At 49.5% G+C, this 137786-nt stretch overlaps 16 protein-coding genes and 1 pseudogene across 17 annotated transcripts; 9 read left to right on the top strand and 8 right to left on the bottom strand.

The window, feature by feature from the left end:
- Nucleotides 1-37427: 37427 nt before the first annotated feature.
- On the top strand, nt 37428-49100 carry LOC128269002 (hyaluronidase Tab y 2.0101-like). The gene is made up of 7 exons (XM_053006329.1): nt 37428-37688; nt 39779-40071; nt 40147-40286; nt 44714-44892; nt 45430-45637; nt 48733-48821; nt 48889-49100. Exons 1-7 carry the CDS (start codon nt 37597-37599, stop codon nt 48989-48991), a joined length of 1104 nt encoding a protein of 367 aa, XP_052862289.1. The 5' UTR covers nt 37428-37596; the 3' UTR covers nt 48992-49100.
- Nucleotides 49101-52630: 3530 nt separating this feature from the next.
- On the top strand, nt 52631-61004 carry LOC128278175 (apolipoprotein D-like). The gene is made up of 5 exons (XM_053016844.1): nt 52631-52897; nt 56385-56610; nt 56808-56959; nt 60288-60494; nt 60827-61004. The coding sequence occupies exons 1-5, from the start codon at nt 52754-52756 to the stop codon at nt 60929-60931; spliced, it is 834 nt and encodes a 277-aa protein (XP_052872804.1). The 5' UTR covers nt 52631-52753; the 3' UTR covers nt 60932-61004.
- A 172-nt stretch (nt 61005-61176) lies between these two features.
- LOC128278744 (zinc metalloproteinase nas-14-like) lies at nt 61177-62066 on the bottom strand. Its single transcript, XM_053017473.1, has 3 exons — nt 61886-62066; nt 61371-61816; nt 61177-61296 (listed from the first exon to the last, which is right to left on the bottom strand). Exons 1-3 carry the CDS (start codon nt 62064-62066, stop codon nt 61177-61179), a joined length of 747 nt encoding a protein of 248 aa, XP_052873433.1.
- A 2076-nt stretch (nt 62067-64142) lies between these two features.
- LOC128268111 (astacin-like) lies at nt 64143-65139 on the top strand. Its single transcript, XM_053005129.1, has 4 exons — nt 64143-64227; nt 64301-64471; nt 64554-64660; nt 64726-65139. The coding sequence occupies exons 1-4, from the start codon at nt 64143-64145 to the stop codon at nt 65137-65139; spliced, it is 777 nt and encodes a 258-aa protein (XP_052861089.1).
- Nucleotides 65140-65945: 806 nt separating this feature from the next.
- LOC128277705 (trypsin delta-like) lies at nt 65946-66930 on the top strand. The gene is made up of 4 exons (XM_053016206.1): nt 65946-66006; nt 66072-66228; nt 66304-66562; nt 66646-66930. Exons 1-4 carry the CDS (start codon nt 65946-65948, stop codon nt 66928-66930), a joined length of 762 nt encoding a protein of 253 aa, XP_052872166.1.
- A 1843-nt stretch (nt 66931-68773) lies between these two features.
- LOC128278114 (uncharacterized) lies at nt 68774-72050 on the bottom strand. Its single transcript, XM_053016777.1, has 6 exons — nt 71631-72050; nt 70470-71565; nt 70268-70403; nt 70055-70197; nt 69395-69977; nt 68774-69315 (listed from the first exon to the last, which is right to left on the bottom strand). Exons 1-6 carry the CDS (start codon nt 72048-72050, stop codon nt 69003-69005), a joined length of 2691 nt encoding a protein of 896 aa, XP_052872737.1. The 3' UTR covers nt 68774-69002.
- A 15088-nt stretch (nt 72051-87138) lies between these two features.
- LOC128278743 (protein charlatan) lies at nt 87139-92767 on the top strand. The gene is made up of 8 exons (XM_053017472.1): nt 87139-87379; nt 87416-87619; nt 87721-88785; nt 88885-89083; nt 89179-89397; nt 89800-90036; nt 90298-92056; nt 92162-92767. Exons 1-8 carry the CDS (start codon nt 87139-87141, stop codon nt 92237-92239), a joined length of 4002 nt encoding a protein of 1333 aa, XP_052873432.1. The 3' UTR covers nt 92240-92767.
- Nucleotides 92768-93256: 489 nt separating this feature from the next.
- On the top strand, nt 93257-97667 carry LOC128276504 (ubiquitin-protein ligase E3C). 2 transcript variants are annotated; one of them, XM_053014965.1, is made up of 9 exons: nt 93257-93880; nt 93960-94100; nt 94167-94794; nt 94869-95336; nt 95414-96202; nt 96264-96408; nt 96468-96689; nt 96767-96857; nt 96917-97667. In XM_053014965.1, the coding sequence occupies exons 1-9, from the start codon at nt 93548-93550 to the stop codon at nt 97469-97471; spliced, it is 3372 nt and encodes a 1123-aa protein (XP_052870925.1). In that variant the 5' UTR covers nt 93257-93547; the 3' UTR covers nt 97472-97667. The 2 variants fall into 2 exon arrangements, with proteins under 2 accessions (XP_052870925.1, XP_052870931.1); XM_053014971.1 differs by having other exon boundaries at nt 94167-94795; nt 94861-95336.
- Nucleotides 97655-98166, bottom strand: LOC128276521 (DNA-directed RNA polymerases I, II, and III subunit RPABC4). Its single transcript, XM_053014981.1, has 3 exons — nt 98005-98166; nt 97849-97941; nt 97655-97778 (listed from the first exon to the last, which is right to left on the bottom strand). Exons 1-3 carry the CDS (start codon nt 98063-98065, stop codon nt 97756-97758), a joined length of 177 nt encoding a protein of 58 aa, XP_052870941.1. The 5' UTR covers nt 98066-98166; the 3' UTR covers nt 97655-97755.
- Nucleotides 98167-98449: 283 nt separating this feature from the next.
- LOC128268479 (leucine-rich repeat-containing protein 47-like) lies at nt 98450-100385 on the bottom strand. The gene is made up of 3 exons (XM_053005595.1): nt 99836-100385; nt 99638-99773; nt 98450-99548 (listed from the first exon to the last, which is right to left on the bottom strand). Exons 1-3 carry the CDS (start codon nt 100313-100315, stop codon nt 98476-98478), a joined length of 1689 nt encoding a protein of 562 aa, XP_052861555.1. The 5' UTR covers nt 100316-100385; the 3' UTR covers nt 98450-98475.
- A 437-nt stretch (nt 100386-100822) lies between these two features.
- Nucleotides 100823-102917, top strand: LOC128268478 (large subunit GTPase 1 homolog). Its single transcript, XM_053005594.1, has 3 exons — nt 100823-100952; nt 101018-102520; nt 102582-102917. The coding sequence occupies exons 1-3, from the start codon at nt 100860-100862 to the stop codon at nt 102813-102815; spliced, it is 1830 nt and encodes a 609-aa protein (XP_052861554.1). The 5' UTR covers nt 100823-100859; the 3' UTR covers nt 102816-102917.
- Nucleotides 102822-104224, bottom strand: LOC128268483 (RNA polymerase II subunit A C-terminal domain phosphatase SSU72). The gene is made up of 4 exons (XM_053005598.1): nt 104148-104224; nt 103724-104077; nt 103370-103628; nt 102822-103297 (listed from the first exon to the last, which is right to left on the bottom strand). The coding sequence occupies exons 2-4, from the start codon at nt 103954-103956 to the stop codon at nt 103196-103198; spliced, it is 594 nt and encodes a 197-aa protein (XP_052861558.1). The 5' UTR covers nt 103957-104077; nt 104148-104224; the 3' UTR covers nt 102822-103195.
- Nucleotides 104225-104402: 178 nt separating this feature from the next.
- On the bottom strand, nt 104403-105916 carry LOC128268482 (putative odorant receptor 92a). Its single transcript, XM_053005597.1, has 6 exons — nt 105613-105916; nt 105089-105545; nt 104914-105016; nt 104756-104854; nt 104526-104681; nt 104403-104453 (listed from the first exon to the last, which is right to left on the bottom strand). The coding sequence occupies exons 1-6, from the start codon at nt 105914-105916 to the stop codon at nt 104403-104405; spliced, it is 1170 nt and encodes a 389-aa protein (XP_052861557.1).
- Nucleotides 105917-106256: 340 nt separating this feature from the next.
- Nucleotides 106257-106934, bottom strand: LOC128278742 (odorant receptor coreceptor-like; annotated as a pseudogene).
- A 758-nt stretch (nt 106935-107692) lies between these two features.
- LOC128268480 (uncharacterized) lies at nt 107693-109484 on the bottom strand. The gene is made up of 7 exons (XM_053005596.1): nt 109181-109484; nt 108665-109121; nt 108506-108608; nt 108336-108437; nt 108126-108281; nt 107939-108057; nt 107693-107871 (listed from the first exon to the last, which is right to left on the bottom strand). The coding sequence occupies exons 1-6, from the start codon at nt 109482-109484 to the stop codon at nt 108007-108009; spliced, it is 1173 nt and encodes a 390-aa protein (XP_052861556.1). The 3' UTR covers nt 107693-107871; nt 107939-108006.
- Nucleotides 109485-110040: 556 nt separating this feature from the next.
- On the top strand, nt 110041-111594 carry LOC128278741 (uncharacterized). Its single transcript, XM_053017470.1, has 5 exons — nt 110041-110044; nt 110358-110511; nt 110586-111017; nt 111095-111272; nt 111352-111594. The coding sequence occupies exons 1-5, from the start codon at nt 110041-110043 to the stop codon at nt 111478-111480; spliced, it is 897 nt and encodes a 298-aa protein (XP_052873430.1). The 3' UTR covers nt 111481-111594.
- A 7113-nt stretch (nt 111595-118707) lies between these two features.
- On the top strand, nt 118708-131118 carry LOC128269218 (polyamine-transporting ATPase 13A2). Its single transcript, XM_053006620.1, has 2 exons — nt 118708-119438; nt 126794-131118. The coding sequence occupies exons 1-2, from the start codon at nt 118708-118710 to the stop codon at nt 130302-130304; spliced, it is 4242 nt and encodes a 1413-aa protein (XP_052862580.1). The 3' UTR covers nt 130305-131118.
- The last annotated feature ends 6668 nt before the right edge of the window (nt 131119-137786 follow it).

Here is a 137786-nt window from a genome sequence, read left to right as displayed (position 1 = left end):
CTATCGGGAGTTAACATGAGGTCAACATGTGAAGCTTCTCGTCACAGTTCAACGATTCATTTTAATGAAATGAGCACAGCTACGGATGTTCCATCACGATCCATTCTATTTAAATGTTCAATAATTCCGCTATTTGACAGTCGATTTTAAAAAATTAGCACGATTTTAAGGCGTGAGTCTATGCCATTTTAGTCATGGATCAAGTTATGGCAAAACAGCTGACTGAAATTGTAGCGCTGTACATTGAAAATAATTGTACAACTGTGAAAACTGTGCGTGTTTATTGTTGCCGAATTTTTTCTGACTTCTTTTTGTGGGGCAATTGGATGGAACACCCTGTATTTTGTTAACGATTTAATTAAACAAGCACACGCGTCGAGTTGAACGATAGTACTAAAAATTAGAACAAATATCATGGTCCCACTGTCACATTGCATGAGTAGGTCAAGCAATTCTGAACGCACCGGGCGTCTCCATAATTTACGAAATACTGGGCGCCTCCACCAAGGCAGTGTTGATATTTTAATTGATGATCCAAAACTCGGCCGCGGCCAAACAAAGTGGAATGCTAGAGAAAAATCAAAGCCCCTCGTGGCATCTCTCGCAATAAAATCAACCATTATGCGTGGGGCTGATATTTCGTTGTTTTTGATAGCTGGTCCGTTGCTGGCCGTGTTCGCTTCCCGTGCGAGCAACATTCATAAAACTCGGCGCGGACCACAACCTATACAATGCTGCGGAAAATGGCGATATAAAAAGAAAGTCAACGATACACCAAAACCAGCCCACAATACGAGCCCCCTCTTCCATGGCGGGTAGAGCCGGGCCAACGTAATAAACGGCAGGCTCGGCCCGACCCGACCCAGCAAAGCCCCACAAATCGACAATTTATCGATTTATTATGGTACTTTAATGCCCGAGGCTTGTGCACGTGCTGCACCTACTTCAGCGCGGCTGGTGAAGCAGCTGGAAGAGCACCGGCGGCGAAAGCGACTCAGGTGTGGCCAACTTCCGGGATCCGCCTTTTGCCGGCCGCACGGGCCTGGAAGCCGGAGCGCAGAAAAGCTCGAAGGCCACTCGATCCCATCATCATCTTCATCGAGCCGAAGCCGAACCGAAGAGTCCGGCCCGTTTCGTGGAGGGCGTTTTATTGATTTCGTGTTTTATGACGACGATATTTGATGAATTTCCGATTCAGCTTATCCGTTAGCGTTCGATCTGAGCGAATTGATGTCGCGGAAGAGGATTGAGCATTTCGGTGCCATTGTTTGGTGCTCAGCATGCCGAGCGGATCACTTGACGTGGCGGTTATTATTTTTCATTATTCGTCGCCAGATATTTATAGTATCGGGTGGATCATTTAAGTAAACGTTTAACTTAGTTTGTAAAAATATCAACGAAAGTACGACGGTTGGTATCACCGAAACTACTCATACCTTGCGGATCGGCCACCGGCTGTGGCTGAAACATTAATGATTTCGTTTCCGTGCAACTCCCCCGGTATCGGATGGGAGTTCCGGACAGCTTTACGTAAGCTTTCCGCTTCGGATGAATATCTCGATTGACCAGCAAGGGAACAACCCGGTTGGTGCCCGGTGACATAATCGTGTCGCAGGCCGCCGGCCGGAGTGCATGCGGATATGCTCGCCGAAGTAATAAAAATTAATTTACTTTTAACTTTTAATCTCCGGGTTTTCGCGGAACCCGCTCTCCGGTGGGCAGATGAGTTTGCATTAATTTATTCCGTGCATCCCACTCGGTCCGGGTACCCGATAATGATGTTTTAAAACTATGCCCACGACCGTTTTTTTTTTTTGTGGAACAAACAAGTGTTCTAGAAAATGCAATTCCTGCTTCCTGCTGGGCGTTATTAAAAGTAGGAGCTGCACGTGAGTTCATATTTGAGTAGGCGTACGAGTGGCGGTGCGCTTGACATTAATCATTACTCAAATTAATCTGTTCGACATTTGGCTTCAGCTTTCGGTGGTGACTCTTCCCGAGCGGCGAAAAGTTTATCAGTGGATTTATCAAAAGGTCATGCGATGGTGCCGTCCTGGGAATCCGCTCCTTTCGCTGGCTCGAGACTCCCGTCACAGCGTTCCCTCGCAAGCGTCCTTGGTCCGGGTGAGCAAGTATGTGTATCACATTGCATTCCGGTGCACCCGAGCAGCATTCCCGATGCATGTTGGCATCACCGACCGACGACAGACCGATCTCGTGCACTGTCGATGGCACGAGCAGCAGCCAAAACCACGGCTGGCGCAACATTAGAATTCCTTGCGTGCCACTCAGGGCGAAGTGAAAACATGGCACTACAATGCACTTCATCTTACTCTCGACTCACCAACCGCGTGTTCCGGGACACGCGGCCGCCGGATGCAATTTGGAAGCGCGCATCTGGCACCATGCTTCCCTTCAGGTCTCCGGCGGCCCATCTTAACGGTATGCAAAACCGGTGGAAAAAAAAACTTTTCCCACAATAAGTTTTTCCCCCAGCCCGGCCGGGCTGTGTTCCGCCAATACACCAGACATTTTTTAGCGCAGAACTCCGAATCTTCGGCCTTCGGAAAAGCAATAGCAGAACTTTGAGCACAGAACGGAAAAACGAAACTCCTAAAACTTCACAAAGAAACGACACGTACGGGAACTTATTCATATCACTTGTAATGCAGGAACATGGCGAGAGGACCATGACACCGGTTCGCTTCCGGATCTGCTTCCCATATATACGGCTGACCTAGATGGCGTACCGAAGTAATACGCTGTAAGATGTCAGACGATTGCGAGCAGAACGCAGACAACACCGTCCAGCGGAAGGCCAGCCGGGAGGGGGAAAACAGAAACTAAATACACACACGGGCACGGCCAGGAGTGAGAAAATCAAGTGAAGAAAAACGAGTACAACAAGCTGCCCTCTTTGTCCAGCGAGGAATCCGGGCTCTTCCGGACCCACACACACACACACAAGAGCGCCGGCCCCCTCGGTTAGTGGCCGGATGTTACTGTCCTCCTACTGCTTCCGATACGCCCTCTACTGTCCGCCTGCTCCGGAATCTGGGTTCTCAAGTGTGGCACCATTATGTTGCCAGACACACCGCACCGCACCGCAACGATGAAACATTGCTTCGGACGCAAATTATTTGAACCTTTACTTTTTATGGCACGGCATGGTATGGTATGGAATGTTTTTGGCATACGGGAAACCCGGTTCGTTACAGTTTTTTTCCCACCGCATGTAGCCCAACACGTCGGCAACATTGTCAGGACCCTACGGTAGCCGTACTGCCACGTAGAGAGCCGGGAACGAGTGTATCCCCGCAAGATCATGTTGTAACTAAATCTCGATAGGGCATGTTCCGACGAAGGCCCCGTGCTGCTGGATGCCGCCCGTCGATAATCAATTTGCACCGATCGCTCGAGTTGCCGTTTTTTTTTGCTTTTTGCTTTTACACGAAGAGCCACGATGTGGAATGAATTTTAATGAAGGACAGACGAAGCCATGTAACGAAAAGACGGTTCTCCAAAGTTTGAATGCCCCACACGGCCAATCCACGGCCAACATATTTTCGGTAATTAAAAGAGGCTCATGGTAGCAAAAATAATGGCATTTAATGAAATGCGAATGCGTGCTGCTGGGCATGTTTGTTGAGCGTGATGAAGGTTTCAAACGATGAGATTCGGAACGGATTCGGATCGATTTTTTCCGTGTAAACCGTAACAAAGAAAGTAAATTTCATGAAAAATTATGTTGTAAATGGTGGTGGATACAGGGTGGTCCATTAAATATATTTTTTTCATTTGGCTATAAAATAGAAACAGATTAATATTTATTCGAAAGGATCGTCGGTCTTGAGGTCGTCAATAGTTGCTGGATTGTACACGTTACGTAACTACAGCTACGCCAAAGAACCCCATCAGTCAAAATCTGCACCAAACAGTCACTCCTTTTTGGGTGCATTGGCTTCTCTTGCACGACGTGTGCGTTTTCTGAACCCCAAAAACGACAATTATGCTTATTAACATAGCCACCGAGGTGGAGATAAGCTTAAATGAAAGGTGATTTTCAAATATCGTATTGTTTGAATTGAAGACCTACCACTTTGGAAATAAGTTTTTCATATTTCCCAATTTTAAGCAACCAAAATTGTATTTTATACATAAATGCAATGAATGAACCGGCTATCGCATGAATATTCAATCATCGGAAAATATTGAGCCGTTTTTGTCTTATAACCAAATGAAAAAAAAATATTTTTAATGGACCACCCTGTAAAAGGGCAGTTTTTAACAATATTTTGAATAACGAAGACCACAAAAAATTTGTAATATATCAGTGGTTAGTTGAGTTACTTTTATGACTAAATCAAAATAAATTATGTTGGATTGTAGGATAGAAGCATAATTTGAAACCAAAATGTGTCTTCGGCCTCCAAAATGTGGTCGTTGGTTGCACAGGACCAAGGCGTCCAATCGTCAAAATCCTATCTGACGGGTGTTGTACGTATAGTTTAAATAACTACACGAAAGCACTGCCTTCACGATTAGGTATCATCTCGGGTTACTGCACAAAGCTGCAGACGCTACTAAAATGCACGTCATTATAAACCTTCACCGCCAAGCATGGCGAGCCGAAAGGAGCTTTCAACACTCAAAACACTTCCCAATACCGATCCCAAGGGTCAACCGGAAGCATCGCGCAACACGTTCGGCAGCATCCATTAAACGCCTTTCGTCAGAGCGTGGGCCGCAGAGTCGGATCGGACATCAGTTATGTGTCCATATCTAATGGACCTCGGCTGCCAGATCCCGGTCGAAGGCCACTCGCCACAATGGCTGACCCGATAAATCCGATCGGCAATTGCTGCACCAAATTACCCCCGGGGGTGCTTCCCAAGAAGACCGACCCATACGGCTGACCATGAAACACGCTCCCGGTGTCTTTGGTCTTCGCCGTGTGTGTAAACATGTAAGCAGCACCGATAAGTGCTGCTTACCCGGGGGGTGTCCTGGCACTGCACTTCGGGCCAGTGTGGGAGCTCCACGCACTTTGGCATCGTTCGGTCGGTCGGTGTCCTGCCCAGCCGGTGTAACGGAGGGCGATTTCAACAAACGACCGAATCTGCACCATGAAAGGGGTCGTCTCGCGATGTTTGGCAACATAACCCGAACGCCCGCAGCGTGCCTTATGCCCCATCAGCTGCATCTAAGTGCAAGCCGTACGCCTTAAGCCGCTTGCCACAACAGAGGGCTACGGCACAGGGAAAGTCCGCTCGCTCGCTCGCCTGCTATCGGTAAGATCTGTCCGTGTCTGGCGAAACTGCATAACATGGCGATGGAGCCGCTTCACCTTCCAGAAACGTCCATAATTCTGGGCCACTTATTAGCCGGCATTACCCAGCTACGGTGGCGATGAAAGGTCAAAGGCGAAACTGATTTGCCAGCTTGTGTTGCCATCGAGTGCCGCTGGTTACCGCACCGCCGAAAGCTGCCACGTCCGTCATCTGCCACGGGCAGATATACAGTCGGCCGGAGGCCCGAGTCCTGATACCTAATTTAAGCTTTCGCTGGTGCCTTCCCGGTCCCGGAGTTGTGATTTGGTGAATCGCTCACCTGCCTTCAGCTTGTAACGGAAGGCTCTCGGAAGTCGGACGTGCGACCGAAAGACAAAAGCACCGAGCCGCTTTACGCTTGAATTATGTTATTCACCTTCGCCAGAATATGCTACGGCCGCCGTTCCAGGTCGCGTTATGGGCGTTCTTCGAAATGAATCTCCACAAAGGCCGCAAACTGGCGGCTCCGTGGGGGCTCCACGTTAAGGACAAGCCCTGGGTTCGTTCCTTAGGCTTCAGAAGCCACACACCGAACGCGCGCGAAACAATAGTCCCCAGCCGCGCTACGCAAATGAAACACTTTAATGACTGCTTTGTGTCGGCTCACGCGGCATCATGCTGATTTGCAAACATTTTAATGATTCATTTGTTTAACGACGGGCCCATACATGAGGCCCCCGCCCGAGGTCGGTTTGCGTTGCTAAGTAAGCAAATATGCTTAAGATTACGCAACAGCAAATTTTGCACATTAATTGTTGGCGTCGGCGAATGGGGTCTGCGTTTGGGCGCAATTCGCAAAGACACTTTGGTGGGCAGAAAATCGTCATCACACGGCAATAGCAACAATGCCAGAGTCATGATGCTGCCAAAAACGCCACCACCATCGGTCGGTCTAGCCATCGGGCCAGCTAGGAGCGCAATGATCGTTCGGAACCTCGGAAACCACTTGTGGCACCACTTTCGGTACGCATTTCGTGGATGAGCGCCCTTTACTGGATCAGTGCTCAGTGCTCCACTCAGCACGTAGACGTGCCTGGCATCCTGCCAAATGCAAGTTATCATTTGCATCACCCAAAACGCGGCTTTAATTATTATTCAACATTTCATGTCGTCGTCCCCGTTGGTGCTGCGGCTAAACGCGGCATTACTGGATTGTTCATTATAATCGGAGCCTCGATAACAAGGAGCGTTGCTACGAGCCTTATTTTTTTTGTTATATTGGTACACTCTTCATATGAACGTATGTGGAGTTTCATTTCAATCGGAAACTTTATTTTTTTTTACAAGCCATTTAGTTTCAACATGTCGCAGTATTTTTTACAATGGAAAAAATCAAGTATCGTGGAGTAATTGAATTTTGATTTTTGAAAGGTTTAAAAGCATAGGAAAATTATGGATGAATGTTGAACGTGTATAAGGACTCTTCACCTTTAATTAGGGGGTCAAAAGGGGGGTTTCTGAGTTTAAACGTGGTCGTACTAGCCTCCAACAGGATCCATCCAGTTTTCCAGTTTTCCAGTTTCCAGTTTTCCAGTTTTCTGCTTCAGGGATGGAATTTAAAAATTGGAGTCTCCTTGGAACAAGTCTATTGATGATCAGAAAGGCCATACTGAATAATAAAGCGTATTTCAAACCATAAAAATGTGTTTTTCTTATCGAGGCTCTGAATGTAATGAACAACCCAGTATGTCGCGCCATTTCACACACAACCTCAAGCTGCGTGCGATACAGAGAGACGCTGACCGAACCGGCTATTGGGTGGTTTTCTATCTGTGGAGGGTGGTTTATGTTTCGACAGTTCGCTGGGCGTTGATTGCACCTTCGCGGCCGTTTAATAGCGGCTTCCGGAAGCCGCTCAAATCGGGGAGGCGGCAATACAAACCATTGGCTCGGCGATAAGATAGGGTCCCGTTGGTCCCCGTTTTGCCGATAACGTTGATTGCCTGTGGACGTTTTTTTTTTTCTTCTTTCGTTTGAACCAACATTGACCGTGAGTCGTGATTATACCGTGATGAAGTACGATCGACGTACGGTGGAAACATATGTAAGACGATATTTTATGGCGGAGAGGAAACTGTGTCGGTCGACTGTGTTTACTATTTTATGAAGCGTTCTCTGGCACTCTGGCGCATAGAAAGCGATACTGGACCTGACCTCGATAGAAACGAGTAACCACCATGCCGGGGGTGCATCAACAAAGGCAGTGATTTTCAACAACGGCCAGCGCCGGGGCGGCGTGTCGGTCCTTTTTCCAGTGATTGTGTTACTGATTGCTGGTTTTCCACGAAGCCCCCACATAATACCACTTTCCTTCCCAACCGAACCCCACACAACACGACCGAAAAAAAGAGTTGCACTTTCCACAATGTAGGATCGACACTCTCGTTGGCGGCGGTGCAAATTACCGGAACCCGGTCGACCCGGTAACCGTAACCATCGCCGGCTTAATGCATCGCACCCCCCCCCCCCCCCTCGGCCTGTCTGCTCACCACCTGGGGTCGTTCGTACAATCGATTACCTGGTTTCTTCACACCCGGCCTTCACCTCCGTGGCACTAAACGAGAAGCAATAAATCGCTTTCAATCACAGCAGCACAAAAAGCTCCACAGCGGACGGCTTCGATTCGGCCGAGGGTGCCGAGATTGATCTGAATCCTGCCGCACAGTGTGTGAGCTGTACAAGCAGTTGGCAGCGAACGCAACAGCATTCCCGGGGGCTCCCAGCAGTGCAACTGCACTGCCTGTAGCCCTGCTGGATTCTGGTCGAACTCCGGTCGGACCTTCGAGCGTGTATGACCGGGCAGCCGGCCAAGGTGGAGAAAATGAAAACTATAAATCGGTGCACAAATACCAAACCCGATCCTCGGTGTGAATCACCTTCGCATGAGCATAGTTAGGCGGTGCCGAGGGACCTTCGGCGTCCGGGGCGCTAATGGAAGCTGATCGAGCGAAAGGATGCAGGCCGGTGCGCCAAAGAAATATGCACCTGAAAGCATTCCCTATGTTTGGCGCCCTCGAACGCATTGTTTATTGGGGGGAAAACGTTGGCGGGCGGGTTTCGATGACCAGTTTGTAGTGCTGCTTCTTCTTTACCGATAGTTTTCCCCGTGCGGTTACAAATGCAGGTCGAGTGGCCCTTGATGTGGGATGTTTTTTTTTCACTTTCCACTCCTTTATGTATCGAGCTATTGATTTATCATTTTAAGTGCAAACGTGTACCCGATTGGGAATGGTGGATAAAATAATAACAGTGGATATGTGCTACTCAGCTTCGAGCTATCGCCAAGGATGCGAGTTGCAAATTCTTCAAGTGGCGCGATACTTCAAATGTATCCAAAAAAAGAACCCCAAATAAATACCCTTTTCAGCTGCCACTGATTGTCGAGTACAATTATTTATAGCGCAACGATAAACTCTAACCCGTTAAGTGATGACGCTCCATTACCGGGGACTAAACGCGATCCCGCCGGGCCGGGGACCAAGCTCTATCAATCATTCCAGCTTCCTCAACGCCTCACCTAATGCCGCTTTGTGTGCAAAAAAGCGCGCCCGAAATGTCACAATCATGGAACGGAAAGAACGAAAAGCCAGTCCAAGAATTCGGTGATGATGATAAGTGAGTGTAATTGTTTGAAAGGATTACCATTTCGAGTCCCGGAAGGATCAAACAGGACGCGGAAAGGAATATTGATGCGAGTGGGAATACTTGGCGCACTAGCTGTGAATGCGCTGTCTCTATACCTTGGCGCGGTGTCCTTACACGTGTCGTAATGAAGATTAATCTATCGTCGCTACAGAACGGCCGGATTTGCGCCGGGACCCACCGTAAGGGATCGTTCACCGAACGGTTCGAAGAACGGTTCACCCACGTGGAAACGATTATTTGGATCGAGTGACTGGGCCGCAGCAATGGCCGCAAAAATGGTCGATGATGGAGTGCCTCGCGCCAAGTGATATTTCTATTCATTGGTAGCATTCAAACCGACAAGCGGCCGTGCGAATCGTGTTCTGTGATTGATGTTTCTTTGCGTAACAAAAACCGCACCACACGTGTGCCATATTTTAGGCGAGTTGGGCGTCTGATAGGCTTCCGGTTTTAATTCGCAACCGTACGTGAAACGCTCAACGATGGATGATTTTCTCGTGAAAGATGCACCGCTATAGGTTTCACATTGTGCCGCGCGTTATATTCTTCCTTTAAAGAGAATCCTTTAAAAGATTGCCTCATTGTTACTGCACGGTTTGCTGGCGTGGACCTAGCAAAGGGGCTCAGAGCATACTTACGTTCACCATCGCCATCGCTGGCGCACAATACGCGATGTCGTACGCGATGGCGAAAGAAGGAGAATGGCCAAACAGAAAGCCTCTCAAGCACATCGCCTCTGTAGCATAATTAGAGCACCTCTGTACCCGTTTCTGCGGCTGTGTCTGCGTGCAATGGCTGCACTAGGGACACTTTACAGCGCACCGTGCATCGTGACGCCACCGAGCCGGGTGTGGTGCGATGCATTTCGCTAAACGCTAAAAATAAAACTTCCCATGGAATTGTCTTCCGGAGGCTCACCCCCCCCTTGCAGTTCTTAGGAGCCTCCAGTTTCTTATAAAAGTTTTCCCTTGTTCCATGCTCTCTTTTTGTCCATTTAAAGGGTCAGGAGCCATCCGGAGGATTTTTAGCGCCGGTCACCGGTTACTGCAGCCAGCGCAGAAATCTGTTTCCATCGATCTAATCTAGTCATCATTGCGCGTGTCTGTCTGTGCGTGGAGTGGCACACAGTCGCAGCACACTCGTTACAATAGCGACCAACACGGAGTCGGACGCGGTCGCACCTACTGTTTCATTGCGTCATTTGGCGTTGTTTTATTAGATGAAATAGGTACGCGTCTGGCTTGAGGCGAACGCCAGGCCAGCATCTCTCCGACGGCCGCTTTCCCCACCACCGAGGATGGCTTTGTCCAACCCGGGCGCAAACATGCTACTTGAATCCCTCCATTTTCCTTTTTACTTTTCCACTCATTCGCAGGCCTCACGCACCGCCTCGCGGGAATCATCTGAAGGACGCACTGCAGCAGCCACCGTCGGCGGTTGATTGAAGAATCTCCCCCCGGGGGGAACCCGGAGGAGGTCCCTGCTCCGCTTCTCCCCCAGAGGTCATAATCTCCATCGAGAATTCCTGGCCCTGGCTTCCTGTCGCTCGCTTCGCACAATAATTTCTGCGCAACCTGATTCGCCCTGGTTAAAAAGCTGCATTCAAGCCGCTCTCTAGAAATGAAGCAAAACTGCTGCATCATTGCATCCCGGATGACCTTCTGAGGCCAGGGTGGCACTTCCCAGGACGAACCAGGATGCCGTGAAAATAAGCCCACCGAACACAGGAAATGCCTTTTTTTTGCTTTCTCCTGCTTTGGTTTTAAATTTACCCATCTTTTCTGGGTCCACAAAAACTGGGTCGCTCCCGGGGTCACTGGGGCTGGGACAATATTGATTTTTTTTTTATGTTTCGGTCCGCATTCGAAACCCCGTCGGCCGCGGTCGGTACGTTGTCCACCAAAGGGGGACATGAAATTGTTAAAATAATTTCAAATAATAGACTGCGCCAGCGCAGGATGCGACCGGTGCCTTTGTTTCCCCCCCGTTGCTCTTTCGTTTGCAACTTTCTATCGCTCCCGACCAGTTTCTAATGGGCGTTGAATAAAAAAGTTGAACCACAAAGCCACATTGCATACCACCGCACGTCAATTTTACGGCTCCACTGCACGCTGACGGTTTCCAAAGTGACACAAAAAGCGTTTACCCTGCGGGCACCATAGTTGCGCGGGTAAAAGTGTGGCTCCCTCCGAGCGCAACAAAGGAACTCTAATGATGTTATTATAATTTTGTTGAAATTTCGTAGCCAGATCGAACGCGTCATGCGATGTGCGGTTATGTTTTAGAAGAGTAAATTAGTTGAATGCCTAGTTTTGTTTTGTTCGGCATCCCGAGTGCCCCAGTGTCAATTTTAATTTTATGGTTTTACGAGGTATGTTCAAAAAGTAATGATAATTTTGCATTTTCGCGGGCTACGTATGTTCGATTTTTTTGTGGCGTTAGGTTGCTACACATGTCAGTAACTTATGGTGAGAAGTTCGGGCATTTTGAGTAATCAGTCAATTTTTGACAGCTGTTTTGCTTGGACAAGATTTGACTCATCTTCGATGCCGTCTTTATCGCCTAAATCGTATCGTGGCGTCGTCCTTTCATGCCTCCTTTTGGTTTCCGGAACATGAAAAAGTCACAGGAGGCCAGATCTACAGAATACGGTGGCTTTGGTATCATTGTAACGACTTCACACGTTGTCGTTGAACATTTAAACAATGCTGTCACCAGAAATGTAAAGACCTCACTCCTTGGTGCTGAACATTTTACACCGGCACTGGTTTGCACTCTGATCGAAGGTTCGAACTGAACTGATCTTTCTTTCCGACTGAAAACTGAATTCAATGCGTCCGAATGAGCGAATGAGTGAAATGAGAATCGACTGCGTATTGACTGCGTGTGAATCCTGAATGAGACTGAATGAATCTTGAATGCGTACTGACTGCGTGACTGAATCAGCCTGAATCACTGAATGAGCCTCAATTGAGCGAGAGCTGTTTATTAAAATCTATTTCTTTATATACATTCGTCCTCCGCGTTCCGTCGGTGTCGTCGCTACCCGTGATCGTCTTGCCCGTTCTCAATGCTGCATCTTGTGTCGTTAGTTTACCCCTGCAGTAGCCGATCGTTTGCTGCATTGGAAAAACCCCTCGTTTGGTGGTGCGTCCAAAAAGGACCAAAGTGCCGTCGTCTTTCCGTGTTGCGATCCCAGGTAACTGTTGGGAAGCGCTTCATTTTCCTGTGCTGCATCCTGCGTCTATGGTTTACCCAGCCGTTTATGGTGGGTTTTTCGGTGCTGTTGTTGCTGCATTTGTCGCGCCGGTCGTTTCTGTGTTGGAAAACCCCGTCGTTGGTTCTTTGAGGCGTCGGCTGTCGCTGCTTACGAGCCTCTATGGTTTACTCTACTGTCGTTCGTCGTCGGCCATCTCTGTGTTGGAAAAGGATGGGTTGTTTTTCGGGTGGTGCAGGGTTCTGGACGGTTCATCATTAAAGTTTTTTTTTGGTCAAAAATTCGCGCAGAAACCAGGACGTGTGAGCAGGGGCGCGACAGCCAATTTTGGGTTTCCCACAAATCCGGACATTTGTGACGGATTGCTTCGGGCGAATTTCGCATAACTTGCAGGAAATATTTTTTATTGACCGTTCTATCCTTTGGCAACAACTCATGATGCAACACGACCCTGCAATCGAAGAAAACTGCAAGCAAAACTGTTCACAATCGATCAAAGTAGGCTTTTCGACGTTCACATCTTTTCGGCCCACTGAGAAAAATTTGAAACACCGATAAGCAATGCTTTTGGTCTTAAAAGCTTCACCATAAGCCACAGTCAACAAATCCATTGCGTCCAATCGAATATTTTCGTTTTTCACACAAAATTTTATAAAGATTCTTTGCCATCCATTTTTTGGAAGAGACAAAAATCGAAGATGAGCCAAATCTTGTCCAAGCTAAACAGCTGTCAAAAATTGACCGATTACTCAAAATGGCCGAACTGTTCACCATAAATCACTGACATGTGTAGTAACTTATCGCCACAAAAAATCGAAAATCGGACTTATGTAGCCCGCGTAAATGCAAAATTATCATTACTTTTTGAACATCCCTCGTATATAGACAAAATGGAACTGATAATAAACGTTGAAACCCCAACAATTATTCGTAAAGTTTTGCGCAGTGTTACACCCGCGCCTGCCATGCTGTTTTTACCATACCAATTGCTCCACGGCGCTACGATGGAGACGCATGGTTGCTCACCCTGCTCAATTTAGCGCATGCCGCAACCAACATATCACCAGACGGCGGCGATGACCACGTTCCGTGGCTGTCATCGAGCTGTAAACTGAAGACACACATAATGAGTCCGCCCCGGGCAAACAAATTACCGGCCCCAAGAGAAACATCAAACCGATCGCTGTTTCCGAAAGCGCATGTTTTGCTGTCGCCACAGCCACTGCTGCGTCACCCGCTTCCGCCGGTCATTTTTCAACGAACCACCGTCAAGGGTCGTTCTCCCAACGCCTCCAGCTGTCAGCGAGGAAAAACTAATAAACGGCCACCAGGGCACCAGTAACCCAGCGTGGGGTCTGTGCTTAGGGTACGGGACCGGCAGTGCCAAATGTGTATGCATTTCCGTTCGGCTCGGATCGGCTCGGCCCAACGCCAACTGCAGGCGACAGGAAATGTTGACAATTTAACAAATTTGTTTCGCAGTCCCTGTGCGCGGTGCGACGGTGGATGGGTAATGTGTCCTTCAAAACCGAACGCTAGCACCCAGCAAAACCGCTCGCTTGCAAATGGCTCAGTTAAAAGACCGGAACAGGAACAAAAACCGAACCCCAAGACATGACAGGAGCTTGATCGCTCGTTTTACGAATTCTATTTGAATGTTTGCCCAACACGACCACAATAAGGTAAACATTAATTTCCCATCCGTCATCTGCTGGGCTTGTCCCTGGCCGGCATCGCGGTCCCTTTTTGCAGCTGGTGGGAAACCGATCGAGACAAAACAACCCGTCCCGTGACCGTCGTCGACCATGCCAGCATCCACCCGGATGCCGGATGTGTTCCACCCGGACCCGCTCTGCTCTGCGAAAATTTTTGTGCTCATCTCGGTGCACATCTTGCACACTGCACTTGACAGTTTGTGTTCCCATTTCCGGCACCGGAAGCCTAGGGTCCGGGATTAGTGCATCAGTAGAGAAAATATTAGCAGGGCACCGGAAGTGGCTTCCGTGCATGGTCCATCATGGTGGCGCTGCTGAATGCAGACCGTTCGGGACTCGACGTCGTCGACGTCAGTGGCAGCAAACCCGACCCGTGGATTCTGCAATTACGAAACAGGAAAACGATCGATCCGGGTACCATTCCGTGTGCAACCCGTAATCTTCGATGAAAGCTCCGACGGAGAGCCGAAGATGTATGGAACGGCTTTCGGGCGAACGGATGGGCCGCCGGTGTCTTTAAAACCTTTCACCAAATGAGCGATCGGCTGTGAAGTAGGTTTTGCTCGTAAATCCGCCCTTCAGGATCCGGTAGCCGCACTACGCCCCGGTTTATGGGGTTGATAATCCTTGTTAAAAAGTATTCCTTTCAGCGGCGAGCCGGCCGACTGCTTGCTCACAGAAGATTCCCCCGGGGCGGGGGGTTCCGGGACGTTCGTTGAGAAACATAATTAATCTTATTTTGGTTCCCCCCCGGGGGCAACATCATCATTCGGCGCTCCGGCGGCGAGCCGAAAAGGTTGAAGATATTTTTTCCAGATTACTGTCGTACTGTCGGACGTTCATTTCGTGCCCTCACTTTCCTCCGGCCCCACGGCCGGCCGAACGGATCGCCGAACAGTGTTTCGGGAACGAAATTATAATAATCCCATGGCCCTTCGGTAGTGGCGAAGGAATGTTGTGAAAAATAATGATGGTCATCGACGGGACGGGTCCCCGTGTCGTGGTGGGCTCTCGATAACGAGGCACATTTGTTTTAATGCAGCGATCTCGGGTGTGAAGCCTTAAAATTTCATTTCATCTAAAGCGCCCACTTTACTTTACGGCCCAAACCTTTCGATAATTAAATTTTTAAGACTCTACGGACGACCTAAAGCGCCCGAGGGTTGGATGCCTGGCCGGTTGGGTCGGATGCGCTTTGCCAAATTTATGTGCATCAATTTCAAGATAATTAACTGACCATATTTATTTGCCAAAGATAATCCAACTGGAGGAAAATTGAATTTTAAACGAATAATGTCTTACGGTTCCGGTATTGTCCGTACCCGGTGCAATTAGAACGCACTCAACGCCCTTTTATTTGCGAAAACGAAATCCAACTGGGAACATTCCATAACTCTGCAGGCCGCCGTACTGTTTGCGTGTACTTTCACAGCTATAAAATAATCAATTTTATTCGCCTATCACGAATTAGTTGTAAAGCTGGCCCGCAGATGGCAAAGATTCGCACCTCGCACACCAAGGGCACACCGCAGTGACGTGTTTGGGGGCACGTTTTCGCCAAATCCCCCCTCACTGAATTCCGCTTTGCTACGCCCGAAGGCAACCGCGGTCTTATCGGTGCTTCCACGAAGGACTCCCACGCATAACGCGGCCGGTGTCGGGGGCCGGCGCCGGCTGTCGTGTTTCAAAATCCCATTAGCTTTATTTAACATTCCACCAGCTGAATCCACCTTTTCGGGACTGGGCTGGCAAACGGGAAACTAGCACCACGAACGACTCCATTTCGGGCAGCGCCAAGAACTAGGGCGTGCAAAGATCGTTAATGCATAAAATTGGTGTTGGAGGCCCGGACGACCGGTGAAAATAAACCTTGAGGTGTGAAGCACGGTTTTCGGTTCGTTGGCCGTGGGATCAGGCCGTGACACACCCGAACGCGAATGCGCAAGGACTCGGCGGATATCGTGTGACCTTTCTTCGTGCAAAACGTGAAGAACTTTAAAGTTCTAACGAAAATTTTGGACACCCCAGGGTTGGGCCTTGCGATGACCGCCGGTGAAGAAAATGTACTAAGTTAGGGGGACTACCTTCCGGGGCCGCCGAGAAAGATCCTTTCGCGAAACAAACAAAACCGAAAAAACGCCCCCAAAACCCAGAGAGTTCAAAATTGCACCCTAAACGGTACTCAAAGAACAAACAATCACACCGAAAACCCCGGAGATAACTACGGAGCACGAATCTACCGCGGGCTGGCTTTAACGTGCCCGTGCCCGGCTACACCGACGAAGCGAAAGCAACGGAGTTGACTACAAGAAAACAACACTGAACGAACTTTTCACACATACCTTGCCGCTGGTGCCCGGAACGAATTTTACCGAAGAAAACCCGTCGCAGTTGCTTCGAAATTGATTTTCTGCACGGCACAATTTGTTTCACTTTATCGTTTCGCTTCGCTTCTGCCACCTTTTTGTTTTCTGTGGCCCCCCCTTTGGGTGGTGAGTGTGAAAAACGCTGCCTAAACACCGAACACTTCGCCAGTGATGCTGAACCGAAGCGGAACCGGCCGCGGCTCCCACAGCCAGCTGACAAACGGATAAGCTATTTGCGGATGATTTACAGGATTCGACACCGTCAAGCGGAGGGAACCGAACGAAAGTTATTTACCATTCTTGGGGGCTTCCGAGGCTTAGCGGTCACCGAACGTGGCTCTTTTTATTCTATTTCTATCGTCCCAGGCGGATGGTGTCAACTGGTTTCGCCTGCTTTCGGCCAAACCGCATCCAGCCGACTGGAAAATCGATGAAACCGCTCGTTGCCTGGGAGTGCTTAATAATACGGTCGCTCAACTAATAAGAGTGTGCTTTGGACGTCATCCAGTTTCGTTTGGAGCACCTTCTGGTCACGGTCACCAGGCGCCTCCATCAATCTCAGCAAAAAGAAAATCGTACTAAAATTATATTTACAATCCAATGTGTCTTATAATTTGATCCGAATGCAGACCGCAGCTGCGGGCAAAAGGGTTGAAGGCGACCGGGTGGCTGATGGATGGGACAAATTCGAGGTGATTTCTCATCAGGCCGGCTCAAGTTCGGGCGCCCGTTTCGCCAGCCAAACACGGGGGCTCCAGCTCCATTCAGGCGTGCAAGCACGCGCGTAATGTAACGTTATCATACCATTAATCAACCTCCTCCCCGCCATGCCGACTTGCCGTGTCCGTGCCGCTAATACCCGCAACAGCTGTCCGACGGGGCTCGTCGGGCTCAGCTCGAGCTGAAGGTCCTGGAGACTAATGGCTCAGTTGTTAGACTCGCACAGCGCAGAGGTGAAGAGATTTTAATTAACAGTCTCATATACCATTACCTTGAGGCGCCGCCCGGGTGCGTTCAACCGGCCCAGTCGGGGCCAAGTTCCCAAATTAAGGTGCCACCTCGGTGCCGTGGTCGTCACGGAGCGAGCGAAAGCGGACCCGCGTCAGCGTTCTCGGGCGCGACACCCCTTCCCGGGGGGGATTTATGGCGATGTATTAACATCATCCTGCGCAAGAAGAAGGACACTTCGCCTGGCTGCCAAGCAACAGCCTTGGGTGGGCCGTTTGACGTACTGTACATGCAGCTCAAAAGATTTGCGCTTTCGGGCGTGGAGGAATTAAATTTATGCCATCAAACATAAGTATTTTGATGTACACAGTCTGTCTCAAAGTAAACAGGGCTTTTTCAAAAAAAGACCAACATATGGTTTTTTCTGCAAAATCGTTTTATTCTCGTCAAAATAGTCTCCTTCCGCTTCGATACACTGATTTGCATGACTTAACAACTTTTCGAAGGACTATTTTAGGTCGTTGCCCAGCATGGCTCGGAGTATGTCGGTACCAGCCTTCTGAATGGCCAAAATGTCAGCATAGCGTTTTCCTTTCATCGGCAAATGAAGTTTTCCGAATAGATAAAAGTCACAGGATGCCAGATCAGGTGAATACGGAGAATGATTCATCCATAAAATGCGATTTTTGCGGCGCCACCAGAAATGTCCCTATTGAAAAAGTCCTGTTTGTTTTATACACACTGTGTATATTTATTGCATTTATGAACTCGCGAACTACTGAATCGATTTGTCCTTTTAAATTTAATTGACATAAATAAATTTTATAATGAATGCCATACACGCAGGAGAATAAATAAACCTGCCTTACGAATTATCATTTTTGAGATACATTTTTAATTTCGAAACTTTCGAGAATTTTCCTCACGCTTCTAGCACGGATTGAAGGGCAAAGTTCGTGACCCGCGTACCGTGCCTGCGTCCGACATCAAAGCTGTTTATTTTGATTCCATCTCCGCTGCGCCAAGCATTCCAACGGATTCAAATGAAACCGAGACCACGGAGAAGGAAATGCAATTCTCCTGAGCGTCGTCGGCGATACCTTTTTGGCTCTGGCTCTGGCGCTCTGGCTCAGAAAATGGTTTCGCCATGAAACTGTGCGAAAACGTGATTACCGGAATTAGTCCCTCATTTCGCCGGCGAAAGATTTGTGTACCGTAGCCGAAACGACGACGATGTGGTGCGGCTGGAAACAGATGGAGGAAGTCGTAAAAGCCTCGTACCTCGGTGCCGAGGTGACGCGCGCCTTTGCCACCGCTTCCATGGTGCTCCGTGTAGATAAGTGCTGAAATGAATACCCCACAGTGTGGCTGGCTGGCTAGTGATATGACGTCACGACGCATTGTTCTGTTCAGCATACTCTGTTTGGTAGCCGGCGGGCCAAACCGGAGTGACATCACTTTCAGCCCCATGAAACCATCTCCCGACGGAGACCCACGCGGAGCGCCATGTTTTGGGTACGAAACGCTGATCTTCGCTGATAAAAAGTACCATGACGGTGGTGACGTGGTGATAAAAAGATAGTGCCACGCAAGCCATTTAACCGCCTCAACACCCCAGCGCTGCACGTAACATCACCTGCAGTCGGTGCAGCATTTCGCAACGCGCACGGGTGCGCTCTTTACACGGGCCGTGGGAACCGTGGCCCGATTTCTGGCGCCATTTCCTTACGCTCTACCGCTCTGTGCGGTACTGTGAGTGCGAGCAGATCGTGTGCTTGGGCACTTGGTGGCAACTCGGTTTTGTGACACAATTTAACGCATGAAATGACACCATCGCTGCTCCCGTGGGTCCCTTCTTTGGGAGGCGGAGGCCCAGCCCAACCCGACACGGACACCACACGACACGATGGAAGAATTCAATTCACCGAGCGGTACAGCATCGACGAGCGCCAAGTGCACACGCCAGCGCGTTCTAAAGTATCAGCATAACAGTAGACAGTCAAGTCTCGAATAAAATGGAATGACTCCGCCATTGGGGACTTCCACACTCGCACGTGTGTGGGTTGTCAACAGAGCGGAACAAATGGCATCATTTTATGCTGTTCAAAGAAGCGAACGAGTTGTTCTGTCGTACGACGATGAGGTGACGGCACCGGAGTGGCCCCGCGATCGGAGCGTAACATCCGACGGGGTGACCGAAACAACCTATCGAACTGCACAGAATACACAATAGTAATTTTAAAATAATTCAACAAGAATGCTTTATGTTTTCGTGTCCAATATTTGGTGGCTGCGCATGACTCAACGGCGCCATTTTCTGCCAACTGACGTACTTTAAATCAATCAATTGAGCACATTTAGTAGCTCGTCCATGAATAGGCCCACGCGTGAACGACATTCATTGTTCGCGGCCCTCCGGGTGCGATAATACAATTGCTTTTTGTGTTTTCCACCCATCTCTATAGAAAACCGTTCGATTTTTGGTCCAACGTAAAAGTGGAACAAAATTAAAGAAGCGACCATAACCATGTCGGTTTGCAGCGTCACTATTCACGGCCCTCTTAAATTGATGCTAGGTGCGCCGCATTTACATACCAAAGTTAAACCCAGTTTTGGTGCCATTAAAGAAGTCCAAAGCGAATAAAACGGAGCATAATTCACAGCATCACCAGCTCAAGTTTAATCATGCTGCTCCTTTATACTTTTCTGGCGCACACGATTTCCATCAGAGCCAGAAGGCAGCCACTCTCGACCTCTGTTGGCAAACATTGCTTGGCCGTTTCAGTTTGAGTTTCAGCCCGAACCCAAAGTTGTGTGATGGTCGAAAGTAAAAGAAAATGTTCGCCCTCAAAAAAGTGGCCAACGGAAAAAGCTCAACGCAACTTCCCGGTGTCCCGGCCCCGGTGGAGGATTGAAATTGTTTTCCTTTGGCAAGAAAACTCACGCGCTACGGGCTGGGACTAAAAAAGCTAAAGATTTTCTTGCCAGCCTTGCCGGCCGTCTACTTTATGATGCTGGTTGCTTTTCCGACCGACCGGCGAACGAAAACGAGTGGAATAAAATTTGCATCATTTAACCGAACCCGGCCGTGGACCGAGTGTGGCCCAGGCCAGGGGGTTACATTATTGGGGTTCAATATTCTTTTGCTGCTGCGGTAACTCTCGAGCTCGAATCTCTGTTCGATAAGATCTTCCCGGGGATTCGATTTACTTTTTGATCTTAAGAAACAAATTCATCATGGCGGCGGTGGAGGGCGCCGGTGCCGGTTTTTCGCCCTTCCGATGCGGAGGGAAAACGTGAAAAATTGAATCGAATAATGTTAAACAAACCCGACCCGGGCGGGCGTCCCTGCGCCACCACCGGAAGCGGCACCGTTGCTGAAGGGCTCTGGTGAAATGTGATCCACAAGTATGTACTTACAATTTATGCTAATCGGAAATTCATATCACCGCTGGCTGGCCGAGGATTGTCTAGGGGTTAGTGGGCAGCAGCAGCACCAGAAGCGGCCTGCATCCGGCCGAAAGTTTCATTTCCGCTGCGTCGGTTCGCTCCGCTTCGAGTGTGAAACCGTATTGAGAGCCACCGCACTTCGGGTCCTTCCTGAGTCAACACGTACTTTTTTTCGACGGTACAGGAAACCCTCCGAACTATCTCTCCCCCATACGAGGAGGGGGGGGGGGGGCGGAAATGGGATCTTACTTTTCACATTGAATAATGCTTTGAGATAATATAACACACTCACACATAAATTCGCACACACACACCCCCGTAGTGGGTAGCCGGTCTTTGCCGGGTTTTGCTGACGGCTGAACGCAGAGTAGTTCCGCTGCGCGGGAAATTGTGTCCTAATGGTTTCGATAAACGATCATTTTACTTTACTTTTGAGCGCAAACTTGTGGCACATCATTTCACCCTATTTCTGTACAAACTCTCTGGAACTCTTTTCTACATTACACTCAGCTATAAAACCACATCACTGACAGCATCACTAACGCTAGCAGTAGACACCAGATAACGAATATGTACACATACACACACACACGTACACATGGACACTAAATACACAGAGAGCAGTCAGCTTTGCTGACGACGCACAATAATAAATTTAGCACATTTCGATAAGTCATAATTTGCATGTTGCGTGGATCCTGTGGAGAGGAGCGCGAAAAGAGAGTAACATCGTCATTATAACCGATCGATATCATTAACATTAACAACGGCAAAGATCGAGCAAACAAAAGCCAGCAGTTGGCCAACAGTTTATTGTAGGTTTCGTAATTTATGGCATTCTCGATTGTGGATTTGGATTTGTAGGGCTGCGCGTTATCGGTAGGATTTGAAACTGGATTTTGATTTTCGTTGCACATGACCGCTCATCGGTCGACGTCGGATCGATACATCGGTCCGGTTTCGGTCCGATCCCTATGCATTATTAATTTGTGTTGATTTGAGAACCACAACTCAAGAGCTGGTACGTTGCTCGGCTTTCCTTGAACATAATTTTGAAGGGCTATTTTTGTTTTTGTTCAACTTCGGTTCACTTTGGTCCACTTTGGTCCACTTTGGTCCACTTTGGTCGATCCCGCAGCTTACAGGTGCAAGTTTGTTTTACAACAAAAATAGAATGATAAAACCCTCCGCCGAGACCAAGTGCCGCGCTATCTAACGGTATCTGCAGCACCTGACACCATCCGCGCCCGCAAGGTCCGCACTAAATAAGCACAAAAAGGGCGTACAGCGTGGCACGAGCCAGAGCACGGAAAAAGGGAAAAGGCACAGGATGAAACCATTATCCAGAAACTTTTCCCCAGACAATATTTATTAGACACCACACCACACCGTGGAGATCGAGTTTTTCCGAGCGGCCATGGTCCGAGGAGCTGAAAAGGAGAGTTTCATATTTCCACCGACCAACGCCGGCCAAAGTTTCGTGTCGGGCCGAGACTCTCTGTGTTATTTACGATCCCGCCCGACGGTCATGGCCAGCGTGATCGAACTTGGGCCACCGTTCTATCGCGTAGGTGACACTTTATGCGCTCCCGAAGATGATATTTTGGCAAACGTTTCGATCAACGAAATCAACGGTTCACCATCTCACATTTGTTTCACCGACGCTTTGGGAAGGGCCAAAATTAACCGGTCCGCAACTTCCCGTGCACACCGGTTGAGTGAATCAGAACCGTGACTAATCTATAAATATAGCAATAAACGTATTATTTGCCATATTTCCATGTCTCCGACGTTCGGATTCGGGCTGACACCGCCCGCCAATCGGGGTTGGTTATTTTTGTGAATGAACATTTCTTCTTGGCCTTTTTCCGGGGGTTGGTGCTAGCGTTCCTCCAAAAAACGTTCACGCAACACTCAACGCACGCCGCGCAAACTGCACGCACCTGTTTCACGCGAACGAACGAACACGCGCGCCCGAAGTGCATCTCCAGGGAGGACACGGTTTTAGCGCGGACAAGTTTCGGTCCCGAACACGAAACATCATTCTCGGCCGCGGCGAAACCCCCTTTCGCAGCTCCTTTACGATTTCGGCAACCACTTCTAACAGAGCGCTTCCAAACAGCAACCCAAAGAAGGGAACCAAAGTTTCGTGTCCATCCTTTCGGGATCGCTGCCGTGGGCAACACATAACGCACGAAACTGGTGGGGTTTCCGGGTCGCGATTTAACGGCGGACCGTAAATTATATTTTAATATTCTATTTATTAACATTTTATCGTCCTTTTCCGACTCGCGCACATTCACGGCACGCGGCGTTGACGAAACCTTGTTTTGGAGCAATTGATTTTTACCCGAAACGGACCAGGTTTTTGCACAGAAACGGGCCACCCAATATTTGAGCGTATAAAAAACGAGGACGCACGGTGCCCTTTAAACTTTGCACACAACTACGGATTGATTTACGGTTCGTCTGGCCCGCGGCGGAATATTAATGTTGGCACATAAATTACCAGGCGTGTATTACGCCGACCGTTTGTTATGATGCGATTTGTGTTTTTCGCCACAAACCTCTCAAAATTCTTAGCACGAGCAGCAGCGGGAGAACAACGGGCCGGGCGGCCGTCGGTGGGCCGCCGATTTTAATGATGTTTATTCCGATCGTCTGTCACATTGGCGAGCGCTCAATCCGCGTGTCACTGCTCACGACGATCATCACACGGTGCCACGGTGAATTAATGAAATGCCGATTTCGACCGATTAAGCCGCGAGTGACAGATCGGATCGGCATCGTGTGTCTAAGCACAAGGTGACAAGCTAAGCGCATAAATCACTGGAACCGGGCCCTAAATTAATTACCAACGGCGGCCGGCCGACCGTGGCACACCCTGGTAAACAGTCTGTCAGCGCGATCGATCGCACAGCACCGGCATGGAAGCGAAGCTGTAATGAACTCGCGACTCAATTAGAGCTCCGTATCCCCACCGATTGAAAGCCACACTGCTATTGAACCGGAACAGGAGTCTACACGAGTATACTGTCTCCACTCCAACCGCGTTACATTCGATCACACTCCTAGAACCACGATCACTACCACGGGGCACAGAAAAACAGACACACACCTAATTTGGGCTCTTCCCAACTCGGGGACACTTTGGCCTTCGGGAGCAGACCGGGGGGCGAAAGCTTTGCAGGACGACGGGTGCCGCAGCCTAATGCGGGCTCCACACAGAAACCGGCCCAGCAACTGCCCGGTGGACCGCAAACGACATCTCGCGTGTGCGTCTAGCTCGGAGGCGGCTCGAAGACTGAGACTGAGAGTTGGCACACGTCACCCGAATCTACACGGCAGCCACGGTCAAGGAAGAAACCACTCGCTCTCTCGAAGGTGCTCCGGGTTTACTACTCTCCCGACACTACGCAAGTGCCAAAAATCGGTTGAAATTCGAAAGCTTTACGCACGCATTTTCCAACTCCCGTTCCCGTTTTTCACGTTCGCGCCCTCATCCGACGATGTGACGTCTTATCACAGCAGGGGGCATTTTCTGCCCCTATCTCTCCCGGCGCGCTCTCCCGAATGTGCCTCTCTCTCTCTCTCTCTCTCTCTCTCTCTGGATCGCTTCCCGTTCTGGCGAGAATCTGACAACAACTTGTTGGTGGGAAAATGCTTTGCCCCTTCGAACGGCCAGCAAACAAACGGCGCGCACGTGTACCAGCGATTTTCGTACCCACAGGGGGAGAGAGAGAGAGAGTGTATGGGAAAATGGGAAACGCTCTCCCGTGGGACTCGGTGAGAAAATGCGCTCACTTCAGTACGGCTCACTCACGACTCACGGCACCGGAAAACGATAAGTTCGCGTAAGGTTGGCGCGCGGCTCCGAAACATGTGGGAAAACGGTAAGTTCGTCGCCGCTAGGAATTTTCGGGAGCCCCCTGTTTACGTGAAATATATTTTAAGGACAGTAAGCAAAATTAATGACCGGGATTTCATCATCAAAAGTACTGAAAACACGATGCCATAACAAAAAGGATGCCAAACACAGATGAATGCCGACAGACGAAAGTTTTGGCGCCTCGGCGAAGTAATCTGTTTTCGCGAAACCACTAAAACCCTAAATCCTGCCTTTCAGGTTGTTCTACCTTTGTGGTACCAACACACACACGCACTTCCGGGCTGCCGTTCTGAAACAATCTATAAACAGCACTTTATTATCGCGTACCGCACGCATCTGTGCTTTCGCGTTACCATCACGGCCGCCACGCCACGCGGACGTGGACGTTATCAAACTGACACCATATTTATCAAATTACTGCGGCTGTGGCCCAAGCAGCTACTTACCGGACCCAGCCAGGACCAGACACCGGCTCGAGACTCATAAACAACAAAGTAAGACATTCGCTCGCGTCTTGCCTACGTGCGAAACCATTCCGGCCGGCGGCCGCGGACCACGTGGACCGCGAATAAAACTTTCGCAGCCCCCGCCAAAAAATCCTTCAGCGTGCCGGAAACTTCCGGACGACCGGAACCGGGCAACGGGACCGGAACGACCTATCATCAACTCGCTCGCCTGCTCGCTCGCCGGCTGTAATGGGAATGAAACAAGCCAGCTCGGAACCTCGGAGGCACCTGTGCATCCCGGTGAAACATAATCGTGCAACATTATCCACAGCGATATAGACACACACACATACACACGTACAGTGAGAGTGTCGGAAGGCACTTGCACCGGGCTACTAATCCTGCTTAATTCGTCGGCAGCACGCTGGATGCTGCTGACGCCGAAGATTGTTCGAGAAGGATGCTGTCGGAGTACGGTGGCCGCAGAAGTGGTACTCGGCAATCACAACACGTGTTTCGGAGAACTTTGTCCCGGCCGCTGACTCAGCACTGACTGTGCACAGGTTTGCGGACTCTTCCGGTTGATTTTCTTTCTCCCCGCCCAACGGTGTTCCAAACTTTGTAGGGCGTATCACTTGGGTACTTCTTGATGGTGATGAATGAATACGAGACGGAGAGGGAGAGAAAGAGCGGGCACGTAACATGCTTCCGGTAGCGAAGATGTAATCATGTCGTCGTCACGTGGTCGTCGAAAGAAGCGGCACAGAGCGGCAACACATTCGCTACTCCGTTCATTACCGTTTCTTTTTTTTTTGCCTGCGGTGGGGAATTGAAAGAAAACTTTGTACAATAGTCAGCCGATGGTGCGCGCCGCAAACGCAAATACAACTCGTCCGACTTGCGTCAGGGATGGAACCACGGAGACGACAGCTGGCTGGCTGCCGACGGAGGGTTGCAGCATCACACCTTCCGCGCAGCAACAGCGCTCCGAATCTCCGAATAAAAGATCAACGCAAGGCTCGAATTTAATCCCTTTCGATGGCTCGCCCGGACTGACGTTTCCCCAGGCCAGTCGCCACCCGTCAGGAAGCGTCTTGTTCGCCGCTCGATGTGCCGCTGCTGCTTATCGTCCAAGATCCATTTCTATCGCGTATAGAGTTTGCAGTATGTCCTCGGCCCTTCCCTTGGCCGGTGCGGCCATCTGCTGTAATCAAATCCCATCCCAAAGCCTGCCCATTCACCAGCCGGCCGACGAACGTAGAAAGTGGTTGTTGGAAAAACTTTTGCTCCCGGCCCCCAAACCCATAGACGTTGGACGAAGGAATCGAATTACCTTCATCCTGGACCGCCACCCGGCACGAGCTTGGAGCGTGCTGCAATCTCGGGCCAAAGCCAGCGCACACTGCAACACGGCGCACCGCTCGAAAACGGTCCGGTTCCTGCAAACGAAGCCCGTTGCAAAACTTCCGCCCGGTGACGCCAACAGGCGTCGACCGACGGGACCACCTTGGGGAGGGAAACCGGACCTGCACTTGCCACCGGCCACCGGAAACGAGATACATCTGTAGCAATCGTACCGCTGTGCCCGTGACGGGGTCTGCAGTTCGAAAACAGCAGCAACCGGGACAACGACAAACGGTAAGGAAGGACGCAAAAAAAAAAAACAAAATAAAACGCACATGAAACTCATCGCAAACTATAGATTGCAAAACTGTTTCCGGAGAAACCGGAGCCCGCCGAGCCCGTTTGTCCCGGATAAACGGTGGGACAAAAGTTGATGTAATTGATTTCAAAATTTATCCAAGGCTATGTAAGCCATCCGCAGCAGAGACGGTGCAGATTGCTGACTCCTTGCGACGACAGAGTGCAGTTGAAAACTAACTCCGGGAGAATCGATAATGGATTTGTGGTTTTTGGATCAAATGCCAGCGGTCGTCGGGTTACGACAGCTACGACGGCTGCTGCGCCGGGCACTGGAGCTGGTGCTGGCGTTGGCCGTGGCAACAGTGTTGCCGTCAGCAAACAGACAGCAAATTGCAATTGCAGCTTTCAGCGATCACAAGGCTCCCCAGGAAGCGTCACTACGAACGGTCACGGAACGGCGCCCTCACCTCGCAGCTGTAAGGCGTAAAGTAAAGGCGACATCCGAGTCCCGAAGGTTGGCCAAACGCTTGCCCGAAGGCCGGTGGACTGCCCGAAATGGGAAGCATAATTTCATCAGATGACGTTCGATAAATGGTGAGGCAAGTGGTGAGAAATATTAATTTCCAGCTACGGGAGTGGTATTTAATGCCTGGCCATAAATTGGCAACACAGCGCTGCCGGGCTGCCGTATAATGAAGTTAACACTCATTAAACGTTGGAAAACTGTCGCTCGGTGCCGTCCCGGAGCCGAGGTACTGCTCACGTTTAATTTAAACTGTAATGGCGCGTTAAACTGCAGATTCCAACATAATGCTTAGGTTTTCATTCATTCATCGACTTCCGTCAGTCGCTGCCGTATATTCGCCATCCGACATAATTGTAACATAAAACTTTACTAGCGGATGCGAATCATTAGCCTGCCACAGTTTGGCCAATTGGCCCGTACAAAACGCTCGTAAGTGCCGTGTGAACAGAACGTGCCCTGAAATCTGCCATCATTAGCCGATACCATTTCCGGCCTTTCCACATCGCGATCGCTACCGGCTTAACGGGTGGACGAACAATGCAACGGGAACAATTAGGAAACGCATTGTCCCAAAATGTTTCCAGTTCCCAATTCTGAACCAGTTCGAGCAAACAGAGCCACAGATTAAGATTTGTAATAATATCACCGACATCGGGACCGAGACATTGGTAACTCATTCCGGCCATGAAGATGATCTGATTTTGGCTCCCCTACAATTGCCAGCAGTCGGACTCAGAACCCTGGGCGCCGTCCGCGCCGTGGCACACGTGGAACACGCGGGAAAACCGCAAAACGAACGACGACCGCAACTCCTACTCCTGCGGGTCACGCACGGACCGCCGGCGGAAATGGTTCCCTCGAGTGCTCACCCTTTCTCGTCGCCGTGGTGCTCGCCCAAATTTATGGTCTATAGAGTTGTCGTTAATTATGTTCCGTGCTCTATCCGCTTGGTCCGCACCGCAATCGTCGTTATTTCCGTCGGGGACATTTGGGGCACCCCGAGAGCGCACGTTGGCCGTTAGTCGCCGATCTTCTCAGGTCCGGGGGGCCGATCCACCGTGACCGGGTGCACGGAAAACAACGGTTAAACAACACTTTATCCCTCACGGCCAAATAGAGTTGCTCACGAAAATATTGATCGTACTTTGGACACGGTGCGATAGCAGAACACCTGCTGTTCGCCGATTTTTATCGCTGGCAGCGGGCTCTAAATAATGTTGTTTAACGGAGCGGTCAAATCGTGGAGCTCCTTACTGTCCATAATTTCGCCAATCGGCAATAATTATTTATAAAGTTTACTAAAACATGTTAATTATGATTATTGCCATTTTTGCAGCAAGAGTGCAAATGATCAGCTAAACTGTAGAGGCATCTGGAGTCACTCTTCGTAGTCGACTGACGGACACGTTCGGTTGAAGGCGAACGTCCTTAAACCCGTTTCGCTAGCAAACGGAAGCTTTCGATTGAAACATAACACCAGCGAACGAACCAATTTTGTCTCGTTGAAATAAAGCCTTCGCCGAGGTTCATCGTAACCGCCAGCCAATAACCGGCTTTTGGGTGAGATGAACATCACCTCGAAGTATCACTGCTTGACACGCGACGTGGGCCATGTTTTTGAAACCACAAGCCGACGATCTAATTACAGTGCGCGAGTGCGCGATCCGTTTTCTATTGAACGGCTGACGGGACGCTCTGACAAAGTCCCCAGACGAGGTGTCTAGTTTACGCAACACGATGCACGGTTCCGTGGGACCGATAATTCAATCCGCACAAACGAGCCTTGCGCCCGATCCGTGACAGATATTATTATCACCTTTTCGGAAGTGTCTCGTCGGTGTGGGCCTCTAACTGGAGCGCGGAGAAAAAGTGAAGCAAAACGACACCAATTTGAAGATCTATAGGATTTTTTACACACTACGAATAAACATAGTTTCCAACACATCCTAAACCAATTAGTGTTCTGCGTAAATGTTCCATCAAGCAGCTAACTTTGATGCGCTTAGAAAGTGTCTAATTGGTTGTAAAGGATAAACTCCAGGATGCATGGATTAAGAGGCAAATTCAGCCATGTCGCTGAGTCAACTAACAGTCCTCACTGCATTGGAGTAAATCCTCAGCGCTGCTGCCACGTCCAAATGGCAGCGCCGCATGGCCAATCGCATAGCAAACTTTAAACGAGCGCATCCAACTTCGTCCTTCGCCGAACCGGTGTCATATTGCACGTCGCGCGCATGAAGCAAACTTTTTGATATTCCCCGAGTCTACTCACTAAGCAACCGACCGTGCCATGTTGTGGAAAGTTTCTAATATTTCAAACGCTTTCCGTTGCAACCCGTGCATCTGCTCGCGATGCCAACCCATTCGTAGAACCCCTTAATGCTGACGGATTGGACACAATTTGTGTTTACTCTTTAATGTGGCCAAAGCGAATTAACTGGAACCAAGTTGGCGCTGGCTTACCGAAGATAAACACCCAACAAGTTCGCACAGTATTGGAAGTGAAGGGCCAGAAGAATTACAGAACCGCCGGCGTCCGCCAGTGGAGCCACGAATTCTAACGTCTGTTGCTAACTTTGGGAGGTTTGCTGAATCATTTACAGTAATTCCGAAATGTAGTTACACGTTTTTTTCTATCTTTGTAGGGGTTTTTTTTCGTGTGCGTTTCATTACGATTGTAGTTCCATCTCAAAACAAAACAGAAACCTCTTCAGCATCCAGCACCACGGTCGTTACGGTCGTTTCGGAGGCTCCAATTTGCATTTTACAGTAGTTTGGGCCATATCATTAGGGTGAACAACCAATTCTCTTCATTATGTTGCAACTCTAGCTAGCGTTTGTTGAGGGGTATCACTTTGGAGCAATAAAAAGGAAGGGCACCGAAATCGGATGTAGGTCGTCGGGCTGCCAATGTGCCATTTGCATAGGACATCATAATGGAGGTCCTTGAGGAAAAGAAGCTACACGCTTGTAGTTGCGCATCGATGAAACCATTAAAATAATCTCCAAAAATTGCAATAGATGCGATTGGATGTCAAGGGAACCCAAAATTTCACTGGAAATTGGAAATGTAAAATAGCACTAATCCGTGTTTTGGGTATTATAATAATAACAAACTTAGTCGGCAGAAAGAAGCTTTACAAACTCCGTAATACAAGTACTTTACAGTCAACTCAATCGTTTCCGAAAAATAAATAAATGCTTTCCAGCCAACCAAAATGCTTAAATATTATCACCAAACAAACGTTGACACTCCACATCTAGCTCATTGCTCGCTTCTGCGCCCGTTTATCTACTTAATTCTGCAGCAGCGGCACTGCAGGTGAAACATAATTACCACCCGTTGCTTATCACTGTCGTCGATGGCTCATTAAAACTTTAGCCCAGGCTCCAGGCCTGGTTCTACTACTACATTCTTGCGTATGCTGCCTGCCTGTGCCACACGCACATAAAAGGTACATAAAGCGGCACACCACAGAGGCACTCGAACGAGAAGCACCGGCGTAATTAAAAAATGGTGTCAATAAAACTTCGATCTTGCCCTACACCGTCGTCGTCGTTGTCGTTGCTGACTTTGAACTTTGCGGGCCGTCGAGTTGTTTCGCTTTGCGCCCCGGCATTCCAGGCACCGCTTCGAGTGGCTTCCGGTGTTTCGGGCCTATCCGGCGCAACCAAAGCTAGCCTTCACCTCGGCAACACAACCGATAAGAACCGATTCCGACCATCCGACACCGTTTCTTCCATTTTGGCGGCCAACAACTTTACCCATGCCATTCGCTCCCACACGGGCACCAATGTGCAACAAGTGCACAAGTCACCGACAGACTAGACCATCCTCGTTTGGGCTTCCGACAACACCGACCGCACTGGAGCCTCAATCAAAACGGTCGATGCGGTTAGGCTTAGTCATTCCTCGAACTACCACCGTTCGACCTTGAACTTGCGGAGGCTCCCAGCTGTCAGCTAGACGAAGTCCCCGCAAAGCCCATGACACAGTTTGTGTCGCTATAAAACACCACCCAAAAACCCATTCGGGGGCCCATTGGCCTTCGCGAGATGTTGACAAACGCCAAATAAAAAACGGGGGGGCCACCAGTTGGAACCAGTGCCCGCATTCTGATGTGTCGATTGCTTCCAAAATTCAGTTCTGAGGTCGGTCGCTAGTCTCGTGCGACTTCTAGGGCAACACCCTTACATCGTCGCAGGGAAAATCCGTCCCCCAAAAACTTATGTCTTCTTTAAACGGGTTCTTGGACATGGTACTGAAAGTTTTGTGGTTTTAAATTGCGAACCGACATGGATTAGAAAATAATAATTGAATGGCATGCAGACGAAGATTGTTTGTTTTCCAGAGTTGCCGGAAGTACTTGACACTTGCCACATGTTTTGGATACTAGAAAATAGTAGCCTCTAGGGGAACCAAGTCCACACGCTCGAGGACACCTGAAGGCTTTTACGAGAAATTGAATTTTTTACATCCCCACACGTCGACGGCAGTGGGCGGTCGGTCTGGTACATCTCGGGTGCATGCTGTTCAATGTATTAACCTCATTGCAACATCGGTCTATGCGACCTTAGCTTTGAACAGGTTTTCATGACCACCGGCGGGAAGGTTTCGAAAGCTCGATCCACGCGGATCCACGTGGACGTGGTGGATGACCCAATGTCACCGGCTGCGACGGCTGCCGGGCTGATGTTTAAATATTTCACGACAACGATGACAGTTGACGGCAGCACCGCACCGCACAGGTTGGTGCGGGGCTTACTGTGGATACCGTTTTATTGTTCCTTTCTGCCTCTTTCTCTCTTTGTTTCGCCAGGGTGAAAAAGCAAACAGTACAAACAAACAACGACCGAACGAGCAAACAAACAAACAAATCGACGTTGGCCAACCCCAGAACGGGACGGAAGAGGCGGCCGCCGCTCGAGCGGGTGCGGTGCGGCTTATAAATATTAATCGGCCGTCAAACGTCCCACTCAGTTCCCGGTGTGTGGTTTTTGCGCGTGGAGTGTGTGGAAAACCGACGGCCCGACGACGACGGCGTCGTCCCACCGACGAGTAAAGGAAAACTGTTCCGCGAATCCTTCTGGCGTTTGCGGTAACGAAGTGAATATTTTGTACGATGCGTGAACTTTGCTTCTACTTTGCGGTGAACGATTTGTGTGAGGGGCTTGATTTGTTTTCTTTGAGTGTTGTGTGATTGTTTCACACGTTGGAAATGAAGTGCCAGTTCGAAGTTCAGCGTGCGACGTGGGGAAACTGTGGAGAAAATTCCAGAATTACCACAAAAAATCCTGAAAGTCGTCTGTATGTTAGTGAAACGCGAATTTAGCCAGTGGATAACTAGCCAACAACAAAATAACGTAGCGAACTCATCAACCGTCCGCGTCGGACCGAATTACAGAATGCTTAACCGTTCTGGAACATCGTATCCACAAAACGACCAAACAATTGGATTGAAAGCGCCAAACCATCCGTTCCGGTTTAGAAAATTAAATTAAACCATCTCAATTGCAACGATTTGCGTTCCTACACCGCAGAGTGGTGAACTGGAAATCGAAATCGGCACAAACTGTAACGCTCCGGAACCGGTCATTTTCACGCCCAGCCTATCGCGCGCGTTAGTGACGGATCCGGCGCAGGGGACACCAAGCGGAAATGTATGCAATCAGTGTAATTAAATTCAAATGCAAACACATATTTTTCGGATAACACCCAGGCATGGTTGGCCCTAATCATCGCACCAATTACCAGCTCGAGCATTTATCGACTACGCGTGTTGCCGAGCGCCACTTTGCAGGCCGTGATTCGGATTGAACTGACAGTCAAATGTGGACTGCAAATGTGTGGCATCCGTTGGAATGGTGTCTTCCGTCCCCCTACATTGGGTGTTTAGCTTTTACATTTACAGGCAAGCCGCTGGAAATTGGTCACATACTTGATAGGAGTGACGTCGACAATCGACCGGTTGGCGATAGCTCCTCTCATGGCGTACTCATGAATATTTGCTTGCCGTCGTTTGTAGTCCCGTAGATGCAAATGACACGTGTCCGTTTGCTGTGCGTTTCCGGTGGAATTGAATATGAAAAATTGATGTGCATTTTACGTACTCAGAAGCATGTGATAGGTACAGGTGTTTTTTCTTCATCTTTTGGGAGCAATTTTCAAGCGAAAAATTTCCCCTGTTTTTTAATTGCTTCCGGCGAGTGACAAAACTGTAACAAAAGAGCAGATCAAATAAATGCACCCGTGAAAAGCAACAATTCCACAAATCGGATGCAGGATTAGTTCGCTCGATTACGCTAAATACTAGGTTCATTAAGTTTTGTCGTTCGACACCACAAGGCACTGCTACAAGCCTAATTTTTTTTTGTTATATTGGTACACTCTTCTAATGAATATTGGTTATAATGCTCAATGAGATGGCTTGGCCTTATACAAAATTTCTTTCAGTGATTCGACGATTTTCCAATACGATATCCTTTATTTTTTGTACGATTTCAGGTGTTGTGTCTGTTTTTTGATGTTTTTGACATAGATCATCTGGAAGGCTACTACGACCATGTCCCCTCAGAATCCCCTCTTTTAACACCCTAATTGAAGCTGAAGAGTACTTCTACACTTTCAATATTCATTCATAATTTTCCTTTGCTTTTAAATCTTCCAAAAATAAAAGTTCAATCACTCCACGATACTTGATTTTTTTCCATTGTAAAAAATACTGTGACATGTAAACTAAATGGCTTGAAAAAAAAGTGACCGATTGAAATGAAATTTCACATACGTTCATATGAAGAGTGTACCAACAGAAAAACAAAAATAGGCTTGTAGCAGCGCCCTATGGTATCGAACGACAAAACTTAATGAACAACCTAGTATGTGAGCGAGTTAGTTGCATTTCTGGAAAAAAAATCCATCAATTCTCCGTGAATTTTGCACACTCGTAACGGACGAGGACACGGAGCGTCAGCATTCTGCCACACGGAACATAAAACAAAACTAAATAACTTTACGCCCAGAATTGCTGAATCCGACGAATATGAAGCTAGTTCTTCGGTCCCGCTTCCCAATGGTGGACAAATAAGTCGGTCTCGGTAACCAAATATCGGTTCCACAACCTGGTGCAGGTGCTCTCGTTACCACAGATCCTGCCGGTCTTCGTAGCTGCACCGTTACATCGACAACGTATCAATTCGCGACCGTAAACCCTCATGTCACCTGTGTTCCGTGTGCAGCCTCCGTGTGCGATTTTAATCATATTTACGATGCCATTTAAATAAACTTAACCATTTCTCGAGCACTCGGCACCACCTAGCATTCGATTGCCTGTCGCGGTCGTCGATGTTTGTTTCGCCATTCGTTTGGCACTTTTTTGCTTTCCCCGGTTTTTTTTTGGCGCTCAACCTGAACCCTCACCGGGATGAGCGCGCATTGTTGCGAAGTGCGCTTCCCGAACTATCTTAATGGATTTCCGGGCTCGGCTTACTCCATGTGTTCGGCTCCTCGGCTCCCTGCGGTGCGAGAGCAGTGGGTCTGCCCGCGTTGTTGGGCTGTTGGGATGTTGTTTTCCCACCCCGGGGGTTTGATGGTTTGTTTATGCATCACTTACCAGTCGGGAGAATGCAACCCGATGTTGCTGCTGGTGCTACCGTTGTTGATGTTGTTGTTGATGCTGCGTTTGCACTACTTTTTTGCGCACAATGTTTGTTGTGCTCTGCGTTCCAGGTTTGTTTGTGCGAATCCGATGCCCGCTCCTACTTTCACCGTGCTGTTTTGTTTGTAATTTGTGTTGTTTGTGCCGGTGTCTGTGTGCAAATGGTTCTGTAACTTTCGAGTCCCTCGAGAGTCGATGATAGCGAGAATGAAAGGGACAGAGAGAGAGAGAGAAAATTTAGCGAAAAAAAAGACAGACGGCATCTTATCGGCGCCCGGAACGGGACAAAGTTGTGTGCCGGTTTTGTTGACGATCAAGAAAGTTTACGTTAAACTTTAATTAATTTCATAAACAATGCTTAAAAGCTTCACGGAATACGCGCTCCCACACACGATTCGTCTGCACGATTGGCCCGATGCCGGGCGTATTAAGGATCGTAATCTTAAATCCCATCAACCGTTTCGCCGCTCGATTCAATGTTGTTCGAGTGGTTTTTTCGCTCAAACGCCCGACCGCGGCCGAGGTTGTTCAATAAATTCGTAGCCTCGACAAGAAAAATAATTTTATACGACTTTATACTTTATTATTCAGTAGAGCCTTCAGTAATACACTCGTTCCAAGGAGACTCCAATTTATAAATTCCATCCCTAAAGTGAAAAACTGGAAGAGCTTCAAGTTAAGCTTCCGCAAACAACTTTCCACAATTTTGCAAACAACTTTCTGAAACCCAATACTTCAGTCAAAATATTGGTTGTACTGCTCAATGAGTTGGCTAGGGCTGATACTACACGTAAATGTGTAAATCTCTTTGAGTGATTCGACGATTTTCGAATACGATATCCTGTATTGTTTTACGATTTCAGGTGTTGTGTCTGTTTTTTTACGTTTTTGACATGGATCGAGTACGACCACATTAAAAATCAGAAACCCCCGTTTTTAGCCCCCTAACTGAAGGCGAAGAGTCTTTATACTCGTTCAATTTTCGTTCATAATTTTCCTTTGCTTCGATAAATTGAATCACTGCACGGTACTTGATTTTTTCCATTGTAAAAAATACTGCAACACGTCGATACTAAAAGGCTTGTAAAAACAGAATTAAGTGACCGATTGAAATGAAACGTTCATATGAAGAGAGTATCAACATCGATGAAGAGTGTTATCGAGGCTACGAACTTATTGAACACCCCAGTAGTTCCGTTCCGCTCCGCTTCTGTTCCGTACTGCTTCGGTGACGCTATCAGCACCAGCAATGCTAATGCTACCGAGCACGCGACCTGTCATCTTCATTATCACCGCCGCCACACGGATAGTAACCCGGTTCTTGATCGACCTCGCTTGGGCTGACGGATTCTAATGCCCACCCAATGTGTCAATGGGTGGCAGTGGTTAAACCTCATCGGAGGTTCCACCTCGGAGCGGCCTGCAGTCGAGTGGTGCCGGTGTTGCAGTACGGAAACGCAACGCGGCGATGGTCCGGGTTGCGCAAGTTACAAACAATCTCCGGCGCGGTCAGTTTGCTGCGTGGATGCGTTTGTTTTTGCTACGTTGTGAATTGTTTTTCCTGCCGCACACACACACACACACTCGCAACCTGGCCGGACCCCCGTGGCCGGTTGTTTGGGTTCGCGGCAAGTGTCTGCGCCGGCGACCGTTGACCGTTCGCGAGGCGTCTGTTGGATCATTCAGTTCAGCGCCGCGGTTGCCCTGGAAACCTCCGGTCGCCGTGACGCGTTTGATTGCCATTCCTGCTGGTGATGGTGGTGGTGGTACCGAACACACACGCTGGAAGTTAATTAACGAAAACACCGATCGATGCCGCGATCGCGAATAAGAACGCCACCATTCTCCGGCCCGGCCCGGCCATCAAGAACCGCGCGATCTAGAACGCAACAGCTGTTGACGGGACACGCGATCAGACAGCGTCGCGCGATCGACGTCGGTGTGTCGCCTCACCGAAGGCGACCGACCGTAGAGTGTGTCATTCGCTTCAACACCCAGTGGCTTGATGGATTTTAAATATGCAGTCAGCTCGGCATCCGTTAGGGGGCGCGAAGGCAAAGTGTGCGAAACCGTTCAGTGGCACCACCGAGTGAACCGATGGCTCCCGGAGACCTGACACCAGCCAGTGGTGTACCGGATTCGCTACCGTTTGGACGCTACCCCGGCCACTCGGAGGAAGATGAATCAGATCACTGGCGATCACTGGCGGTCGCGGCTTCTTTGCGGCCGATCCGGTGGGCGGTAAAGACGCTCGTGGTGTGTGTGCGTGTGATTGGGGCCCGGTGGTGGTGGCGGCAATTTTTATGTTTCGCTTCCTTTATTCGTGCATTTGCCTGCCACTCACCTCACTGGTCGCGAGCGCTGGTCGTGAAGTGGTTCAAGTTTCGAAGCATTCTTATCACCGAGCGCGCGGGCGCGCGGTGAAGGATAAACAAAAAGGTCTAGTGCGGGTGATAAGATCGCGCGCCAAACGCCACTCAATTGCCAGACCACTCCGGTCACAAATCGCGACGCGACGGTCTCGGTGGTTGTGCCGCGACAGCGATTTAAACTCTCTGTCCGTTAATCCATTTGCCAATACTAGAAAAAGCGGGTGAAGACCTGTGAAGCGCATGGTCAGAGTGTCTCTCCGGAACCAACTGGTGACTGATTTAATTAGCGGCGTGGCAAGTGATTAGCGTTAAGCGTCGCAGTGGGGCAAAATAAGTGAAAGGTTTGGTGGCGTGTGATCGTTTTTCCAGCCGTGCAAATCAATCGTTACAAACATGGCCAACAAACGGGGACGCTTCGCGCCCGACGCCCTGCTGTCGACGGCACTGCGGACGCTGTTGTTGCTGCAAGGATTGGCGGCTGTTTTGTAAGTAACAAGTTTTCCACTCACTCACTCACTTCCATCCAGTACACGATAATTTCTAGAACACCTTGTCTGCCGCAAGGAAGGCATCCACACAATGTCATTCGGGCTGCCAAAGTTCCGTTCCGTTCGCTTCTGGGGCACTCGTTGTGATGAAAATTGTTAATTCACAACGAAACGGTATGCGGATGGTATGTTAATTAATTTGCTACGGCGAATGCCACCCGTCGGTGTTGTGGGGCCGGGGGCCCAACCAGGCCAGCGTCTTTCGTCTGCTCCCTGATCAGGCTTCGACATAACGTAGCAGCTGTGCTACACGCGCTCTACGCTGCCTCTACCCAAAAGCAACCCAAAACACCAGCAAACAGCAGGGAATTTACTCGCTTTTCCTCAATTCCGGTTGTCGTTCGTTCGGTGGCCACAACACAGGGCGACAGCAATAAATATTGCAAAAACCACGATTCATTCGCTCAATCACACTTCATTCATCATTCAGCGGCCCCCCATTCAATCTTCCGACTTGTCTTCAGCTTGCACTGATGAACTGAATTCATCAGCGCCCGGTGCCGACCTACATCTTGAAGATGCCGGGCCCTGGCAGTTTGGCAAGTTTTCGATCTGACTGAAGTAAAGAGCAGTCGGTGTGTGGCAAATGTAATGCCGTAATCATAAAGTTTCCAAACAGTGAAAACTTCGCTGCAGCTGGGGCGCCCTTATCGCACATGTCGCAGCACCCGGCGGCGGCGGCCGGCAAGTGGCGCGCGAAAAAGGATACTTTGCATAGCTGCATGCATAATGTAAACCAACCCGGTCCCGGGAACCGGGTCGGTCCCGAAAGCTAACCGCACACCAGCGCACTCGTCAGCTTCGGAGTAGAGTTCCGGCAGCGGCAGCGGTGCTTAATTACGATGTACGCAAAAGTGTTCGCAGCTGGTGGTGACAGTTTTTTTTCCGGAACCCGCACCCAAGGAACCCCATTCGCCGCTTCGCCCGTTCCGACCGCGCTCGGTTCGTCAAACGTGGCTCCGTTTAATTAAACCACGAAAACCCGAATGCCGAGGCCGAGCCGAAGCGGAGAGCGAAGAATCTCCGGGAGCCCATAAATCCGGGAGCCTCATTAAGAAATGACGGAGGCTCTAATTGAAGTAAATTTGGCACAATTAGACAGGTCGGAATTAATAATGAATTAATGCACCGGCCCGCCGTGGAGACGTTGGCGAGCGTAGGATGCCACGGATGTCTAATTAGCTTCCGGGGACATCACTCTTGCATCAATCACGTGGACGCCGGCGTCCCAGCGTCATAGGCTTCCCGGGGCGGGTGGTTGCCGATTAATTTTGCGGAAAGGATTTTGGCGTCCCAAAAATAGATACCTTCCGCGGACCCGAGGCCCGGAAATAGCATACGCGGCGCAACAAGAATGATTACTTTTTTTCCGCCAACTTTACACTTTGCACAATCTAAGGTGGCACCGTCCGGGCCAATCCTGTAGTCAGCCCATAAATCACAGCTCACTGTTTTGGTTTCCGGCGTCTTGGAAGTGACACGTGTTGCGCACGGCCATTTGCTTCCGTTGGCGCGAAAATGATGAAAAATGATAAGCTCGACGCTCGCGCGAACGCTCATCGCTTTTAATGGCGTGCCGCGACGCCCTTATTGGTCCACTCCAAGTCACACTCCATCAGTGGGACACAATCCCGGACAGTGTGTTTGCGAACCCATCAATGCCGGACCGGCTGGCGAAGTGGCTGTCGGGGCTCCATTCGGGAAATTATTTCGACTCCTGTAGGCCGGGCGGCCGGCTTCGGTCATAAATTAGCGTAACTTTCATTGTGAAATCGAAATTCATTTTTCATTCGCTTTTGACGTGATTGATGGTAGCGGGCCGTGGCGAAGGAATTTGATTTTTAAGTCATTTTTATTTTCGAATTATGCCTGTTTCTCGTCACCGTCATCAACGGGGCTCAACGATGACCCATCGTTGGGTTGGCTTGGGTTGGCTTGCGTTGGGTGGTTTGAATAATGATCCTGAGGGGCCTGCTTTCTCTGCAGAAGGGCCACTAATCTGTGCCGTTCCCTTTTTTCGTCCCTAGCTCGTTTGAGGTGTACTGGAACATTCCGTCGTTTATGTGCAATCAGTACGGGCTCAACTTTAGCAACGTGAACCGCACCTACTCGGTTCAGCAGAACGCCAACGATCGGTTCCGCGGCAATGCCATCACGATCCTGTACGATCCGGGTAAGTTTCCGGCGCTGCTGGAAAAACCGTCCTCAAAGACGCTGTACAAACGTAACGGTGGAGTGCCGCAGGAGGGCAACCTAACGGAGCATCTGGAGGTTTTCAAGCGTCACCTGGACGAGCAGGTGCCGGACAAAAATTTTAGCGGTATGTTTAGTAGACCCGTGCTACCCCCTTCGCCCGTGTATCGCTAATCCACCTCTATGGCCCTCTCCTGGCTAGGCCTTGGTGTCATCGATTTCGAGTCCTGGAGGCCCATCTACCGGCAAAACTTTGCCTCGCTCAACCCGTACAAGGAGCTGTCGATGAAGATCGAAAAGGAGCGCAACCCAAGCTGGACCAACGTGCAACTCGAGCGAGAGGTAGGATCCCCGTGCCGTGACAATGGCGACAGACGGACGGATGGATTCGTTACGGGTCGTTATTGAGTCCTTCTGAAAATAATGTACCTTTCTTTGTCTGCGAAGAAGTTGTTATTCCGGTGGTCAAGAGGGAGAAACGATCGACCTTTTCGGTGCTGTCCCGAAGCGTAATCATTAACCCGTCCACGGTCCAACAATTGGTCGACCGAAATGGGCACCCGAAATGGGACCGGAATCGGCAGCGCAACAGGAACAATTACGAAACCGAAGTATCATCCCCTTTTCCGGTCCACGTCACCCGAAAGCGTGGGCCGCTGCTATCTCCTGGCGATTTCCCCTGTTTTTCGTTCCGTGTTCGTTCGCTTTTTTTTCTACCTCAATCCGCTACTTGGTCCCTATACACACTGGCACTACGGCACTACACTTTCCTTTATGGCGAATCCCTTTTACGCCAAAAACAAACAAGCAACCAACCAGCCAACCAAAATGGCGATCATCATCGTCGGACGTAAGTGCGTAAAGGTCACTCTCGGATACGCCGGCGCCCTTTAAAAAGGGATAATAAATGAGCGTGGAAAAGTCGGATCGAGGACTGGCCGGGTCCGGCCATAAATATGCGCCAATCAGGCGTACCACAAACCCGGAAGCCCGATTCGGTTGCACATGGTGATTTGTTTACTTCCGTTGCCTTCCGACCCCCTTCTCGGTGGACGGCTGAAGCTGTAGTAAGTGTGTCCCAAGTCACATAGGCAAAAAAAAACAAACCTTTCAAAAACGCGAGGGTTATTATACACTTTGCTTCCTCGCATTCCGTTTCGGTTGCCTTCCTCTAGATCAATTTATTTCGATCGCGTTACGTCTGAGCACCATGGCTTTGGCCTTCACGGCTTTGGCCTTCACGGCTTCTGGGGCACACGGCTATGGGTTTTATCTATTCTGCCACTTTCGACTGATTTATAACGGGCTTTTGGGGTCCGCAGCGAACCGCTCCACGGAAACAGATTCACGGCGATCCACAATCTCCGGCCACTAGGCAACTCCAGTTCCAGTTCCGGGCCCGAGAACCCTAGGAACCTGAGAAAGCGATCGGAAAACTTTCACCTGGTCAGCTTTATGGCGGCCGGAATGAAGCATCCCTCCAGGGAGTTCGGACGACCACCGCCGTGGAGTCCCGGGCGGACTCTTGAAGGACTCGGACCCCATTTGAATGAACTGATAGGGCGGGGTAGTCCAAAAAAAAAAACAGTAAGACATGGAATGCAACTAGCGAGAAAGTCGTCGAAGGCACGGTGGCCTTCGGGTTCCGTTATAAATTAATCTTCGCTTATCTCACTCCTACACGGCAAAAGGATACACCGAATGGTCGGTCCGAATGGGGCTTTACCGAGAATCTTATCCGACTTTCACGGTCAGCCGGCCCACTTCTATCGGGCGGCAAAGTAAATGAAGCACGAATTCCCGGAAGGATTCCAGGACCCAGGTTTTTGTAAATACGCACGTCACATCACACATTGCCAGGAAAGAAAAAACTCCACCTCAAAAAGGTGCGTTTGCATTGCTTTTCCTCGACAATGTGCACTTCCGTTGGCGATTCCCATTGCACAGCTCTCGCGAAACACCTATCACTACTGGTGGCAGTGGAAAATACGAAAATCCCTTGGCGCGCCATCCGGCACCAGAGATGATCCTCTGGCACGAGCACGAGCACGAGCGGAACGATTGTTTCAACTCGCCAGGGCTAGGCCGCTGAAAAAAAAGCGAAGACGTGCCGCTGCCTTTCCGGTCACGCACCGGAAGGCCCAAAAAAGCGAAAATTGGGAATCATATTTTCGAGGCCAGACCGGCAAGAGGGCACCGATTTCCATCTTCCAGCTGAGGCCAAATCAAACAGACGGCTACCGCTGGATTCTGCGGAAGCAAAGCTTCGGTTCCGGTTGACCGTTAGAAGGTCTTTTGTTGAATGGACGAAACCGGTTCCGGAACCGGGCCCAAAATCGAAAGAAGATTGATTATCCGATCAGGAAGATTATTATCTTTTGGGCCAGCCAGGGGAACGGAAGGTGCAGCGTTCTCTTCCGGGAGCCCAGGATCGCTTATCGATGCATTTTTTACAACGTAACGTTTATGTCAATAGCTTTCAGAAAGGTTAATAATTATGATACTTTAAGCTCACAGTACACACAACGAATTCACCAACGAATCCTGTGCCGTCGTCCAGTGTCCTCTACTTCAACTACTCCGACTGCCAACACTCGAGCTCCGAACCGATCGATTGTCGCCGCCGCAACCAATCCGACCGCATGAATTAGTTGCCCTCGTAGCCCGCCACACAAACGCCCAGAAGCTCCTTCTATGGTCTGGTCATGGCCACAGCAAAAAAAAATGAATAAATAACTCGCCTGCTACCATTTTAGGTCCCGTTTTTTAATCGACCTCTCACCGCAGGTTTAAATCGATTTTTCCACGGCCCGGTGCCATTGCTATGGCCATCATTTCGGTTGATGTGCCCATCACGGGCGCTCGTTAGCCCGTGCCCGGGGGATTTATTGCTTCCGGGCTTTCAACCGCACTCCAACCAAACCGCAACCGCAGTCAAATGTCAACTGTGTGTGTGTTTATGTCGCATGTTACCGAGGAAAATGTACCGCCGTTTGTCGGGTCCAAAAATTCTAAACTTCTTCAATTGATCGTGGTCTGCTCGCCAGCAACCGCAACACCGGCCATTTTGGGAGAGTATAAATAAATTCACCAAATTCGCTAGTGCTCACCATTTCCTCGACCGTCGCGGCTCGTCTCGAAAGCACACCAGCCTGCTGAATGCGGTTTGATGCTTCCAAGCTCGTCCCGTCGTCCGGACCGCAAGGACAAGGACACGCCAATCGGGCCGCAGCAGCCCGGTCTGACCGGCACGTGGCCACAAGTAGCTTTCCGATGGAGTGTAGCCTTTCGGTCGGTAATTTTGCGGTGACCTCATCATCCTAGGATCCGGGAGGATGGCATAAAAATGTAGGACAAGCACTCGACAGCAGCAGCTGGTGGAACAGGCAAAACGGTATTAAAATTCGCACACCTCGCAGCGGCACGGCGGGGCACTAATTAGATCCTTTTTCGGGAGGATGATGCTTCACGAAACAAATGAAAGGTTCGGTCGTTATTTCGGTCGGAACCGCTTCAGACCAATTTTAACCGACCACAACCGCGCACCTGGATCCGTGATTCGTTCGGCGGCTGCTACTTCGGTGCTGTAATCGCTATTTGAAGCACTTCCTAGACTCTCGACCGGAATGTTTTTCTGCGCGGGATTTTGAAGCAACTTTTAAGTCCAACTGGAACGGTGTTCTGGAGCTTTTGTTCCTGTTTTTAAAGTACTCCGATCGGCTCGTCCCTCTCAAATACGGCCAGAGAGTTGAAAACTTTCTGTTTCGGGCGCAACAACAATTCAAATTCGGCCCGAGCGCGTCGCCTATCGGCGCCCGGGATCGACGCTGGAAGCTGTTTTCCCATCCATTAACCCGTTTCGGTCAACCAACTCCGAAAGCAGTATCCCGGGGCGACCCGGGGCATGGTCAAACTTTCCCGGGAAGTTCCTCCTCCGGGGAGGTCCAATAAAACTTAATTAATATCCTTTGCGATATTAGTTTTAGCCGTTGGAAGCGGCTTATTACTCCCAATTGGGAAGCAAACTGCCCTTTCGGGCTCGCTGTTGACCGAACCAAAAATAAACTCGCTGGCCCAACAGGGGCTCCCCTGACAGCGCCACCCATTGTGTGTGTGTGTGTGCCGTAAAAAGCGAACATTTTTCGCTTGGTCGCATCCGTACCCTGTGCGAGCATAAAACAATAGGGTCTTTCTGGAGGTCCCGTTATAACGCCCAACTTATGGTGTGCAATAACTTGCCGAGCGCAACGAAACATCGGAGCAATTGTTTGCTGGGCACAACACAGGATTCTGCTATTGAAATCCCACGGCCACCGACCATTCGAGTCGAAGACTGTCTTGAAATTGGTCCCAAACCGGAGGTTCGGTTCCAGAAATCTGTCACGGATGACAAGTTAGCCCCGGTAGAGTTCGGACGGGCGGGTTTCGCAAACCTTTCTCCGCGAACCGAACATCTTATCAGTAACGGTGACTGGGCATCCTCGGCAGATGTCCCAGGTATCCTTACTGTATCCCATTTGCAACCGACAACGGACAAAACCAGAACCACCACCGAACTGTGGCGACAAGAAAAGGACGAAGTCACCCGAGAGTAACAACAAAGACTCCAACCAAACTGCAGAATCCAATTCCCACCGGAAGTGGAACGGACAACAACCACATTCCGCCTTCCACGTTCCGTGCCTCGGGTGCGCCTGCCTGGCGGGGTCACTAATTTCGCTTCCGTTTATCTTCATTTTATTTTCGTGGTTTTTTCTCCTTCCCCACAGGCAACACGGCGCTGGGAGGAAGCGGGCCGCAAGTACATGGAGCAAACGCTGCTGCTGGCCAAAGAGCGCCGGCCCCTGGCGGCCTGGGGTTACTACGGTTTGCCCTACTGCTTCAACCTGAACGGTGGCCCCAACAACCAGGAAGACTGCGCGAAGGACGTGCAACGGGAAAACGACCGGTAATACAGACGGGCTTCCATATAGGGCAGTCATATAGCTAGGTCCTAGGCACGACGATGAAACAACGACGCGAATAGCACGCGGCCGCAACCGAATCCTTTTACTGGCTGCACCACCACTGTAACGAATGCATCCCCGTCGATGCAAAAAGCAAGTCCCTTTTGTCCGAAACCTATTCAGTCCGAAATCGGTGCTCACCGCCGGAAGAAGGATGCAAACGATACCGCGGTTCTGGACAATCTGGTGGTGTAAAGAAGGATTCATAAATTATCACCAGCTCTTCAACACTTTACCGGCGGACGTTCCGAACTAGGCGAAGGCCAGCGGCAGTGGTTTATCGTTCCGACTCGGACAAAACAGTACATAAAGAAGGTCCCTATTTCGGGCGTTTGGCGCCTTAAAGTCGCAATCTCGTCTCATGTGGCTACCAGTTGTTGGTGGCTTCTGTAGGATAAAACATCAGACACTCCCGCCAGGGGTCCACATGCGAAGTGATTGCATTTCATCTGCAACAATCCGCCTCTGTTTCGTTCCAGCATCATGTGGCTGTTCGATGCGTCCGATTTCATCTATCCTGCCGTATATCTGCGCGAGAAGCTAACACCCCAGGAACGGCAGATGCTGATCAGAGGCCGAGTGCGGGAGTCTGTCCGCGTTGGAAAGCGTACCGCAGATAATAGACCTCGTAAGGTCATTACGTACCTGCGCTACGTGTACATCGACTCACTAAAGCTCCTGACCGAGGTAAGCAAACGGCCAGCGTTTCCGGCGAAACCCAGGTGTACAGTATCCAGTTTCGCACTTCCGGTTAATGACGTTCTCTGGAGAGCTCCCTGATGCTGCTTTTGGAGTAACCGATCTCACCCATGATACGGATTGAAAGGTCTCTCGTTCAGAAAGAGCGGCCAGCCACGGATGGCCACCAATCCTTTGTGAGCGAAAAAGGAGATAGAATAGTTGACAAACTGTTGTTATTTTAAGAACGGATCACTACTTCCTTACCGAGGTGCACTTTTCCATCCAACGAACTTTGGCACCTTAATGACTCAGCTTGGTGTCAGTGTTGATCATGCTTCTCGGTGCACAGGAGCAAGGAAAGCTCTTTCCTGGCTCCCACCGCCAACATCGCTGACAATTTAGTTTGTAACACATTTTTGTACGTGCAGGTAGAGAATGAAACCACACTCCACGGACGGTGCACGGTGACGGGACGGTGTCCTGTCATTAAGCTCACACGGAAACAGTGCAAAACTCAATTACAGCGCACCGAGAACACGGGCGCAAACCAAGTTCCGTGTACCACGTGAACCACCCGGAGTGTCGGAGAAAGAAAAACATGCTCACCAGCTTGTGACGGTGACGAGAAAGTTACAGTTCCTTCTGCCGACGCGAAGATCCGATTCGAACGAACTCTGAAAAGTCACCGACGGACAAACTTGTCTCCAAAGTGCTCCGAAGAAACAGATTGAGCACCCGGTGGTGCACCCGGGTGCGACTGTAATCGACGAACGCTTTTTGATGTGTCGCTTCGATCCAAAACCGAATGCTAGATGTATATTTTTTTATTCCGTCGACAGAAAGGCCCCCTCGGGCCTGCTGTAAAATGTTTAAACTTCGCACATTACGACGAGAATTAATCAACCTTCTTATCAAATCGCGGGTGGCCACATTCCCCCGCAAAAAAGGCACATAAAAACATCTTAATGATTGGCCGCAAACTTTCGTACGGCAAAGGACTCTCTCTCTCTTCCTTCGCAAAAGTATTCGCGGCACGCCATTGAGCAAACGTCACCGTGGGACTTTGTGACGGACGACAACGACGACGGCGACGCACTCTGTCCTGTGAACTCTTCTTCTCGCAAATCTCGGGCACGTGGAAGCCACCCGAGATGCCGGTGGGCCAACTTTTTAATTATTTTCTCATCTCTCGCCCGAAACGGACTCCACGGTCCAAAACATGGGCCACGCCGCTTCCGGCCGATCTCTGCGTTTGCGTCAGAGACTCTAAACGAGTACCACGCGTTCAAAAACAGCGCCGCGGGGTGGGTAACAGGATAACAAAAACAGTCGCGCATCTCACGGGAGACCGCCCAAGAAACCCGGTTTGAGCCGGTCGAAGAAATTGTCGAGCGCTGGTGACATGCATTTTATGCCACGCGTTTTTCCTTACTTACTCCTTTCTTTATTTCGGAGCACTCCATTTTTGCCCCTCATTTCCGCTTTTCCGGACATGCTGCTGCTTCTCCGACGCTGGGTCGCGGCACGAGGAAATTAAGTTTTGAATTTGGCAAAGTTTTTGTTGTGAGCGCGCGCGCGCGAGCTTTGTTATGATCTGAGGTTTTTCGTTTTTTTTTTGTTCTATTTTTGTCGGATTGGCGCGAGCCGGTGAAATAAATTTCCTATGGGAAATTGCGAAATTAAGTAAGGATCAGTATCGGCACCACGCCGGTGCTGACGGTGGCCAGCCAGCCAGCCAGCCAGTGAATTTGAATGAAACAAAAACCATAACAAAACGGTAATCCCATAAAACCCGGGGTATTCTGTCCGGAGCTGGAATTTTCACGCCGGAAATGAACACAGCACGAGCTCAGAGCCGGGACGCGCGCCATTTGACGCACGTCTGTGCTTTTGATTTTCTTTCCCTCACAAAACGTCAAACGACGTTCGTCTGGGGGGCAACATTGGATGGAAAAAGTTGCCCGGCACCAGGAGTAGCAATTGCTGAATTTTCGGCAGTTGATGAAAAAGTTATGATTGCTGCCAAGTGAGGTGCCGCGCCATGGCGGATCTCTTATGTTTTTGCATTACGAAGGTAGCACACACACAATCTTTTACAGCAGCAACTCGGAAAGTCGCAAAGCGAAAGAAATCAATGTTTCAATGTTGAGGCACGAATTGGCCTTTTTGGCAAGTAAATTTAAACCGCAAAATATTGATTCATGTCGGAAAAGCATTCAAAGTATCAAATCATTAGCATGCTAGCGATTACATTTGTTCTACTTTAAACGGCTTAAAGCCGTGACCGGAAGCACACCGTACCGGAGTGCGATAATGATTACGACTCATTTCGATTGGGCCGAGAAGCCCAATGGCGCCACTGAAGCCTGCCATCGATGCGCGTATAATGTGCATAACCATTAAGCCAGGCTCCCCCCGGGACGTTGCAAATCGGTCGACGGTCGTTAGGTGGCCACTGTGTCGAGTAGTAGTCGAACTTTTTTAATCAAATTTGTTCTCATTATCCTTTGCCGGGGAACCGGCCCGGGGAACTATGCGGATGCACGCGGTCATCTGCCATTTGACACTTCATTTCCAATCCGACCACGGACAAAAGGCACATCCGGCCCGGCCCGTCCCGGCCCTGCGTTAGGATGTGTATCTTCTTCCCTTTTTTCGTTCCGTTACGGTGCCGTTTGCAAAACTCTCTCTCTTCCACCGACAATCGGTCGGATTTGTCGGAAAAGTTGCCGGATTTGGGACCGGAGATCAAGTAAATCCGTATCCGAACACGCCACGCCATGAGAGAAAGTTTGTCGGTTTTTTCCCCCTTGTAGACCTGATGCTGTAAAGGGGGCCACTTTTGCACAGGACTGTCCCTGAGGACAGACTCGGTTCAAACGGTTTTAACGGAGCAAGTTCGTCAGCTGAACCTCGGCCTTTTTTGAAGGTCTAAGCTGGAAAATAGTTTTAATTATGCGCTCTTGCTGAGGTGGGTTTGCTGAATTCGCATCGGCCACTGGTTCTCTTGGTGCCGAATTGTTGCAGCTTAAACTGGAAACTGCTGTCGCCGAAGTTGTTTTATAAATTACATGTTTTATCTATGATTCCACCCTTTGCAGAGTGACTGGATTAACGCAATAGAAGCGATGAAGAGCGCCGGTTCGGAAGGTATCATCCTGTGGGGAAGCTCGTTCGATTTAAATTCTAAGTAAGCCCTAACGGACCGTAGTACAAAACTGGGGTTTTCATTACACCTTTACAATCGCAACCCGCAGGCAAAAATGCACCGACTTCAAGGCTTACATGGACAACACTCTGGGGCCTATTTTAAGCTCTCTGCAACCGAGCTACACTGTAAAGAATCCCCCGAAAGCGTAACTGGTCGACGGAATGTAAGGTAGAGCCTGCCAACCAATCGGCAGCCTGCAGCTTGTGTACAGAATCGACTTTATCGATATTGGATAGCAAATAAAATTCAACAACTATTAAAAGCATAAAACTCTCGTTCATCATAGTTATAGCAAATCGGGTACCACATTAAAGGTAAGTCACAAACAATGGAGCGTTGGTGCTCATTTTATGGGCTCTGATTTAATTTGCGACTTATTGGCTACGCACAACCAGACCGTGAAATAAACCACCGCTGCCAATAGGCAACAACTGGCGGTGTGGAATAAAGCAAAAAACCGTATATAGTTCTCCGAAAATGTCCCGATGCTGGCCAAATTTATTAGCGTGCACACCACCAGCAGTAGCAGCAGCAGCAGCGGGCGGCAGTTAGGCTCTAGGCCGCCTCCCAAGGGAACCCGATAATCAGCATGGCACGCACTCGCCGACCGAACACGCACGCAATGTTGTAACGATAATTAACTCCCATGATTAATGGTCTCGCCTCTCCCGCCGTAATGCACTACAAATTGGAAATGGCTGTGAAAAATGGCCATTCCCCGCCATTAAGCACGAGCGGGCCCCGACGGATGGGAGCCCCAAATCTGGCCAATTGCGAAAAGCCAACCACCGAACCATTTGCCATTTCCTTCATCTTCTGCGCCAGAAAGTCTTCCCCGACGTTGAAGAGGAGCAACGCATGGCGTTATTTGTGCCACTTCGAAGATGAAAGCCCAACGACCGCCCGGTGAGGGTGGCCTACAATCACTCACTTCACGCTCGGAACAATCAGCATCCCAAATCCAATCGATAGCAGCCAGCCACGAGGATCGAACCGCGGCAAGCCAAGTCACACCAGCACTCGGTGACCTTTCGGTATCCGCAGAGAATCATGGCCCCGAAGACGCGTTTTGGCAGTTGTGCGTGTTGTGTTCACAATCGGAAGCCAATTTCCGTGGCGAAAATAAACAAAACACGGAGCATCCGACGCATTCCCGGCACCAGCTCTACCATGTCACGGGATCGCGCATTAGCATACCTTTCGGTAGACCTGAATCCGTGCCACGCGGGCCCGGAATCGACAGATATGGATCCATTTGGAATGACAAATCCAATCATCGCAATACTCTCCGCCAGCTCCTCAAGGGAACCGTCAAGTATGCGTCTTCGTCAGAAGCAAACCACATATTGGAGTGATATAAATAAAAAAAAACAACAGTAAAGTAAAAACGGCCAAAACCTCTGCTGGCCGGGCGCACGTGCAACGTAAAAGGCAATATGGTGGTTGGGGCACTATTCGAACTTTGACACCTCTCGCTGGGCGCCTGTTGATGGATCTCGCTTTTGAACTCTGCCATTCGAGGCTTAGATAAAAGGTACCGACACCTCCCCTCGATTGATGTTGCATTTCCGTAGAATTTTGTGTTCAATTCCAAGAAGGACCTAGATGGTGAAGGTATGGTGGACAGGGGAAAGCTCTTTTATGTAGTTTTACTTTTACAGTGTTTCACGTGCAGTGCTGTACATTATTACAGAGGATCTGCCATCTGCCATTTGAGTGGGTAATGGTGCTTGGTTTTGCTTTCTTTTTACTTAGCTTCTCTTGGTCGAATTGTTCTCTTCGTTCCCTACAGTACATGGCACTATCCGTGTTGACGCGTGAAGTGTGTTTCAAGCTTTAGATTTCACGATTATTGAACACTATTTGATATGGAAAACACCTGCTCGGGAACGTTCGTCTCGCGGTTCGTATGATGTGTAGTAAGTTTGCCTACATGTAGGCGCACCATTCTTTGAAAACCAAAAATTTAATTTGAGCGTTATTATAGAAATATTTTGGCGTAATTTTACGCTGATAACGAATTTAACATTTTCACAAGTAGCAAGAATAATTGAACAATATGTAGAAACATCATTTTCATTTCCTCTTCTAAACGATTCACATATCCCACTTTGATAACATTTATGAATCTTTCCTCGCTCAGCTGTGATCTATAATCCGTCCAATGGAAACAGGTTACAGCCGTACCGGTACTGGTACCCACCCTGTTGTGGTAGCAGCCCTTCCTGTTTATCTTACTGCTCTTTCCGAGAAAGCGAAAGGCACAGAAAACAACGGCATTGTTATTTAACACACACGTCTAGAGCGTTTGCCACCGTTTAGGTAGCCCACCACTGCACCATCCATAAAGCATCTGGGACGTACGCTAATGCACAAATGTTGTGCGCAGTCAAAGTGCAAATGCAACTACCGGGGAGTCACGGTCACTGCGGACCACCGGAACTTGTTTCCAGCCAGCACGCGGTAAAGGTGCAACAAATCCAATTTGATGGCTGCCCGATGTGTTTCGTCGCCACGTCTCGCCGCGCGGACCACGTGATTGCCTGGCGTTCTGCGCTACGACAAGGAGAAAGCGGATGAGAAATGGAACTGCAAGCATTTATTCAATATGCTGGCCAGTCAGCAAGTGTGTGTGTGTGTCTATGTTTCGTGGACAAGCATATGGCAGCCACCACTTAGAACGTGATGGACGATAACGGATGTAGTCTTTAATTTTAGAAAATGAAGGGTCACAGGGATCAATCATACTTCAATGTAATGTTCTTAGAAGCGAGTGCTAAAACGAAAAAGGTCCTAAAACGGAAAGTTGATTCATTCTACGCAATCCATTGACCATCTCAAGTGCTTCAGGGTCTTTGCTGACCAAGTGCTGATAAAGCTGTCCCAACGATCAATCCCAATGTCGCGTGTGATTTGTTTAGATGTTCATCTCGAAGATCATCCAAACAAAACATAGCCCCATTTCCAATAGCGTACAGTGAGAACAGAGCGTTGGCCATGAGCGTTATTTTATGTGATTTCCGTTGCAACAGGAATAGAATTTCTCGAAGCAACAAAGGACATGACAGACGACGGACAACGTTCCCAACGTTCATCTTCTAATCTTGTAGTTGTTTTTGATTGTTTCTATTGGAGAAATTAATTTTAATTTCCCACAAATAAGGTTATTGACCCATCTGTTCATTATGGACTGATTATGCAAAGGCAGCAGGCAGCGAATCAACATGACCGAAGGTCCCCTAAACTGCGCTGTGCTGGAAATTCCCCAGCCCAACGTAAAACCGTCCCATCCGGCGAACCGGTGAGTCACAGGTCCACGAAGCACAACGACACCAAGAACACCACCACCACCACCACCGCAAACGGAACCTGGCACAACGGTACACACGACCGTGTAAACAAACCTCTCTGACGAAAAAGGAAATTCAATTATCTGCCACCATAATCACCCGGCTCGACGGCTGACTGACCGTCGCATTTGACCGCAAGCCACCACGGCAGTGATTTGTGTTGCTTATAGTTTTTTCTTCGGCTTTTAGCTTCTTCCCCTATTTCCCGCTGATAAGACGCGGCGACGACGATCGTCGGAGGCTGTGGCCTAGAGAGCGAAAGAGAAGCAACACGATCAATTGAATAATCGGACCCTGGCGATCGACGTCCATGAGCCGGTCTGACGAACCCGCAGCCGCAGCCGACTACAAGAGGCACTCAAACAAGGCCGTTTCAGTGGAAGTTAGGCGTTCGGACGGGAAGGTTCTCCGTTCTGCATTTGCAGTAAAGCGAAGTGAAGTGAAGTGAAGTGAAATTCTGGTTTGATAACACACCAAGCAGAGATTTCCGATCCGCTTGATACTCTACCACCGGGGAACAACTCGGGTCTTCTGCATCAGATCTTGCGGCGCTAAACAACGATGTCTTCCAAAGTGTCGTGTGCGTTGCTGGTAGCTACGGCTGCCATCGTCATCTTTTGCTTGTCCACCACGGTTCAAGCGCATACGTATAAAACGGGTGATTGTCCTAGCGTCGAGCCGATGAGTGACTTCCGAATGAAGCAGGTAATCTTAAACGTCGAAGCCGGGATTTCCGTGTTTCTATTTCGATCTTTTGTGGAGAAACCCGCAGTTCATAGGGCGTGAAATGTTTTCAAGTGCGTACGCGATCAACGAGCTCGACGAATAGTGATAACCTTCCGCGATCGAGCAAAACAACACGGCTGACCTCTTTCGCTTGAACGCATGAACGTGTGGCCTGCGAAAACGTAATCGGCATGAACACGCCAAACGTCAGTCCGCGATGAACTTACCGTGACGATCGCCAGTCGATCGCAGTGGATCTTTTACACAATTTAAGCCCTGGCGCCGGCGGTCTTAACGCAATTGCGTCATATAATAATCTTACAAATCGGCTTACTGATAATGGCCATCAAGCACTATGGCCATCACTCTGGCTACGCCAACATAACGGCAAAAATGAGTTCAAAGAAAATATAACAAAACCCTCAAGACGCGTGGATTGTCCACGGACAGTGACGGATTGTTCGGTCCCTTCGAATATGCAAACGTCTAGCGTCTCAATGCTAAGCCGAGCAAACATCGCCGGGACCCACATCAAACGCACCACTCTAATTGTGCGGCAATAATCAATCGAGCCAAATTACGCGAGAGTATTCTTACTATACTCTCGGGTTCCCTTGCCAAACAGGTCGGCCAGAATGGGCCGGCCGTTGCGTATGAAAGCCAAAAGCTTTCAACCACTCACGGCGCGCCCTTTTCCATTCTCGTATTGACGCTGGTTCGCTTTTTGCCGCTAAAATAAATCGAATAAATATCTTGATGTTCGTTTTTTCGGCTTGCTGGCCGCTGTGTTCATCCGCCTTCCGGAGAGTTCGCTTCCGGGTGCCCGTTTCCTGTGCACCAGGAAAAGGAAGAATCAAATCCTTCCGTGGCAGGCTAACTGGACGAAGACTGATGCTAACGCCTGGCTAACGGTCCGAGGAATGGGTCCGAGCGGTGGCCTGTTGCCGACATTGATTGATGGCACTTTAGTAGTGCTGCCGAAAGTATACGAAAACGCCATGATGCGAATGTCCGCCGGGGCGTCTGTCTGGTTGCGGATCGACTTCTATCGACTTTCTGCCAGGCCAGGGAGAGCCGGAGACCGAAAAAGGGTAGCCGTTTCCTCGTTTGCCACGGCAAACAGGTCCGATAACTACGGAAGGCCACCGAGCCGATATCGTTGGGATTGATTTAATTTTCCCGGCTCGAGCATTGTTTTCCCGGGGCGTTAGCAAAGAAGCATGTGAGCTATACTCGGTGTCTGGTTGAACGTGGTCAAGTATCGTCAAGTGCCAGCAGGCGCTTCCTGGCTGGGCGCTTGACATAATTTCGTTCAAAATCGTAGCAAAAGACTAGCAATTCAACCATTTTGGTGTGGTTAATCTTGCTCTGCAAACTGTGACGACTCAAAAAGTCGCATATTTCGAGCAGCGAAAAACTGTAGTTTCTGTGCTCGAAGATTGAAGCGCATAACCTGTGCTTTCGTCAGTCGGTTATTTATGGCTATCATTCCTCCGAGTGCGTCCGCAGATACGAGAACGTTGCGAACATCCACCAGTCACATTTGCCAACGTACCACGAAAGAAGCAGCCCTTTTTGCCATGTCAGGTAACCGACACGGGGTCTTCGCTGCGTGTTCGGCTGACGTGGCGCAGGGATGAAGAAAGGGCAGCGAAAGAATGCTCAACATCAAATGAAAAAGCTGCGTTACCGTTTTCGAGGCTGGCCGAAGATAAATTCTCATTTTTGAAATTCCCCTGACGAAAGCTCTATTTGACGAACGAACGCCATGCCAGCCGGCAAACTGGGAATGGTCGTTCCTTGGGAAGTATTAAAAAAGATGAAGAATAATCACCGCACACCAAGAAAATTGATGCTTATTGTAACTGGACATAAGTTTTCTGGTCAATTTCAAAAATTTCATTTCCACTACGGGAAAAAAGTTTCTCTTCCATCCAACACACACCTTCACGAAGAGAAAAGGCGGGGGATGAAAGATTGTCCGCCCAACCAAGAACGAACCCCTTCAGTTGTAATAAATGACAGGAAGCATTGTTTGTTGGTGATATCTAATTTCTCATTCGAAGTTTAAGTGTTGAAGTGTTGTTTGTTGAGCGAAGGTGAAACTAAAACGTTTCGAAACAACTGCAACGAGCAACTGAGTCCTCCGGAGCTTACAGTCAAATCATTCGGCTGGTACTAAACAAATGCCGTTCAACCATTTCCCGAAACATTGTGAAGAGGACCAGCGACATGAACTGGGCAGATCCACCGCTTCGCTCTCGAGCCTGCACAAGCCGGGCCGGGAATTGCTCGTGTAAACTTTATCAAGCCAATCAAAACTTTTACAACAATAAATACTCCGACACGAAACGCCTCCAGGGACCGCTGACCGTGACCTGTCAATCCCACATCCATCATGGCATCGCCCATTTTGACCGAGACCCTGAAATCTATCCTCCGAGTGCCAGAGCGCCAACCGAGGTTGCGGGAAGAAAGTTGCCCCGGCTCAATGTGTCGAACCCGAGTCGAGGAGCATGGCCCTGGCCCCAACGTAAGGCGCGACGGCATCGGTCAAAGTTTAAGATTATTACAGACAATGTCGGTGCCTAGGCGTCGGACGTCGGCCAGGACTATGCGGGGGTTATCCACGCAAACGCAGGATGTTCCGCCTCGTCCAATGCAGTTAAGTTTCCTCTTTCCTAACGAGGTTGCTCGTCCGTGAACTTTCGCTTGAACTCGGCCGCCACGAGGAAGGCCAGAAACTCTGTCCTAGGACCGGCGAGAAAGTAAGGAAAACTTTTTCCAACAAAACTATTCAGAGCGTTTGGTGCTGAAACGGTTCCGTTCGCGAGCTGCAGGAGCCATTAAGCAGTGTCGTCAATTTTTTACAACTTTCCCCGAGAATGGACGTCCTGTTGCGCTAAGGGAACGTGAATAGCGTTCGCCCTAATCTGACCCTTCTGACCCTCTAATAGCACCCCCTCCCCACCGCGGTCCATTCGGACAAACAAAAGAGGTACGTGCACTTTTGATTAATGATTAAAGTTGGCTGAAAATCGAACCCTTTTTCGTCGTCGAAGGGTCCATTTTAGTGCTCCCGGGTTCATTTACCACCACCGACGGGTTGACAACCGACGATCCGTAATTAGTGAGAGTCCTTCGAAGGGGGTTTTCCGTAACGTGGCACTAGCTCATTATTTGGCCACAAAAATCAAACACAACCTTGTATAATTATATACCCATTCCCGAGCTCGTGTTCGTGTCTTGAAAAGGGGTTAATTTCGGGCGGTTCCAATTAGCAGGTTTGGCATTAGTTGCTGGCGCTAGCAAGACAAGAACTACACAGAACCCAAACTGGACAGAACGTTGATGATTACTATCGTGGCCGCCCACTAATTGCAGCGCTAAAGCTTAAAACATTTCAAGGTCTGTTTAAAAAGAACGGGTCGCACTTACCGTCCATTGTTTTACTCCCGTTTCGTAGTTCCTCGGCATCTGGTACGTCATCCAGAAGACGGGCACCGCTTCATCGTGCGTAATCTACAACATCACCAAAAACGTGGACACGGCGGACGAGTACTTCATCGAGCAGATCTCCCAGAGGGCCCCGCTCTCGGTCAACCCCATCAAGCACGAGTACTCGTACACCGGAAAGCTCTCCGTCACCGATCGGGACGTACCGGCCCGAATGACCGTCCGGTTTCCGCTCAGTAAGTGACATCTGCCTATCAGTGAACCGGGCCGTGAATGACGTCATTGCCGGTGGTGATGCTTTATCCGTCTTGCGGTGTCCTTCATTTTTCTCCTCTTTTCTTCCTATTATTTCGCATCCTGCCACGGTGGGCTAATGCTTTTTCCGGGTTGCTGCTTCCATCCGATCCATCCATTCCGTGTGTTGCCCGGGCAGGTGTGGCCGGGTCGGCAAAGTTTGTCGTATTCATGAGCGACTTCGACACGTACGCGGGAGTGTTTTCGTGCCAGAAGATACCGTTCGGCCACCGGCAGAGTGCGACCCTGCTGTCTAGGACGCGCGATTTGGATAAAATCTACGTCGACAAGGTAGGTCCACCGATGTTGGGAACGTTTTCGCGGCGCAGGCACACATCGGGCATCGGTTGCTGACATTTGGTGAACAAACTTTTAATTAATGAACACATTGAACGCGAGGCTCTCAAACAATTTTCCTGAAACGCCTGTCGATTGGTAACCGTTGGTGATATTAGCTTACTAAAGTTATCGAGCCCACAAACTTGGCCAATGACAACACTGAAAATTCTGCAAACTTCACACAAATCACGTGGCGTCGCCCAGCACCGATGATCATCACGATCAAACTGCACATTCTGAAATAATTCACTCTCTGCTTGCTCCGTCACAACTACACACTGACCTAACCTCAACAAGCTGCCAGCGAGCGAGACAGCTGCCATGCCGTCGATCGCTGATCTACCACAAAATTGGCACACCTTTTGTTCCGCCTTTGTCTTTATCGTGTGTGTGTCTTTTTAGACAGTCTTTTTGCTCCAAATTCGACAATTTCATTCCGTCAACCATTTTAGTCGGCTCTGTTCATCAAATGGTTGACAGCAAATGAGATGCGTTCTGAGCAGGCTCTGACCAAATAGCCTACCCAAAACTATCTCGGTGCGTGTGCCGCAGTTCCGTGTGCGAAAGTTATGAGCATTTTCGGGCCAAAATAAATGTGGTAATAAACAGATAAGATAAGTAGAGCTAAGCCAAACAAAGGTTTGTTGCAAATGAAAAAGAAACCACTTTTTACTCTTGATTCCATCTAGATAGAGTATCTGGCACTTTTTGTTGGCATCCCCAAAACCGGGGTCCGCTATCGGTGGACGGGACGGGAAATTGCGGAAAACCCTCCCAACACGTCATCACACATACCGGAAGACAAAGTAATCATTAACGCCAACCGGCGGGCGGCCCGAGTATTGTCACACGTACTTATCTTCTACATTGCGACACAACCCGTAGGGCCCGTCGGTCGGTTGAGCCTTGTGCCATTAGCTGGCAGACCACACGGCAGACCGGTCCGAACCCCTGTGCCACTTCTCCTCGGTGTCCGAATGAAACATGCATGAAGGTGATAAAAAGGAAGGATCCTTTGCCGAACGCACGTCTGTGGACCCGGTGACCCGGTTGTCAAAAGTGGTATCCCAGCACGGTGTCGCTGGACAACGTCGGGAAGCATGTCGACCGGAAAAAACAGAATACTAAATGAGTTGGTCGGGTTGGTCGAGAGACACTGTTGCGCTTGCGTTCGGGATTTTTTTTTCTCCAACCTCTCAAGACCGACCCCGAGCAAAGGGGTTGTAGTTGTGGCGAGCTGCAGCTCTAGCAGTTTTCTTTCTGTAGTGAACTTTTCCTCGGCCAACCAGGGGGCCTCTCACCGCGTCAGAACGAGCCCGGGTGCGGGTAGTCAACACTTTTCAATTTGCCACCCCACTCTCCATAATGCACGCCAAAAGCGAGCAGAACACAAACACGGACTGAATAACCTCTCTTCCGCGTATATTTAACACGGCACGACACGGTAGCGCATAAAATATGACCACCAATTTGCGACAAATGGCCGAAGCGTGCGCCCACAATGTTACTAAACAGACAATTTTCTAAACACTTTCCAACAGTGTTTGCCATCGTTAGTGTCCCATTTTTTCCCTGCTGGGGGCCATTTTGCGCCCGAGTGCTCAGGTTGGAAAGTGCTAATTGGATGACTTTATGCTGGCCGGTTTCTGCCGCTTGCCAGTAGTTGGTTTGTTCGCGTTACCGAGCAATTAGGATCACGGGCACGGGGGTTTTTTTTTCTATTCGCACCACCATTCGCCCAGGTTGCAACACGAGCTGGAACTATGGAACGCACGCGAACTACCAACCAATGTTTCGTTGCATTCTATGCACCTTGCACCCGGTACGCCAGCTGGCGATGGTAAAGTAAGGGTCTCGTGACAACGTTTGCTGTTTGTAGCGAGGTGTAGGATTTGATTAAATTTACATTACCTATCAACAGTCGAAATTAATCACCATCACGTGCATGAAAAAACGGTTGTTGTTATAAAACGGAAATCCCATATTTTATGGGCTCACCCTGTCATCATCGAAAGCATGAAACTCATGGAGAATAATGCCACGCACGTCACTTTCGTGGGGTATTCAAACAGGTGCCACCCTGCATTAGGCAGATTATGAACATCATTTAGCAAATCTCCGAAAGCTGCTCGGGCTCGGGAGCACCGGAACGGAGCGCAACACGTACCCGAGCGTGTGGCGTCTGCGTGAAAGGAGATAATCCTTACTCCGCATATGCAGCCACCGTACACTCATTGTAATTGCTTAGGCATTAGCAAGCCGCGTACGTGTTAAATCTGATCTACGTCCAGCGGTGTAAAACTATCTCCAATCTCTGACTCTGGCCGCGGCGGTCGGTTGAATAATTTGACACCGTCCGCTGTACGGAGCGCGCTGGTGCTCGGCACTCCATTTGGAAGGTGGAAAACGCCGAAACGGCCGTCACGGGGGCTAACGCTATAAATCATGCACCAAAATTGCTTTCAGATCACGCTGGGTTCGCCCAGCGAATGTCCTCGCTGTTCCACACCACCACCAAAGTCAACACAAGCCGAGCACAGCATTATGGCACACACGAGTGGCAAAAGGCCAACCGTACAGAGATAGAGAGAGAGCGAGTCACCGTGAAATGGTAAAAAGATCCGGAAGACAAAAAACACCGGGCCAGGACACTGGGTATCCTGTCAGCCGGCGGCTGTTCACAGCCCTGGTGGCCCCTTGTGTGTGAAACTGGCCTGAGATTATCCTGCAGCTGGCCCGAAGGCGGTACGGTGCAAGCTCGGTGAGGTCAGGGAGATGTTTGTAGCTTTTGACACACGCGGGTCCACGTTCATTAAAAATCATCCGCCAACAGCGTGGTTCGTGGTTAGTCCTGCATGCTGCGCATTAGACCCACTCTTCCCACGTGCGTCCTTCATTCAATGCGTTTTACTTTCAGTTTAATGCTTTTAAGCCCCCAGCCGACATTATCTGACGCCAGGCCACACTAGACACTAAGTTGAGTGGATCCCTTCTAGAAGCGCGGTCAGTCTATGGGCGTACAAAAAAAATTATTAACTTTCAACTACTCTCCACATTAATTAAAACGAAACAAGGAACTTTGAATTAGATTCTGCCCCATACAACAACCATCTCCACTCAGCAGATACATTCGTCAGCTGTCGCTAATGAAACGAAAACGAATTCGACGCATCGCATCACACCCCGGATCGCCCGAAAAGTTTCGCCCGAAAATCTTAGGGGAACCCAAGAGAGTTACTCCAGAGTTTTAACCACCTCATTTCTCTCCACTATCTTCCAGATCCGCAGCCGACTTGGTTCGTTCGCCGTCGATCCGTTCGACCTGAGCATCGTCAATCAGACGGGCTGCCCGAAGGAGGGTGAAGCCGGATGGAATATCCACATCGATCCGGACACCTTCTCGACGCGCAACATTGCCAACGCGTTCCGGAAGGCGGGCGAAGCGATCGGCGACGGCTTTGAGGCCGCAGTCAACGCCGGCAAAAAGGTTCATTTATTTTGAAAGCAAAAACCGCCAGAGAGACCGAGGGGAATCCGAATCCGTACGCTTTCCGTGCGCGCGAATATGCAACGGATTCGCTTCCGGATTGGCCAGCCGGCCAACAGGAGTGTAGATGACCGACAGTAATTAAATCTCGTTCCTTACTCGTCTCGCCTTGGCCCCCTTTTCCTTCACTGTCTGATGCTGGTCGACTCGCTCGCTGGTCCTGTCGACGTCCGTCAGCGGCAGGACCACTTGGCGATGCCAAATGCTGCCAATATTTTAATTTCCTTCCTCTTTATTTTTCGTGTTTCCATTTCGCTTTCCATCGCAAGCAGCTATACAACAGCTATAGGGAGAGCGACGAAGTGGAAGTGGCCACCGTAGAGGAGACAACAAACCGTGCCGAACGACTCGTCCACCAGTCCGAGTGGTTGCCTTGAAGCTGTTTTATGTATGAGCAGAAGCGGAAAGGTCTGAAAATAAATACGCAAGCTCCTCCGTTTTTTTATCGGACCTCTTTCAAATGTAGCTTCCTAACGAGTTGATGACATTCCATGTCCCAGCTGGGACGGTTGCCTGAAAGCAGCGAGAAAAGTTAAATTTCGGATTTCCGCTCAACTTCGGCTGGTTCACAGGAATTGTACAAAATGTGTCTTTATTGTTCTTCAATCTAGCGCCCGCCTAGCTAGAAGTCGATGCAACTCTCGCGAACGCAAGTGCCGCAAAAGTCGTAGTCGTACATTTTGTTCAGCTTACGCACATCCTTAATGCTCAGCACTTCCCGTTGTCCGATGTCGACGTTGTCCTGCAAAGAAGCAGACAGCGGAATCAGCACCCATCGCGCTTTGCCGGATTCAAAGTTCCTACTCCAATACAGACCAGTGGAACGACCGTTGGACGACCAGAGGTCGCCCCGGCAAAGGCATTCGTCTGACAGTGGAGGATGCTCTCGTAGTCGTACGGAATGCCAAAGTCCTCGATCGTGCCCTGTGTGTAGCTGGCCAGGTTGTCCTTCTGATCGGGATGGATAGCATCCTGCTGGACGCGCACATAGAAATCACGATCCGGACGGCTCTGGGGGTGTGTGAAACCTAGCACGTGCAGTAGCTGATGGGCGATGTCGCCCAGTTGCATACAGCCATCCGTTTGCAGATTCATCTGGTTGACGAACGCGTTCACACCAAGCGTGGCCCAGCAACCACTGGGCAGGGCCGTAATGTTGAGGAACTGCCTGTGGGTTGGGATTTCGCGTGTCACAAACCGAATGCAGCTGCGAGAAGAGATCATCGTCATCGCAAGCAATATCTGTTGCTGCTGGGCGGGGGCTACATCGAGAAACGGGCATGGGATGTAACAGAAACAGCTCACAGCCTCACAGTGTAGAAACTACTCACTGAAGGCAGCATCGAATTGGAACGGCACAACACCCTTCACCCACTTGACGGCATCGTACACTATAGGAATACCTCCGCCCAAGGCAGCGTCAAGTTGGATATCGGTCAGCACTATATCGCCCTGATGTCGGCCACCGACTTCCTCCAGACGATTGGCGATGGTTCCATCAGCCAACAGCATGCTAGCTGCCACAAACAGAAGGACCTGTACGAAACACACATCAGTTGAGAAGCTACACGTGTACCACCGATGGGAGCTTTCAGCTGACCTGCATCATTTATTAGCCTCACGCGCACAACTTGTATCGCACAGCTTTACCCTGCTTTAACAAGATCTGAAACAATTCTTGCCACCGTTTCGTGGACACTAAACGACCGCAGTATGCGTACGCATCTTTTTGGTAGGCCACCAAAAGTCTGTAGACGGTGCAGCCAAATCTCACCTCCACATCGCGAAACGCCTAATTTATGGATCTTCAAAAGGTTTTGATTGCAAGGGTAAACATTTACCATACGATAAGGCCTGTCTCTTCTGTTACGAAGTCACCAGCAAACGTTAAAAGTTCACCTCAGTCGTAGCAGAATTTCTAGAAGCCAAGGTAACATAACCACAGCACTTTGGAGACTGGGGACTGTGTTGACAGGATTTTTCCCTTTTCCCGGCACGGCACTTGCTTCACGGAATCCAGTTCATGGACTCCGCAAATTCGTACTGAACCATTACGTTGTGTGCACTGAACTTGCAAACATCCGCGAATTTCTTTGCTTCTGAGAACTGAACAGATAAGCATTTGTTGTTACAGAATTCGACGGAACAACCGATGTTTTTTTCCTTGTTATCAAGATGCAGATGTATTAGTATTACATGTGTCAAACACATGATCTCTAGTTCCCTATTCTAATCCTGTATTACTGAGGACAATTTTTGTGACTCCCTTCTCTTTTAGCCATTACGCATTGAGCCGTAAAGATTGGAAAGCCGTCCATAAAAAATTGGCTATTTCGACGCGTCGGCCACCCAAAGTACACACCTTTCAGACCTACTGTCTGGTCAAGACGAAATCTACATACACTATGTGTTATCTTATCGCAAAATTTTGTTAAAAAAGTTTTCACTGTTTACCTTGTTCTGATGCGACAATTGCCGTGGAAGGGAGGAAATCGTAAAACCGAGCATAATTTTTAAGTGTCGCAGAGTATACCTCTACTACAACGACAGCGCCATTCACACACCGAAATTCAGTGCCAACGGGCAGGACACGATTATTCCGAAGCACATAGATGTCACTATTGGTCGGATCGGTACTGTTGGTGAATTGATTTATTGTCTACAGAAATGCACAGTCCGCGAGTTTTACACAGTTCTAGACTCTTACCGGCAAGTAGTAGTAGTAGCCAGCAGGATTGAACCAAAAAACGGAATCAGTCAACGTGAGATCTCTTACCAGGCACTATATTGAAAAAATTAGATGATTAAATTAGAGTAAAAACGGTAAAACTGTAATATCAGTAGAATTGAAACGACACTGCTAGCCCTATTTGGAAAACCGGTACTGTGACCGGATCAAAGGGAAATGGAATGAACCAAACTGTAACAAATATTAAAGATTAATTGAAATTTAATGTTGTACAAAACAGTTGTTTTCAATCAACAGTGTAAATTAATAAAAATTGATATTGCAGACGTAATAATTGGGAAAAACGAGAAGCAACCGGTCGATCTAGACCTCACTACAAAACGAACAAAAAGGCACATGCGACAAAAACGTTGGAAATTTCGAGAAAACAAATTAGTGGATGATGGACACATTTCGTGGCGGAAGTTGTTAATAAACGAATCATTGGCTACACTCGCAGTTATTGCGTCCTGTGCTGTAAAGATAAAAGAACCGTCTGCATAAAAAATGACCACTTCCGCTTCGACGCTTCGTTCCAGCCTCCCAAAATACACACGTTTTAAAGCTTCAGGATGGCCAGAAAGAAATCTACATACACTATCTGTGCGGTATCTTATCACAAAATTTCGTACATTCGTTGTCACTGTTTACCCAGTTCTCCGGCGATAATTGTCGTACCGTGGCTACCATAAAACCCAGAATCTGCGTAAATGGTTAAGCCAAACACCGGCTGGAGGTCGCTGAAGCTACTTAAAGTTCTACCCATCGACATTGTGTCGTCGGACACAACGTGCGTTGCAAACCTGACTGGCGCCTGGAGCGATTGAAGAAAACTGGCCAGAAAATAATATTTCGCCAAAATGAAACTGTTCGGTACCGTTGTTGGTTTGGCAATGGTCACAAGTTGTGTTGTTGGAGGACCTATTGCAAGAGATTCTCCAGTTGGTATGGTGCAAGAGTTGATCACAACAACGTAGTGAATTTGTATTGCATAACGGTTGCGCTTTCGTCTGTTCAGGTACTGATGTAGCCAGCGAGCTGGAGGAAACTGGTGGAAACTTTGAAGGTGATATAATTCTTACATCCGAACAAGAGGACGCAGTCAAGTACGGTTACACAGCCATCATCGGCGAGTCTTACAAGTGGCCCAACAATCTCGTGCCGTACAAGATTGACACCACGGCATTCAGTAAGTTCTGGTTTAGTTGTCGACGGGAGAATTTCACCGCATAGTGGGTTTTATCTATCCCTATAAACTCTCTTCCGTGTAGCGGCCGCTCAACAAAACAGCATCGTCTCTGCGCTCCAGCAGATTGAACTGGTAAGCTGTGTCCGATTTAAGGCTCGTACTACGGAAAAGGACTACGTTATGGTTACGGTAAGGTGGACGGAAACAACTGCATACCGCTTAGAAACTCAAAACCTTCCTACTCCGTGTTACAGGGAGCGTACACGGGCTGCTGGGCTAATTTGGGACACCTGGGTGGCATGCAAACGGTGAACCTGCAACCGAATGGCTGCATGTCTCGCGGTACCATCATCCACGAGTTCCTGCACGCGCTGGGCTTTGTCCACATGCAGAGTGCATCGGATCGTGATTTCTATATTACGGTGAACTGGTCCAACATATCGGCGGACAAGGCGTCCAACTTCAATCTCTACAGCTCGAACGTGATCGAAGACTTTGGCATCCCGTACGACTACGACAGCGTTATGCACTACTCACAGACCGCATTCAGTGCCAACGGGCGGGACACGATCACTCCGAAACAGTCAGGTGTTACTATTGGCCAACGTGTCGGGTTAAGCCACAAGGACACCAAGCGACTCAATTTCCTCTATCCGATTTGCTATTAAACGACCGGTTTACAACGGAAGTCACGAGGCAAAAGAAGTCGCGAGGCAAACGAAGTCGCGAGGCAAACGAAGTCGCGAGGCAAACGAAGTCGCGAGTAGAGTAGAGAACATTTTCACAAAGATAAGTTTATCGCTAAAAGGACGCAGTTTTCGAGAGATTAGCTTTAACGCCTGGTAGCCGTAAGGAAAGTATCGAATGCTTTCGAAGTGTATCTGTACAATAAACGCTATAGTCAGACCCTAGATGTCCGTACGATTCACACGAAGTATAGTTTCCTGTCGATGCAGAAGATACAAATCTGTACAAACACTACATTAAAGGACAACAAGCTAGATCGTACGTCTAGAAGGCGTTAACTTTAAAGGCACATCAGAGTATTGGTCGCAAGATAAATTTGCCACCGATAATGCCGATTGTCTACGACTGATAACCGAACATTTTCGCCTCTATCCAGCCGGTAGTCCCGATTCGCGCAAATCCATGAGCTTCTTGGGGCAGCTTCCGAGACCAACGAAGCTCTGTCTCCGTCATCGGAACCGGGAAAACTTTCAAAACCAGATACTGTATATTTTAAAGTAATCAATTAAGTGAAACCTCTACGCGTCACCACCCGGCAAAAACGACATCTCGTCAGCTGTGACACGAATAAACACTTATTACATTTGCTTATCATTGGTACAGTCGTATCGGTCTCGTATCACACGAACCCCTTCTGGAGAGGTCGAGCGTATAAAAGCGAAATCTTTGGGTTTCGCCCCGGGAACGGACCATTACGGTAACCGGTTGTGGTGGTGTGCTCAGCAAGATGACGCTCCGGTTTGTTGCTATGGTGCTCTGTTTGGTGGCGGTAGTCTGTGAAGCAGCTGGTGAGTTCGCAGCGGAAAAGTTCCAGGATGGCGGGGTTCTTCACACGCACCACTACTGTTTGCAGTTCCAAGGCGCTCCGATGGCAGGATCGTTGGCGGTAGTGACTCTTCGATTGAAAATCACCCCTTCGTCGTGTCGCTTCGCCGTCTGCAAAGGCACAGCTGCGGTGGCGCCATCCTGAACGCGAACACCATTCTGACGGCGGCCCACTGTGTTTACTAGTTCGTATCGCCGTACAGTCCAACGCAAGTCCGTGTCCATGTGACCCCTTCTGATCTGAATCCGTTTTCCTTTAGCCCGGACCTGGTACCGTCGGACTTTGAGGTGCGCGCAGGGTCCACCTACCGCAACGAAGGTGGCCAGCTTATCGCTGTCTCCAGTGTGCACATCCATACCCAATTTGACGACTGGACCCTGGAGTGGGACATAGCGGTGCTGAAGCTGGTGAGCAATTTACAGCTTGGTGCCAGCGTACAGGCCGTCAATCTGCCTCCGCGTTCGTTCTCTATCGCCGATGGTACCGTCGTCAGCGTCGCCGGATGGGGCGCTCTATACGTACGTAACACCACGTAGTGATACCAGATACCTAGGACAAAGTAGCTGAGTCGTTCCTTCGTTTCTTTTTCCCCCCACAACAGTACCAAGGACCATCAACCAACCACCTGCAGCAAGTCTCGATCCCGATCGTCAGCAACAGTCGCTGCGGTTTGGCTTACCAGAACTTTGCACCCGTTCTGCCCTTCCATATCTGTGCCGGCGAGAGGGGACGTGATGCTTGCCAGGGTGACTCCGGCGGACCGTTGGTGCACCAAAACCAGGTGATCGGTGTCGTCTCGTGGGGCTATGGCTGTGCTTTCGACAATTATCCCTCGGTCTACTCGCGGGTGTCCGAGTTTATCGACTACATCTCGGAGTATCTGTGAGCGGGTAGTTGGTGCGTGGTGTGCTGGTTGAGGTGTGAAATGTACTATTCCCATTTTGCTAAGTAGCTAACGAAGTATCCGTGTTTGGCCAATTATTATTGTTAGTCTCAGGTGTACGAATCCAGCAATGAACAGTAAACTTCTTTCGTTGCGCCCCCAAACGTCAGTTCGATTCGTTCGAGTTGTATTGTCGCCTGTTATTCGACCGCGGGCCTCGGCTTCTTGGCTTATGAAGTTCGCGAGAAGATTGATGTCGAATCCTTCCAGATTGCCTTTGAAACCATCATTCTAGGACTTAAACTGCAAAGAAATTCCACAAACGATACAATGAGGCTAGGCTATCTTATCTCTGTGGAACTGATACCTACCCATTATCGCATGATAGCGCACTTCCATTCATATGAATGATTTGACGTTCGTTTGAGGCGTGAACTCCAAAGGCGTTACTTCAGACATCATTTTTCAATTGTTTCCACTTACTCAATTTTTTTGGTCCGGGCTTGTTAATTCGATTGCCAATTATTGTATCTATTTTTCGAGGGAAAAAATGCCTACGAATCTGTGTAGTAAGTTGATTAGGTAAGTAATTTTCTTCAAACCAATTACTCCAAAAGAATATATGAGGGCTTTGAATTAATTTATGCGGTTTTACAAAAGACGGCATTGCTTAGTGTTTGACAGCTACTGTCATTACGCATCTTCTTCATTACATCTATATGAAGAAAAGTGCTACAAAAATCATCATATTTTTATGGATGTTTAGTGTGAGCATGGTGTTGCAGAGAAAACGTGTCAAACGTTTGCATGGTTTAAAAGTGGTGAAGTTGGCTTGCAAGACCAAGAGCGATCGGGACAGCCATAAAAGCTCGATGGTGAAGAATTGGAACCATTGCTCGATGTTGACCACAAGATAGTTTCCAAACAGAATGATTAGAAAAGTGTCTTAGTGGGTTCAACATGAATTGAAAGAAGGAAAACCATTTGCGAATTTCTGCTGGCACGGCTGAAAGGAAAAGGGTTCTTGTACCCAATCGTCACAGGTGATGAAAAGGGGGTTATTACAAGAATCCTAGACGCAAAAAGTCCTGGATACAGCCTGATGAACCAGGTACAACGCAACCAAAGCGAAATATTCACTGCGCAAAGGTTATGCCGTGCATATTTTGGGATATGGAAGGTGTGGTGTACTTTGAGCATTTAAAACCTAATGAAATTGTTGAAGGACAATCCCATCAACAACAATTAATGCATTTGAAGTAAAGCGTTGGCCACAAAACGACCAGAATGGGATAAAAGACGCAATAATCTGATTATGAAAAATGACTCACATCACAAAACTGGCCAAAACGTATCTCAAAAATGTCGGATGAGAACTGTTGGCCTACCCGCCGTATTCACCAGATATTGCTCCTTCGGAATATTACTTGTTCTGTTAAATGAGTAACGATTTAACAGCACAGCGGTTCCCTTCCTATGAAAGCATTGCAAAATGGATCTCGGATTGGATCGCTTCTAAAGATGAGAAGTTCTACCGACAGGGAATCCGGGAATTATTTGAAAGATGGAAGAAAGTAGTAGCTATACTTTCATTACGGGCAATACTTTCATTAAAGTAGTCATGTGTTTTGTTGTTGTAATTAGGCCACAATTGTCGCATAAAAACTGCATGCATTAATTCCAAGTCCTAATAACATTTTAATGTTGATTCTATTGCATCTAAGGTAGATTAAAAAACCTCTTTTCTGATTTTTATGATCCATGTTTTATTTTCAAGAAAATGACAATTTTAGGAGCAATCTTCATCCAACACACAACACAAAGACTCTCCACACGACAACGCAACAATTCTTACCGAAAATCTTAACTGAAATCTTTATTCAACTACGCTTATCATCGGAGAACTCATCGTAGGGCTATAAGGCGATATACTGTAGTCTGTCACTTGGCAATGGAATAGGAACGGCAGAAACCTAACGAGAAAAGCGATCGTTACCGGGAAATGGTTGTCTGAAACGTGCGGTGCGCTTCGGTTCTTAAAACACTATTTAATACTACCTTCTGCTGTGGCTGTGCTACTTGAAAAATACGATCAGTAGCGCCGCCAGTGCGGCCATCAACAGCGAACTGACCGTCCGGCTGGCACCGCTAAAGCAACCCATGTTGTCCAGGACGATTGCGAACCGTGCGTTGTCCGGGAAGCGACACTCGGGCTCGGCACACCGGATGACACTCTGAGGAACCTGCGGACCCTCGACGGACACGAACAGGGGCGGGCAGCTGTGGATCACCGAATGGCCATCGCAAGCGTTCGACAGGTCCACGTCCACCGCGTCGGTGTTGATGGTGCGGCACACGATCGAGTCTCGAAGTTCCGTACTGTTTTGTCTGTTCGCGTCGGAATATGATAGGGATTAGGTAAGTGCACCGTGTGGCCCAACATTCGGCCCTCGGCTTTCCAACCTACCTAGGTAGCTCGACCCAACGCGAATGACAAACTGTGAGTTGCGCGAAGCCGTGTCCCTGGATGCGCAAGCGGCGGTTATTGCCCTGCCGGAAGAAGTAGTTCGGGTGCAGCCGGTAGAAGTTGATGCCGCGTGGCTCGACAAATTGATTCATCGAATTGGAACCCCAATTCTCCTGGATCCAGTCGTGGCCACAGCGCGGGCTCACAATTCGCCGCGGTTCTTGCTGCAGCCGGTGCACCACGGGGCTAAGCTGAACGCGCACCGTATCGACGACGGAGCCAGACTCGAGCGCCCGCAACGGGAACACATCACGCCGCTCGTGACGCACGAACCGATTGAAGCGGCCCTGGTCACCGTTGGCAAGGTAGATGAAGCGCAGGTCCGGTACCTCTTCGCTGAAAATCTGCAGATGCTGCACGGCGAAGTTGGTATCGCCCTCGCTGACGCGATCCAGGTTAACGATGCTCAGTGCAATCTTAGACCGGCCGCTGAGACTGTTGTTGCGCCGTTCGGCACTCATCAGGTTGTTGGTTTCGTTACGCAGCCGCCGGAAGACGCTCGGTAGGTTGAACCCAACACCCACTGCAAGGAGGAAGGATAGTGGATCAATCGTATCAATTCGCAATCCGCCGGCCGCATTGGCATCAGTGGCAACCTACATGACTCATGCAGTGCCGGGGTGTAGATCATGTGAAAATCTGCCAGCGATTGTGTAGTATTCACCACGATGTTACCGTCTCGGGCATTCATAACCGTGTACGTTGTACCGAAGCGTCCGACATCGACTGAATCCAGGATGTATCTAAAGATCAGCGCGAGAGAACACCCCATTCAATGACCAACCCTTTTGCCGTTTTACATCAGATGCTTACCCGACCACCGAGTATAGGTCGCGATAGGACCACGAGGCATCGATAAAGATGTACAAATCGGATGCCGTCCTCCAGATGGTTGGATCATTCGGCACAACTGCTGTCGCTTCACAGGACAAGTCGTTTAGAGCCGTGGCTGTGGGAAGTAATAATCACACGCTGCAGAAGACCATCGCTTTGACTGACTGTCTGTTACACTCACGGATATAGTTGGCCAGAGCATCGGTAGCCTGTCTGGAGAACATCTCGACCGCTGCCTGCTGAACGGTAAATGCCATTTGCATTTCTTTTTCCAGCACCGTGCTGAACGCGACCGTCTGATCCCGGAGCTGCTCCATCGGGGCCACCGTCGTAAACAGGTTGCGCCGATTGCACGATCGAATCGTGTCGTTGAACACTCCTCGCTGCGAGTAGTACATGTCGAGCACCTGGCTCAGCCGCAGTCCGTTGGCTCGGGTGCGCCACTCGGCGATGTTAGTGGCCAGCAGCAATCCATCGATCCCGGCCCGGATTTCGCTGTCCGTCATCTGCAGGTGTTCCCGCTGACTGAGGAAGTACCACCGCGTTGCGACGGAATGGTTCCAGGCTCCGGGGGCTCCGATGCGGACATTGTTCACATCACCCGGCACGTGGAGTAGCGACACCTCGGCCAGGTCCCCGGCCAGAGTGGACGCCCACCGATTGTCCACCCGCAGCGGTTGGGCCTGTTGACGGCTCCGGTAGTCACCCGAGCGGCTCATCAGATCCCGCAACTGAACGGTCTGAGGCTCAAGTCCTGCCGCAATCCCGGCCAGCACAGTACCGGCCATTACCGAGCCCCAGGGCGTGTAGACCACTCCATTCTCCACCGGACACTGACTGATGGCGTTCGAAGCGATATCGATCAGCCCAACGTCGCTTATCGCCCCGGCGGTACCACCGTCCTCTTCCAGTGGCTCACCTTCCCCGTCATCAACCCCGCGGCCCTCGGGTGCCGGTGGCTCCTCTTCAGCCGGGTCACCGCCTTCGTCCGCGGCACTGGCGCCCTGCTGTTCTTCGTCCGGGTCCATCTCAAGACGAGCGGCCGCTGACGCCTGTTTCTTGATCTTCTTGATCTGCTTCCGAATGCGATCCATCTCGGGCTGGGCCAACATTTCGATATCTCCCAGGTAGTTCGTGCGCAGCTTGCTGCGATCGTTCATGTCCAGCTCGCGCGGAACTCGGGACGCACGGTACTGCGAGAGCTGCGAGCACCGGATGTTCTCATCGCCCCGCACTCGTCTATCGATCGAGTTCGACAACATAAAATGAAGGGCACACTGGAGCGAAACGAAGCGAACTATAAAAATCATCTGGCGCCGGAGGGATCGCCGCCATCACTTACCCGCTCCTCGATTCCCAGCGTCGCATTGGGGAAGTTCACCGCGTTACCGGGCAGTAGGCGCGAGAAGAGAACGCGATGCTTCGTAAACTGGAACTCGCTGGGGCTGAACGGAATGACACCGGAAATGTTGGGCACACCAGGCGCCCGCACAATCCCATCCTGGCGGAAACGGTGCAGCACGCTTATGGCCAACTGCCGAATGTCCTGCTGAAAACTGGGCGTATCCTCAACCTTCCGAATCAGTTCAATCAGCATGTTCATCGTCATCGGTAATCGATTGTCCCGCTCGAAGATATTTGCACTTTCGTAGCACTCCAACATGGACGGGGCCACCCGGGTGAGGACATTCTCCTGCGCTTCTGCCTCCTCCGATGCCAGCAGCAGGATTAGCACCGCCACTGATGCCAGCAGCTTCATCATGGATCGTTCACTGGGTGGGGATGAAATGTACTGTTTTAACCAACTTCTGTCAACGAGCGCGGCCAATTTTGGCTGGAGCTTCTGGAAAAGGGTTAGTGTTGGGCACGCAGCCCTGCCTGGAAGGAATTTTGCTTTGCGTAAGCTTCGCACCATACGCCCGGAACGATAAGATAAGAGCAGGCCGACCACACTGCCCTCGGCTTCGCTATCAGTGGACCTTCGCAAGGTGCTCCGGAACCTGCCACAAAATTAACCTGTCGCAGTATTTTGGTCGGGTGATACAGATACAAAACAAATTCCGGGAATGTAAAACTAAGATTACGACCGGAATCGATTTCAAACGAGGGGTAGGTTGGCGTACATTTCTGGATCTGCTTCTGGTGAGTCACCCGATTCTCGTCCTGCACACTCGAGTGCCGTTCGACGTGAGTGATCAAACTTCCAGTGAATCACCGAGAGGTGTTGGCTGACACCAATAAAACGATTTCACAAGGACGTTGCATAAGTGTACGCATGTGCCTAGGACAAATATTCCAATACGGAGGGCAGAGCTTTCCCCATGCTTTTGACTACTATCGAGTGTCTCGGGATTGAAATTTCTGCGAAATGAAAAAGGTCGTTTTCTAGCCAAACACAGGCATCAGCGGCTTATTACAGCATAGCAAACATTAAATCCTTTCAAATGTTTGAATTATAGATTTCAGCACTCTGCCGTCCATTCCATATTGACACTGGTGATGGGTTGTATAAATTTACACTTTCCTACATAACAGACCCACTTTTTATCTAGCAAACAAGTGCTGATAAAGGCGGAACACCTTGCAGACCGGCCGAGTTTCACCTGTCAAGAGGTGTGGTGATGATTACTCACGCTAAAAAGAGCGACGCGAAGTCTTGGAAAACGGTGACCGAGAATTGATACTAAATTTACAATAGTACGATTGAACCAGTTTGGCCTGATACACTGCAACACTACACTGCACAACCGGTACCTCTATTCGAATTCTAGCCGTTTCAGTGACAATTTCACAAGATCACCGATCCGATATCTGAACTGCTCCACGCCACGCACAATCTGGCACACGTATGAGTCCGCCCGCCTAATCGTCGCCACTACACACCACCGTTCAAGTATTGCTAAATTCGATTCCCGCCCTATGTTTGTGTTGGCTATCTTATCGTGACGGATCGTCGTCGGAGGAGGAACTGGCCCGTTGCGTGGCAGATAACAGTAATATCCTACAAAAAAACCTTCGGTACACCGCCACAGTCTATGATCGGAACGGTTAATTCACGGTGTTAGCGCAGGGCCACCGAAAACACTAAGCCAAGGCTATCGGAGAACGTGATGCCTTAGATTACGTTTCGAGTTTCGGAAGTTCACATCCACTAGCACTACTGACGAAAAAGGTGAATTCTAAACACCCAACAGTTGCTGGCCCTTAAAACGAATTGTACTGTTGAAGAGAAACGCCCAAAACCCGGCTCACCTCTAACACTGAAACACCGGTGGTCACAGTCACAGGCTCAAACTCAACTGGCGCTTTGCAACATCGGGTTCTGCGTTTCTACCACCAAGCCAAGGAGTAGCAAACTTTTTATCTTATCTTATCTTGCTCAAACACCCTGCTCCTCTGAGTGTGTCGGCGGTGTACGGGCAAAATTAAATCGCCCGCAAGTATACGGAAATCACACTCCTCTTTGGGTTGGGTCTGATTCGTTCATGAAGACACATTCAAAATACGTTTCCGTTCGTTATCAAATTCCGTTTCCGTTTTCAAATTTGAACATGGCGTCAGCGCTACTTGTGGCGCGAGCGTCAACTACGAAAGCGATCTAAGCACATCCAACACACCAACCTGCCGGTCTAAAGTGGTTGTGATACAGGCTAGGTCTCTTGGCGCGGTTTTTAAAGCATCGATTCAAAAATCAACGGTCAATCAATCAATCAACACTTTAAAATTCAACGGATAATATCTTTGCAAAATTGCCATTCATGATGTTCACTTTATTCACTTGTTCCCGTGGAGAAGTTATTAGATGACATTTATTTGGGAGTTCCAGGCAAACTTCATTTCAAAACTTCGCCGATGGAAATTCGAGTCTCCATGTTTTATGGTGTAAATAGCGTGACTCGCAAACATCGAGCTTTGTGAATCCAGCTTTGTACAAATGGTTTAAAACTATTTGATAGTTAATCATCAGCTCCTAACCGATGCTCTCACTCCTAACATGCCGATCAACTTTGATTATTTCTGTGGTTTTATCGACATTTTCGATGACGTATCTGCCTAGGCTTTACCATAAAAATTAACTGAATAGGGTAACCGGAGCCAAAGTTTAACATAGCTATCTGTTAGAGCATCGGCTCCATAAACAGCATGCAAAATTTCAGCCACCTAGCTTGAATTTTCACATTTTGCAAAGAAAAACTGTAAAATGTACCCAATTTCCTTTTCGGTAACTTCCATTGTTTACATCCTGTAACTCATAAACGAATGGAAGAAACGGAAAACAGTGAAAGCATTTATTTAAGTGTAAAGTATAATCTTTAAAACGAGCCTAAACTTAAAACTGTACAATCGATACTTCACGAGATATCGATCACTAACTACCGTCATGTGTAGAATACTTTTAACCCAACTTAATATTGCAATTACGATAAAGAAATGAAAAGAATTGTACTTTATAATGAAAAAGATAGGAATGTTTTTAGGATAAGGTTTAAGTCCAATTTTGGGCTGAGATTTAAATATAAGGTTGGCTAAAAAGAAATCGACGTTTTTTGGGTGAATTTCAAAACTATATTTAACTGGTTTCCAATGGTCCGATTTGTGTCAAATATGCACCATTTTGTTCGAAATTTTGTTGTCTTTTCAAAGGTAGGCTTATAATGTCTCCCTTGTAAAAGAATTAGTCGTTATTGGCGAAAAACTCGAGAAATCCATTTTCATAATCCTTTTTTGATCTCAGTTTTTCATCACTCAGGAAATTTTGTAATGCGCGAAAAAGGTGTCAATCGCTTAGTGCAAGGAACGGACTATACGGTGGATGCATTAAAACTTCCCAACCAAGCTCCTGGACTTTCTGGAAAGTCACTAAAGACGTGCGTAACATTTCGTTGTCCTGTTGGTTTACAAAACCTCTTCTGTTGGCCGATTCTGGTCGTTTCTGGTCAATTGTTAGCTTCAAACCGTGCAGTTGTTGGTAGTAGAGATCTGAATTTATTGTTTAGCCACACGGAAGCGACTCATAATAAACGATTCCTTTCAAGTCCCACCATATACCCAGTAGAACGTTCCAAGCCGTTATTTCTGGTTTGGCCACAGTTTAAGCTGCTTTACCACGCTTAGACCCTGACCGATTTGACACAATATTGTCGCAAGTGACCCTTTTCTCATCCCCAGTACCCATCCGTTTAAGAAATTGGTCGATTTCGTTCCGTTGGGCCAAAACTGTGCAGATGGCCATCAGGTTTTTTTATGTAAATAGGCTGGCGCCCAATCATCGAGCTTCTTTGTGAATCCAGCTTTGCGCAAATGGCTTTAAGCTGTTCGATGATTGATCTTTAGTTCCTGTCCGATGCTCTGATTACTAAAATGCCGATCTACTTTGATTATTTCTGTGATTTTATCGACATTTTCGATGACGTGTCTGCCTAGGCTTTAACATCAAAAATGACTGAAACGAGTCAATGAAACCAAAATTTGACTCAGTTAGCTGTTAGAGTATCGGCACCATGAACACCATGCGAAATTTCAGCGGTCTATCTTGAATTTTCACCTTTATCGGACAAAAACTGTAAAATATACCGAATTTTCTCTGCGTTGACCTTCATTGTTAACACCCTGTAACTCACAAACTAATAGAACAAACAAAAAACAATGAAAGCATTTTTTGAAGTGTAAAGAATAAGGTTCGAAACGAGCCTAAACTTGAAACTGTACGATCGATACTTCACGAGATTTCGATCACTAAAGGCATCTATCGTGAAAAACGTCGATTTCTTTTTAGCCAACCTGATATTTGTGTGAAGGAACTCTGCAAATAGTAACATCGGGCAAAACGAGCACGAAATATAGTTCGTTCTCGCTTCCTCTCGTTCGCATTTCGTTAAGGTCAGGATAGAAAACCCAAAGTCAGGTTAGAAAATGAGAATCGCAGATTCAGCGAGAGAGAGAGAATTTTTCAGTTATTCTCTCGCAGCTATTCGTTCGTTTCAAATCGGTTTCGTTCGTTTCAGTTCGGTGTTGGACGTTCGTTGGACAAATTTTATTCGTTCAGGATTCATCAATTCGGATTCATCAGGATTCGTATCCTCGAAACTCTGAACGATATTCTTCTGGTGCCAAACACGTGCCACCCAACCCAAGTTGCCGAACACGGGGCCAATGTGCTAGCGACCGCGTGTGTGCGTGTGTGTGCGATGCGAAAGGATTGTGTGCGAAACAATCGTCGAAACCAGGACATTCCAGGGCTGCTGCGTGGTGGTGGGCTGGTCCCGGCCACTAGAGTGCGTACCGATGTGGGCGAGTGTTTCCGGCGTTTTCCGGTGGCCGCCGCGGTCCGTTCCGTCAACCCTTTAGGCCGTCTCGTGCGTGCGTTTTAGTGTATCGAGAGTGAATCAGCCGGCGGAGCGGCCAGCAACTACGACAGCGGTAAGTTCCCGTTTTGATCCGAACCTAGAGCGATCCGATAAATTGTCACACGCGCCAGGGATGGCCCAAAAGCCTACGCCTAAGCGGGCTACCTGGACAGCGCTCTATTATCCCGCTCAGGGGGTACGCACCTCGCATCGGACACACACGCACACACGCGCACCGGCAGCCGCCGTCACATTCTGGCCGGCACAAATGCCCGGCGTGGTCGAGGCGAAAAAATTGAGGTTAATCAAGTGGGTGGATCGGCGTCCCATCGGCGGCGGCGGCTGCGGCCGACACACGCTGGGCCCGGTCTCCGGCCGGGTCTCGCTGTCTCGCTCACACTTCGACCTTCGGACAAGTTTTGTGCGAACCCCGATTTCGGGAGGCTTTGAGCGTGTTTGCTCTCGGTCGCTCGGCCACGGCGGCGGGTAACCCGGTCGCTTTTGGCCCCCGATCTCTTCCCCGGGATCGACCGGGATGTGTGCGTGCGTCTGCGAGTCGGTCCACCTGCTGCCCTGCTGCTGCTGCTGTGTCGGGTGCAGGGGACAGGGTTCGGCTGCGGGCGAGAAAGCGTTTTCGTCGGTGTCTCCGGCGTTGGTTATCGCATGTTGCTGCTGCGCCGCTTCTTCTGCCTCCTCTGTCTCCTCTTTCCCGGCGGAACGAAGGATGCGGACCGGGGCTCCGGGACCGATCACCCTCCTTTTCAACCCACCGCCACCGGGACCCAGAGGCACCCGATGATCGCACCCGAGCGCGAAGGGTCGCAGCTGTGGGATCGGGCGAGGACACTTTTTGGGCCGTGTGTGTGTGTGTGTGGAATGCAGGACGAGTTTGCGTGTGTGTGAGTGCTCCACCCGGACATCTTGAAATCCTTCGGACTTTCATCCCGAGGTGCGACCCAATTCCGGACACACCGACTCCTACACCTGTGTTGTGGACACCCCGCGTGTCTTATGACTCTTCCTTACCAACACACACATAAGACCAGCAGGCTGACGGAGAACAAAGGAAACCCCACCAGGCAGCTGTCGCTGGGAGGATTCCTTCCGCCCCGTAAGGAGTTGGTAACGGCTCCCACCGCCAACACCCCACATTAGCGATCGCGGGTTATGAAGCCGCCTTGCGTATCCGGTCTCGCGCTCCGGCGGTGACGATGGCGTCGCTCGCCCTCTCACGCTCTCCGGCGGCAGGTGAGCCAGTGGTGAGTGGGTTTTTTTTCGGCTTTTTGGGGTCCCTACTAAACCAGTTTTTCCCTCCCAACCCGAGGTACGGGCCGTCGTTCGGTCGGGTGGTGTGGTGGCAGCTGTTGTGTGGTTCCTTCGACACTGCTGCTGCCTCCGCGGTAAACAAGACGCTTCATCCTGATCATCACCGCGTCACCGTCGTCATCAGCAGGCGTTCGTTGCGTCGATCGATCATTAACTTCCTTCCTGCTGCGGGAGGTGAAGCCTTTTCCCTCATGCTGTGGCCCACTGCGCGCCCGTCCGGCCGGACGGCAATTAAACTCCTCGGCGGAGGACGCGGCGCGTTTCGGTGTCTCGCTCTTTCCCACCCAACGGTGGGTGGATCATAAAGTCCGCCCAACGATCGCTACAGTCGGTGTCCGATTTTTCGGCACCAAATTGCGGCCCCCAAACCGGCTCACTCTTCAGGCACACGACGAAGGACCAAACCCCCCTTTCCGATGGTGTCTAAACCTTGATGTTCCGGCCCGGGGGAGGTTTTTGGGGTGGCAACAACTTTTGTAGGGCACTGTGAGCAAAACAACGGAACGAAGCTTCAAAACGAAGCAAGCTGTGAGACTTTCGATGACGATTAACGCCGCCGCTGCCGCCGAATGGGTGGCCGCGTGGGGGGCTGTGTTGATGCCCTCCCCCTCCTTGTGGATCCCCCGCGCGCTTGTGTGTGTGTAGGGAATGTTTTGTTTTTTTGCATATCCATTTTTCTTTCAAATTCCTCGCCACCGGCTCTCTCGGCCTCGGACGGCCTCTCGGTGGGTGAGGTTATAATTTTGCATACGAAGATCGTTTTTTATCGTCTCTCTCTCTCTCTCTCTCTCTCTCTCTCTCTCCCTCGCTCTCTCATTCACGCACAGTCTGCGACATCGTGTAGTTGCTCTCGTGTGGGGTGGCGCTGGGTGGATTTCCTTGATGATCGCGGCCCACCAGCTCACGGCGCGTGGGGGTTAGCCCCATGTGGGCAGGTGGGCCGCACTCTGGTGCGAGATTGTGGCTAGTGTCGGGCCCCTTGGCGGTCAAGATTGTTGTGTGTTGTAAAATATTAATTTCTTCGCCGACCGCCCGCGTGTCCTCGACACAGACTGCGGCGCCTAGGCCCGGGGGGAGTTGATTAACCAAGCAACCGGCGCCGCAGTTTGTACGAAAGATTTGAATTTTGAACTTACAACCCCGTCGGAGTTTCAAAACTTGCCCTCCGAACCCCCGACTGTGGTGATCAAATCGGGCGGTGTGGTGGTGTAGGGTGGTGGCGCGACATGGTGGCACCACTCCGGGCCGGACCCCCGCTGTCACCGTACGCTGCCCGCGGAGATCGTCATAAACCTCTACCCGGCCCTACGGGATATTCTTTGGCCCTACTTTTGGGAGGTAAAATTCGGTTCGCCCTCTACCACGGCCGCTTCTACGAACACATTATCCTTCACACACACACACACACACACACCCACACGAGTCGAACCCACCCCGGCGATTACGGGTGGCAGTGCCGTGCCGCGCGAAGAACGTACCGTGGAAGAAGCGGAAGAAAGAAGACGTGGGTAAAAGGAGCCGTGGGACATCCGGACACACACACACGGGGCTGTGGTGGGCTGTCTTCTTGCGTCGGGTGATCAGCCCTCTTGCAGATGGTGTGTGTGTGTGTGGTAGTCCCCGATCCTCGTTACGCTCCGTTGGTGGGGTATCTTCTCCGACGGGTGCCGATGAATCCTCAGCTTGTCCGCCGATCCGCCACGGCCGCCGCCTCTCCTTGATTCATGGGTTTGGGTTTTTTATCTCCTCACACACACACACACACACACACACATTAAGAAGGTTTCCAGCAACCCCCTTCGGCGGCGGCGACGGCCCGAAGATCCTTGGCGGCGCGTATGACGAGACGGGCGAGGTTTTTTGGGAGGTAGGCGCGATCGTAAAACTGTCGACCCTCGGCCCCTTTTTCGGGTTCTCGCTCGCTCTGTTTTCACATCCCGTTTCATCCCCTGTTTTTTTTTTTTTGCTTTTGCCCCGGCCGGGCTGGGTTGGGTCGCCTTTCGAAGATCGCCTCACGGGCTCACAAGTGCTGGTGGTGTGCGGGGTGCCCTTCCTCCTCGATCGCCCGCACCCGGATCTTTCGCTTCCTTCAGTCCGTTCGTCCGCTCGTTCGCCCTCTTCAACCCCCACCCAGCACCGGCGGCGGTCGGTTTCCACCCACCGTTTCGAGCGTACGGAACGGAACCTAACGAAAACGCCCGAAAAAGGGGCCGCCGCCGCCGCTGGGATCAGCATGGGTCGGAATTCTCTTCCCTCCTTTCTTTCTCCGTTTTTCGTCCTCTTCGCCGCTTCCTTCGCGCTTCAAGTTTGCCTCGACCCGGGCCTGCCAACGGCTCCTTGGGCGCAGGGCGGGCGGACGACCGAAACCACCCGACCGGGCCCAAGACCCACCACACAAAAAACCAACAACAACTGCCACTGCGACGGGCGCGTTCTCCGAAACCTTCAAAATGCATGAATATTGCAACCTTTTGCCGCTGGCCGCGCTTGTGGGATGCTCCTCACTGTCTGTGTGTGTGTGCGAGTGTTGCCAGGCGATCGTCGTGGTGCACCCCGCGCGGATGCACTTCGTCTTTTCGGCCCCCGTCCTTCCTCTTCCCGAGTGTTTCTTTTTTTTCCTTTCCTGCTTCTTTTTCTCTAGCAAACAGGTCAAGGTGGGATGGCGCGGCGGGCGGGTGGAAAACGTGAGACGAAATTGATTGGGCGGCCAAACGATTAGAACCGGATCGTATCGTATCGAGCGGCGCCCTCCTGGAGGGCCAGACGCTCAGCTTCAGCGGGCGCAGGATGCTTCGAATATTTTATGCTTCTTTCGGTTAATTTTCGACAAGCGCGCACTGTTATCCATTTTTCAACCCAAAGCCACCCATCGAGTTGGCACTGCATCATCGCCTTGGAAACCCAACCCAAACCGCGCCCAATACGCGGGAAGTGGATATCCTTTTACAGGAGCTCCTTGTGTCAGCTAGAGTGTCACGCGCCCGGTGCACACATTCCACGGAGGGTCCTTTTTCCGAGAAGTGCTTCCACAGCAGCATAAATTTCCCTAAACAAGTCCCGAGGGCGACAACATATGGTGCGGGCTACCCGTAGCCCCGCGTAGCGCGTTGGTGTCTTGTGATCTGACCTCTAAAGAAACCGGGAACCGGGAGACAAAATGAGAGAGCGCGCGTCCGAGAAAGGGACCAAATTCGGCTTCTAAAAAAATCGTCCACCCTTCCATATGTTTTCCGAGGTGCGAAACAACGTTTTGCGTTCGTTGTTTCCGGTGCCCAATGAGCCAATTAAGGTCCGCCAAAGCGGGCCAAATACGGACCGCGGGGATCGCGGGGCCTGAAATTTCGGTCGGAAAAATTGAAACCCAAAAAACTCACCACAACCCGGCGGCGGAAGTGCAACTGTGTGTGTGTGCGTGAGGCCACCCACATCCCTGGCCAATCAGCCTGCGGAAGCGGACGGAAGGATACGTGGCGTCCGTGTGTGTGAGTACGCGGCCCACTCTGGTGAGAGTGAGAGTTATTGGCGGATGCATTTTACGGCGGCCACTTCCTGTCGCGTACCTCTCGTCGGGACGAATACTTTCGGGTGGAATTCACCAAAAGGACGAACAGTCTATCATTGATTGCGCGTTTTTTAGTTACCGAAACGAGAGGTTGTGGATGATGAGACAACAACTACGCCCTCTCTCTCTCTCTCTCGGGGAGGGAAACGGGGAATGCTCCGGGAACTGTCGACCGAAAAGTTGTCAAGTGTGACCTTTAACCGGGTCGATTCGCAGCCCCGAGGCCGTATGCGGCGGTGTGTGCTGCGTGTTGTTGTTGATTCCCTCGCAACACTCGCAACGCTCTGATGACGTACACACACACACACACACGCAACACAGCCCTCGCCACCGCCATATATCCTTTATGGCACATCCTGTCTCATTCCTTCACTCGCGCAAATGGGGGGCCCCCATAATTGTACGCTGCTTCTTGATGGCCGGCAAGGGGCCGGCGCAGAGAGGCAAGGGTGGACCACCATCATCGACACCATCCTCCCCCCGCTTTCGAAATCATCGTATCGCCCGTCCGAGGCCCGCGTTATTTGCACTCGTCATGTGTGTGTGTTTGTGAAAGCCTAAGGATGGCCACACAGCGCGCGCGTGTGTATGCGTGGTGGGGGTTAAAATGGGAAGAACTTCCCTTCGCGGGAGCATCGCTTCGCGCGCACACCCGGCCACAGGTCCGGGTGTCCCTCCGGTGATCGGAAAGCAATGAAGTGTTTGCTGCATTTTACGAGGCCCCAGCAGAGCCTTAATCAATTATTTACTGGGTTGTTCAATAAGTGTTTTGCCTCGATACCACAGAGGGCTACGAGCCTAATTTTTATGTCATATTGGTACACTCTTCATATGAACGTATGTGAAGTTTCATTTCAGCCGGTCACTAAATTCTGTTTTTTAAGCCATTTAGTATCGACATGTCACAGTATTTTTGACAATGGAAAAAATCAAATATCGTGGAGTGATTGAATTTTTATTTTTGAAAGGTTTAAAAGCAAAGGAAAATTATGAACGAATGGCGAAAGTATATAAGGACTCTTCGCTTTCATTTAGCGGGTTAAAAGGGGGGTTTCTAAGTTTAAACGCGGGTCGTAGTAGCCTTCAAGACGATCCATGTCAAAAACGTCAAAAAACAGACACAACCCCTGAAATCGTAGAAGGATAGCGTATTGGAGAATCATTTAAAACGTTTTCGATAGGATAAAGTGGATTTTGTGCATCGAATCATCACGGTGGATGAGACTTGGATCTATCACCATGATCCTGAATCAAAACAAGAAGCTAAGGAGTGGTGTGAGCTTTTTTCTTCGGTTCCGAAACGAGTTGTTATGATGTTATGATGTTAACATCAGGTTTGTGGGATGCAAATGAAATTTTGTTACCGGGTTACTTCCAAACTGGCAAAACAATAAATTTCGATAATTTTTGTAACATTTTAGACTAACAGAAAGAGAAAATTTGTTAAAAAGCCCCGGTTTGAAGAAGAAAAATATCATCTTTCATCAGCGCAATGCACAAAAGAGTTATGAAAATGGCGAAAATCCATTAATTGAAGTTCGAATTGTTGGAGTATCCCCCGTATCCACTAGGTTTGGACCCTGGCGACTTCCATCTGTTTTTAGGCCTAAAAAAATCGTGGTCGGAAAGCGTTTTTCATCAAATGATGACGTCATAACAGCTGCAGAGGCGTATTCTGAAGCCGTTCCAGTTTTTCACTTCAGGGATTGAAGTCTCCTTGGAACAAGTGTATTGATGTTCAGAAAGGCCATACTGAATAATAAAGCGTATTTCAAACCATAAAAATGTGTCCTTCTGATCGAAGCACAGAACTTATTAAACAACCTAGTATTTGTCGTACCAAATGAAAGGATATTATATTGCGGTTGAATTTCTTACCTCCTCCGCGTGTTTTATTTGTCAATTAATTTGACATTATAATCGGTTTTTTGGCAAAATAATTGTCTAAATTAAAAGACAACTGGGACCTAGTGGATTGTCATCCTTTACGAATTAGTTCTAATGGAATTTTAATCTTAACAACTTTCGAAGCGCTGCGGCGCGTCTCCAGCAACTGTTCAACCCGTTCAACGTTCCGAAGATGCAACGACCGCCGACGAACCGATCGGGGAGAGCCACCCGACCCGACCCAACGACACACAATACAAAGCACCATTCCACCCCTTCACACCATCCGTCGTACATCCGGGGCCCCTGGGTGGGTTGAACTGGGCTGGTGCGTTGGTGTTGGTGGATCCGTCTTCGGCGTCGTCGCCGTCATCTCGGCGGTGGTCCTCGGCGCGCCGGCGTTGGCATCATCATCGTCATCGTCGCCCGTCGTCGTCGTCGTCGTCGGGGGGTTCTGTTGGGTTGCGCTCCGCGAATGGCCCACACTTTCGTTCCTTCGGCTCGGTGATGCGGATGGAAGAAGTACGTATCGCGTAATTCGCTGCTTCTCCGGTTTGCCTGCTGCCGTCCATTTTTTCCCCCTTTTGTTTTCGGTTTTGCACCCAAAAACCCAACGCGCCTTCTGGCTGTGTTTTCTTGCGCCCGGTCCCCGCTGCCGGTCGGTGCTGGTGGTTTGCTCGTCGACCTTATTTTAATCCTTTCCGCGCGTGTCCCCGTGTGTGTGTGTGTGTGTCTCGGTGTTCACAGTGAGAGTGTGAAAATGCGTGCTGCGCGTCTCTGGGGTTTGCAGTTTTATTCCTCCCGACGGCCAATTGTAGTGATTTGTGGTGTGATGACGACCGCGACGCACGTGAGCCGGATCCCGAAAAAAAACCGAAGAAATCAATTTGGCCACATTAAAGCCTGCTAGGGAAGGCGGCGATAGCGATTGGGCCCGGCGGCCGGCGCCGCTGGTCAAACCGGGCAGTCCCAAGTTTTATCGATTTTTGTCCTTCGCTGCTACTTCCTTCTCTCAATCAACACTCTTCGACTGAGAGAGAGAGAGAGAGAGAGAGTGAACCAAGAAGTGCGCGGGGAGTAGAGGGCCGAGATGACGCGCTGCGCTGCAGTCTCGGACTCGGTGCAGCTGCAAGGGCAAAATATGGGATTTTTGCGACGACGACGGCGGTTCGGGAAATTGATTGAACGTCCACCCACCACCCACGGGTGGGGTGTTCCACGCCACCCACACGCCCCGTCCGGGTTGGCAATGGCGCGCATTTTCTTCTCTTCCCACGCACATGTGTGTGTGTGTGTGTGTGTGGGAGCGTTTCTCGGACGGCAGCCCATCGATCCACCCACTCGAACCGACGTCCACTGAAACTGCGTTTTTTCCTTCTTCCTTTGCGCCCCAATGAATCGCCCACGCACATCGAGAGTGGGCGCGATCCGAGAGTGATTCAGACGGGTCCGTGTGGGCGCGACGCCGAGAGGCTGATTTACATTCGAACCCTTGGAAAGAAAAAAAAAACGGTGATTAAAATGTGGTTCCTTCAAAGGTGATTGGGCCCGAAGCCCCGAATTGGGCGATCCAACCTCCGACACGTGTGCACCGTCGTCGGGGTGTTGAGCGAAGTGACCACCTCGATTTGCGTGTGTGTGTGTGTGCGTGAGTGCGAAAAAGCGGAACCGGAAAAACACACGCACCCCGGGTAACCAGGGACGCGCCGGAGAGTCCTCCGTGTCGGAGAAGAAGCATGTGCGCGCGCACGTGACGTTTCCTGCTAGCCGCCTGGCCCTGCTCCTGCCCTTCCGAATCGACAACACAGAATCTCGGTGGCTAGCGTCAGCAAGAAGCGCTTCGGGCCTTCAGGCTATTTCGTGGCATATATTTTGTGTCGAAGTTCGGTTTAATGGGGAAAAAAAATTCCGATTAATATTCAATCAGTGATTTAAAAATTAACGGATTTCAACGTTTAACAAGGTGGCCGGAGTACTCACGGCTAACTGCTCCAGTCCAGTGTCGATTCGGGCCCAGGGCTCCGGCCCGAACCAGAAGACAGACGCCGCCGGCAGGAACCATTTTTAGCAAATCCTCGTCTTTTTGTTACTTTCATTAGTATATTAGGCGGCCGGCGGCGTTATTTATAGAACCTCGCCGGGCGGTGATATAACGTGTGGGCTACCGAGGCCATGCTTCGAAAAATCGTCCCCCTTTTGCGCGCGCGATCGGAGCGAAAGTGGCCTCAAAAGCGAATCGTTTGCGACAACCCAAAGGGCCACCGCATCGCCGGGATTATGATCCGGTTGAACTTGAACGTCGTCGTCGTCGTCGGCCATCAAACGGACGCCTCCGGGCGGCTCTGGACACAGCTCCTTGAGCTGCCAGCATGATGGGGCCGGCCGTCGCCACCGTACTCGTCGCACTTTGCTGTCGCGTAATTGCAGCCTTTTTTTTGCACGACGACGAAACCAGTAGGCACTGATTTTTGGGCCAGAGAACAGAGACGCGCGATGCAGGGATTACTAGGATGTTCAATGAGTTTTTTGCCTCGATAAGAAAGACACATTTTTATGATTTGAAATTGAAGTTTATTATTCGGTATGGCCTTCCTGAACATCAATGCACTTGATCCAACGAGACTCCAATTTAAGAATTCCGTCCCTGAAGTAAGATTCTGGAAGGTCTTCAAAATACGCTTCCACAGCTGCTATGACGTCATCATTTGATGAAAAACGCTTTCCACGCACGATTTTTTTTAGGTTAGAAAACCGATGGAAGTCGCTAGGGGCTAAATCTGTTGAATACGGTGGATACTCCAACAATCTGAACATTAATTCATGGATTTTTGCCATTTGTTGCATTGGGTGCATTGGTCCATTTTTAGCGAATGCGGCACCCATTTTGCAAACAGCTTTTTCGAACCCAAAACTTCAGTCAAAATATTGGTTATACTGCTCAATGAGATGGCTAGGCCTTATTCCGGGTTCCGGCTCCACGGAGATTTCCGTTTTGCGTTCCGCGTCGCAAAACCTCCTTTCGTGGGTCGTCATTGAAAAAAACGGAATACCGAATACCAAAAAATCGGCAACTTTCTCTATCGGCTCGCTCCGGCTGCTGTTGTTGTGTGCGTGGTGTTTATTTTATGTTTTACTCCCGTCCCGCCCGCCACCTTCCGAGCAAACAGACCGCCACCACCACCCACAGCAACCCGGCACTCGCGCATGAGAGAGAGAGAGCGAGTGATACCATCGCGGCGATGGGTCATCCCTTACACCCGGACGCAACCTCGCGCCGCCGACAGCCAACCAAAACAACGCGCCATACCAAAAAAAGACGCATCGCCTACCGCGGTGGGTCGCCTGGTCGTTAGTTATGAATGAAATGGCTCATACTCCCGATCCCGACCGAAAGCGTCATCGCCGCCCAGGCAGGCCCACTTTGATTGCCGCGAAATTCTTCCGCCGGTGCGCCGGAACAACAAATTCTACAGGTTTTCGGCGAATCGCCTTTCCTGGGATGGAACGGGCCGCACGTCGCGGCGTGCGGATCGGGGAACTGTGGGGGGCGCGTTCCGGTGGGTCGGTGGGTGGTTCGCGCGCCAAAAGAACAATTTGGCAACAATCCCGACGATCGTTTTGAGCTGCTTTTTGTTGACGTTTTTGTTTTGACGCATTCATTATTTCAACAACTTTTTCTTGGTGCACCTTCCTTACAGTACGTCTTCGGTGGGCTCTCGTAGTCCGTGATGACCACTCTCCTGCCGACGTCTCAATCCACCGGGGTTGAGGCGTACGAGGACATGTTCAAGGAGATCACACGGAAGCTGTACGGCGAGGAGTCGGCCCACGGACTCTACCCGCACAACACGCAGGTGGCCCAGCTGGCGCAGCTGGCCCCCGGTGGGCCCATCGCGCCACCCGAGGGCGGTGAACGGTCCTTCACTACCCTGACGCAGATCGGGTACGGAACGACAACGAACGTCGGCGGCGCCGGTGGTGGTAGCAGCGGGTCAGCGGGCGGAGGACATCAACACACGGCTGGAGGCAGTTCGCAGCACCAGCATCACCAACACCACCACCACCACGCGGCCACCGGTGCGGGCTTTAAGAGCGAAGAGCACATTTCGAACGCGTTCGGGTTGGCCGCCCTCATGCAGGGTGGCTTTCCACCGCCCGGCACCATCCTGAACCCGGTACACTTTCCCGGTGCCAGCAAGACGCCGTCAAGTGAGTTCCTACTAGGTACACGATCGTTAGATTGATGTGTCGGAAAAAAAACCCTAGCAAAGACCGAACGCGCCATAACACACCTACCTCTGTACTTTCAGATATATCGACCCCATCGGGCGAAGATCGCTGGAATGCGCAGCACGTCGCCACCGGTGGGCAGCACACGGTGACGGATGACGCGTGGAACGGTGCCAAACCTTCGGCTCCGTCCGGGGCACAGTATCGTAAGTCGCACAAGAAAGCCAAAAGCGACCGTTCCGGTGCTGATGGGGCGGCCAATGGGGCCGTGTCCGGACTAAACATTCCCAGCACCGCCGACCGTGGCAAGGGGAGCGCGGCGGCAGCACCTAGCTATGGTTCCGCCTCCGGCACGGCTCCGGCAGCAGCAGCCGCAGCCGCAGCAGCGGCGGTAGCGGCAGCGGGTGGCGGTGCAGTCATCACCAAGCGGTACGGTTGCGCGACCTGCCCGTACACGACGGATCGGCGCGATTTGTTTACGCGCCACGAGAACATCCACAAGGAGGACAAACCGTTCCAGTGTTACGCTTGCCTGAAGCCGTTCAATCGGGCCGATCACGTGAAGAAACACTTTCTCCGGATGCACCGCGAGCTCGAGTACGATATCGCCAAAACGCGCCGCTATCCACCCAGCAGCAGCAGCAGCAGTAGCGGGGCTGGCACTGGCGGTGGCTTGGGAGGATCTTCCGGATCCAAGGGCGGCTACTACGCAACGACGTCGACGTCGGCGAGTCAAGCTAGTGGCGGCACCGGGGTCCCGGCCTCAAGTAGCGCTGCTTCGCTAGCACAAATGTCTCTCAATATCCCCTCCGGTAGCTTCTCGGCCGGTGGGCAGATGCTTGCGATTCCGGCTCACTCGCTCGACCACCACCACCAGCACTCGGCATTGGCGCTTAACGGCGGCCACTCCAGCCAGCTGTTGCACCTTCAGCAGCAGCATCACAATGTACAAACTTCGCACCCATCGTCGTCGTCGTCCTCGATCAGCATCAAGCAGGAAAAGGGCGGAGGATGCCCACCGGTCAACATGTCCACCGGCGCCGGTGGCGGCGGCAGCACGGGGGGCGCCCTGCCCGACGACAAGTCCTTCGTGAAGAAGGTGAAGGGCGAGAAGAAGTTCACCTGTGCCTTCTGTCCCTGGGCCGGTAAGTGCCGTTCGATCGCTGGCTGGCGAAAATCAATCCCCCCGGAGGCCGTATTTAACTGGTCGGTGTGGTTTATACTCTCTCTCTCTCGGCCGACAGGTGCCGACAACTGGGGACTGAAGCGCCATCTCAACACGCACACGAAACCGTACGTGTGCCTCCTGTGCGACTACAAAGCGGCCCGTTCGGAGCGTCTCGCGACGCACGTCTTCAAGGTGCACAACAAAAAGGCCTGTGCCAAGTGTAACTTCTTCGCCGAGGACCAACTGGGGCTCGAGGCTCACCTGCAGGAAGCACAGTAAGTATCGGCCAGTGGCCGTTTGCTCGCGTTCGTTCGGGTGTTGACCTGACCCCCTGTCTAATGTTCCTTTTTCCGCGACAACTTCACTCAAGTCCACACGACCCAACGAAGGCCAGCGGTAGCAAAGGGCCTGGTAGCGGGAGCAGTAGTAGTGGTGGCAGCGGTAGTATTGGTGGCCATAGCGCACCATCATCGGCACACCATCACCATCCGCCCTCCGCGAACGGCAACGCGGTCCTGCGCAATCTGGGTAATGCATTTACGTCGAACAATCTGCCCACCAACATTCCGTCCACTGGGAATGGCTTTGGGTGAGAGAATATCCACGTACCGTTCCGTTTCCGTTTCCGTTACACTACCACACCCGGTTTAGTGTTGTGGTTGGTTCCTCTATGTTTTCACGCTGATTTTTTGTCTGTCCTTTTATGTTTCTGTTTAAATATACAATTCATTAAAAAAAAACAATCAATCAAATATGGTTTTGCTAATTGTTAAGTGTCCGTGCCACAGCTTGGTTGGCACGGATTTCCCCGTTCGAACGTCTCTCCGTTTTTTTTGTTTTCGTTTGTCCACCTTCGATTCCGTTCGACTCTTTGGTTTGTCTCCCCCCCTTTTGGATGATCGTTACCCAGCACTCCACCTCAACCCTACACCAGGGAATGTAGTAATCGCTAAGAATGGTTTCGAACTCTACTCCCCACTAATCTGGTCAGTAACGGCACACCGAATGGCCACTATCATGCCACTAACGTCCATCATGCGGCCACCGGTAATGTACTGACGAACAGTAACGCCGCTAACCTAATCGATACGATCAACCAGCATCTGGCGGCGACCGGGCAACAGCAGCATCCGAGTTGGCTGGCGAAGCAAGCGCACCGTAAACGCGGTCCGGATCTGCTCTACAGCTATCTGGAAGCGGACGGGAGTGACTCCGGAGACTATGCACGGTACGCGCAAACGGGCGGTGCGCCCAAACAGCGTTTGCTCTTTCGGTTCCGTTTCGTTTCGTTTACTCTTATGTTCCGCTTAGTGTGTTGTGCAGTTTTTGGTTGGTTCTCACGCTGAGTTCTTACTGTTCGGTTCTAGCATCTTCCGTCGTTGCTTTATAACTGGGTCATGCTTTTGTTTTTCCATTATTCTATCTTCATTTTTATGCATCGTATCGAAGCGAAGAAACTCATTTTGTTTTCCCTGTGTTCCATTTGCAGCCTTTTACACATGCAAGCAGTCGGACGTAACAAAGCTTCAGTCACGCAGGATTTTCATAACGCGGGAGGCGGAGACAACAACGGTAGGAAGAGCGCAGCACCGGCAGCAAATCCGCTGGCATTCGCCGGTGGGGACGCCACCAGCGATGGCGTGAAAGCGACGGATCAGGATAGCGGGCCGGCCAGCCTTTCGCTGGCCTCGCTGCTCGGTGGCGATCAGCTGTCGTTTCTGCAGCTCCTCGCGACGGCGGCCGTCGCGCAGCAGCGTTTGCAGCTACAATCTGACCAGCAGCAGCAGCAGGTCGCGAACCAGAAAAAGCAGCACCACCACCATCAGTCCCAGCCAAAACCATCGACGACGAACGCGGAACCCATCGGCAGCAGCGGTGTCCCCAATGGAGTCCGCCCGTACGCCACGATGGTTTCGTCGCCTCCCGCGACATCTACACAACACAGCACCACCACCACCACAATACCCAACATTAGCGCGGACAGTACAAATGGTACCAACAACCAGCCCTTATCGTTCGTGAGCAACGGGCACGCGATCGACGCGTCGACGCCCAGCGTCAAACGCCGCCGAACGAACAATGTATCATCGAATGATAAGGAGAATCTTATGTACCGCAAGAACGTGACCGCTCCGCCCGGGGCCGTCGGTGTCATCGTTAGCCAGACGGCCCAAACACCCAACGGCACCACGATCGTTGCCCTTCCCGCGAGCAACGGGCTGGTGCGCAACAGCGCCAAGATCGGCCACCAAAATCACCATCATCATCATCATCATCATAATCATCATCATCACAACAACAACAATAGTAGCACCAACAATAAGAATATAAACGATATTTTTGATAAAGTGTACAAGAAACCGCAAGGCGCATTCGCGAAGCCAACGCCAGCTGCAGCCCACTCGTTGCCGACCATTTTACGCACTGCACCCCCGTCGGCCGTGGAAGAGGACGGACGGGCACCGGCCAGGTCGGCATCGTACGAGGGTAACGCACCACAGTGCTCCCCCAGCGAAGGGGAGCAGTTCTCTTTGGCAGAGTTTCTTAAAAATCACACCGAAGTGTCGATTAGCACCGTAGGCGGCAACACCACCGGGGAAAAGGCAGCCATCGCCGCCGTACCGATCGCAGAAGCGTGTAAACCGAGGTCGCCGGCAGCGCACGTCGATCAGTACGATAGCAGTTCCTCCTGTGGGTCTGGCACATCGGGAGTTTCGCAAAAGCGTAAATCGGAATCGGAACGTAATCCACGCAAGCAGCAGCAGCCGCGTCGGATCGAAGAACCGGAAACGAAACTAGCGCGACCCCTGCTGAAAGTGTTGTCCCCGATGGAGCTGGACAGCAAGCTGGATGACGAAAAGCTGCAGCTGCACGAGATGATGGAACAGCAGCAGGTGGTCTGTGAAGAAAGAGGCGCCAGTGAGAGTCCCAACAAGCTGGCCGATATTCGCGACAAACACCTGATCCAGCTGGTGACCCGCCGGCGCTGTTGCCGCATCTGTCAGCGCCGCGGTCAACTGGAGCATCTCGATAATGGCCACTATCACAGCAAAATTTCACTCTTACTGCACACTCGCTGGCGGCACCAGGGCAACTGCGAAGGGGCACGACGCGGCAGCCAGTGCCACCAGTGTGGCGCGCAGTTTAGCAAGCGCTACAAGCTGATCTTGCACCAGAAACTAACCGGCCACAAGGGGGGAGGTTGGAGAAAGGGACAAACCAAAATCAGCCGCATCCAAAAAGCCGATGTGGCACGGGTAAACAACAGACCGAACTCGGTTGGTCGAGTGAAGGCTTCTTCCACCAACGGCGTCGGATGCGCTGTGCCGGAAATGTCCATGTTCGACAAGAAGGGCTCGACCCGAAAACTGCCAAAGAAGCAACGGAAGCGCAAGCCACGCAGCCGTTGCTTCACGCGGCGCAGAAAATAATACTCTCTTCAGTCTCTTGAGGTTTCCGCTGCATTTCCTGTCCATTCCGTGGCATTCGTACAAAACGGTCCCGGTGTGAGTGCTGGCAGCGCACGGGGTGGTGTGTTCGGAAGATCTTAAGTTAGGTGTCCTTTTATGCCATGATATTTTCATTTGATTACTCTTACTCACGCTCCCTGCTGAGCCATTCCGAATTGGGGCAGGGGATTCTTAGTTTTTGCTTCCTAAGGTTATAGAGAATCGCACCAAAAAGCGCGAGTCTTGCCAGATTTATCGAGAACAGATGCAGCGGCCATCGAACGGATCTCTACTGTTACTGTAAATATTTGGGTTAGTTATTAGTATTCTTTTTTATTGCACAAAACTCCTGCTTGAAGCCATCCAGTAATCGAGCGGCACGACGCTGCCCAAAATTGAACTTATCAGAGAATTTATGTTGAACTACCCAACGTTTCAGAGGGTAGCGGCGTTTATAACGAAGAATACTTGAATCTTTTTCTTGAACAAGTGGCTCCTGGAGATATAATCAAAAAAAGTAAAACAAAACAAGCATCAAAGCCCATCACACTTTCGGAGCAACGGAAGCAGATCGGTTAACGAACAACGATCGGTATGAATTGAATGAAATTAATGGAACCACGGCATTTTCAGTGCAAAAGAAAGCGAAAAGTGAGCGGCACATTGAAATACAAATGTAAGAATTATTAATGTACGTGAACTTCTGGAATAAAACTTGAAACGAAACAAAAAAACGAAACGTCTTTCCATTATCGAATCAGTGTTTCAGCGGAGAATAGCCACAAATATGAACTGGTAATTCGATGAATTTTAACTGAATTTTTCAGTTAAAAGTTTGAAAGTTTCAGTTTTTTAGCACCAGAGAGCGCTGGCCTGCGCTAATTCATTAATTCATTCTGACATTCATTCATTCATGGTCTGACGTAAAAGTGACAGCGACTTTGTTGTTCTCTGGCCTCGTCATAGCGAACAAAAAGTGCTTTGCGGCCCAGTGTTTCGATTAATTTACTCTTTAATTTTCGACCGAAAACGCACTGGTTGCACCGTGGCTACTGCGTTTGTTTCTAGCGCAGTTCGTCGCTTTGCAGAATATCTAGGACAGAGAAGGAAAAAGGACCCTCCGAAACCGGTGGAGCTTGTGCGCTAACTACTCCTTTGCGTTTCGGGTTGTACAAAAAGGCAAATTTTGCGAAACGAAAGTCGTCGTCCTTTGTGTCCATCGTCCGTACAAAATCGGGTCATTGCCGAGGTCAACGCGCAATCAGTGTTGCCGGACGTTACCGGAGGATCATGTTTAACTTTGACGGTGAATTCCGGCGGCGGCCACAGCAAAACCTTGGCGGTGCGTCATTTAAAACCGACCGCCTCACAATCATCCGGAAGGCACAGCAGGAGCGCCAGAAGCGCGAAGAGGCGCGCCGCCAGCAGAATGGGGCCACCGTCATACAGTGTGCGGTTCGGAGCTTTATCCAGCGACAGCAAACGAAGCAACGCGAACGGGACAAGGTGGACGTGTACCGGCGCAACATCGGCAACATCCGCGGTGCTCACGACCTGGAGTTCCTCACGAAACGTGTCATATTTTTCTACTCACCACGCACCACATCCGATGGCGATCGCTTGGTGAGCGAGATACGATCGGAGCGAAGCCTCTAACTGTGGGCGCTAATCAAAATTGGTTTTGGCCCCTTTTTTATCGTAGATATTCCTCTGCCAGTATATGATCAAAAATCCGACCGAAGTGTTTAAACTCGTGGCACGCGATGCACCCGTGTGGACGTTTCACATCAAGCGCCTGCTGGGGCTCTGCTTGGGACAAATTTTACTACCGGATCACTCACCCGTAAGGCCGTAACGGTAACCCCAACCGTTGGTGGGCCTTTCGCTGCTAATGTATCCTTTCTTACAGACCGTGCCGATGCGTATGCTGGAGATCTACTCTTCCGACGTGCACGTGACGAAGTACATCCGCGTCGCGTCGCAGGAAGCAGCCCGACCTTTCGTCCGAAGCTACCTGATGGCCGTATACGGTTATCTTATAGAGCGCCGTTACTTTCATGTCGTACGCCGTCTCCTCGAAGAGAAGCTCCCACCCATCGACGATGACGACACGGTGGCGATCAACCGATCGCCGATCGCTGCCGCCCTCTTTGAGATGCTGCTCCGTCCGCTGGAGCTTGTCACGCGCACCGATAAACCCGACAACCTCAGCCGGCAGATCCTGCAATCGTTCACCTTCAACGTCCTGTCGCAGGAACTGTCCGGTGCGGTGAAGTATTACCTGCTGGCGGCACTCAGCGAACGGGACGATTTTCCGTACCGCACGCTGATTCAGTGCATCGCAGAAGAGTATCAGGCACGGCTCGATTACCGTAGCACGATACTGATCGATTTAACCGGAAGTGACGATCGGCCCCCGGTGGTGGGGAAAAGTGGAACAGCCAAAAAACCCCGAACCGATCAATCGACGGATGAGTGCTTGCTGCTGAGCAGTTCGTTGCTGTATTCGTTGCTTAAACTGGATGAAAGGCATATCGGTAGGTGGACCATTTAGTGGTGCTCATTGCAGGCCTCCTTCAATTCCCCTTCCACGCTTCCTATATACTTGCAGCATCAATGGCCACCAGAGAGATGTTCAGTGCGTACCTCAAAGTGATCGCTTCGATGGTGGACAATATCACTAAACTACCTCGGGACACGGTCAGTTCACTGTCGCGTCCACTGGACGATTCGAGTGACTCGGAATCGGAATCGGACGTCGATGGCCCGACGCTCGGTCCAGTAGAAGCAGCCATACTGCAGGAGATCATCTTCATGCTGAACGAGAACCGGCGGGTTGCGTACCTGGTCGGAACCATCGACACGGTGCTAGATGATGCGCAGGCCATGCAGAACCTCTGCCAAGTTTGCCACAGTCTCATGACGTTCAACCGGATGGCCGTGTATGAGTACAAGCTGCTCTACATGCTCGCCTCCAAGCCGGCCATCATTCGCAATCTCTGGTACACGCTGACGGCCCACTCTATGAGCCAACGCTTCTCCTCCCCAATCGTGCTCCTTTCGAAGGGTCTCAATATCTGTAAGCAATGCACTACGCCGACCGACTCGCTTGACGATGGCCAATTGGATGTTCTTTTCGGTTCTTTCAAATTACAGCAAAAGAAGATTCCGATCGTACCATTCCGATACTGGCCTCGTTTTGTGCGCTTTTTGGTCGACTGATTGCCTCGCTTCACGACGGTGAGTTCGTGCAGGAGAACGTGCTGCCCGGTTCGGTCAGTAGCATCATGCCGTTTAGTATAGCGGAGCTGATCCCACTTAGCACCACGCTGAAGGAGATTTCACTCGGTCTCGTTGAGCTGGCGTTTCCAGAGACGCGTTCGTTCTTGGACGAAAACTACCGCACGATGATCTCGTCGCTCAGCTCCACTCCCGGCCCATCGTCGACCGATTCGCCAACCCGACGAAGAGTGGCGGCTTCTCGGGACCAGAGCAAACAAATCTGGCCCCACCTGCTGAAGGTGTGCGTATCGCTGTTGCGACAAATCCACACGCGCGATCTACGCCGCTGCTTCTGCCCCGAAGGACACTGGACGGCCCAAAACCTTAATCTGCCGCTCGATAAACCCACCGATTTGCACCTTTCGCGAGCGGGTCGCCGTGGTCCACGGCCGTTCCAACCGATTCGGGATTTTACGCGCGAAGACATCGAAGATGGGCCACCGCTGTCGACGAAACAGATCCGTTCGATCACGATCTTACGTGAGATACCGTTCGTCGTGCCGTTCAATACACGGGTCGGCGTGTTTCAAGGCCTAGTGGCGGCCGACAAACTGCGGACGCAGGGTGATTTGCAAGGATTTCTACAGGGCCCTTCGATACAGCTCACCGTTCGGCGATCACACCTGTACGAGGATGCGTTCGACAAGCTTAGTCCAACAAATGGTACGCTCAATGGCCTCGATCGTGGTACAAACCATTGATTTGTTACCACTCCACTCCACAGAACCCGATCTGCGGCCAAAGTTTCGCATCGAAATGGTCAACTCGGCCGGTTTGCGGGAAGCCGGTGTTGATGGTGGCGGTGTCTTCCGGGAGTTTCTGTCCGAACTGATCAAGGTGGCGTTCGATCCGCATCGTGGATTTTTTATGTGAGTATACACCGGTTTACACGCCGATTGCGAATGATTAACAAACTGCACGTTTGCAGGATTACGAAGGATAACATGCTTTACCCGAACCCGAGCGTCGGCACGATTGTGGAAGACTTCCAGCGACACTACTACTTTATCGGACGCATACTGGGGAAGGCGCTGTACGAGAACCTTCTAGTAGAGCTACCGTTGGCCGAGTTTTTCCTCTCGAAGCTCGCCGGTAAACATTCGGATGTGGACGTTCACCAGCTGGCCTCACTAGATCCCGTGTTGTATAGGTACGGCGGAAGATAATGGAAGTAAGACAATTTGACGATCATTTCATCGCGCCCTTTCTCTCTCTCTGTATCGACAGAAACTTGATGTCACTGAAAGCGTACGACGGCGATGTGGCAGATTTAGGTTTAGATTTCACTATCGTCTGTGATGCGTTAGGAGTAACTAAGGCAAGTTTACGCGAAAGGGTGATGTGGCCAAGAAAGCTGATTATAATGTTTCTCTGCAGGTTGAAGAACTGAAACCTAACGGTGCCAATATCATCGTTAATTCGTCGAACCGCATCGAGTATATTCAGCTGATGGCGGACTTCAAGCTAAACCAGCAGATACGGTCTCAGTGTGTCGCGTTTCGGCAGGGACTAGCAAATGTGTTGCCCATCGAGTGGCTGTACATGTTCAGCAACAAGGAATTGCAAGTGCTAATCTCGGGCGCCGAAATTCCGGTGGATGTACACGATCTGCGGCAGCACACGCGTTATGGTGGCGACTTTTCACTCGAACATCCAGCCATCCAGCTGTTTTGGAAGGTGGTCGAACAGTTCGATGATATCCAGCGTCGATTGCTCTTAAAGTTTGTAACGAGTTGTTCGAGACCGCCGTTGCTCGGCTTTAAAGATCTCGATCCACCGTTCTGCATACAGAATGCAGGCGACACGGATCGGCTGCCTTCCGCCAGCACGTGCATGAACCTCCTGAAACTGCCGGCCTTCGAGCAGGAAGACGTACTCCGTGAAAAGCTGCTATACGCAATCCAAAGTGGTGCCGGGTTCGAGCTGAGCTAAGGGTTTTTTTCTTTTGTTTCGGACCGGGAAGTTGGGGCAAAGTATTGTGTTTCTATTCAATCATTTCGTTCTTTTGATGTGAATATAATAAATCGTTCCACCCTCAGGGTGGCAAGGACTACAACCGCAGAAGCGAACGGAATCATTGCGTAAAGCGATGGCGAAACAAACACGAAATATACAAAATGTGGTGAAAAGTGTTGTTTTATTTTGTCGAACTTCTGTTATTTCTTAAAAACCCAAAGAGCCAGCAGTTCGGTCACCATCGGGCACCATCCTCTATGCTATCGGGCGTCGAACACGATAACTGTAACGAAAACGGAAACAAAAATAAAAGAATGGCGATGCCGCATTCTTAGTCTCCGGATTGAACTCACGTCGTTTCGTGCGCTTCTTGTACATTATACGGTACCCGCACTCCCGGCAACGGATCGGATCCTTCGGGCGCATTTCATTTTCGTGGTGGCATTCTAGGATTTACGAGACATTAAAACCAAGACGCGAACACACAGTACGCAGCATTCTGAACATACCTCCGCACACGTAAATCATTGCCGTTTTAAGGACAGTGTCTTTCGAACTTGGCTCAGACATGATCCTTACCGGTTTTGTTATCAATCCGGTAGCAAAATAGTATATTTTCACAACTCGACGATTAATTACGTTATAACGCCGGACCACAGATTCTTCGAAGCCGCGCGTGCACCAAACAATAAGCAATGACAGAACGAACGCTGTCAATTATCAGGGTTGCACCGGATGCTGTAGATGGCGACTTATTGCAGGGTTCACACGAAAGCATTGAAAAATTAAAATTCACGCAACGGTTGTTTTTTTCTTCAAAATGGCATTGAAAACAGTGATATTCAAGATAAAATATTATATGTTCATACTTGTTGTCGTTGAAATTATGTTCTTTATTTGAATGAATTAAGGAAACGAAACTGTTAGAAAGGAAATGATTTTCGTAAACGCTTGCATTAGCAGAAAACAGTCACAACTTTTTAAGCTGAGCTTATTTCGTCAATCGATATTCTTTGCATCATGGACACGACAATATTCTTTGTCTCGTTGTCGGTGATGTCACCCTTGCCAGGGAACACCGAGTGCGGTTTACCATCGCTATCGCACACCTGAACCTGTTCCACCGTTAGCGATGCCGACCGATTGTAACGAACCTTTGCCGTCTGCTCCTTGTCGGTGGCTTTTGATGCTTTCGATTTCTTTTTCTTTTCACCACCCGACTCGGTGGCGGCCGTTGTCACCCCGGAAGGTACGACTTCCACGCCCATCAAAAGCATCCGTTCAAGCAGGGCTTTCATCACCCGCACACAGTGTCCGTGGCTTGCGTTGCTCGTTACCTCGAGCAGCATGTCCCGTGTGGTGGCTGAAATTTTCGTTTCGTCACAATTGGTCAACGGAGGCAGACTGATGACCTTTTCCTCATCGGTCAAGTACGCAAACTGTTCCTGACATCGGAGCAACGAGATGTACTTGTGCACGCCCGAGTACGTGTTCCGCTTCTTGTCTTTCCGCACCTGCTCGGCCTGCTGGCACAGATCGGCGAAATACTTTGCGGCCGTTACCTTTGCCTGGACCGTGCTGCCGAGTGGCGTAATGTGGATATCGCCCGGACATGCCGCATCGTACCGCAGGTTACCTCTTATTTTGGCCAAATCGTGCGTTGCGATCGTTGCAACTTCACGCCGTTCACATTCGACGTCGTGCAGTGCGTTCTGTAGCTGCAGAAACTTTTTCAGATCGCTCACGACAAAGTCACGGACGATACAGAACGCAAGATACGGACGCCTGGCACGTGCTTCGGCTGTGAACGATACCTTCGGAGTGTTTTCGGTTACTTTGCGAACAACTATTTTGAGTTGAGCTTCTTCAACTACGTCCGGTTCTGGTTCTGTCTCTGCCTCGGCCGCGGTTTCAGTTGTAGGTTTTGGAATGACCGCTTTCGGCGCTTGGTATCCATTTTTCTCCACGTAATCCAGCACCTGCTTGCTGCGGCACTGGTCGACCAGTTTCAGCAAACGTTTGTCCTTCAACGGGTTCCCCTTCAGGTTGATTTCTAGACACACAAAATAAACGATGGACAATAGGGGAATAAGTCGCGATCAACCACAAATAATCCAATAAGCATTTCATTCGTCCACCAACCTTTTAACTTGACGCACTTTGTAATGAACTTTGGTACCTGTTCAATCTTGTTTTCGGCCACGTTCAGAGCCCTCAAAATCTGCTGCCGTGTGAGAGTTTCCGGCAGTGTTGTGATCTTATTTTTCTCCAAATTAACCTACAGTAAAACAAACACATTACGATGGCTTTCTTGTTTTAAAACAAGGGAAATATACTCACATCGGTTACATGATGCACGTCGCCAACGTAGAACTGCGGAACCTCTTCCAGCTGGTTTCCGGACAGATTGCAAACACTCAGATGTTCCAGGTTGCTGCAATCGACCACTTTCAGCTGATTAAACGAAAGATTCAGAGTAGTCAGCGTGCGCAACCGTCCAAACTCATCCGGCAACGTGGACAGCTTGTTGCCGGAGAGATCCAGAACTTTCAGCTCGCCTAAGGTTCCGATCCCCGCCGGCAGCTGCGAGATTTGGTTGCGGTACAAGAGCAGCGATTGCATATGAGTCAGATTCGCAACATGTTGTGAAATCACTTGCAATGGCGTATCGTTTACGTCGAGCAAGTTAAGGGCCGTGAGACCGTAGAGCGCCTCATCCAAGCGGCCCTTATTTTCGGTGATCCGCTTGGCGACGCTCGCACCGGTCAGCTTCAGTTCGCGACGATTTTCACTTTTGGCGGCTTCCACTTCGGGCCACATTTTTGTACGGCGTTGCACTTAAGAGCCAACAGGACAAAAGGGCTTGGTTTCGCGGCTTGAAATCTGGTTTCTCTGCCGGGTGCACGTTTCCAAACAGCTGCTGTTGTCAGAATGAACGCGAAGCGCAAATTGAATGAATTTGCGTTCGCGATCAGCGTGCAAAAGTGATGCCAACCGCTTCCAAAAATATCATAAAAACTTTGCCTTCAATTGTGTTTTGAGCTAGCCCATCCATAATCCAGGGAAACTGGTTAAATGCGGATTTTGTTTAAATTTCCATTTTAAGCAAAATTTGTAATTTAATTCTAATTTCTTTTTTCGAATTTGCCCCTTGGCAACACGGCCTCCAGATGTAAACATTACGCTGTCTGACAACGACGCACTTTGTTGGCCCATGTGCTCATCTGCCGAACGAGACTGCGTTTAATTATTTCATTCCAAATTGGTGTGTTGGAGCCGAGGAAGTAACTACATTCTGGCAATTGGTTCTTTAGCGTCTTCTGGCAATACAGTTGTTCTTTAGCGTCTAGCACACTGCAAGAACATGGGCAAAAAGAAGGCAAATCAGTTGGGCCGGTCACTAATCAAGGATCGCTTCGGACACGGCAATCGCAGGACAGTCGACAATGGAAGCATGGTAGGAAGTAATGTGGCATAACGGCAAACATCTTTTTCTAACTCTTATCTCTTGCCCCACGATAGCTCCACACGACGGAAGTGCAGGATGGGTACGACTGGGGCCGCCTGAACCTGCAGTCGGTTACGGAGGAATCGTCCTTCCAGGAGTTCCTGCGTACGGCTGAACTGGCCGGTACTGAGTTTCAGGCAGAAAAGCTTAACATCTCGTACGTGAACCCGAAGTCAAAGGTGGGCCTGCTAACGTCGAACGAGCGGGTGGAGATCATTCGCAAGCAGATCGACAAGAAGGATCTACTGAAGATACCTCGCCGCCCCAAGTGGACGAAAGAGATGTCTCCGGAAGAGCTGCATCTGGCCGAAAATGGGTCGTTTCTCGAGTGGCGCCGCGGATTGGTTGCGCTACAGGAAGACGACGATATGTTGCTGACGCCGTACGAGAAGAATTTGGACTTTTGGCGACAATTGTGGCGTGTGGTCGAACGCAGTGACATTGTGGTACAGATCGTCGATGCCCGCAACCCGTTGCTGTTCCGAACGGAGGATCTAGAGCGGTACGTGACGGAGCTGGACCCGAACAAAATGAACATGATCCTGATCAACAAGTCTGACTTTCTGACGGACGAACAACGGAAGTGTTGGGCAGAGTACTTCGATGAGCAAGGCGTCCGAGTAGCGTTCTACTCGGCCATCCTAGCGGAGGAGGAAGCCAAGCGGGAGACGAGTGAAGAACGTGAGGACAGTGATGGATCGGATGATGAAACAGGCGAAACCGAAGTGGAGGAACGTTTGAGCAACCTAAAACTTTCTGTCGATAAGGCGGAAAAGACACTGGAAAAGCTTGAGAAGCACATTGATGAGTTCGCCGGAAGTGACGATACGTGTGGGACAAAAAATAGCTCAAAGTTGCTTTCAAACAGTGAGTTGATCGCTCTCTTCAAGAGTATTCACCGCGCGCAACGCGTTACGCAGGGTGTTGTGACGGTCGGATTAGTCGGATACCCGAACGTGGGCAAGAGTAGCACGATCAATGCGGTGTTGCTAGAAAAGAAAGTGTCTGTTTCGGCAACGCCCGGCAAGACGAAGCATTTTCAAACGCTGTACGTCGACAGTGAACTGATGTTCTGCGACTGTCCCGGCCTGGTGATGCCAAGTTTTTGCATCACCAAAGCGGACATGATACTGAATGGCATCTTACCGATCGATCAGATGCGCGACCATGTTCCACCGGTGAACCTACTCTGCACACTCATTCCACGTCACGTGATCGAGGATACGTACGGAATCATGATTGCAAAACCGATCGAAGGTGAAGACCCGCTTCGACCGCCACATTCCGAAGATCTTCTACTGGCTTTTGCCTACAATCGAGGATTCATGACCTCGAACGGGCAGCCTGATCAGTCGCGTGGTTCACGTTACGTGCTGAAGGATTACGTCAACGGGAAACTACTTTACTGCCACGCACCGCCCGGAATGGAGCAGGACAAATTTCACCACTTTCCCGAGCGCCAGCGGGATGAGATTGACGTTAAACTGCTTCCCCCTAGGCAGCAACGGGCGATGAAGGTAGGCTTTCCGTTTTTAATCACCCATAATCAGCATCTTATTGGCGTTCTTCTTTTCGTAGATAAGCATTAAAAAAACCAGCACCGATGTCGATGAAATGTTCTTCAAAGAACGTGCCCAAACCGGACTGATCAAGGGACGCAGTAACTTTCCTCACATCCGCCCGTTGGGCCCGCAGTCGGTGGAGGAGCTGACACCGGCCCAGGCTGCCGCTGCCGGAAAACCCTGGAAACACCAGAAACGCGAGAAGCGTGAAAAACTACGCCGAAAGTACGTTCACTTAGATCAGCATTAGGGTTTTTTCTTTAAACTGACGCGGCCAATCGCGGCGAATTTACGTCAGATGTTATCGTGTAATATGTACATAAAAAAGAATAAAGTTATATTCTCAAACGTATTCCTTGGGTTTTGATTTGATTTAACCGTCTCTGTCATTTTGCATTCGAATATCAGAAGCAGAAATAAAAGAAAATATTCCAAAAAAATAAAAAGTTTGTGTGGACTCATAAACGCAAAGCAAGTGGCTCATTCTACTTGAATCCGTGTGCAAGTAGCCGTTGCCTATTTCTTGACGGTCGTTAATGAGTCATCGCAGGCGCTGGAGGCTTAGTTGAGGTTCTTTGCGGTAGAGTAACATTGGTCAATCAGGTGACGCTGCCATTCCGATCCATTTCACTAGTAAAACAACACGCAATGGAGTACACTGCGTTGGCATTTGTTTTCAAAATCGTGCAACAGTTCATCAATATCATTGTCCAGATCCGTACTCTGCGCCATCTGACAAAGAAGAACACGGATTAAACATATAGTCAGCGTAAGTAAAAAGTGAATCCTATCGACCCCCCTTACCATCGTTATGAGATCACAGATCAGAAACGCACCGACCGTTGCCTCTTCGTGGTTGTCCTGAATATCTAGGTTGATCACGTGAACGGGCAGATTGTAGGTTGGTGTTTTCGATTCCATGTACTCTATCACCTGGTCGTAGACTCGTTCCTCGCACGTTACGAGCACATCGAACCGCTCGGTACAGAGCTGAAACTTTTCCGGACACGATTTGATCCGCCGGTTGCGGTCAAGCATGTGCAGCAAACCGTTTTGTGTATAGCTAGGGGGTGAGTTACGGTAGTTAAGGAAAATGGCAAGCAACACCGTCAAACGATATGCAATTAATTCCTATGAACGTTTTTCAAAAAAGGATACTATTGTTTGTCTTTGGTGGCCAGATCGTTGTAGATGTCGTCGTACGTCGTGCCAAACTCATACACGTTCGGTTTGTCCGCTGCCGTGCCGGGCAGTTTGACCTTATCGCCCGTACCGAACGAGCGCACTTTAAACCGTTTCTTCGCCAGAAACCCGTGCGCCTCCATCGATCGGTTCATGTTGGACGAGCAAATTACGGCAATCGACAGCGGGCTCACGTACTGTTGGCTCATTGTGCAACTGTGTCTACTGCTACCGGTGCCGGCCTGCGAACGTTTTGTTATGCTGTAACCACCGTTTGGTCTTCGTTGCCTTCAGCAATGTTGTGTATCCTCGGCTTCGACTACGTCTTTCCTGCAAAGCAGTAATGCAACATTGCGACTGTTAGTTGACAGAGTCCTTTGGCGCCCTTAAATGATCCTACCGAAAGCAGTAAATCAGTGAGGTTTTGGCTGATTTTAAGGACACCATGCCCAGCGGAAGGAATGCCGAACCGCAAAGCAAATCGCTGTGATGACAAATGACAACTGTCAGATGGACGGCAAAATTTACTCTCGATGAACCTACGGCACAGGGTGTTTCTTATCAGGCGGTGGTGCTGGAAAGGGTTCATTTGTATAACGAATTAAAACAAACTAAAAATAACTATCACAATTATTTGATAACTCTTTTAAATGCTTTAAAACTGTTCCTTTAGCACCACGTAGAACGAGTACGACATTTTCAGCATCTGCAACGGTTGGTGTAAAAATAGAGCACGGACATTACAATCGATCTCTGGACCAGATATATATGGGCATACTTTGCCAAACTGTGCCACGTTTACGAAGCGAAACTTCCCCGCTGTTATCCCTACGGGCTTCTGGGCTCGTTGCAGCAAAAGTCGCAGTTTGTGGCGCATCGGATTCGGAAATCGGTACCATTCACTATCGTACACTGCGAGAGCGACACTGAAACTCTGAAAAGATATGAAACACAGACGTAAAATGAGTCTAAACGCAACAGTGTCTCATCGTTACGCCGGTTGCGTACTTCCGTGGTTAAATCTGTTCCGAAATGGCAATAACCAAAAGTCTCTACCGTTACTAGTATAATCTGTACACACACGTTGGCCACCGTCGAGCTAAAGCCCTGCCAAAAGGAAGTTCGATAGAGACAATTGTTGCTCCATTATCTAACGCTTATCGTACCGTGACGGCGATGTAAAGAATGAGACTACACCAAATCATTGTACACTGTATGAACTGTACGAAAAAAACCCATCGAAATGTCGTCTCGAGCAGGAACACGCAACTAAAAGAAGTCAAACAAAGCAAATGGAAATACGACACCGATTTCATTGATTCATAAAACGATACCACTTACTCAAGCGCACGCTGATGATTCGATATGATTCGGTCCATTTCCCTTTCCGCATCCTTGGGGCGCACTTTGTCTAGGTGCTGAATTCTCAGCGCCACCAGCCGCAGCATGGCCGAGCAGTACTTTACATTGGTGAAGATGGTTAACAATTTTGTGCCTCCCGTGAAACCCAGTGTATAGATCGTTGGCCACATGATTGCGGCGTACACCGTATAGTGTACAATCGAGGTGCGACTCTTGAGCCAATACAGTTCCTCTTCCAGGTGCAGCACATGTTCGATGGGTTCCGTGCTGTTCGTGATCGCAAAATAGGCTGAATAGGTGGTGTAGATCGGCATGAACCAGAAAAATGTGGCCAGCGACAAGTGGCAACAGCAATAAATCTTCGAGAACCGATCGACACGCCGATTCACCGCCATCAGATAGTGTCCCAGTTCGTCTGGTAGGTCCTGGCTGAAAACTGCAATTACGAAGCGACCGCTAGGGACCACTTGTTAACACTCGCTCACCAGTGCCGCGTTACTTACCGAGGCTGGCAAGATCCTGTAGTTGATGTACCAACCGTTCGTAGTTGTCTCGTTGAAAGGAAAACATCAGCATACCGAAGAACGCGTTCGATTCGAACATTAACTCGGCCGTTCCGCGAACCGCAATCTCGAGGTCCGGATAGCCGAACAGCAGCTTCGGCAGAACCACCATAAGGACGAAGTAGGTGAAAATCAGGTAGAACCTAAAACGTTGTGATCGATCGCCCCACAATCCGGCCAGTGTTTGAATGCGTAGAAGAAATGGCATAACTGCCCGGGAATCTTTCAATTTAGGAAGTACCATACTGAAACGATACCGTGGTCTGGACGGCAATACGCAAATTTGGTTCGTTTGGACCTCTTTTATTTCAGTGGGCGATTGGGCCGCCATCAATAAATCGGGATCCTGCTAATTGCATGGCAGGTTCGCTGGGCATTTAAATTGTTTGCTCTTGGTTTGTGATAGCCAAGTTGTGATATCCATCGATTAGATATGATTGTTCCTTTTAATTGTCATTAGATGGGATCAGTTGCAGCCGAATGCTTTGCACACAGAGGCAAAGGGTATCAATATTTTTTAATTACTACTAACAAATGGTTCCCACATTCCGACAACAACATTCCTTTCGCAACGCAGGACGCCGCTAATCGACGGTCAGCTTTATTTGATCTTTCAGCACGACATACGCCGAGTACGAGCGATTTACCATTCGGGAAAACTCCTCCAAATTAACGCGCACAAACTTACCACCGCAAATTCCGACACTTTTTTGGGCGCGATGCAAGAAAATCTGCACATTCTGTTGCATCCTGACCGGCAGCTTGTACCACCGGCTGGCGTAGATGGAGTGTTCGAGCTGCTCCGCCTGGGTTGTAAGACGTGTCCCGAGAATGCAGTAAGCCAGCATTTCCAGGGTCGCCAGGAGAAACATGACTATGATTGCTGTTGATTTCATGCGAATTCCCTAGTGGAGCGAAAACAATCCTTCATTAATCAGTCCCAATGTCGGCAGTTTTACTCCTACAGAATGGTTGAGGAACAGCAAAGTGATACTCCAATTAAGTATACAGAGTACCCACTGCAGCAGCAACAGTGGGCTTAGGACAGTATTCAGCAACCGGGCGCACTCTAGAACATGTTTATGCATCAACACCACTTTCTGTAGCTCCCGTGCCAAGCGATCATCTGCCGAGATATCGTCCAACTGTTTCACGGCCAGTGTTACGAGACTTATGAACATGGTACAATACTCAACACTGTAAGAAATGGCCAGCACTTTGATATTTTCCACCATGGTACACAAGAACACGACCGGTAGCATGATCCCGGCGAAGATTGTGTAATCTCTCAGCGAGTTCCGATTGTCTAGCCAATAGAACTTCACTTCCAGGTGCTGCACTAACCGAAGCGGTTCGGAGTCGTTAGTTCGCGTGAAGTGCGCCCAATAGATACCGGGCAGAGGCGCAATCCAGTAAAACAGACCCAAAGAGGCCATAAACGTTGTACACGATTTGGCGAATATATCCGCCCGTCGGTTGTACTGGGCTAGCTTGTGAGTCAAGCGAGTAGAATATGAAATTGCTGTACACAGAAGAAAGGATGCTGGTTAATGAGCGATTAAAATTGAAGAGCTAAAATAGAGATCGCTTACTAAATTCTGATAACTTTTTGAGCTCCTTTACATACGTCTGGAAGTGAATGGCTTTCCATGCAAACAGTATACCTGCACCGAACATGTTACAGTTGAAGAGAAATTCTATACTACCCTCGACGAACCGGTCAAGATCTTCATGGCCACCGAAGAGATATGGAAACACACTGAAGATAAGAAAAAGGACGAAAAGCCACCCAAACCGGATGCGCTGTGACTTTTGGGGTCCTTCCAAGCCAACCAAGTGCATTAGCTTTAGCACAAACTTCATAATAGCGTCCGGATGTGTATAGTTCGTCTCCATTGCTATGCTTAATCGAAACGGACGAGACTAGACTAAGGTTAGCTACGGAACGGCCATCAGCATTTATGCTGCATTTCTTTCGTAAAAGGTAAAAAACCTCAAACACTAATGAGATGGTGCGTGCGTGTTTATTTATTTTTCACTTTTCACTATCCGATTTTCAAGGTCAACATCGGCGGGCCATTGATAGCTGGTTTTTGTCGAGTTTGGAAAACGGATTACTTCAAGCAGCTTATCAACTTCAGAGATTAATCAGCTTTCAAGGAACCACCCCATTCGGGTCATCGATAAGGTCAGTGGTACCTTTAAAGTCGTGAGCTGTAACGAAACGTTTTTATGCAGCTTAAAGGTAGTGTTTACCTAGCATTACCTTAATGACGCCATAACGACCGTCGTCATAACGATCAATCGATGGCCGGCCAATCTAGTGGTTGCCCTTTAAAACTGGTCCTTCAGCACGATGTAGACCGAATAGGACATTTTTGCCATCTGAAAATAGAATGGGAATTCCCTTTGTGGGCTGCTTGCGGTCCAGATTACTTTCCTCGCACAATTACTTTACCAAACTGCTCCACGTCCACGAAACAAAACTTGCCCGCCGAAATCCCGACCGGCTTCTGGGCACGCTGCAGCACCAAGCGGAGCTTTTTTTGCACGGAAACCGACCTTCCGTACCAGTAACTATCGGTGACGGCACGACCCACGCTGACGCTCTGAAATGGACAAAGAAACCGACGTTCGGAATCGAAATGGGGGAGTGTACGTACAACCTCCGACGTAAGATCCGTTCCGAAGTAGCAAAAACCAAAAGTCTCCACGGTGAGAAGAATAAAAAGTATCGCGACGTTGGCCGCCTTCGTGCTGATACCCTGTGTGTGTGAATGTGATAATAAATCGGTGACCCCGCTTGACACGAAGGGTGTCCTTTCTGCCTTACCGTTACCACCACGTACAAGACTAAACTGCACCATATCATTACGCACTGAATGAATTGACCCAGAAACACCCATCGAAAGATAGTTTCCAGCAACTCGACGCATCTGTTTGAAAAAGTTTCAAATCAATCCAAAATCGTTTATCTGAACGATCACCATACTTTAGCGCTTGTTGGTGCATCTCAATAATTCCAATCAGTTCCGATTCTACATTGCGTTCGTCCAACTGATCCATCAGTTGGATGCGCATCGCAACGAGATGCAGCATGGCGGAGCAGAACTTCACATTGCTAAAGATGGTTAGCAGCTTTAAACCGCCAAAGAACGCGAGCATGCAAATCGTAGGCAACATAATGGCGGTGAAGATGGAGTAGTCAACCAGCGACACACGGATCCGCAGCCAATATAATTCTTCTTCCAAATGCAACACGTGTTCTACCGGGATCGATTTATTGTGCACGGCCAGATAAGCCGAGTACGTGCTCGTCAGTGGCGCAACCCAGTAGAAAGTGGCCATGCAAAGGTGGCTGCAGCAGTAGATTTTCGAAAACTTGTCGATGCGATAGTTGATACGCATGAGATAATCTCCCAGTTCCGGGCGAACTTTGTTGCTGAAAACTATGCCAGGAAATTAAGGGGCATTAGAGTAACCCTCCCAAAAGTGACAACCAACTTACCCAACTTCGACAGATCCATAAACCGGTGAACTAAATCGTTGTACACATCGAGGTTGAACGAAAACAGCAACATTCCGAACAGGACATTCCACTCGAATATCAACTCCGCCGTGCCCCGGATGGTGGTGTCCAGATCCGGATAGCCAAAGGCAAGCTTTGGAATGACCACTAGAATACAGAAGCTGGCGAAAGCGAGCCGGAACTTGTACCGATACCGTCGTTCGCCCCACAAACCGGCAAATCCTTGCAAGCGCAGTAGAAGCGGCATCACGCTGTAAGGATCCTGGAGCTTGGGTAAAACCATTGCCGGCGAAAGGACTTTGGTCAGTGTTTCGCAAATTCGCAACGGTGCGCCACGTCGATGCAGTATTTGCGTTTGAAGTGCCTCAAATTAAACGATCCCATCAGGAGTTGTTTGCGAATACGGCTTTCCGTGGTGAACAGGCGCATTATTTGCAAGCCCATTGCAAGCTAATGGCGCGGTCAAATGTTTGAACAACGGTGCATTCCTGAAGACCGTTTAAGAACGGCCAAACGAACGGATTAGGAAACGGGATTTCAAATTTAGAATCTACGAACCACCCTGTAGCAGATCAGTGTTCATTTTCGATCCGGCGAGATTTTCTAATGTCAATTGCGGCGTTCGTGTGTTTGTTTGGCCGCCGAGGGAACAGCTGGAACAGCAATAGATTGGATCGATTGCTCCGGCAGTGCAAGCGCACCCGGAAGAACGCCTGCACAACAAAGAGGCACGAGAATTAGCTCACAAAACTCTATAATTGCGGCTCCTCGCGGTTGAGTGGTTTCGCTTATCTTGCGGGCGTCAATCTTTCGTTCGACCAAGGCAACGGTAGGGCACGATGCGTTAGTATTCCGGTCGTTTGCGCAGCGTTCGCGTGCGGTTTCCTGATTCCGCTTAGCCAGAGACCGCGTACCAATGTTCCACGCTGGGTATCGGGCGTTGCAACGGTCCCAGCACAGCCCTGCGCCGGTTGTCCTCCTGCATAAGCTCTCTGTCGAAGGAAGGAACCAGTTTTCGGTCGTGTCACAGCTGTTCGTTTCGTATGGTTGTCTGGCAGGACAACCGATATTCGCTGGAAGTGTCAACAGTTGTAGGAAGTACACCCAAAAGGTAGATTAATTGGTACCCATCCAAGCGCTTCATTGCTAACGAAAGTCTCATTTCAGTATTCCAGAATGCTAGTGTCGGGACAAAATGAAGACAAAAGGACACAACGAGGGCGTCCCATCGAACCGGTCAGCTTTACCAAAAACATGACGTTCTATAATAACGAGAAAAAGGCGTACGAAAAGGATGACCACACGTTTAGGTGGGAACGAATGAGGTTACCGTAACCGTGGCACGTAGCACGTAATGTTCTGTGCCGTTTTTCGTTCCCCGCAGGCTCAAGCAATCTCTCGATAGACCGCTTGTATTAATATTCTCATGGTTGCAAGCCACTGAAAAACATCTGTCGAAATACGCCGAGTTCTATCTCGAGCAAGGTTTCGAGGTGCTGAGCGTTCACATAACCCCCTGGCAATTGGTGTGGCCGGTCAATGGTTCGCAAAAGGTGGCAGCCGATGTAGTGAAGTTTCTGTTGAACAACGACTTCGCCGAGGGAATCGTCCTGCACGGGTTCTCGGTCGGTGGTTATCTCTGGGGCGAGTGCCTGGTGAAGGTGAACGCTGATGCCGCAGGTCGCCAAACGCTGAAGAAAATCTGTGGCCAGGTGTGGGACAGTTTGGCTGATATTACGGAAATTCCGGTCGGTGTGCCACACGCCATGCTGCCGCGAAATCCCACCCTTCAGAGTATTCTGCGGAACTACATAAAGTAACGTATCGTACTGGGAACTACATAAAATAACGTAACATTAAATCTAATCACACCCGTACTTTGAACCATTGCAGCTACCATCTGAAGCTATTCCATGACGAAGCGACTCAGTACTACGTAAAGTGTACACATCTCTTCCATCACGAACCGGCTCGTTGCCCGGCCCTGTTGCTGGTATCGAAAACCGATCCCGTTGGCACGGAGACGGCCAACCGGAGACTGTGTGGCATTTGGGAATCGGTCGGTGTGAAGGTAAAGGAAATGGGACGTGTTTCAGAGAATAATTGACCAGTGCTCTGATTGAATTTTTCGACATTGTTTCGCCCGATAGACGACACTCAAGTGTTGGGATCAATCACCTCATGTGGGCCACTTCCACAAGCATCGGGACGAGTACGTGGAGTTGCTGCACGCGCACCTGCGATCTCTCAAACTACCAATGTACAAAGCTAAGCTCTAATGACCTGGCTACAGTCCCGGGAGGCTCGGGCATCCACCAAAAAGCGTCCTCTTCGATTAGCGAAGAGTCCACGAAGGCGAGATAAGGGCATCGAGCAAAAAGAAGATAATCGATTTCCAGTCAGATAAAGAATGGATTGGTGTTGTTCGTGACATCGATCATTCCGGCACTCGTCGTGACGATTCTCATTCATAAATCAACAGCTTCTCGGTGTTGATAAACGGGTGAATGGTGAGCGAAACGCGAAAACCGCGCCGATACAAACTGTTCACCGTTGCGAAGCGGTCCGGATCCCAGCGGAAGTCCGCGATGTTCCGCTGCCAAAACTCGCTCACCAGAATGTGTCCCCAGTCGAAGGTACCCGAGTGCGATGATGCTCTCGGTGTAGTTGTAGATGGCCGTCTCGGTAAGATCCTCCGGTTCAGAGGCCGGTATCTGACACACCGGTTCCCGCAGCAGATACTTCATGACGCCTTCTCGTGTCCTTCTCCTTTAGACCGCCCCGAAAATGCATCATGCTTCGGCAAGGGCAACAGTTTCATGGTATCGGGTAAAATGAGCTGACTGTTCAATGTGGTTAAAACACAATTTTCGTGGTCGATCTTTGTTTAATTATTCAATGGCCCAATGGCTCGATTTCCAGCTTAACATGACAAAGTGATACGATTTTGACAATTTGAAAAACGAAAGATATTCCTACTTTGAAAGTTGGAAACAAAATTTAGCTACTTCTTATTGAGCAACAACCGCTGAGCGGTCTTAGCCTGCACTAGAGACAATGTTAGTTACGGGCGAGGTTGTTGGTCCCGCGCCAACCAAATATGGAACCCGCCGGGTTCCGCGCCAACCCGCCGAGGATGCGAGGTGTTGGTCCTGTGGATGAGTTTTAAGGTTCGGCAGGTACTTCTCCTTCAATGCAACAGTAATGTGCCTTACCTTTTCTAACTAGGATTTAAATCTCGCTTTGGGTCTTTCTAAAAATGTTTACCAGGGCGACTTCAATAAATTTACCAGGCAGACTTCAATTCAGGATTTTATCTGTAAAGCAATCGTTAAGAAATCATAGCGAAATAATGCTTTAGCTTTCCAGTTTTTTACTCCTATGCCGAACCAAAAAACTCGTTTATTGCTCTCCACTGACTGTTGGTTCCCGACTGAATCTAAGGACTTTTTTCAACCTTTTGGCTTTCTTTGCATGTGTTTTGATAACAAATAACCCAACGACGCAATCGGTAAAATTATATTATTCTTATTGATCCTAACAGGAGGATGATGATGATTGATCATTTATCGAAACCATTATTTAACTTGAACTTGAATTAACACAAACTTGAAATTTTTAGTGTGAAAAAAGCCTTCTACTGAGAAAATAATGAAATATTCGACAAGTTAAATATACCAAATACCACCTGTTCCATATAAAAAATCACAGCTTCCATAACAAAAATCACCGCTTTGGTTGATGTGCTAAAAATGGCGAGTTTTGTTCCTGATAAATGTTGTGTTTTTGCGGGAGTACTTCTTCATTACTGAAAAAACGTGTCAGAACGTGTTTAAAAGTGATTGGCTCGATCAGAATTTCATACTGAAAAGCACTTTTTTTCATACTGAAACGGGATTTCTCATGCGGAACTCTCTTCTCGACAAAGTCCAGGCAAAGAGCGCAAAATCGGAAATTGTAGACTTATAAGACGATAGACGATATAAATACGAGAAAATAATAAAAGAAATAAAAAGATATAATGAAACATGACATCGGTGACGAAGGAACTAACTCTGATCTCGAGATTCTCCACCGGCAAAATTCTCTAAAGCAGATGGTCCGCAAGTACCAGGCGTCCGCAGATTAGACAACTTATAGTGCAACTGATAAAAGATAAGCACAGCGCGATACCGGAGCGCCACGTTTGCCTTTTAAATGTGCCGTGTGTTGTGTGTCGACCAGTTGTTAGGACAGTCGTTGCCGTGGCCCAACGTGTCCCCATATGTAATCTCTGTTTCGTAACTATACCGCCGTACGGTAAATCGGTGGGCGTGCGGAAGGTCATTTGCGTATGCGCTGTTCAGAGCGTCAAGACGGGTGCGATAGAACACGAATCAATTGAGCCGCGTCGTGGTGGCCGGCATATCCGTTCCGTTGTGGCCGCCTGTCGCTCTACATAATGGACAAGGCCAAATGAATTTAATTCGCAACATAGATCCCCGCCTCGGCTCCGCGGCCTGGAACGGCCTGATGCCAGTGTGAATCGCATTTACTAGACCAATCATCACATTCTTCCTCACAAAACGGTTCCGATGGGGATGCCGCGGTCGCATTTTGATTTGTTTGACTCAATTACCTTTAACGAATGCGCGCGTTCGGGGAAAACTGAAACATGACGGCACAGATACACCGCCCACCGCTACCATCTGCTGTCGGCCACTACTAATTGTGATTTGAGACATTTGAAGATCGCACTCCGCATGTTGATCGACGGTTGCAAATGGTAGTTCGACTGGACCGCTAAGCTGAAACCAACCAAAGTTCCCTTCGGTATGGCGCGACATGACGCAAATGAAGTTCCCCGAGCAGTTCCGAACGCCGCTGAACCAACGAAATCTTGTGCAATCCTAGACGATGAATCACACGTGCTCGTGTCTGTTTGCCGCCGCCTGGCGGGGCTTTCTTCGCGTTTTCGCCTGTTTCCGTTTTTGCGCCCGTGGCATTTCTAGGTTTAAAGTGTCCCATCGCAGTAATCGCAACTTCTTTTACAAATCCAGTGGCAACCGGATATCTTTCTGGGAACGACACACTGTGGGGAATTTGTATGGAATAGGCGGACACATTTGGTTTTAGGAAGTATCTTTTATCGACCTGAAACTCTATATTACGAAACAGGTACATAATTATTTCCAGCAAAGGGTACATGGTGTTGTTCGAATACAAGATAGACATTTTCATAGGCCTCCTTATGCATCAGGATGCGTTGGTTGGATGCAAAACTTACTGGAAATAGTTTAAAATTACCTAAACTTTAAATATAAAGTCTGGTTTGGGCGAAGCGACGCGAAACATTTTTTTGCTGCATTATCAAAGTTGAAAAACTGTATTTTTCCGTAGTTTTCTATACTAATTCCCGATAAAAATGTACAGCAATGCCAAACGTGAATAGTTGATTTATGCATATCAAAGAAGGGATCCATTACCTTTCTAATGATGTTTCTAATACAGGTACATTACCGTTGCAGAACTGTGCTAACGATCGCGTTAAAGTAGCTGATAAAAGTTGATTTTAAAGAGTAATTTTGATCACTCCTTCCATTTTGGCAGATGAATTCTCGGAATCTACGCTACGCTGAAGGCTAATCATTCGGATCGCTCGTAGCTAACTTATCTATTTTGAGGAAATATAACTAAAATCCTCATTTTTTTTATGTTGGTTTATCACCGCCTTTTCCCCATAGTGCGCCAGCGCCACGAGGCGGCAAGAAAATTCACCACGAGTGGTGGGTTTGCCCTGCGAGATCGCCGAGTGAAAATTTTTGACAGCTCGCCACTCACTCAGTCTCAGCGGTCCGATCGAAATCGTTCTCCGGTGTTCTCCGGTCTGGCCGTTTTCGTCCTCGTCGTTTTTCGCATACGGTTTTCCGACCCCGGATTCCGGTCGCTGGCCGGGGTGGCAAAACGTGCGGGAAAACCCGTGCGGAAAGTCCGCTGTGACCTGGCGGGCGGTTCACGAAGCGTCGGCGAGCAAAGCAGCTGTCCAAAGAGCACTCCAGCAGCAGCGGCAGCAGTGTGTGTAACAACATCTATCTCATCACGATACCGCAAGTTTTATCGAAATCCCTCCGAATTCCGTGATTCTGGTCGTGCGTTACCGTGCGGTGCAACAAACCTTGTTCGCACCTATTTATGGCCCATGGTTTTCCACTTTTTTCCACCTCTTTACGTGCGTGTGTGCGCCGCTGTGACAGCATTGGTTTCCGATATTTTATGGTGCGTGTGAAGCGTACGGAGCTCTGCTCAAGGCACCGAACGGAAGAAAACTAGAGTTTGCTTTTCGCTTGCGTATGTCAATAGCGCGCCTTCGACAAGGTTCGTAACTCCGTGCGAAATATTCCGTGGCCCCGCACCAGTTGAAAGTGGAAAAAAGTGTCAAGGTTCTAACCGACCGTGCCAGCGCGGGACCATAACTGGTAGTGGTGGTGTCGTCTGCTGTAACGACGGGACAGGGCGGTGAAAAACGACGTTTGACAGGTGGCGGAAGTGTTTTCCTCTTGGCCGACACTTCCGGTCGTGGGATGCGACGGATCGTCCAACGTTGCTGACGGAAGCAGAGCGCTATGTGCTGACGACGACCACCGAAAAATAGCCCAGACTAGGAGTGAAATGTAGTTGGCTGGGAGTAATGCTCAAGATTTAGACCCCTTTCTTTACGACGTGTCACACAAAAGGAAACATATGCATGCTGCAGTCCCTTGAGATCATACAAAATACCTGCATTCCGTACGGTTTTTGTGTGATTCGCAAGAGTTGATAAAAGCGGCAGAATTCATCAAACGTAAAAAACACGAAACGAAACTAGAGCGAATTCCCACCACTGCCTTCTACACGATTCATCTTCATCTGACGCAAAGTCCATCACCACCCATCACCGGATAAAGTCACCGGCAGGAAACCGGAAACGCTTGGCCGAACGCCGCGCTCATATCCGAGCTCCGAGGATTTTGCCCCCGGAGCACTCAACGTATCGGAACTTTCCAGCGCCGTTGTAGCGGAAATCACGACCAAGCGACGAAGACGCAATTTTCCTCGCTTCTCACAGCCTACTACTCCACGTGCGGCCGCAGGGTGAGTACGGTGTGTGTGTGTGTGTGTGCGGTGCTGTTGGAGTGCGTGTTTATCGATCGATGATTCAATGGGCGGATTGCGTAGCACCTAGGGGGGACAGGAAGTGACACTTTGGCCGCAAACCGGAGCACAGGTCCTTTTTCGGGGTGATTCAGCAAAGCTTGAATGTACTCTTTGACTCGTTTTAGTATTTCGGTTTTCGTTGTTGTGCCCTGGAGCCACAACAAAGTCTACGTGGCCGCACGTGTCCTTGGAATTGGAGGAAAGTGCGTCTTCCCGAGAAGTGAACCACAACGCAGAACTGTTTTTCGTGCTTTAACGGGGCGAAGAAAATAGATTTTTATTTGCTGCCCTGACGGACCCTGACCATTTCCATAATCGATCGACCGACCGACATCCGGTGGGTGTCCGCGTTAGCCGGTAGACGACGTAATGTTTTAACATTGTTGGTTTAGTGTGGCCATTCTGCGTCGTTCATGCGTTAGTCATCCGCGCCTTTTTGGTGAGAGTGTGAAGTCGCAAGAAAAGCTACCGATTTCAATGACGAATGTTCAATTTTCAGTGATCTTTGCTTGGCCGATGTATAATCGAAACAGAGCTTTTGGGACGCTGCATACTATTACACATCAAACATTCGATTATCATTATGCAGCCGGTTACCCTGACTTAGGTCGTTTCCGCCAAAAAACAAATTAGAGTACGTCCGTCCGTTGAACTCAACTAAATTAGCAGTGGATTATATTATCTAACGTTATCTTGATCGATTGATTCGCGGAAATGCCGTTTCCTGGTGTTCCTCCATCGATGAAAATTGATCGGTCCATCAGCCGCATGTTGGGAGCGTTTGACCAATTAGTTATTTTTCGCGAAAAATTATCGGACCAAAATGAATTTGATTAATCACTTACCACCGTCGGCCAGTTGTCGCGGTACGGCCGTGACCCAGCGGTATGGCATAACCAGTTTCAGTTATAAATGCATTAATAATAATCGAATGAGACATGCCTAGCTGGGTATTATTTTAAGGCTTTGGTTTGGCTGCATTCCAACGTACAGTTTACATGCCTGGATTCGACGGATTTCGATGTTCGATGAAGATCCCACCCAAAATCGTGTAGCGAAAAATGTGCAAAGAACATAATCATGTTCGCTTCTTACGACAAAATTAATATACTGAAATAGGTGGTTCGCGTTTTTTGGTATTTTCTGCGCGACTCTTCAAACAAAGTTTAGCATTGAACCATGAAATGATTATCGCAAGGCCAGCGCATAGCATAATCAGCCAGTCGCATGTACCATCCTTGTCGAATCATGAATGAATGCTTGCGCATCAGCTGTGGCGCGAGTCGCGCTCGTCGATTTCTGATTAGGTCCGACGTGTAAGGCTTCCAGGTCTGTGGATTACGTTCATGCACATTCTGATTTGTTTCGTTTCCCTGTCTCGACAGATTTTTCGCCAGACGACAATCGATGCGAAAACCCATTAGCACCAGACAGCAGCAGCTCGGCTAGAGGCTCTCGATTACTGGTACTTGGTCGTCTGCTCTGGTACCCCCTGAGCACAGGACCCTTCAGCACACCGATTGTTTACGTGTGTGCCTCCCGAACGCCGCATAACGCGGGAAGATAATGTGCCCGATCTGTACTGCCGTGCCGGTGAGCGTCATCTTCGTAATGAGATAGCATAGATACACCGTGGTTAAAGTGCTAACAGCCGGAGCAAGAGAACGTTCAACAGTCATTGCCCACGTCGCGCACTGCCCTCAGCCGCGGCCATTGGTGGGCCGCTTATCAGCATCATTGGGCAACGCATCCACCAAGAGCAATAGTACCTGATACAGATATTGCAACGAACCGCCGAGGTGGTGCTCGAGAGAGGAGAGAGCACACGGAGTCGCACCGAACGCGGGTAATCGACGCCGGTTCCACCAATAGCTGCGGCGCGAGTCGATTAGCCATAGGCCCGTGGAAAGGGAAGACATTGCGAACAACGGGTAACGGCGCCACCAACACAGCAATCGGAGGCGTGTTCAGGACGGTGTTGGTGGTTGCTGGTGCCTTCGTTGTCGGCTCCGTTGTTGCCGTAGGATCGCCCCCGACGCGTGCTACGGCCGACGCAGTCGTGCCCGGCAAAGACGGTCCGAACGTTTGCCGCGAGTACGACTCGGTCAGTAGTGTGATCGCACGGAGGCGAATCGGTGCCCGGGTGAAACCTCCCTGACGCCGCGCGGGGCTCTAGAAAAAACGAGACACGACCGTGCGTTCGTCCAGTGGCGCTGCATATTCGGCATCAGTTTGCTGTGAAGGCTGTGCCAAAGGATCCTCGCCTTTGTTTAGAGGCCGAGATTGGCCGCTAAAGAGTGGGGCCCTTTAAGTGGGCTGGCAGGACGGAAAAGATGCCACTGGAAGGGTCCACCGCTGGTGCAGATCGGCAGCCGTCGCCTTCACCGATACCGACAGACGGAGGTCCCGATCAGCTGTTCGACACGGCCGAGACGGCGACAACGACGAACGCAACGATCGGGGACACCGCGTCCTTATCGGTGGTGTTTGACGAGCCCGATCGTGCACCAGTATTGGCGGCCAGTTCCGCGGCCGCCGCTGATCCGTCCGATTTCTCGGCCACTAACGGCGGTGCGAAAGTGAACGGCGACGCGGCACTACCACCAGCGCCACCGTCGCCACCGGCAGTACAGATCAAAAAGGCAGCGCGTAAGTCTAAACAATCGAACTACAACCACCATCACCACCATTACACGCCCCGGTACGATCTGGAGCAAGAGCAAGACCATCCTGACGGTGTATCCACTCTAGCCGAGCTGCTGCACGAGTCGCGCCTTCAGGCATCCGTCCACGACATTTTGAACGATGGCGAAGAGGACCAGATGTTCATCACCGGATACGCGAGCTGCCGGCGCAAAACGTTCCTGTGTTACGTCGCAATCGTGCTTACTTTCGGCATCCTGCGGCTGGTGATGCACTGGCGGCGCCACTGGCTGCTGCTGGCCACGCACCGAGAGTGTTCGCTCGAGTGCGCCGAGAAGGTGCTGATTCACGAAGCCTACCAACGGAAGCACGATCTGTACTACGTGAAGGACATCATTACGCTCAGTGGAGACGCTATTAGGTGAGTGAACGAGAGGTGCACGGTAGAACGGAGGTCTACCATTTTGGGGTCGCGCAAGGGAATAATAATGATCAACCCGCTCCGCTCAGCAAGCGCGACATTGTAATGTTGCAATGAACCGTGCGCCGGTGGACCGGTGCACCGTTTCTCGAGAGCACGCGAGCGATGCGCTCAAGGATAGGGAAACAATGCTCCACACGGTCCAGGGTTGTGCCTTCGAGGGCTTCGAGTGGTTCGTGCGAGTGTAAATACTTCGTCCTTCGGCGTTCGCCCAAGTTTACTGGAGTGTGCGCCGTTTCTCTTTCTGGTGAAAATTTATGTAACGATCGTCGATCAACAGGTGTGTGTTGTGTCTGTGCTGTGGTTCACCCTTCACCTGCGGAGAGGATTCTTTCGCGCGGCGAAACGATGAAGTTACGTGGGAAGTTATCCGATCACACGGTGCTTTCTATCTCGAGGTGAAGGTCGGTTGTGTGCACTGGTAGAAACTGGAATTAATCAGCATTAGAGTGAAATGATCTTGAAACGATCTAATCGCGATCTTGTAACGAAGCGATATTCTAGTGTGCTACGAAAATTCCTTACATCGTAGACCCTGAGTAGTGAGACACTGGAAAAGGCCGTTTGACTGCCTCGTAGTGTTAATTTTTTGTCGGTACGATAACGTGTTTGAAGTGCAATTTTGTCACATGACTGCCATATCTTTGTTGCCGAACCTATCGGACGTGTGTCGAAGAGGCTTCAGGAAGAGCGAATGGTTTCTTCAAAAATCCCCCACCGTTCCAGGGGGTCGTATCGGAGGCAGTAAACAATGCGCTTCCGTTCGCATTCGCTAACACGTGTTTTAAAGTCTATAGCAAAAACACATTTGCGTAAACAACAACGTACCTGCATGAGCTCTGCATCTTCCGCCATTTCCTAGCATCGCGGAGACGTTCCCGTAGTGCCACTAAGATCGCCCTCGGATGCGTTGTTTTTAATTGCTCCTATGAACTGCGGTCGTCCTTTCGGGTAACTCTGTTTTTTGTTTGTACAATGCAACAACGGGAATGTTTGTTGCTAATTTTTTACGGTATCCCCAGAAGCAACCATAAAGCCACCCGACTATGAATGCAATGTAAAACAGATAGGCGTATGGCAGGGCCAACGGGAAACCGGTGCCAACCAGTTCGTTCTTGCTCGGTCGGTGTGTTGCTGACCCGTCCAGCAGTGAACCAATCCGCCTGTCGGTGCGGTGAGTTTTGGCCGTTCGCGCGCGCACAGAATTTAACAGGTCTTCCATACGCGAAACGTGGTGGCTGTGAGATATGCCAAAAAAGGGCACGACGAGTCACGAGTCACGCAGGGGAGTATGCGGGCGGCATATGGCCAAAATATGAGCGGCCGAGTTTTGGGTGTTTGCAAAAGCATTTAACATGCCTATACGATGGCCAATTCTTTAGTAGACAAAATTTGAGTCGGGCGTTTAACACTTAAAAAAAATTAAACAAGTTAACAAAGTGAATGCATTATTGCTTTGTAAATATATGGCTGATGTGATCTTCGTGTACACTAAAGACCCTTATAACACTACAGCAACAAACACGCCAGTGATTAAACCAGTCAAGGTATTTTGATCGACGTGTACGACGCCGGTTATGCGCAGGCCGTGGCCATTTGGAGAATGCTGGATACGTAGTTTGACTATTGATTGGAAAAAAGGTACCGTGTCAGTGCTTTGTGCGGTTTCAGTGCTTTGTGACGCAAGTTGGCATACATAAAATCCCTCCATTTACACGGTGGCTGAAGTAAATTGCGCCAGAAAGTTTTATTGTGTAAATATAGCGGATTTTCTGTCCCTTTTCAATTACCGGCCAGTTAGCGACGTGATGTGAAGTCCTTGGCGGTTCGTAAATTACCGTGTTTGAGGTTGAAAGTAATTATTTCAATTTAACACAATGATCGGTTATTAAAAGTAACTAGGTAAGATCTATGCGGGCTGGAATATGTTTAAAAGCGACACCTGCATTTCTGTAGGATTAATAGGTTATCTATTGCAATGTTGTGTATCCGTTAGCAGCAGTCAAGCTTTACAAGTTAATAACGACACATCAAAAATGGTTTGTCAAGTCAAGTCAAGCATCTACGGTTGGGGCCTGGATAACGATAGATTTTGGGTATCGTTTTCTTAACGGAACATAAAACACGTGTCCGTTTTTGTGCCCCCTAATTATTGTGCTCATGTGTTGGGTTATCGCAAATAATCGTTTACTTCTTATCATCTTTTGGTAGTAGAGCAAGGAATTGCTCCATTTTTTCCACTTATATATTGCTTGTTACGTATGTATATGTTCTTCTCGTTCTCTCATTCTTGGCAATAATAAAACGATTATACGCACTTAGGAAAGTCCCATCAATCAATCACGTTGCCAAACATTTTGAATTATGTTGGCCATTTGGTTTGTGGTTTCTTTAGTTGAGAAACGAACAACTATGCTTAAAATGCAATGGTCTCTGTCAAACGTGTGCACTTCACTAGTGCATACGGACTAACTCTTTTAGGACGTAAATTGAGATAAATGTTTCGCCAAATCTACGTCACAACGGCCCAATAACTAAGCAAACAATCGAAAAAGTGCCTTCATATACACACTGTTGCCCGCCAGCAACCAATCTAGGTTTTCGGTCTTAATGCCTGAATCGATAAGATTGTGCCTCCTGTACCTGTTCACTTGATAGGATCATTTATGATGCTTTTAGCGTTTTCGCGGTTTTTACGACCAGTCGCCAGTGGCCGATAAGTCAAAGCGAACAACGATTTGGGTGGACGTATACGAAATTGGAATACGTATTGGAAGACGTATACGTAGCAGCACAGGTGTACAGAAATGATCATCGTGTGTTGCTTTTGACAGTACAAACAAAACATGTCGTTATATTTTGTAATATTCCATCTGGTTATTCATAGTTGTGATACTCTTATAATTGTACAATTACAGAGATGTGATAAATCTATTTATTTCAACTGTTACCGCTTGAAAAGCTCCATTATTCTATTCCTATTCTGCGGCTTATTATTCTATTATTCTCTTTGTTTATGTTATCTGTTATTTTTTCTTCTATTGTATGGACTCATTTGAAGGTAATTTCTCAGATGGATAACAGCAGATAATAGACGAGGTTTCTTTTCTTTTGTAGTTAAAGCAGAACTAGTTTCATATTGTTTTGTTTGTCAATTGCGAAAGCCTCTGGAAAGAAAACCTTTCATCTGCCTTTCTTTATACATTACAACCACAAACAAACATTGAAGACTAGAATGCGTTTACTGTTAACCTCTTCTGTGTCACCTTCAGTAGTAAAAAGTAGGTAATGATGAAGCTCGTTAAGCAGCATTCCCGAAACGAGATGGTCCTCTCGACGACAATCGATTGCCAATCGGCGTGGCGCCATATTGATGAACATGGCTGAATAAGGACGAACAATGTGCCCTCAGTTACCTGCAGAAACAAACGAACGAAACATCCGCTCTTGGGCGATCTTGTGTGATGCATCGCTTTGGCACCCTGCGGTTGTAACTGTAGCACAACATTCCATTTAAATCTATTGCTCTTATCTTTTGCCACGTCCCAGTTTCTTCGGTGCCAATCCCTTCCCTTCCAACAATGCCCGTGCCATATCATTATAGAAATATGCCGTACCGTGGTACAGATGGTGCCCACCCAACACACAGAGTGAACATCGGGTCAACAAAGGTATCACGACGCTGGACAGGATAGGATGGCAATGTGTGGCATTTGAGTCTCCTGGTGGTAGACGATGACGATTTTCAATCATGTTTGTCTCTATCGCGACTGAGGGCTGCTAAAGGGTGGATACTATTTATGAATTGGTCTTCCATTTCCAATTAGATTAAGCATTGCTTTCTCACGTTATTTTTAATGACCTAAATTGCGGTAATGAGTCTAAAGGGCGAGGTGGTTATTGCTAAGTACGCGGCACACCGACCTTTACCTTCTCATCGTACCCTCGAAGCACGCCGATGCGAAGTATTGAACCAAGGGCACGTTATCTATGCCTAGTCGCTATATTAGGCAATGCGCCGCTATCGGTCTCGTATCAAAACGATTAAATGAAATGGTCATACATCAAAGCGACTATTTGTAGGGTTAAAGATGAAAAACTCAGAGTGGTTTTGGTAGCATTAAGTATTGGTCTCTATAAAACTCTATGGGGCTTGTGCCCCGTAGTAAAGGACAAACAATCTGGTTTTTCCTACCAGCACCTGGACATAAAAAATGATTTGTACTTATTTTTTGTTTCGACAATACTCGCTTTTGTATGCAACTGTTTCGGTGAAATTATATTGGTCCTCGACCACAAACGGCCTCAACAAACCCACCCATAAAACGGCGCTATTACTACACCAAACGTGATCGTTCGTCTAGAAAAAGGGAAAACAACATCCAGACCCTGCGACCATTCGCTTATCAACGGCTTCTAATCGCGCTCCCCAGTAAACAGCCACCTCGGTGTGCCACGACATCATCATCGCCATTGAGTCTTGATTCTCTGTTTGAAAGACGCTTCTCTCCGGCACTGCTGCTGCTGCTGGTGCCTGAGACATGTGTTTCAACAGTTACTCAGTCTACGAACGTGCCACTGGGTTCTGGGCGCGATCCGCGATCCGTTACTACAGAGGCGCGAGCATAATTGTTTGGTCGCACACATTGTTGTCGTCGTCGCGGATCGATTCGTGCGCAATCCATCGGTTGGAGCTTGTGTCTGAGTGATGCTCACACGTGTGCCAATCATCCGTATCAACGTTGGACGTTGGACAGCTTCGGGGGTGTAAGGTGCCACACTAAGGGCACAGTGGTCGACGTGGCCGCGAAATAATTTCAGCTATGCTCACGTCGACGGTAATTAACTGCCCGTTGGCGGGCCGATTAGAGAATGTTTGGTCGATGGTTGCACTGTCGGCCCTCGGACTTGAAGCCACCCGTGGAGGTGTTAAACGGTGCATTCAACAGAATGGTGGCTGTGTAATGGGCGAAACATTCGCCTAATGGTCCGGCGCACCCTCCGTTGGTATTTGTTTGCCCAAACTATGTGGTTGCGGGTTCATTCTGAGCTGGCAACAATGCCACAATCGATTCCTAACAATTGCGGGGTGGAGCTTTTTGTTTTATTAGACTTTTTCTTTTCCTTTTAGCACCTCAAAACAATGGCAAAAGCACCATTTTGAACAAGCTGTATTTAATGTTTTTTTTTAAATTTATATAACAGATGTTTTTTAACTTAGGTTAATTTTATTCTTTGATTTGCATAACAAGCTCATACAATTTGTGGTTCTTCTATTAAAAGCTCTTTACAGTTTGAAATTTTTTTTATAGATCTTTTCTTGAATCATTTTGAATCATTTTGCAATAATGGGCTGCGAAGCTTTGCCGACTGTTTGTAATGAGCACCTTTTAAGCTATGCTAGAGGTTCTAGCTGGTTCTTTTGTTGCCTTGGTATCGAATCAATGTCACGACGTTAACAACTCACCAATCGTTAGGTTTTCTATAAGCTCCGTCGGGTCGTCACTAGCGGATGAAGGGCCAATAGAAGTGTGGAAGTTTAATCGACCGGCCGGTGGTTTAAACGAATCGCCCACTGTCAATATGACCATACATTTCATTGAAACAGTCTCCACAGCTCTGATCAGTTTTTACCTTCAGAGCCCTAAGTGAAGATGGGATTCAGAAGAATTTTATTAAAGTAATGTAATGGTTTTACTTATCTGGCAACTACCACCACCGCAGTCTTGTCGCGGAGACTCCTTCCACTGCCGCGATCGAGCTACCAATTTGCTTTTCCAGCCAGTAACGCATCGCCGTCAATGTAGCGGAACCTCCATTGTCCCTCTACACATACAGAACCAAAAATCAGTCTAAGGATCTTCGTCTCATACGCGGCTAAGAGGGTCTGTCTTACAGCCGTATGCCAGTGCTAGGTTTTTAAAGGATAAAAATTTCGTATAGCCCCAACTTCGATCGTAGAAATAGTCCACAAAAAAATGATGAATATTTCACTGAAACTGAAACAACATATTGATTCTCAAGCACAGTCATTTTTGTCATCATTTTGTTTGATGTTTGCACCATACATTCAACAACTTTGTGAGGAATGCAGAGCAGGGTCCCTGGCACCGTGTCCTTGAATTGGGCGGTACGTCTTATTCGTGTGTGTGCCTTGAATACCGATCACCAATCGGCCCTTCCCCCCAACGCTCATGGGTCACCCTTAACCGACGCTAAGGGATCTACACCCGATTGTTGACTTACTATGTGTTCCGTTTTGTGCCCGCGCCGCGCAATAAAGTACGATGGGTTCGATTGACAACGTAGGGTGTGTGAGTGATGTAAGCTCTTTTTATGTTTCAAATTTCAAAAACATACAGCATAACGTTCAGTATGTCGCTCTCGTTGGGTGTGCCGAGAACGGGAAGATTGTTGAACATTGTGCCGCTTGATAGGCAACAGCGGCGATTTCATTGATCCCCCCACAAAAAAAAGACAAAAGTTTAGTAATAAATGGTCCTTTCACTGTTGCCAACATATTGCTCGCTCGCGTGCGATCGGAAAACGTGTCCAGAGCTTCGGAGGCAATTCCTAGTCCAATATGTTGTTTCTGTGTGCGCTGGCGGAAGTGTACGCCATTCGACCTGACCGAAGCCCAGAAGTGGGTCGATATCGAACGAATATCTCTTCCATAAGCCCTCGCGTCCTACAAAACGCCGCTGAACGTGATCGAAAGAATGGCGAGTGTACGATTTGGCGATGACGCCAACACTACTACGACACTGGCTACGACGAGAGGCCCGCGCTCCATGTTCAATCTTAATTAGAGTTTATTTGTTCGAACGATTCGCTTGGCTGACATTGCATTGCGAAACAGACCACTGCTGCTGGCTAGCTGGCGTGGCGGCCTTGCAGACGCAATCGTCCCTCCGAATCTGCCGGTACCGGTTGACTCTATGGTCGAGCGAACACTGATTGATAGTGGTGGCCCTACGTCACAGAATCTCCGGCGAGGGACAGTCGGTGACAAAGCAATTAAAAAGAGAAAATGGCACAAACATTGATTGAAGGATTATTTCTTCGGCGCGCGTCCTTGCAAAATGTGCCCTGGAAGCATCAGTGTTGCTGCTTGGGAATCGCTCAGGATTCCTTTGCTTGTCCCAAAAAATGAAGTGCTACTTTCATACGCGCGCTCAGCTGTCCTGTTCATCATGATCCCGTCTTATTTCGGTTTCTTCCAGGTTCTGCAGTTTCGTTGCGCTGTGAAAAAAAAACTTAATTATTATTCATTTCTTTTCGGTTCTCTCTTTTAGCGACATTACCAGCAGCGGAAAGAAGCCTTCAACGACCAATGCACGCAATGTCGTGAAGGAATTGGCACAAAACGGGATCACCGATCCGATCGGCTTCTTTCGCACACTCGCACCGTTCCAGGTGGCGTACCATCGAAGCGGTGGCCGGTTCGAGCACACGAACACGATGCGCTACTTTTGCTGCAAGAAGCTGCGCTACATCTGGTGCGACGAGAGCAAGAAGTTTGTGAAGCTGCACGGACTGGACGTGGAGGTGCCGAGCGCGGCGATTCACCACGCAAAGGGTCTGTCGGTGTACGAGCAGAACATCCGGCGGCTGGTTTACGGCAGCAACGAGATCTTCATCCCGCTGCGGGGCGTTCTGACGCTTCTCTTCCTAGAGGTGCTTAACCCGTTCTACGTGTTTCAGATCTTCTCGGTGGTGCTGTGGTTCTGCTACGAGTACTACTACTATGCGGTCGTAATCATTCTGATGAGTGCCTTCGGCATAACTGTGTCGATCATACAGACGCAACGAAACCAGCGTGCCCTCTACTCGACGGTCAAGAGCAACGACACGGCGATGGTGGTGCGTGACAGCATGGAATCGGAACCGATCGAGACGCGATTCCTGGTGCCTGGGGACGTCCTAGAGATACCGGCCACCGGCTGCACCATGCACTGCGATGCGGTCCTACTGTCCGGCAACTGCATACTGGACGAGTCGATGCTGACGGGCGAAAGTGTGCCGGTGACGAAGACCCCGTTGCCGCTGAAGCGTGAGTTGATCTACAACCGGAAGGAGCACGCCCGCCATACGCTCTTCTGCGGAACGCGCGTCATTCAGACGCGCTACATCGGCAGTGAAAAGGTGCTGGTGAAGGTGCTAAACACGGGCAACATTACGGCGAAGGGTGGCCTAATCCGGTCGATTCTCTACCCCCCGCCGGTTGACTACAAGTTCGAGAAGGATTCGTACAAGTTCATCACCGTGCTGGGCATCGTCGCTTTCTGTGGCTTCGTGTACACGCTGTATACGAAAATTAGCCGCAGTGTCGGGGTGGTTAAAATTATCGTGGAGTCGCTCGATCTGATTACGATCGCCGTTCCGCCGGCACTGCCGGCTGCAATGACCGTGGGGCGGATGTACGCCCAGAAGCGGCTCAAGCGCAGCAACATCTACTGCATTTCCCCGCGAGCGATCAACGTTTCCGGCAGCATCGATTGCGTGTGCTTCGACAAGACGGGCACGCTGACGGAGGACGGGCTGGATATGTGGGGCGTGCTGCCAAAAGATGCCACCAACAGCTTCCAGATGCCGCTGAAGCAGATCGGACGGCTACCGATGACCGACCACCTGTTGTTCGGGATGGTGACGTGCCACTCGATCACCTTCGTGAACGGCGAGATGCGCGGCGATCCGCTGGATTTGAAGATCTTCGAATCGACGGGCTGGATTCTGGAGGAGGCGAACGTGTCGGATGAGACGAAGTACGACATGCTGTTTCCGACGATCGTGAAACCACCGCGCGGTGACTCGCGGGATGATCTTAATCTCGAGCTGGACGTGGCGTACGACAATTCGAACGACATTGGCATCGTGCGGGAGTTTTCCTTCACGAGCGCCCTGCAACGGATGTCGGTCATCACGCGCAAGGTGTCGGACAATCACTTCAACGTGTACGTCAAGGGTTCACCGGAAATGATCAACTCGTTGTGCAAGGCTGAAAGCATTCCGGGAGAGTTTCAGGCCAAACTGGGCTTCTACGCTCAGCAGGGCTACCGGATCATTGCGATTGCGTACAAGCAGCTCGACAAGAAGCTAAACTACCCGAAGGTGCAGAAGATCGCGCGCGAAAAGGTCGAGTGTGATCTGGAGTTTCTCGGCTTCGTCATTCTGGAGAACCGCTTGAAGACGGACACGGAGGAGGTGATCGAAAGTCTGAATACGGCACGGATCCGTTCGGTGATGGTGACGGGAGACAACCTGCTTACGGCGGCAAGTGTCGCGCACGATTGCGGAATGGTACTGGACGGCCAGAGTTTGGTGACAGTTACGGCACACGCAGACAAAGGGCACCCGGAGCGATACTTCCTATCGTATGACTTCTCAGGCCAGGCCCAGCTGACCCGCTCCGATATCATAAACGATAACGATCGGGTAATAGGCGGAGGAGAAGGAGATGGAGAGAAGCTGAAGAACGGCGGCGGCAACTATGCGCTGATGACGGAATCGAACAGCATTAGCAGCTCGATCGATACTTGCACCATCTCGACGCAGCTGAGCTCCTTCGATAAGGACGTGCATCGGATCAGGATCGAACCGGACGTTTGCAGCGTCTCGCCAAACGGGGCGCTCGATGGAGGACGAGACGACTTGATGAAGGCTGGCGGTGGTTCGTTCCGTTTTGCGTTGACCGGCAAAACGTGGGCCATCATCAACGAACATTTCCAGGACTTGGTGCCCATTATCACGACATACGGTACCGTATTTGCGCGAATGTCCCCGGATCAGAAGCAACATCTCGTTACGCACCTGCAAAGCCTCGGTTACTATGTGGCCATGTGCGGCGACGGTGCGAACGACTGTGGTGCACTGAAGGCGGCCCATACGGGCATTTCCCTTTCGGAAGCGGAATCATCCGTAGCGTCACCGTTTACGTCCAAAAATCCAACCATTGCCTGCGTACCGAATGTGATCAAGGAAGGCCGGGCGGCACTCGTCACGTCGTTCGGCATCTTCAAGTTCATGGCTGCCTATTCGCTGGTGCAGTTCGCTTCCGTCGTTATCCTGTACTCGATCGATTCCAATCTGACCGACTGGGAGTATCTCTATATTGATCTGTTCATCATCTCCATCGTGGCGTTTTTCTTTGGAAAAACGTCCTCATACGAGGGCCCCCTAGTCAAGGAGACACCGTCGAATTCGTTAATCTCGCTCGCCCCGCTCCTGTCGCTGGCCCTGCATATGCTAGTAGCGATCGGTATCCAGCTGGGTGGCTGGTACCACGTACATGCGCAACCCTGGTTCGAGCCGTTCAACTACACTACCGATCGGGATCTGAACGATCACGGATGTTACGAAAACTACACGATATTTTCGATCTCGTGCTACCAGTACTTGATCCTTGCGGTTGTCTTCTCCAAAGGGGCACCCTACCGAAGGTCCCTTTTCTCCAACTACGGCTTCATCATCAGTATCGTCATTAACACGGCGCTCGCTATCATGCTGACGCTCTACCCGCCGCATTGGCTGATGGAGCAGTTCGAACTAGTGATGCCCCCGGAGGGAGAGTTTCACTTCCGTCTGTACCTGGTGGCGTACGGGTTCGTCAACTTCCTGCTGTCGCTGTTCATCGAGAAGGTGATCGTAGACGAAATTGCTTTCAAGCGGTTGCGCTACCGCTGGCACAACATCGCCAAATCGCGGCGCAAGTACTTAATGATACAGCAGCGGTTCCAGCAGGAGATCCAGTCGCCGAATGATCTGAAAACGGTGTACGGGTGGTCGAACGAAAAGTACGATTACTGACGCCACCTTACGTGGATGGGAGTGGTAGCGGCCAGGTGGATGCTGCCGACTGTGCAGGCAACGATCGTTTGCCACTGGAAAGAAGCTGGTTACTACAACCGAGAGGCCAAGCTTCGGTAGCATTCTTTCTGCCGTGGCCGTTTAGTTCGGCTTGGATCTTTTGTTTCCTTCCTTTCGCCATCAATTCGCAGCAGGTGCCTATGTTACGAAACGGTGCGCATATTGTTCTAATCGGCTTCTAGTGTCCATTATTATGACAGACAATAATGATGCGAATGTGACGACCGGCCCATCAAGACTACACACCTCATCGTCCTTAAAGATAGACAAAAATGTTAAGAAAAGAATGATATTTGCGTATTTTTGCAACCCGGGGGTTATTCCCCAAATTGAGCTCCTGCTCTCCTGGACTTAAGGATGATGAAAAGTGGTCTAGAGAAAAGAGGCCTCCACTCGCCTGCCCGGGGCCTCTATCGACAAACCTCTCCACTACTAAGAACAGTTACGGAATGCTGTGCTAAAGAAAAAAACCTGTGTGTGAGCGGGAAACGGCCATAGTAATTATGTTATTTCCGTTTTGTTTTTCTTAGGTTCTCTCGTGTAAATAGTAACCGTGTTTTGTGTGTATCCACAATGTATCACCCTGCACAACATAACTGAACACTAATAGATAGGGTCAAAATGATACAATCTTATGATTCCTGCGGATCGCTTCCAACATAGCACATAGGTCTTTGGACAGCATTGTTTAGTTGAAAAATGGTTAAAAGTCAAAATCAAGGATCCACAAACAAAATGCAAACTGATCGACGAAGCAAATTGGTTGGCTGTTATGAACCTCGTTGTCTTTTCACGCTTACCACCTACCAATAGCTTAGAAAATGTACTCGCTCAGCACATTCTCCAAAAACTGTAGCCATCGTTCTACGTTTTCTTCTCTAGTTCGTTCTCAGGGAACTTCGGTCCCGGGTCTATAAAATAGTTTTCAATCTTTACTCGATACCAAATGAAGAAGAAGGGTACTCCGACACGATAGTGACAGTTTACTAGTAGTAGTGCGAAAGGAGGAAGCAAGCTCACTAGAGCTATGGTCAGTTAATAGACGTACCATTAGGTTTATTAGGTTATTAGGATGGAGATAGGGGTAGACACGGTTTGATTTTATCGTCGGCGTTGGTTGGTGGCAGTTGAGAAGTACCATTTACTTGCAGCTGCCTCAGGCTGTTTCTATTTTGCAAATGATCTACTACCGCTGATTAGGACTATTTATGAGTGCTTTATCTGTATACGGGCTGCTTACTACTGATCGCCTTCCGTCTTAGGTATTGTTAGGGCTTTATTTAAAAACCACAGCACATCAGCAGGCGAATGATTTTACATCTTCTTTAATTTTACGAACCGCGTTAGTTATTGTAAGTGAATCAAGCGGAAATCTGCGGTATTAGTATTTGCAAGATAACGAGTGTCACTAGTTGAATGGAGCGCAATTTTGTAGTCGGTATGCCGTAGAGAGAGCCTCACATATTGTACGATTTATGTTGGTTATAAACGAATATTGTTTCGCCAAAACTTACCACTCTAGCGTCAAGTTTTAATTGAAATTAGTTGATTAGTAAATCCGACACGGTGCTAGATTTACGGAAGGCGAACCACGTTAAACTTCCCTGTAGCGCGGACAGCACAGATTGATTCAAAATCAACGAACAGCCAACCCCGCAAGAGCGCACCCTACAAATAGGCATTTTGTTTGACAAACGTTTTGCTTCTAGTTGGTTGGATCGTTTCGAGCGTTGCGCTTTAGTGTTGCTACCGATCATGTATAACATGTAGAGGACTGACTGTGCGAATCGATCACACGAAAAAGGGATGGATCGAAAAGGTCTTCAAATCCTCCCTGACGGATTTTGTACCGTTTCAGGATAACGTTACGAGCAGGAGCACCTCGGACCTCGGTCGCGTAGGCAACGGTTTGGTGTGGATGTATATATGTGGCATTATATAGTCAGATTAAATTTAACGAAATAAATCGATTCTATGATGTATACCACGGAAGCCGGAAGCCGTCAATTTTATTAGCCTCAGATGTCCGAAATCTTTTGAACGGAGCTGTAACGGAATTATGTTCGAATTGCCCAAAAAAGGGAACTTCTGCTTATGACAGCCATGTTTGTGGAGATTTTCGAAAAGGAATAAAGCTAGAACTTCTCTTGTAATTTGGTTCCTAATGATGATTTGGGCCCCATTTAACAGAAAATTTGAACTCCTTACAATGATAGTTGAGTCATACCAAAGATTCATCACTCCAAAGCAGCTTTTCTCACAATAAGCGAGGTTTCAAATCACGCAGATAGTAAAATACCGTCCTTTTTTATGATGAACACGACCTTCGTTTTCATACAGCTTGATTGTTGCTGCCGATTGCTTGCTCACTTTTGTGGAAAGTTCGTGCAATATCCTTAGTATTTTTACCACTAATATTCAAAAAAATAACTAATTTACGTTATTCATTGGTAACTTGCGGAGGCTTCTGTCATCTGTCATATTACAAGCTGAGAAAGAGCGGAGAGAAGCTCGTTCGCTCTCTCGACGAAAACAAATGGCGACTCCGTTCGAAGCTGAGTTGGTTGCCGTGAATGTTTCGTGAATGTTTCGTCAATTTAACCCAACTTAGTCGCCTCGGGTGTGGTGAAAACGGTGTGCAAACGACAGTGCAAGCCGCACGCAGCACGAAACAACTGAAGTTGCTGACCAACGCGGTGCGTGTGGGGGTGAATTTTCGTGTGCAAACCTCACACGGCATAGCAAGGAAAAGGTGATTTTCTTTGAACGGTGGAAGGTGAGAAGTGACCGTGCGATGCGAGCAAGACCCAGTGAGGAGCAAGTGAGTGAGAAGTTGCGTTCGGAAGGTCTGTGAGCAAGAAGAAGAAGAAGAAGCATAAGTGAGTTGGCTTGCGGTTGTGAGCATCCAGGAAGAAGCGACGTGAAAAGAGAAAGGCCGAGAGCGAAACAGAGAATCCACAGCCAGATAGCATTAACGGTGAGTGTTTGGTGGCTCGCCATAAAATTCCGGTCTCGCTGTGCCTGTGATTCAAAGCGGCTCACGGTGACGTCGGCTTTTTTTTCTACAAAGCCACGAGCAACGTTGTGACAGCGCAGCACAGGTGTGTGCGTAAATGGGTGCGTACGAGCAGAAAAACATAATTTATTGATGAGCCTTCCGCGGAGGACAGATTTTACCTTCCAGGGCTCGTTACCTTCGGGATTGAAACATTTTGTCCGCGAAAAGATTTGACCGTCAGCATATCTTTCGTCCATAATTGTCGATAGGAGACGATCAACCTTGCAACGCCAACCTCAAATCAGGGCGGAGTACATCAAATCAAATCAACATTGATTGCAATATGCATTTCTATCTCTCTTCGTGTAATTAAAGCTGCCATTTAGAGGTGACTATTTATTTACACCTGACTTAGCTTTGAGTTAGCATAGCCTTTTCCCGGTATGATGGTCAAATCTTTTTTACAAATGATTTGTCGCAGCCGATAACCGAATGTGGGACACTTTAGCACTGGCTCACTGCTGCGTGAGAAGCGCTGCTCTCACCGTGAGAATCGTCGGCACGGGCGAGCAAAAATATGGGCTCGCGAGAGACAGAGAGAGCAGCACGGAGGAGCGAGTGAATAGCCAAGCGAAGGAAATGCGCTGACCAGAGTGGACACCACAAACTCACGCCTCACACACGGACGGACGGCGATCATCGTCGGGCGGCTCATTTGGTGGTGCCCGATTTTACGTACTTTTGCTGTCCTGTGGTACGCGGGTGGGGGCCGGAAGACTACGCGGACTTGTGTGTGTGGGGATCGAAAGTGCAAAAACTAAAGTTGCAATTGTTCTTCCGTAGGAGACGGCCTCCAATTCTCGTGAACGCGCGACGATCAGTTCCGATTCGTGTGCCCACCCATGCTTCGCAAGCTAAAGGATGTGGAATTTGCTTATCGAGAATGAAAGAAAAACGCGTCGTTAAGTGTGCATTGTGTCCCGCGGCATGCGGGTCACTTTGTGGCCACTAATCCGTCGGGCGTAAGAAGCCGTAAACGCGGAATGTGTGCTGAAAACTTCGCGCTGTGATTGCAGCAGGCTATGACGTTACGGCGGCGGCGGCCGAAGCAAGTGTTTGAAGTTGTCGCGTGATTCGCAATGCACGAAAAAAAAAGCTCATGAAAAAGGTGTGTATGGTGGAATCCCGGAAAAGCGTCTGTGTCCTCGCGGAAAACGGCAGAAAAGGAGCAGAATGTGCAGCTCGTGCGTGTGTCGATGTGTGTATTTTCCGGTGTGCACTTTGCACTTCCACCCGCCGCCGCTGGGTGTGAGCGCGGTTCGGAAGAGTAATGTTCTTCTGCTGCCCGAGCCCGAGAAGGGTGCGGCGGCTCGATAGCGCACAAATCCCTCCTATCCTTTGCGAGATGAGCGAGAAGCGCGAGAAGGTTGTCCGAAAGAGACGTGAGCGGGCGCGGGCGCGGGCGGTGGCAAAAACTGATCGCCGGGTGGTGATGCCGATGGTGGATATTCCTTTCGTCTCGTTGTTAATTTTTGCCTAAAAGTTTATCCTTTTTATCGGGTATTTTCGTATTCACGTTGCAACGTATTACGCGACAGCAACGAGCCGTACAGTGTGTGTGTGTGTCTGTGTCTTTCACTCTCTCATTCTCAAAGGAATCTGGGTTACTATCACTACCAGTGCAGAGTGTGTGGTGCGAAGTAGGCGTTGATGGCGGTTTGCGTCCGTTTCGCTTGTTTGTGGAAAACAGGAGATGTGGATGCTGAGCGAAGGTGTTAAAGTGGAGATTAAAATTACGTCGGTGCCGAAAGCAGCCATCGTATCACCATTTCGTGGTTGGGTGCGGACCCAGAGCACATTAACTGGGTGGCGGCAGACCACACGAACGAGAAAGAGAAAGAGAGACACAGTGCTAGGAGACTGTGTGTGTGTGTGCTTGCGTGTGAGAGAGACCCGCAAAGGTCCCAGGTTCAAGGATTGAATAGGAGAGTAGTAGATGCCGGGTTGCTCGCCAAAAAGGCACTTGGGCCGCAGTGTGTTCCACATCGTTGTCAGCGCAGTCGGTCTCCTAACCAGTAGGAGTGAGTGAGTGCGAGCGAGTGAGCGATAATATCCAGATCCTGACGTTGCTGAGAAGAGAGAAGTTTAAGGAGTTGCTTTCACTCCATCCACGGGGAGCGCATGCAACGGAGAGAGAGCCGTGGTTTACACACTCCACAGCATCCCTAAAACGCCCGGCGTGAATGTCTGTGTGTGTGTGTGCATGAAGGTTCTGAAGGGAGCATCTCAAGATTTCCAGCGATGAGCGTTGCGCTGAACGCGAGAAACGAGAACGAGAAAAAATTCTGAAATTTGTCACACCACCGACTGCTCTGCGGGCGGCTTGCGCCGGGGTCGGCGATGGTGAAAGCACCGCCCGCACTCTCTCTTTCTCTCTCTCTCTCTCTCTGTCTCTTTCTCTTTCTCTTTCTCTTTCACCGACACACACAAACACCGGTCGGTGGACACGCACCAATCTTCTAGCACGCACGTTGCCGTACGCGCGTAACTTCGGCGCGTTGTTTATTATTTACAGGGAAGCGTGCCACTCCTCCGGAAAAGCGGATGTTTTGCGTTGGCTTTAGTCAGCACGCACACCCTTTGTTTTCTTCTTCTCGGAATCGCGATTTTGGCTCCTAATTTGCTTCCTTTTTATGCGTACATTCGTATGATGTAAATCTGCAAATCGTGCTGCCGCGTCTGCGGCACTCGAATCGGCGACCCTCGAATATCTTGAAGGGCGACCACCACTTTGCTTTGGATTCTTTTTTAAAGGGCTATCAAATCGCCATACGTCCTGCAATTTCCCTGTGCTGTGGAGCTTTGTGACCCCAGGAACAAGAAACTCAACTTACATTGCTTCGCCTGCGTGTTAAAGGCACAAAACGTTTCTTTTCCTCTTCAGGTGTGCTTCAGGCTGTGACAAATGCAGCTCCCGGTACGCTTTACCGACCGATCAGCCCATCTAGGCCACCTAATGATGGGTCGGGCTTAAGAAAGCGGTCCAGCGACCCAGCTACTAAGGCCACAAATTGGAGTCGCCAGGTACTGTCGTCGTGTCGCGGACCAGAAGCAAACGCCCGTATCGGTACCAATCGAAACTGTGTGTTTGTGTGGGCTGGTTTCACTTCTCTTTGCCAATACGGAAACTAATTTTCCACTTTCTCCGCTTTCCCGGTCGGCGAGTGCAAATTATTTTGTCCCGTTGCTGCAAGCTGGACAATTGTCTCCAGCTCCGCTCGTACTTAGTTGCTATGAATGACACCAGGTTTGTATCGTATTCGTGTCGTACCAACCATTTGCTGTCCTGCAACGTCACAGTAAACGTTGGAACTGTGCTAGTCCAATGGAAGCAAAGTTAGAAACAGAAAACCGCATTTTTGATTTTAGGAGCGAAGCATGCTTTGCACAGTTCACTTGTCGGTTCACATTTAAAACCACAACGACGACGATTTTAGTTATCGAACGCAGTGACTAGGTAACTGTAACTACCGCACCGAGTAGAACAAGATCGGATGTCATTCCCTGTGTCACCGTGCGCTGATTATAGTGCACAGTTCAGCTAAAAATAGCTGGCAAAAGGTATTGTCAGAGTAGAACCCGCTCTCAGATAAGTACGGTAATGCCGACGTTTCGGTGTTTCCGAAATATCCCCGCAACTAGCGGGTAAAAGAAACGTCCAAAATGATGGATGCGTTCACGATGATGAGCTGCGCCGGCCGCTACGACAAACACTGCGCCGGTGCACCGAACCCCATTTGGCGAATAACCGGAACGACCCCGCCGCACAGTAATTGGATATCCTTGGGTGTGGTGCACCGATGCTCTCGATGCTTCCGCTGCAGCCACGTGACTTACTGAGCCTGTCGGCCTGTGTCAATGAAGCGCGGAACCGATGACGTGCAAATAGCAACCACACCGCCTACTTCGCGCCAGGTCAGCTTTTGGATACACTGTGTCGAAATCGGCTGAACTATGGGCAGTGTGATTGGCCAAACAGTAGTTTAAATCATTTACTTCGTTCGTATTTATCTATTTCATCTGCAAAATCGTTCTTGCTTTCAAACGAAAACTGAGTAAAAGTATTTGCCAATTTGTTCGCAAAATAAAAGTGAATTTTGATTGAAATTTCCTACTCATTTGAATGGTATTGAATGGTGTGTCAGGCTCAGGGTTTCTGCATCTAAACTGGGTCAAGGGTTTGCATTTTTCTATTCACCACCACCTAATGTGCACAGGTTTTTATTTTCATCACCCATGGAACCAACTAGCCGCTGCCGCCAAGGCCGATAACGAGCGCATCCGGTTGTCTCGAATTGAGTGTTATCTTCTCACGTCGCCGGTGTTGTCAACCGGACGCAGACCGTTTCTGTGAAGTCCTCATG

Source organism: Anopheles cruzii, chromosome 2, assembly GCF_943734635.1.
Source record: "Anopheles cruzii chromosome 2, idAnoCruzAS_RS32_06, whole genome shotgun sequence".
Lineage (NCBI taxonomy): Eukaryota > Metazoa > Arthropoda > Insecta > Diptera > Culicidae > Anopheles > Anopheles cruzii.
Note: the sequence above shows the minus strand (reverse complement) of the source record. Positions and strands in the feature narration are given on the sequence as shown.

Bases quoted from the DNA above. Each gene is read 5' to 3' on its own strand.
- LOC128269002 (XM_053006329.1), top strand. From the start codon at position 37,597: ATGGCCAACAAACGGGGACGCTTCGCGCCCGACGCCCTGCTGTCGACG. The intron at 40,072-40,146 runs GTATGTTTAGTA...TCTCCTGGCTAG, and splicing joins GCCGGACAAAAATTTTAGCG to GCCTTGGTGTCATCGATTTC. The intron at 48,822-48,888 runs GTAAGCCCTAAC...CGCAACCCGCAG, and splicing joins TCGTTCGATTTAAATTCTAA to GCAAAAATGCACCGACTTCA.
- LOC128278175 (XM_053016844.1), top strand. From the start codon at position 52,754: ATGTCTTCCAAAGTGTCGTGTGCGTTGCTGGTAGCTACGGCTGCCATC. The intron at 56,611-56,807 runs GTAAGTGACATC...TTGCCCGGGCAG, and splicing joins GACCGTCCGGTTTCCGCTCA to GTGTGGCCGGGTCGGCAAAG. The intron at 60,495-60,826 runs GTTCATTTATTT...CATCGCAAGCAG, and splicing joins CAGTCAACGCCGGCAAAAAG to CTATACAACAGCTATAGGGA.
- LOC128278744 (XM_053017473.1), bottom strand. From the start codon at position 62,066: ATGCTGTTGGCTGATGGAACCATCGCCAATCGTCTGGAGGAAGTCGGT. The intron at 61,817-61,885 runs GTGAGTAGTTTC...TTCTCGATGTAG, and splicing joins CCAATTCGATGCTGCCTTCA to CCCCCGCCCAGCAGCAACAG. The intron at 61,297-61,370 runs GTCTGTATTGGA...GCTTCTTTGCAG, and splicing joins GTCCAACGGTCGTTCCACTG to GACAACGTCGACATCGGACA.
- LOC128268111 (XM_053005129.1), top strand. From the start codon at position 64,143: ATGAAACTGTTCGGTACCGTTGTTGGTTTGGCAATGGTCACAAGTTGT. The intron at 64,228-64,300 runs GTATGGTGCAAG...TCGTCTGTTCAG, and splicing joins TGCAAGAGATTCTCCAGTTG to GTACTGATGTAGCCAGCGAG. The intron at 64,472-64,553 runs GTAAGTTCTGGT...TCTTCCGTGTAG, and splicing joins GATTGACACCACGGCATTCA to CGGCCGCTCAACAAAACAGC.
- LOC128277705 (XM_053016206.1), top strand. From the start codon at position 65,946: ATGACGCTCCGGTTTGTTGCTATGGTGCTCTGTTTGGTGGCGGTAGTC. The intron at 66,229-66,303 runs GTTCGTATCGCC...GTTTTCCTTTAG, and splicing joins GCGGCCCACTGTGTTTACTA to CCCGGACCTGGTACCGTCGG. The intron at 66,563-66,645 runs GTACGTAACACC...CCCCCACAACAG, and splicing joins CCGGATGGGGCGCTCTATAC to TACCAAGGACCATCAACCAA.
- LOC128278114 (XM_053016777.1), bottom strand. From the start codon at position 72,050: ATGATGAAGCTGCTGGCATCAGTGGCGGTGCTAATCCTGCTGCTGGCA. The intron at 70,198-70,267 runs GTAAGCATCTGA...GCTGATCTTTAG, and splicing joins GACCTATACTCGGTGGTCGG to ATACATCCTGGATTCAGTCG. The intron at 69,978-70,054 runs GTAGGTTGCCAC...TCCTCCTTGCAG, and splicing joins CCCGGCACTGCATGAGTCAT to TGGGTGTTGGGTTCAACCTA.
- LOC128278743 (XM_053017472.1), top strand. From the start codon at position 87,139: ATGACCACTCTCCTGCCGACGTCTCAATCCACCGGGGTTGAGGCGTAC. The intron at 87,620-87,720 runs GTGAGTTCCTAC...CTGTACTTTCAG, and splicing joins TGCCAGCAAGACGCCGTCAA to ATATATCGACCCCATCGGGC. The intron at 89,398-89,799 runs GTGAGAGAATAT...TAATCTGGTCAG, and splicing joins TCCACTGGGAATGGCTTTGG to TAACGGCACACCGAATGGCC.
- LOC128276504 (XM_053014971.1), top strand. From the start codon at position 93,548: ATGTTTAACTTTGACGGTGAATTCCGGCGGCGGCCACAGCAAAACCTT. The intron at 93,881-93,959 runs GTGAGCGAGATA...TTTTTATCGTAG, and splicing joins CATCCGATGGCGATCGCTTG to ATATTCCTCTGCCAGTATAT. The intron at 96,409-96,467 runs GTGAGTATACAC...GCACGTTTGCAG, and splicing joins CCGCATCGTGGATTTTTTAT to GATTACGAAGGATAACATGC.
- LOC128276521 (XM_053014981.1), bottom strand. From the start codon at position 98,065: ATGTCTGAGCCAAGTTCGAAAGACACTGTCCTTAAAACGGCAATGATT. The intron at 97,942-98,004 runs GTATGTTCAGAA...CGTAAATCCTAG, and splicing joins AATGATTTACGTGTGCGGAG to AATGCCACCACGAAAATGAA. The intron at 97,779-97,848 runs GTGAGTTCAATC...TTTTCGTTACAG, and splicing joins CAAGAAGCGCACGAAACGAC to TTATCGTGTTCGACGCCCGA.
- LOC128268479 (XM_053005595.1), bottom strand. From the start codon at position 100,315: ATGTGGCCCGAAGTGGAAGCCGCCAAAAGTGAAAATCGTCGCGAACTG. The intron at 99,774-99,835 runs GTGAGTATATTT...GTTTTACTGTAG, and splicing joins ACGTGCATCATGTAACCGAT to GTTAATTTGGAGAAAAATAA. The intron at 99,549-99,637 runs GTTGGTGGACGA...TTGTGTGTCTAG, and splicing joins AAAGTGCGTCAAGTTAAAAG to AAATCAACCTGAAGGGGAAC.
- LOC128268478 (XM_053005594.1), top strand. From the start codon at position 100,860: ATGGGCAAAAAGAAGGCAAATCAGTTGGGCCGGTCACTAATCAAGGAT. The intron at 100,953-101,017 runs GTAGGAAGTAAT...GCCCCACGATAG, and splicing joins CAGTCGACAATGGAAGCATG to CTCCACACGACGGAAGTGCA. The intron at 102,521-102,581 runs GTAGGCTTTCCG...TTCTTTTCGTAG, and splicing joins GGCAGCAACGGGCGATGAAG to ATAAGCATTAAAAAAACCAG.
- LOC128268483 (XM_053005598.1), bottom strand. From the start codon at position 103,956: ATGAGCCAACAGTACGTGAGCCCGCTGTCGATTGCCGTAATTTGCTCG. The intron at 103,629-103,723 runs GTATCCTTTTTT...CTCACCCCCTAG, and splicing joins GCCACCAAAGACAAACAATA to CTATACACAAAACGGTTTGC. The intron at 103,298-103,369 runs GTAAGGGGGGTC...CTTCTTTGTCAG, and splicing joins TCTGTGATCTCATAACGATG to ATGGCGCAGAGTACGGATCT.
- LOC128268482 (XM_053005597.1), bottom strand. From the start codon at position 105,916: ATGGTACTTCCTAAATTGAAAGATTCCCGGGCAGTTATGCCATTTCTT. The intron at 105,546-105,612 runs GTAAGTAACGCG...TCGTAATTGCAG, and splicing joins ACAGGATCTTGCCAGCCTCG to TTTTCAGCCAGGACCTACCA. The intron at 104,682-104,755 runs GTACGCAACCGG...ATATCTTTTCAG, and splicing joins GAACAGATTTAACCACGGAA to AGTTTCAGTGTCGCTCTCGC.
- LOC128268480 (XM_053005596.1), bottom strand. From the start codon at position 109,484: ATGGTTTTACCCAAGCTCCAGGATCCTTACAGCGTGATGCCGCTTCTA. The intron at 109,122-109,180 runs GTAAGTTGGTTG...TTCCTGGCATAG, and splicing joins TATGGATCTGTCGAAGTTGG to TTTTCAGCAACAAAGTTCGC. The intron at 108,058-108,125 runs GTAATTGTGCGA...TTCTATTTTCAG, and splicing joins ACGTGGAGCAGTTTGGTAAA to ATGGCAAAAATGTCCTATTC.
- LOC128278741 (XM_053017470.1), top strand. The intron at 110,512-110,585 runs GTGGGAACGAAT...CGTTCCCCGCAG, and splicing joins AAGGATGACCACACGTTTAG to GCTCAAGCAATCTCTCGATA. The intron at 111,273-111,351 runs GTAAAGGAAATG...TTCGCCCGATAG, and splicing joins GGGAATCGGTCGGTGTGAAG to ACGACACTCAAGTGTTGGGA.
- LOC128269218 (XM_053006620.1), top strand. From the start codon at position 118,708: ATGCCACTGGAAGGGTCCACCGCTGGTGCAGATCGGCAGCCGTCGCCT. The intron at 119,439-126,793 runs GTGAGTGAACGA...TCTCTCTTTTAG, and splicing joins CTCAGTGGAGACGCTATTAG to CGACATTACCAGCAGCGGAA.